The 144,179-nt window shown below is 40.3% G+C and overlaps 1 protein-coding gene across 1 annotated transcript; it reads right to left on the minus strand.

The window, feature by feature from the left end:
- Positions 1-11,332: 11,332 nt before the first annotated feature.
- PKDCC (protein kinase domain containing, cytoplasmic) lies at positions 11,333-74,943 on the minus strand. Its single transcript, XM_060754367.2, has 7 exons — positions 73,835-74,943; positions 41,445-41,567; positions 39,818-40,089; positions 35,820-35,899; positions 33,486-33,593; positions 19,915-20,088; positions 11,333-15,312 (listed from the first exon to the last, which is right to left on the minus strand). Exons 1-7 carry the CDS (start codon positions 74,477-74,479, stop codon positions 15,227-15,229), a joined length of 1,488 nt encoding a protein of 495 aa, XP_060610350.2. The 5' UTR covers positions 74,480-74,943; the 3' UTR covers positions 11,333-15,226.
- Positions 74,944-144,179: the final 69,236 nt, after the last annotated feature.

Genomic DNA, 144,179 nt, shown 5'->3' on the forward strand with positions numbered 1-144,179 from the left:
TGGGACTCTGTTTACTAAATCTAGTCCTTCAAATCTGTTCTTTAGTGGGTGTAAATTTAGTTACATGGGTGGATGTAACACTAACAAAGGGAATTCAGAGCATCTCCGGGGTCTGATTAATCTGAATTGCAGCTGGATTATTTTGGTGGTATAGAAACCACTTGATCACAAATTCAGGATTAGTCTGTGCAAGTTTGAGTCATAACCTTGTTCCATCCCATTTTCTCACTGCTCTAATTTTTTTAAATGAACATTTTCCCCCTGAGACTTATGAAACCCCTATCATAGGGTTCCACTCACATCCACATATTGTATGTATCCTTATATAGTGTTAAAACACTTCTGTACATAGTTTTTGAACCAAAACTTCAGGAAAACATTTGGAGAACTGCAGCAGCTGAAGGATAATTCTTTTCATATCCACATATTAGTTCTGGAAATTCAAAAGCTCAGCTCACTTACAAATGGAGGCAACATGAAATTCACCAGAATGCTTATTTTTCAATGTGCGGTTATATGCCTTCAAGTTAACTTGGATTTATGAAGACCCTTTCATTGGATTTTCTTAGCCACCTTGTTCTGTGGAGGTTTGACATTGTTCTCTTCTGAGATTTTTCCCGGTTGCCAATGGATATCCAATCTTGGTTTCCCAGAGTCCTAACCCAACATCCAAGCCACTACACTATACTGGCTTCTTTTAAGTAAACTCCTCTTTTGAAAACAACAGCAAACTTGAAAATCTCATCATGGTGAACAACTGCTTTAAATCAGGCTTTCAGAAAATTCTACTGTACGTGTTATATAAAAGACTATCTTTTTACATTACAGCTCTAAAACAAACCTAAAGGACTTTGGAGGGCCATATAGAATGTGGATGAAGAGGAAAACAAAACACAATCTCTTTTGCAAGTGAACCAAGTTGACTCAATTGGAGGCCAGTGGTTGACTTAATAGATAAACTGTTGGTGATCGATTGTTTAGATATACTTAAATACTGAACCAACCAGTCTAGTCTCTGTGAAAGCTCTTTCAAGATAACATGTTCTGTCACCCCCTATGCTTGTAACATCTTGCACATTTGTGTTCATTGTGTAAATATCCTGTGTAAAATGATAGATGAGCTAGCGATGGAGATAGGTGTTTGATGAAACGTTGGCTGGTTGATTATATTAGGGTTTTTTTAAGTGGCTCCACTTGATGTTCACAGCCCTGTTCAGAATGGCACAGTTTGAGAGGTAAGGTGGCGAAAACATTTATAAGGCTTGAACAGTAAAGATAGAGCATGAGAATGCCATGGTCATACAAGATTCAGTGTCTGAAGAGACAAGAACTCAAATAAGTGATCCTCAAGAACCAGAGAGAACTTTCCCTAGCCTCAACAGAACCTGCATGGCCACATCTCAAGAGACACGTAGTACATTTCCGATGCATTGTGGTTGGCCACACATATGAAACAGTCAACTTACGGTTCTGCATAGGGCAGTCTTTCTCATTTCCAAATGCATCCATGGGCTGAGAAAGCCACAGGACTCTTGCCAATATTGTTTGTGGCCATGCTTCTTCAGAACCAGAGTTTAAAGCAGAGATCTTTCTCAGCAGCCTTGGATGTGTATGTGTATGTAGAAGATGCTTAAGTGTAAATGGCAAGGGTTGAATGTAGAATCTCCTTTATATAAAGTCTACATTCTACCACAAGATTTACATCCTTTATGCTGCTTGGAAATATAACTAAAGTGCATCACTTTCAATAAGTATCTAGCATTTGCTTTTTACAACCAGCCATAACATCATATCACCATGTTTCATTTTTAGTTACCAGCCTAGAGTTTTAAGACCATTTCCCCCTCGTTGTTGATTGGGAAAGGAGACCATTGGCATTTAAATTCATTTTTCAGATAATGTAATGGATGCTTCTGCCTATAAACTGGAGCACGAAGAGATGATGTCTGTAGAATCAATCATCCCCCATTGACAAGTCTGGTTAAATTATCAGGTTGTATGTAATTTTATTTGAGTGTAGGAAAATGAGTGTTACAGCCAAGAACTTGGTGGGGTTTTCTTTCCTGAGATGATGATTTATTCCTTTTGGCTTCAATAGCTACGGTGTCAGGCATATTTTATATTTCTCCAGCTCTGACACTTCAAACATTTGATTTCCCTTTGCAACTTCCAAGCTAAAACATGTTTCCCATTATGGCTAGTCAAGTGACTGCCATACAAATACTGACTCACAGAGTTGTTTTTTATTCTCACAAAATATATAACCCCATTTGAATAAAATACAGATGGCCTCCAATGTGTTAAACACAGCAAATTTGCCATTTTTCTTTTTCCTCCCAGTCTCTTCACCACCCCCTTCTCCTGTTCCCAGGCCAAGATTGTCTGCTTGACAGCAACCTGAAATCTTATCACCTTAAACTTGAACACATCAGAGATGTAATGACAGCATAATGTTTGAAATGTCATTAATGTTTGGCCTGCCATCCAAACTATCATGTACAGGTAAAAGGGCAGAGGAAAAGCATATGAAGACTTTATCTATGATAGGATGCCTATGGATGGGTCCAGGTAACAGGGATCTTTTCCCCTTTCATCTGTGTGGGCTGACTTTTGTGGGATCAGTTTATGAGGCAGGTCAGATTAGTAGAGCATGTTATGCTTTGCATGCAGAAGGTCTCATGCTAACTCCCTGGCTGCTAGATCTTAGGGCCTGGCTCTGCGTCTGCAATATTAATCTGTCATTTCTGAGGGGAGGGGGGATGCAAATTCTTTTCATGGGCCCATCTCCAAGCATCAGGAAAAGATTGTGTACAAATCTCCATTTAGCTAGTCCAGCAGATAATATTAAAGCAAGAGATGAAGAGAGTTCAGTTTACTAAAACTATGTAAACCTGTCACCGCTGTTTTTGAGATATGTTTAAATTCTTAGTGTTACACATCAAGTGCAAAACCCTCAGAGCCCCACCCAGAATATGGTTGCAGACTATTAATGTAATCTGAAGAATGGTCTACCTATTAGGAGAATCTTGCTCCTCTTGCTTATGTTGCACTCACATACCTAGAAAGCAGCACTTTAATTTTTGGTTCCTCTAGAGCAGGGGTCCTCAAACTAAGGCCCAGGGGCCAGATGCGGCCCTCCAAGGTCATTTACCCGGCCCTCGCTCAGGGTCAACCTAAGTCTGAAACGACTTGAAAGCACACAACAACAATGACAAAAATCCTATCTCATGAGCCAAAAGCAGGCCCATACTTCCCATTGAGATACTAATAAGTTTATATTTGTTAAATTGTTCTTCATTTTAATTGTTTTGTTGTTTTTAAGTGATGTCTGCACTACAAATAAGATATGTGGTATGCATAGGAATTCATTCATGTTTTTTTCAAATTATAATCCAGCCCTCCAACAGTTTGAGGAACTGTGACCTGGCCCTCTGTTTAAAAAGTTTGAGGACCCCTGCTCTAGAGTGCCAAAGCTACATTGTGGCTGTCATTTTGCAAATTGGAAGTTACAATAAGCTCTTTTTATTGCCCATCTCATTATTTGGAGGGTTGACTATTTGGAGGTGGGAAGCAACAAGAAAGAGCATCCCTATCAAAATTTAATACTCATGGAAGAGATTGTTTCTGCAAGGGAAAGGGGGACCATCAGTTAGCTGCTTCCTGATCAGCAAGGAACTGACTTCTATCAAATCATAACTGCTGCCTCATAAGACTGGAGATTTTGATTGTCCCTATGTAACTCCTAAACTAGTTCATACAGTAAAAATGCTTACAGTCAAGAAATTCTTCCTGATGTTTAGATGGAATCTCTTTACCTGTTATGTGAATGCGCTGATTCAGGTTCTAGTCCATGCAATAGCAGAGAACAAGTTGCCTTCTTCTTCATGTCACCTTTCAGATATTTAAAGATGGTTAACATGTTAGCATGGTTAAGTAGTTTGAGTGATGGACTAAAACTTTGGAGACAAGTGTTCAATTCCCTGCTTGGCCATGGGAACCCACTGGATGACCTTGCACAAGGAGCCCCCAGTGGTGCAGTGGGTTAAAGCCCTGTGCCGGCAGGACTGAAGACTGACAGGTTGCAGGTTCAAATCCGGGGAGAGGCGGATGAGCTCCCTCTATCAGCTCCAGCTCCTCATGCGGGGACATGAGAGAAGCCTCCCACAAGGATGATAAAAACATCAAAATCATCCAGGCGTCCCCTGGGCAACGTCCTTGCAGACGGCCAATTCTCTCACACCAGGAGTCACTCCTGACACGACAAAATAAAAACCTTGCACAAATCATACAATCTTAGCCTGAGAAAACACAACGATAGGGTCACCATTATTCAGAAACAAGCTGAAGGCACTCAACAATGGCAATTATCATGTCATTTCTCAGTCATTTCTTCTCCAAGTGAAACATTTCCAGCTCTCTAGGTCATCACCTTTTTTTGTTTTTTGTTTTTTTGAGATCTTTGGCTCATCAAGGTTTCTTCTTGGGACCTATTCCAGCTTTGTCATCTAAACTCCCTTGCATTTCTACCGCCCTAACCATGGATAACAAGAGCAGTAACAGAAGATTATCCAGGGGCTTGACAGCTACCTAGCAGGAGAGAGAATATGTGACTGCAGAGACAGAAGTTCCCCTCTACTTTGTTGATGGGGGATATTGGCCACTGTGTTTCTAAATGTGAGAAGGAAAGAAGGATAGTATTGCAAAGCAGAATCAGTCATGAGCATGTCCATACTAGCCCAGATCCCGCCACCTGGGCTGTTTGCTATAATTTTAAGCCTAGTTCAATCCCAGTTTTTATATCATAACCATTTATTTATTAAGTCATTCATTAATTACTTATATCACACTTTTCTTTCAATTATCTAGTATTGAGTACACAGCTCTCAACTCTCCTTTTCTTCCTCATAACACAAGGTAGACCAACTCAAGAGATATGACTTCAATATACATTTAGAGCATGAACTCCCACTCCATCATTCTAACCAATACTGATCACTACCTGCCTGAAGTAGAAGCCCTGCAACAAAAGTGCAAAATTTGTCAGCACTACATTCATGAAAGCAGTCCTAACTGCATATGTCAGTACTGGTTCCGTTTTAGTTTTGTCAATCCATTTGAAAGCAAGTGGGGAGGGAGAGACCCAGCAAATATAGGAGCAGTTGAAAAATGAAAAAGAATGAAGGAGGTGTTTCTGGGTAGCTGAATCAGAAATTATGGCTGTGCTCAGTTTTATTTGCATGTGGAGAGCACAAAATATCCAGAGATTGGAGCTGAGGGGAGCAGCAGGATGCAGGAACCGAAAGAGTGTAAACACAGACAGACCTGGACTCCAAAAGAGGAATAGAGGAAATTCTTAAGGAGCTGGGAACTGAAACAGCATGAGCTGTGCTGCATCCTGATTTGGCTTTAGGGAATTAAAAATTAATCCTTTCTCGAGTCTCTGAGTGGAATTTCTGGTACTGTTTCTGTCATGCAGCCGCAACCAGTTTAGCACATGGAGCGAGCATCTACTGTGTCTTTGTTCAGGCCTGACTGATATATTTCTTCTTTTGACACGTTCTATTCCCTTATTCCCTTTACACATCACCTGCAGGATTAGATCTGTTTGCCAGCTTGTGGCAAAAGTATTATTTTAAGCACTCATATCCTCCTCATAGGTAGTGTGAGTGTGTGAATACAAAGATGCTAGTCTTCTGCTGTTACGGACAAGTGCTGGTTACTTCTCTTCACAGCTGGAATGATCAATGCAATGCATTGCTTCCTTTGACCTCCATGGTTGAAATCTTTCTATATGTTGTAGCCAAGGGATGGTACCAACATTGGATATGAGGTGCTATGATGAACAAATTGTGTACTTCATCCAGCACTCACAAAGATAATTGTACAACTCCTTGAAATTAAGTAGGAAAAAAGAATGAGTCAAAAGTGATATTTCATAAAAGGTCAAAGATATTTTCACATTCAGCAGTTGCCTTGCAAATGGAAATAGCCATTTCAGACATACAGGTTTTTAAAAATGAGGATATTGTCAATAAAGGGATGGTTATACCAGTCCAGGAACTAGAAAAGAATCTCAAGTATAAAGATATATAATTTAATCAATGCCAGGATTCTCCGTGCCACTGTATTTCTGATTTCAATGTATGGTTCTGAAAATTGAGAAGTGAAAAAAGCTGATGGGAAGAGAATCAGTTTATTTAAAATCTGATGCTGGAGAAGAACTCTAAAGACACCATGAGTTACCTGTCTATAATCTGGATATCATCTCCTCCAGATTTGGTAGTGGGACTAATGAAAAAGATATGCCTCCAAGATAATATCAGGAAGGGACTTCAGAATAGATGCTTTCTTACAGTGTGACCTTGTGCCTCTCTTTACAATCAAAGTTGCAGCACAGGAATGAAGTTATCCTTCCTAAAACTACGTAGAAAATATAATGTGGTTTTAGCATTGGTATTTCGGAAATGAACACAAGCAACTGGTTATTTGCAAGTAGTCAATTACAAATTGGTGTGGGTATTCTTTAGCTATGAAACTTGGGACAGGGGGAAATTACCAGAATGAAATAGCAACAGGAGACTCAGTTAAGAACAAGGCAGAAAGTAAGCAGCGGGCAAGCAAAAACAAAAGAAAAGCCTTATTCTGTCTTTGCTGACTTGATTCAGGGAAAATATAGTCTCAATTATCTTCCCTTTGCCAAAATTCCAGCTGGTGCACATATGCTTCTGTCTAGTAAGGTTTACTGCTCCCTTTTCCAGTCTAAACCTGATACGGGCCTTGCTCTAATGCTCCCTATTGCCCTTCTTGTATTACCTGTAATCCTTGAGGACCCCTGCTATAGTAGAGTTCCTTGTATTGATATGGCACCTCCTAGCCTGAGAACTACCCACTTACTACAACCAGGGAGAAATTAGCAGGTTTTGCAGTAGGTCAGAACTTCTGCCCTGTTGCCTAGAGGGAACAAGGATAATATGCAAAAACAAGAAGTTCCAGCAGCTGCTACTGAAAACAGACTTCAGTTCAGCAATGCATATGTACGAATCAAGGCATCTTCTGGTGGATAATTCCAAACACCTCATTTCTCTTCTCTCTGTTCCCCTCCATTAGCTGATCCATATTGTCAAAGTAAACCACAGCAGCCATCTGTTCTTTAATGCTTTTGCCATTACAGGGAGGAATACAACATGGAGCCATGTACCCAAACCATGTTGCTGTGCACAAGAATCTGCAAATCTAAGCCATTTGTTGCTTACACAGATTTAGTCATTTATGCAGCATTATCCAAAAGGCTCAACCCCCTTCCCGATTCCTTGTGGTTATTCCCAAAATATGAAAAGCTGTAATATAATAGCCTTGCTCAATTTTTGTGCCTTTGGGGGAGAGGCAATAAACCACAAAGGGCAAGGTTTAAGACAATCTGCTATCTCAAGCAAAAAAGGAAAAAACCCAAGATGGCAGCCTTCTAAAGTTCCACATGCAGATATTTTTGAATGCATCTACATTCAAGAATTAATGCAGTTTAATACCACCCTAACTGCCATGGCCCAGTGCTATGGAATAATAGGAATTGTAGTTTTACAAGACCTTTAGCCTTATTCACCAAAAATTGCTGGTGCCTCATGAAACTACAACTCCCAAGATCCCATAACCTTGAGCAATGGCAACTAAAGAACTATCAAACTGCATTAATTCTGTAATATAGATACACTCTCTATGATATAATCTGTTTCCCAAGAAGATCCACAAGGCTAATGCTTATTGCATTTCAGAAAGCACTTGAGACATACTTGTTTGGATTTTTCAAAATAATTGTTATGTACAGTCTGACTTCCACATAAGCTGGGGCTAAGGATGGAAAACCCTTGAGAAAGTGGGGAAAACATGATTTTTAAAAATCAGCTTTTACCAGTTTTGGTGGAAGTTGACCACAGATTCATACTAGAGGACCTAGAGATTCCTAGAGAGACCATATTAATCCCATCTGCCAATAATGAAATCACAATGGTTAAACCTGCAAATGTGGCAGGCTGGCCGTAGTGTCTTCCAAGTTCTTTACAAGAATTTTTCCAAATATTTAAATCAAATTGGAATCATGCAAATAGGTACATAACATCAACATTGCTGAAGAATGCTGTCCCCTGTTGACAACATTTTATCATCTTCTCAGCAACATTTGTCCCATTTAATAAACCGCCTGCCAGATTGTTCATTTCAGAAGTTGACAGTTCCCTTTGCAGAGTGTAAATAATATCCTTAGTTCTGATCTCAGGAATTTTCTTTCCCTTTTATCCCAAGAATCAATTGTTTAAAGCAAAGCTGGTGTCTTCTTTCATTTTCATACCTTGAAGCTGCAGGGAGTTGTTTGAAGAAGCCAAGGAAATGTATAAACCAGTTTAAGCTCTGAAGCAACAATTCAAAAATAGTTTTGCCACAGTGATATCCTATACATACACATCTCTGTGCCAAAAAGGATCCAATTCAGCCAATATTCTAGGCAGCTTTTGTGCCTCATTCCCTCCTATGGGGATCACTAATATTTTATGTCCAAATTCCTCAGTCCATCAAAGGGATGCTTACTTTACTTGGCTAATGCATTCTTTAACAAGTTATTGGCATCTTTGGAACTATTTACACGGTAATTATATCTCTGTCCCAATAGATATCTGTTCACATTTCTCTTTGTTGTTGTTACTTGCCTCCAAATCAACTCTGACCTATGAAAACCCTATCCTGGGATTTTCATGGCAGATGTTTGTCTTTGTCTTCTTCCAGGATTGAGTGTTACTTGCCCAAGATCACAGTGGGCTTCCATAGCTAAGCAGAGATTCCGATCCTGGGCTCCTGGAGTCCTGATCCTTGTCCAACACTATAACACATGTCTATAGGAAACAATTGTTTTCTATGGATTTTTGAAATTATATGGATAAAAGTTGAAGTCGGTTTTATTTCTTGCTTCTGATACCTTACATTTCTTATTTATGAGTAACCATAACAATCTCTCTTTGTACGAACTCCCCAAACCCACCTTAACAGACAGCAACTTTATCTAGCAAAGATGATTTATTCAGCTGGTGATGAGAATGCAAGGAGGATGATATTTCCACTCTCCTTTTCTAAGTGCAGATGCTGGCTATTAATTTGGGTTTGGTGGACATTTACAATGATGACAGTAATGCTACGACTGTGACTACATAGTGCTACTGGATATGTAGCAGCTATGAATCCATAACTGTAGGTTATTATTCTGTAATTTTAACAGAATGCCAGTGTATGTTTATAACTCACCAATTCTGCAAGGTGCTCAAGATATCTTCATGTTAAATCTACAAGATTATTTACAATGATGACAGTAATGCTACGACTGTGACTACATAGTGCTACTGGATATGTAGCAGCTATGAATCCATAACTGTAGGTTGTTATTCTGTAATTTTAACAGAATGCCAGTGTATGTTTATAACTCACCAATTCTGCAAGGTGCTCAAGATATCTTCATGTTAAATCTACAAGATAGCAGAGATAAAATGTGCCTGGTGAAGGCCACTTCAGAGCTGAGTGGAAATTAAATATGTGTGCCCTTAGTCTTATTGAAAACAGTCATAGCCACATCACCACATGACACAAAGGTATGTCCACCTTTTACATTCTTAGTCATCTCTAACCTTATGGCACAAAGAGAAAGAGCATGGTACAGCATAGCAAAGAGGAAAGTGTAAGTTAAGAAGGTATCTCAAATTCAAATATTGCTTCTGCCATAAACTCTAGGCAAGGAGTGTGCATATGTTAAGGGCCATGGCATCATTCACCAACTAGTGGACCATACTACCCCAGCCACAATTTTCTGTGAACATAAGTGAGGCTTCTAATGATTGTGAGAGAGTGATTGTCACTTCAAGTCCAAAGACTAAAGTGCAAAACTATCCTTCATCCTGAAACCTTTTCCACTAACCCCCCCCCCCCCAAATTATACCCCAATGGTCAGAAATAACCCTGCCATGCCTACATGAGGCCCACAGGCATCCATATGCTCAACCAGCATCACATTCAATAGGATGGCCTAATATATTTAAAATGCTTAGTGAAGGAACAAAAAAAGGTGATTTGCATTTCAGATCCTCAAGTACGGTACTTTTTTTTCATGTCAGGAGTGACTTGAGAAACTGCAAGTCACTTCTGGTGTGAGAGAATTGGCCGTCTGCAAGGATGTTGCCCAGGGGACGCCAGGATGTTTTGATGGTTTACCATCCTTGTGAGAGGCTTCTCTCATGTCCCTGCATGGGGAGCTAGAGCTGATAGAGGGAGTTCATCCATGCTCTCCCCGGATTCAAACCTCTGACCTGTCAGTCTTCAATTCTGCCAGCACAAACCCATTGCACCACATTCCCTTAAGTACTACAACAGTGCAAAATGTTATTATTTGATGGTTTAAACCTTTCGAGATGGCAGTATTTTTGCTATTGTTTGGTCTGGAAAGAGCTTTGAATAAACTACTACCAACTGTGGAACAGACTCAAGCTGATCCAGTCTTTCACTTCCTTGGATCATTTATCAAATCAATCTTGAAATACCTTGGTTTTCCAGTGGCTTCTGCAAAATTCAGCAGGTCTACAATTTTTTTGGTGACCCTCATTTGCTCTGTACTGGTAATTTGTACACAACACCCTCTTTTTATTTCCATTAAGCTCTGTACACTGACATGGCAGACTTCAAGTATGTGGATATATTGTTCCTTCTAGAACAGTGGTTCCCAACCTGTGGGTCCCCCCAGATGTTTTGGCCTTCAACTCCCAAAAATCCTAACAGCTGGTAAACTGGCTGGAATTTCAGAGAGGCTTCTGTGCAAATAAGAACTCAGCTGAAATCTGTCCCCAAAATTAAAACTGATCTTTGTCTTTTCACATGAATTCTAGTTCTTATCAAAGCTTTTTAACTCAACTTGGAAGATAATAGTTTTCTTCAGACCTTGAAAGATTTCTTTTGGCCTACAAGTCTGGCAATTTCAGACATGTTGAGGTTCAAATAAGTAAATTTCTCAAACTTTGCTTTTATTAAACCATTGGGAATTTTTGAAAATGCTTCTGATCACAAAGATTTACCAGTAGATTTCAGTTTAGCTTCTGCTCTGCTACAGTAAAGCCCACTGAATGTTTTTGATAAAGCAGTCTATCCAAGAATAAGACAAATCACATCAATATGGTGAACCACATGATCATTGTATAAAAGAGAATCATTTCATTTCCCTTACAGCCACTGACTCCAAAGAAGTTAACTGAAGAAATCTTACTTTAAACTAAAATACAGGAGAAAAAAGAATTACCACGACAACAAAAAACAGTTTCCATTTCCTTTTATTTTTTTGCAAAAATAAACAATTTAAGAACAAAAGTACAAAAGATTCTTGAATGTACAAACTAGAAAACAGCATGACATTAGTCATTTTTAACATTTCCTTGATTGCTTTCACTGAAAGCATATTATCTAGACACACTTTGCGTATGAAAAGATCTCACTATTTCTATTGCATTAAGGCTTGGGTTCATTTACTGCTTGTTATGCTCATTTGTTCTTAAAACTATCAATTAGTACCACCAAAACACCAAAGATCCACTAGCAGAAAGGTATATTTGGTCGTAAGATACCCCTGAAATATTGTGCTGTTCATTATTGTTAGCTGCTCTGCCAGTGGATCATGGAAACATTGTTAAAGAAAATGGCCAGTTTTAATTTGACATATGACAACAACATGAAGAACATATTTCTCCCCAAATGCTTTGAACATTATGATATGCAGAAATTAATTTAACATGAACTGTCCATTTTGCTTGCTTTGGGACAGCTCTAGCAGTTGGATCCAATTGTGATCCAGAATATATTTCACAGCAAAGTCCCTAGTAGAGCTATGCCATTCCAGGAACCTGAGTATTCAAACCTTTAGATTCAGTCAGACTTCAACCCTGCAGAATGCCCACCAAAAAACAGATCCCATTCCAAAAACTTGATGAATAATCCTTATTGACTTAGATGATACTGTTCAATGAAATGAACATGTCTCATATCACAATAATCCTTAAATTCATGATGTATATCCAAAAAACATTTCCTGCATTTTGTCTTTTATGCTCTTGTCATGCCCCGGGCATCTGTGATACTATGTTTGGCTTTCTGTACATCTAGATGTAATGCAATAGCTCCTCCCTTCTCTCTCAGTGCTATACTTGTTCTGAAGAGAAAACATGGCTCCTCAGCTCCTGGGAATTTATCCTTTTTCACCTACTGTTGCATGACATTTTTCAAGGTTTACCTGGTTTAAAGCATCTCAAATCTACGTCTCCTCAGTTGAGTTGAACACTGTCTGACAACATATATCTAGTGGAAGTACAGTGTTCCCTCACTTATTGTGGGTGTTCCATTCCAGGACCACCCATGGTAAGTGAAATTCCATGAAGTATGGACACTGTATTTATTTTAATTTTTTAACATTACTTTAATCAAGGAGGCAGACCTTCCCCACCTCACACCTCAGGCTGCCACTCTGCCGGGGTCCTTCCACCTCCAGAGCCACGCAGGCAACAGCAGGCCAAGGAGGCAGGCCTTTCCCACCATGCCTTGGGTTGCTGCTCTGCCAGGCAGCGGAGGACACCCAGGCGGAGAAGGCCTCGGCAGGCTGCTCAAGAAAACCTGCAAAACAATGAGTCCATGGTAAGCGAACCGCGAGATGCTGAGGGAACACTGTACTGATTAAATAGAGATAGCTACAGAACTTTCCCACAACATCACACTTGCAGCCAAGCTATTGAGTCAGAATAGCTCTTGTGTTCCATTGTATCATGAGCAAGAAAATGGATCTCAAGAACAACTGTATGGATAGATATGGGTTCAATTGTTGTTGGTTCCCATTACATTATATACTAAGCTGAACAAGCTACATGAAGTATGAACAAAGTAATGCTGCTATCTCTTTCCCTAAGAAAGGGTATGGCTAGCTCATGCATGAAAAGGGTCTTACAAAACATTTTTCAAGGGCATTGTTTCCATGCACACATATGGGAAAACTAAATTGTTGCAGATAAGATTGGGACACTGTTTTGTAGATGTATGGGGAGAAATACAATACATCTGTTGGACTGACCTCAAGTTCAGAATGACCCTTTGGGACTCTGCAATGTACAGATCTCTCTTGTAATCACAGACATCTTGCTAGTTAAACAGTCACATTCTAGGGTTGCAACATTTAGCTGAATCATTAGTCTAATTCAGGTATGGGCAAACTTTGGCCCTCCAGGTGTTTTGGACTTCAACTACCACAATTCCTAACAGCCAGTAGGCTGTCAGGATTTGTGGAAGTTAAAGTCCAAAACACCTGAAGGGCCGAAGTTTGGCCATGCCTATCTGATAAAAAAAAAATTAAACTGGTAAAAAACATATCCTTATTAACTTGACGAATTATGTGTTAAATAACTTATTAGATGATGAACATAACAAGGCACTGACATGGCCCAAGAATCCAGGGGTCTTGCCTTGGGTACCTGCTAGGGCAGTGGTTCTCAACCTGTGGGTCCCCGGATGTTTTGACCTTTAACTCCTAACCACTGCGAAACTGGCTGGGATTTCTAGGAGTTGTAGACCAAAACACCTGGGGACCCACAGGTTGAGAACCACTGCGCGAGGGGAACACAGACTCACCTAATGGGAAAAATCTATATAGAAATAGGTGGAAATCCAGCACCACTTTTGGGAAATTGCTTTTTAAAAAATCCAGTAAAAGATGCATCTTTTAAAGGTGAACCCATGCATTCCCAAAAAAGGAAGCTTACTGTAAGCTGCAGTTTTTAAGGAGGGGTGCTCTTGTTTCTAATTAGAAAGTGCTGAAGGGCCCAAAATGAGGGTAAGATTACAAAAAGAGTTTTCTGATTCCAGACAGGATCCATGGGGTGCAGGATTCACTCCACAGATCTAAAGAGATGCCTTCCAGCTCCATACAGCTATTAAGTACAATTTTAATTCCCTCTAGAGTAAAAAAAAATGAGAGGAAGGGAGAAATATCTTCTCTAACATCAGAAAGATGACAATGGTGATAATGGCAGTGATGATAATGATGGTTCAATATCTAGGTAAGTATATTTTAAACTTTGTCTTTTCCATTGAGAAATGTATGTTGATTGATCAATTAAGATGGATAAAATCAATTGAATAAACTTTTTAAATACAGGTTGAGCATCCCTTATTCAGAATTCCAAATTCTGAAAGACTCCAAAATCACCCACAAAGGCAACTGAGAAAGTCACACCTTTGCTTTCTGATAGTTCAGTGCATACAAACTTTATTTCATGCACAAAATTATTTAAAATATTATTTAAAATTATCTTCAGTCTATGTGTATAAGGTGTATATGAAGCAAAAGTGAATTTCTTGATTAGACTTGGACCTCAGCTCCAAGATATCTCATTAGGTGTGTGTTTATGCAATAAGAGATACTCAACTTGTACTCTCTTGTGATTAATGTATACATCTCGGCTAGGTTCATATCCTATGTATTTCCTCCACTTTTTCCTTCCTTCCTTCCTCCCTCTCCAGATTCAACCTAATTGAATTTTTTTTTTTCAATGCCATCTTGACCCAAGAAACATCATAAGGTTATGTCTTCTATATTTGGTACAAGGAACAGAAGTCATGATTGTCTTCCAGAAGTTTTGATGTTTAGCTTTGGAACACAAGACAGTTAACTGCAATGATTGTACTTGCTTGCATAAATATCTGAACAGAAGATCCCAAACTCCCTGGGGAATGGAAAAATTTCCTAGCATTCCTATGCAAAATTTTACATCGTTTGTGTAAGCCTAGAAGGAAAAGCACACTTGGGGTGCCTGTTGTTTCAAAACAACCTATGGCAAGCCTCAAAGTGTATCACATTTTGGATTTCATTCTGCTTCTACAAAAAAGTCACATTTTTAAAATGTTGTCCTATTGCACATTTGTCCTGGTCATGCATGTCTCTTCTTTAAAGTTTGGTTCCACATTCTGTAGATTAGAGTAAGTGTTAGTGCAATTTCCTCTCCATCCTCAGCTTCTTTGCATGCAACCACATACTACATTGACATGCAAATCTCTGTCATATTTCAAATTTGCTGGTTCCAGTCCTATGCACACTTACTAGGGACCTATCAGAACTTAGGACTTACTTCTGCGTAAGCCTACACAAAATAAACTTAATTGGACACACTTGCTTTCAATCTGTCACTTTCACATATGTTGTCTTGTCACGATCAGGCACCATGGAAGTGGATCCCGTCTTGAAGAAGGCTAGCTGACGACCTTGGTGGAAAACAAAGAAGAAGCAGTAACAATGTTTAAAAACATGGGAGAAGATGATGAGAAAAATCTCTTGAAAATAAATTGGTCCTCTCAGCATGCCTGCTTCTTTTATAAATGATGCACCAAATCAAAACCACACTTCTATCCCTTGAGAATGTTTCTACTTAAAGCAGTGGTTTCCAATCTTTTTTTTTTTAGCCAGGAACCACTTGACCAGGGACCACTTTCCAACATTAGTACCAAAAGGGTTACAAAACAGTTTTTGGTTTGTTTGTTTGTTTGTTTTTTATCATGCCAGAAATGACTAGAGATAATTGCAAGTCGCTTCTGGTATGAGAGAATTGGCCATCTGCAGAGACGTTGCTCAGGAGACACCCGGATGTGTTACCATCTTGTGGGAGGCTTCTCTCATGCCCCCACATGGGAAGCTGGGGTTGACAGATGAAAGCTCACCCCATCTCGCCAATTCAAACTGCTGACTTTTAGGTCAGCAGTTTGGCTGGCACAAGGGTTTAACCCATTGTCCCAGTGCGGCTCCAAAGTTTTTGGTCAACTTTAGATTCGGTTTGGTTATTTGGGATGCTGATTCAGAAAATTGCATTGGATAGACTGCATCAGCTCTTGTTTCTTATATAGAACATATGCCACCCAGTAGTTGCCATCTACTCATCCACAGAAAACCATATTTAATAAGCCTCTGAACTATAAGAGGGTTTTGCAAGACCAGTCATTCTTGTTGCAATGGTGTAATAACGGTGAGACTGAGGACCATATTTTACTTGATCGCAGGTTGGGAACCACTGCCTTAAAGACTATCAGTAATCAAAAACTGGGAAGAGTATAAAAAACTAAGAAAGCCCTGTAAATTTCATGAAGTCATTATAAATCGACAGCCAACTTGAAAGTGTGCACATGTGAATGTGTGGACACGGGCGCACACATACACTGATTCAGAATTGAGTCTGTTGTTTTAGGGTAGGAAGTAAGAGGCTCCACTAGAGTTGGGAGTGTTATAAATTAAACATTATTACTGCCTCCAGTCTCTTTCAGATGGGGAAGGAAATAAGCAATACATAATTAGAACAATGCAATAATTCATATCACTGCCATTTGAGTTTCAAAATGCCAAAAGTGAACTGTGACTCTCTATATTCTGTGAATCTATTTACAGTTTCCAACATTAAAACAAACAGTAATATTAATCAAATCCTTTAAACTCACTAAAGTCCACTGTAGCCCAGTCCAACACAAGAACAGCCTAATACCAGTAATTAAAATATAGGAGTTGTTGTTCAGAGCAATAGTGGGCTGAATCCATCATCAAATGTTAACAAGGGTGGCCAGAAATTCTCCTAACTACACTTTCAGACTGCTGGGCTATGTAGAAACTTTCTCCATATATTTGAAGGTGCACAGGGCATGTAGTGGGAAGGGGAAAAATGTCTTCCTATGACTCTGCAGATGGAAGAAGCTCCTTAGTACAATGGCTCAACTGAATCTTGAGCAATGAGTGGCTCTTCATACTGAGTCTGCCCCAACCCCTGGCATGCCTTGGCAGAACATTGGGTCACTTCTCCCACATGGGTAAGTTTGCTTTAAAAAGAGTGAGATAGGAGAAATAAGTGGAATTTCCCTTTTCATAGTATACTAGCCATCCTCTGCCATGCGTTGCTGCGGCCCAGTCTGTGTATATGTGTTTTGTGTGCGTATATATTTGTGTATATGTGTATATATGTGTGTTTACGTGTATATATATGGTTTTCTGCATGTGTTGTAATGTATTTTTAGCTTTTGGCTTGTTAAGTCTCTTCTGCTGTGTTGTTTGGTGTTTTATGAGTGATGGTCACTCGCTGGCCTGATAGGTGTATTGTGCCCAAATTTGGTGTCAATTTGTCCAGTGGTTTTGGAGTTATGTTAATCCCACAAACGAACATTACATTGTATTACATTTATTATTATTGTATTGTCGAAGGCTTTCATAACTGGAATCATTGGGTTGTTGTAGGTTTTTTCAGGCTATATGGCCATGTTCTAGAGGCATTCTCTCCTGAGATTTCACCTGCATCTATGGCAAGCATCCTCACAACCTCTGAGGATGCTTGCCATAGATGCAGGTGAAACGTCAGGAGAGAATGCCTCTAGAACATGGCTATATAGCCCAAAAAAACCTACAACAACCCAGAACATTACATTTTTCTTTATATAGATGTGTATGCAAATGCAGTGTGGTCCAACAAGTCAAGGCTCCTAACAAAATTTTAGCACTAAAGATACAACATTAGAAAAGGGAGATGAAAAAGGCAAAGAGACAGGAGATAGAGATGAAGGAGAAAAAAGAAAAAGGAAAAAAGAAAATGGATAGTGAAAGTTTTTGGAATGAGGGATACGGATAAATTGGCTATGAGGAGGAAATCGAGAAGAACTTTGATAAGGAATGGGAATAATCTTTGAACTTTGTGGGAAGAAGGGAAATCATTTTAGAATAGGCTCCATAATTTGGGCTTTGTTAGAAGTTTTGCTTGTAATTTTTAGGTGATGATTCTTGTGCTAGAGGGAAGAATGGGTGAATGTTTTACTAAGAAGAAAGGGTAAGGTTGTATATGAATGTCTTCAACCCAAAGGACAAGGGTCACTGCAACGGGAGAGGTGAAGGCAGAAATAGTCATTGGGAATAATTATTATAGGCACTGTTCTGAAGTATATGTGTTTTATATATACATATAAGTGTAGATTTTGGGATGGGGAGGGAGAGGAAGTAATCATACCAATGCTTTGTATTTAATTTTGATTAAACATATAATTTCTGCAATGTGGCTGTTAAAAATAAAAAAAGTTATGCAAAATTTCAGCACTGGTGTGAGAAGCTGGAAATCATCCGTGGATTCCCAAAAAAGGAGATTAACTCCCAAATAAGATTGAAAAGTGCATTCTCAAATTTTAGCTTTGAGCTTCACATGATAGTAATTAACATAGTATCCAGGTTAAACTGTAAAAGGTTTCTGGCAAGCTTTCCTCAAATGCATATTAGGAGCCAGAAATTGAAACAGATAGAATGTCAGCATCCCAAATTCTATTTGTGACCTTCCTGCAAGTTCCCTGAAACTCCTGGGCCTTTCTAACATAAAATGTTGAGCAGAGAAAACATTCAAAAATGACCTGAATAAACAATACTGACCCTTCCTCAAATGGTCAAAAATTATCCACCCAACTGGCCAAAAAATCCTAGTGATTAAAATCTTTCAGGTCAGATTTTTGGCTGAAAATGTACTATCATAACTTGTGGGGCTAACAAAAGTTCTGCAATGATTTTTAAATTTTGTTTGATTTCTTGTAAGATGCCTTCTTGTGCATGTTCAGTGCTAATAATAAATAAGGCTGCCATCAGCAACATATATGACCTCTGCAACATGCATAGCACAATTTTCCCTGAGGTCATCTAAGGCTCCCCTTAGAGTAAGATTGCAGTCCTTAGCATCTTCTGGTGGTTAAAATACTCTACTTGTCAAAGGAAGCTCCTGCTCACATTTCATCCAGCTGGATGTAGTCTCCCAGCACACATACACACTAATCTCCACGGAACTCATCATGACTGATAAAGTAAAGGCGCTGGAATGTATCTGGCAGAATTACTTTTGCAGCTGCTTGTCCTTCCTCTACCTTCTGCCTACACTTTTAACACAAAGGACAGTGGATTCCTCAATGCCAACACTCTCAAGAGCCAGCACTAGCAACCTCATGTTCAGCTGTGGATATTGCCATGACAGGTTTTGTAAGTCTACTTGGGTCATGGCCATCATTCAAGGTCATGACCCAAGTGCCACTTATTTGAAATTTGGCAGGCCCCTTGATGGTGAAACTGCTTCACTAAAGCCTTCCAGGCTGATGACTAGAAAAACTCTTTCCATTCTCTAATGACATTGTATGTGGGTTATGTGTATGTGTGTATACACAAAATAAATATACATTGATATTTATTGATTTCTGTCTGAGTATGTACATTATACACATGCACATCAATAAGAATCTATGTGTACACACGCTTATTTATATAAGATTTATACACACACATACAGACACAGATATTTATTGATAATTCGTATTTTATATTTTTCACTCTGATGTGCTTTGCACTCTTACCGCACTATAGTTGGTTTCCACTATTTGTATTAGCTGCCTTGTTCCTGTTTTAATCTCCAAATGCATTTTTAAATTCTACCTTTTGCCACTGCATTTTATTGAGATTTTAGTTTTATTCATCTCATTTTTTTATCATATACATCCTGACAGTAGTGATCTTTGTGCCAACCCCCCCCCCCCCCCCCCCCGCAAAACAGACCTCTTGCAAATTTCAAGGCAGTGTTTGTAAATATTACTTTTTTGGACCATGACATCACAAAGCTCCCACTGACCATGCCGACTGGGAGATTTGGGGAGTTGAGGTGCGAAAAAGTAATTTTCCCATGTTGTTTAAATGCACCTATCTTGCTGGTTATCTTCTCTGACCTGCCTCAAGCCACGAGGAGAAGCGGGTAAGAAATAAAATCAGTGCTATTATTATTATATTATTATTATCATCACAGATGAATTGTTATTGTCTGTTACCTGTCCATGTTGTTTGATTGGTGAGAACAAAAGCTTTGCACTGCGAATGGCTCTCGCAAACCTCAATGGCTTCATTAATGTCAAACACAGAAAGGAGACATCCCTTATGATGGTAGGATGGCCAGCATCTATAGTTCTCATTGAGGATAGCAGATTCAGGTACCTTTTTGTAATCTGTAAGAGAAGCAAAGGAAAGCTGTTGTTTCAAAATTGCACTCCCCCCCCCCCCAGCAAGTAGGGCTTCAGCACATTTCTAGAAAGAATACTCAAAATTCTTCTCTTTCTCCCCTTCTATGTTCATGTGTGTGTGTGTTTAATCCTGCAAGAAATATTTGCCAAAAAGAATATTTTGTTATGTTCACTTTGGCGAGGAAGGATTTTGTGGGGGGAAAGAGTTTGCCAAGAAACTCTATGTGCCCCCAGATTTTATCCCTCTTCTCCTTCCTGTACAGCCTTTCATTTTGTTGGGGTCTTTCTGGACTGAATGTTCTACTGAGTGAACTGCATTCACTTGAATGAACAGAGGGCTCAACTGTCGTTGCTTTAAACAGTGGACTGAATTGTCAGGGCAAGACCTAATCAGGCTTTCCCAGCCCTCCTTCTGAGTCAGAAGAACGTGGCTGGTTTTCTCTCACTTGATGGAAAAAAACACAGGCTTTTAATTAAGCAAACCTTCTTTTTTAAAAAAAATGCTTGGATTAATACAAAAGGACAAGTTGCTTGATGAGGCCCAGAGAAAAGGGCATGGGTGGAAAAAAAAAAACCCGACACAAAGTTTGGTCCTTGACCAGCATCCTTGCACTGCTTATGGATTAACTGCCCCCATTGGCTGCCGTTCAGTCTCCCTTCTTTTTATGAGCTTCTTTCTCTCTCTTGTTTGCTGCTCTATACCATTTCCCAGCTGCCTGCGGTCTCCTCTAATGAATGCAACAGACAAATTAAACTAATCATTTATAAATATTTCTACTTAGCCGTTGGACTCACAAATCACCAGGCTTTAAAAAAAAAAACCACCACGTGCTTCTAATTGTGACTATTAAGAAAATAAAGCTGGATTTCCAGTTTCACAGCCTGTATTTTGTTGGAGTCATTTCAGTTCAAGAGGTTGTTTTTGCCTGCAGCCATGAAATTTCAGCCTGTTGATATTTAGGATGCTTCCAGCTTAGCAGTCACAGCACTTATTTTTGGCTGCAATTACATACAAGTTTACTTGAGAGTAGCCACAGTACTACTACCAAGAAAACATCTTGGGGATTGCTGCACACAATCGTAACAGCCAACAGATTGGTTTATATGAGGATTGTTCTTCACACCATTTAGCATGCATTCCATACATCATTGCCTTGGAAAGCATGTGAAACATTTAGTACACAGCATTTGCTTTGCAAAGCCTTAATATTTTTCATTCTGACAAGGAAGTAAAATGCAAAAGCAACCCCAGAATGCAGACTCCTAAAGTCAACGACAGCACCATATTTCTGCAATGCTCCAATGTGGAATTCAGAATCAGAACTGTCATGACTATTGCTTTATGCTGAAACCCTATATCTGAGCTGAAGATATTCCGCCATTTCTAATTTTTATCTTGCAGTGGCTTACTCTATTCATTTCCAGTCCCAATCCTTCATCCTTGGTAGTCCACAAGAGAATACACAAAGGGGTGACACAATGCTAGAAGAGTTTGAAGAGTTGAATAGTGATCTGAATTCAACTGCTAGACTCAACTACAGGAGAGTAATCAAATCAGTGGTGCTTATATAAATGTGGAGCTATCATTCAACAATTGATTTAATGGATCTACTCTATCTGAGACTAGTAGCTGATTGTTGAACGCTCTATGATTAGGAGGGAGTGGCAGTTTGGGCAAAAAAAGAAACATTTTAGCTCTGTATCATGCAAAGAGTATCTAGCACAATATATACAGCTGTAATTATAAGGGTTTCTACTCCCAAAAGGAGTTGTTGTATGACATTACCACAAGGTGCCATTCTGTTTCCAATGCTGTTGTTTAATATTTACATGAAACCACTGGAAAGATCACCTGGAGGCATGGCAAAGAATGCAATCAGTATGCTGGTGACACCTAAATATAAATCTCTATGCCTTCAATAATACTATCAGCTAAAGGCAGTATGTCCCATTTAAATGAATGTCTAGAGGTGGTAATGGGTTGGTTGAGGACAAGCAAACTGAAACTGAATCCAGACAAGGCAGAGGTGCTTACCATCAAGGGTCCTAACCTTGTTTTGTAGGTGTGCCAACTAGTTCTAGTTGTGCTCCTAGAGCCATCACTCTAAATGACAACCAAGTCAGTAGTGCCATTAAAGCCCTACGTAGTTTAGATCCAAGTTATCTACACAATTGCCTTCTACCATAGGAAACACTAGGATGACTGTTACCCAGATACATTTTCTTTTGCCACTCCCAGATGGTGAAGTGATCTTCTAGTAGAGATTTTTAAATTATATATTTTTAAGTATTGATTGATAGATTTTAATATGCATTGGTGTTACATTGTTTGTTGTTGTTCTCTATTTGATCCAGAGGAAGAGGTGGATGGGAAATAAATAATGGTGGTGGTTAAAGAAATCAAACTGCAAAACCATTAATGAGTATAAAAGCTAGTTATGGCTTAATTCATTATACTAAAATGGCTTTTTCATGCCATTTTGCTGAATTTCGATCTCGGGTTTGCATTAATCCAGACCTCAAACCTACAGGAAACTTACTGTTCTCTCTATGCACACAAATGTCATTACCAGAGAAGACCAACTGTAACACAGCCCCTGTGAATTCAGCAGTCTAAATAAAGCTCTTGGAATATTACCTAATGTGTTCTGTTCCTGTTAAAAGGTTCAGGCAAATAAAGTAAATCTTTCCACTCTGGGCAGCTTGCATAGGTATGCAGCACAGGCCCATCTGTTCCTAGAGACCAGGAGCCATAGAGGTCTTCAAAGGTCCTTGGGCTCTGGAATAGTGTAAATATGGTGTCATAACATATTTAGTAAATTTTAATACTAGCTATGTACAAATAGAGAGTTGAGTGGGGTGGAGAGAAATAGCAGCAGAAAGAAAATGGCAACATTAAGTCAACTGGATTTGAGATTTTACTGAGATGTCATTGAATATGTTGTTAAAACCTGAAAAATCAGAGTTTGTGCAAGGAAGGGCCAAAAGAACAGCAGTGGGATTGGAAATACCTCCTGTCTGACAAAACACAGACACTCTATTTTGACTGGCTTTTGGCAAATTCTCAAGACTGGCACACAATTTGGAACAACCACCTACTTCAACAGCGATTCTCCTTCTCCTTTCCAAAGAGTAGTGAAAAGAGAACCCCACAGGAGATGATATGCATCTCTGAGAAAAGTAACCAACATAGAGGAAAATAAAGATCAGATGATCTGCCAAATGCAGTGGCACCAAGAAAAAAGATTAAGAAGCAAACCTGCATGTCCAAAATCCACACAGTCCATCTTACAGAAGGATTCAGCCTTATAGCCTGGTGTCTTTACAACATCCTCATGTAGATGACCAACATCCTCATGTAGGTAACTTGAGAGACACAGCTTTTAAAACAACCAACATACACACATCCTGGCTTGCAGGTTCTTTTAAATCCATTACTCAAAGTATATTTATAAATATCCCACACTACCACAGCTACACACAAGGTGCTGAAAATTATACCCAGGAATAGTTGTGCAGGCTATACCACAAAAATAGTTATATCACCTTCCTCTATTAAGCTCCTCCTAGGCCTGTCAAACTAAAAATTGGGGAGAGCTCTTGTATCTTTGTGTAATAGGTAACAAACAGGTAACAAAAAAAACAGACAGATAAGGGGAGGGGGATTGACACAAAGTCATTTTATAAGATTCATGGCACAGGGTGATAATACTTTGGATCTCCCCACACGGATTTCTGCTTTCTACAAATCTGCTTGTGGCAAACCTGGTACACCTTTTTGAGCAGTTATATAGGAGCTTTCTTTACCTTAAGGAATAATGAGAGCATTTTGTTGAACTACGTCCATAGAGAGAAGTTACTCATGAGATTCCATCTATTGCAAATTTCCATCCTTCTATAAACCTGCGTATTACCTACATGTGTAAATTTTCTTGACACCACTGTCATCTTCAAAGCTGGCTGCCTTCAGACCACCCCTTACAGGAAGCCAACTGAGCAGTAGTACACACACCTCCCTGCCAGTAGTTACCAGCTTGGCAGAATGAAGGCATTCATTGTATATCGCCAAGCGCTATACTAGAACAGATTTGCACAGATCTCAAGAGGGTGATTTCAGAATCACGCAATCACCAGAGCTCTTCTTTTTACTTATTTTTTTCTTTTAGGATTCTAAAAGCAATCAGTAATGTTCTTTAGTTTGTAAGTTGATGCCACTTGTTTGCATTTTATTTATGCCAGTTTCAATCAGTAGGATACTAAAGAATGAGGCATGTCGCTTTTCCTAAACTCATTCCTAACAGAGCCAGTCATCATATTTTTTTCAAAAGGGTTAACACTCTTGAATGTGCTCCTTTTTCTTGGAGGATGGAATAATTTTTTAAAATTCTCAAAATAATTTTATGCATAAGGGGACTTCAAAAGTTAACTAGAAACAATTACTTGTTCCATCAATAAAGCCACTTTGCTTTTACTAATTATGCTATTAAATATAAAAGGGCTTTGTTACACCCTCATTACCATAATAGCATTACTCTTAATTTAGTATTCTCGAGCTCTGTACACCTCATCTTTTTTTCATTGCTAATACAATGGGATGGTTAAGGCCACCCACTTAGTTCATAACTGAGCTAAAAGTCCAGTACTTTGTCAAATGGACCACACTGACTGACAACTGGCTGGACAATCAGTGGAGGCAGAGAACGCAATGTTATTTGTGTTCTCCTCTGCTTTGGCTGACTAGAGTAAAACTAAAGGAGCAGAGAGAAGAGCAGGCCAGCCAATGGAAGAAACACACTCATACCCTGAAACAGGCTACACAGACTGGAAGACAAGGCCCAGGGGACCCATAAGCCCGTCAGCACATGCTCAAAGCCTTGACACACAGTGCAGATCGATGCATACTATTAGACAAACAGGAAAAGATGCTGGCTGTCATGGCTTCTTGCGAAATAGGTCCTTTTGTAAAAAAGATTTTTATTGCAAAGCAATAAATATTGCTAAAAACCTATGGCAACAGTGCCTCTTTGGCTCAATGGAGAACTACTTTAGCCACACTGGTAACTAAGCGTATAGAAAAGGTGAATTGGGACAGTGGGTTGGGAAAATTTACAAGCAAATAAAGAATATCAATTATTTTTTTCCTTTCCACACTGAAATCTGTGCACATTGAAATGCACTTTTCAATGTGTATGTTTATGCATGCATTATAACTAATGTATGCTTCCCTGTTAACCAAAACATGTTGGTGTGCCTTTTCTGAATAGTATGCATATTTAGCCACTTGCATCTGAAAAAACTATGCAAGCTTTGTTTTCCATAATACAGTCTGCCCTCCATTCAGAGATTCAACCATCCACAGCTTTAAAATGGGTTTTTACATTTTATATAAGGGGACAGAAATCTGTATATATTGGGACTTAAGCATCCATGGATTTTGGTATCCACAGTGAGGTCTCTAACCAAACCCTAAAGTATATCAAAGCACAAAGGACATCTAAATGGAAATTAAATTCTCACCAAAAGGCATTGCTAATAGCAAAGTACACACAGACCCACATTTATATCTATAGAAAGCATGCCACGCATAGGCATTCCTTTAGCTGCAGTAGAGAATTGATGTTTTAAACATCTGTACAATACACAGGAGTTTCTCTGGTAGAGTTTTTCCTGTCAGGGATATGAAATTATAGAAAAAGTTGAGCTGGATGAATTTCTGGCCATCATATAACCATCCCAGACATAGGGCCTCTGTCAGGAAACAGTGGCAAGCTTATTCAGATGTCTACCCTGATACTCGGACACTTTGTGCCTTGAGATGCCCATGATGGATTGAAGAGCTTCTGTACTGTAATAGGAGTGAGTCAGGAAGCCCTGTCTCCAATCTCATCTTGCACTTAGGCAGCTTTTAAACAAGTTATCCATCTCAGCCTCAGTTCCTTACCCATATGTTCACTCCACCATTGGAAATATAATACTGATCTATCTTATTCACCTATGGAAGCATTACTGATTGAAAAAAGGTGTATTCAATAGGTGGCTATTATATACATGCTAATTTATTAACAAAAGAAGCAGATGAGGAGTCAGGGTCAGTTTTTAGGTAGCATTTCTTTTCTTCTCTCCCCCAAATAAGATTCTATTTGGTCACTGAGGGGTTTTTCTATTCTTCAGTCTTGAATGAAATTGGGGGGGGGGGGAGCCCTGGAATACCAGCAGGTTTGGGAATCTGGATAGGTATTGTTCTCTTTGTCTTACCATTACCTGTAAACTGCTGAAAGGGAGCCATGAAATGAGAAGACTCCCTGCAGCAATTCACATCGTAAAAAGATCAATTTCCTGACTAACGGGGTTTAAAATGTATAAATGATTTGCCTAATACGATAATAGTGCCAATAAACCTACACATTCACAAACATAAACAGACACGTGGACTCACAAAGGGCATGATTTAAGGCTGTTACTGTAGTATCACATGCCAGAGATTACTATTTCGCCTCCATATGTTGGACCATCCTAATCCAAAGCCTCCTAATTTCAAATTATGCTTAAAAATATTGCAAATGACTTCTATATTCATCCCCTGACTTTGGCTGACATGGGTCAAGGCTGTGCTAAGTGGCCTTGCAGGACAAGTAGAGTATAACGGATTGGCCTACCTTAAAGGGTTGGTGAAAAAAGGCAGAAACCAGCCCTGGCTTGCTAAAGCTAAGGCAAGCTGAGGGGAGGAGCAAACAGGCAGTCTCATAGCCAGAGGTGCAGTCTGATTGGCTGATGACATTTGAGGGAAAAGCTCAGCAACTGGAGATGGGTGGAGCCAGAAGGGGAAAGAAGAAGCTGAGGCAGCCATTTTGGAGCATTTAGGAGTTTGGTGGGGAAGAAGATAGAAGTTTGAAGTGGGAAGGAAGGAAGAGTTCTGGAACTGTGTGTGGTTTAAGATACCTCTTTGAGGGTAATAATTAGCAGGCCTCTATAGTGATTAGAGTGCTGTGGGAGGAAGGGAGATTCCAAAAGGTTTAAAATATCAAGTTTGGATTTCTGTGTGTAGAATTTTGTTTTAAGAAACTATAAGATATAAGTGTCATCCTCTGTAAGAATTAAAGCCTGACAAGTTATTTGAAACCATTACGCATATTGACTATTCAAAATAAACAACATATTAAAAATATTTGAATTATTGTATGAGTTATTGTTTATGTTTTTTAATTGATTGTATTGTTGTGTTTGGGCTCGGCCTCATGTAAGCAGCACCGAGTCCCTTGGGGAGATGGTAGCGGGGTACAAATAAATTGTTGTTGTTGTTGTTGTTGTTGTTGTTGTTGTTGTTGTTCCGTTCCTGGCTTATATAAACTGCAGTGCCATCTGTGCCGACAGGGTGTTGCTCCTGGGTTATACAGGTCTGATCCTCATTGCCCTTACTGTACAATGTTGATTAAGGGGCTGCAACTTTGTCCTGGTCAGAGAAAATGTGCCCTCCACACATTTCATGAAGTTTCTAGCACACAAAGTGTTCGCATTCTACCCATCTGTTTAGGAACCATCCAAACAGGAACAGACATCTAAAACCCAGGAACAAACTTAAATTTTAAAATTCCATGATTTCCGAGTGCAGGGACATACATTCGAAGAAGCGGATTTTCAGCTCAGAACCAGGATATTCCCGCACCTGAAAATCTCGCATTTTTTGCCGTTTAAAGCAATTGCTTCCACATTTACAGGGAACAGCATTTGGACACCTTCTTGTTTACTGCAGAAACTCCTGGGATAAAGGTAATGTCTGGACAGGCCCTGTGTGAGTACAAACTATTTTGGACTTTGAATTCAGCACCAATGGAAGTAAGTTTAGGACAAAGGACAAAGTGTGGGTACCTCCAGATTGGATTACTGCAATGCGCTCTACGTGGGGCTGCCCTTGAAGACGGCTCGGAAGCTCCAACTGGTCCAACGATCAGCAGCCAGGATGCTAACTGGGGCCCCTTACAGAGAGAGGTCAACCCTCCTGTTTAAGGAGCTCCACTGGCTGCCATTTATTTTCTGAGCCCAATTCAAGGTGCAGGTGCTTGCCTACAAAGCCCTGAACGGTTTGGGACAAGCCTACCTGCGTGACCGCATCTCCATCTACGAACCCACACGTTCTCTTCGGTCATCTGGAGAGGCCCTGCTCGTGATCCCACCGGCGTCGCAAGCGCGCTTGGTGGGGACGCGGGACAGGGCCTTTTCTGTGGTGGCCCCCCGACTCTGGAACACCCTCCCCAAAGACCTTAGACAGGCCCCTACATTGGCTGCCTTCAGAAAGAACTTGAAGACCTGGCTTTTCCGATGCGCCTTCCCAGATTAGGAAATCTCCACCACCAAGTCCCATAAGCACTTTATCAGAACCAATGATTGCTGCACATCGCACATCGCACTTGCCCTGGAAGCCCTATATACACCTCCTGTCACATCAGCACTTTTAATCTTGTACCCATTGCTCTGGCCCGGCCCAGTTTTATTGTGTTTACTGTATTGTGCCTGTTGTTTATTTTGCTTTATTCTGTTTTTAATTGTTTGATTTGCTTAGATTGTATTGTTGTGTTGTGTGTTGAGGCCTTGGCCTGTGTAAGCCGCATCGAATCCTTCGGGAGATGCTAGCGGGGTACAAATAAAGTTTAATAATAATAATAATAATAATAATAATACACTTTAAAAGTAGATGAAAAAAATGGGATGGCAGAGCATTGAATGGGAGTGTCCTTGTCAAATTAGGACAGTTGGAAAATATGCATCTGGATAATAGTGACAGTAAAGCCAATAACTGTATAATTCAAAGCCTAAGTGTTCTCAAAGTGTTTCCAAACCATTCCCTCCTTACTTCTGATGGCTGGATCAGGAAGGCAGGCATGCCAATTTCAGTCTGTCCCACTCCAAATTCAGTCACATAAATAAACGCCTGGATGACAATATAAATTAGGTAAAACAGGCTGTGGTTTCCTTCTTTAAATTGTCTGAGTCACCCTCAATCTGACTTTAATCAGTCCTAATGACCATTTATTTCAACCACAACTGCCAGGTTTATTTATTTATTTCACTTTAAAAAAAACTACTAACTGTAGCTACTAGCTGGAAAACTGCCCAGTCTCCTTCTCCCATTATCACCTCCTGATATAGCCAAGGATACAGTTTCAGGAATGTGCATTCCCGACAAAGCAATCACTGGATTCTCTCCCCCTTCCATTTGTTGTGAAAGCAAAATTTAAAATGCCAACAGCAGACGACTAAGATAAGAGATGTGGAAGCTATTCAAATTTATGTGTAGAACAACACAAGATTATATAGAAGAGCTCAAGATGTTTTCTATTTCCTTCATAGTAAAGTGTGACACAGTAAGAATTTGGTCAAAAAGCTCGTGGTCTTTAAACCAGTATACTCATTGCAATAAATAAGCACTTTATTTAAGTAACTTGAGCAATAAGGATGAGATACCTGCACCAATGCATCTTATAATTAAAAACTCAATCACATTAGAAGGTTTTTTTTTTTTGTGTCAGGAGCGACTTGAGAAACTGCAAGTTGCTTCTGGTGTGAGAGAATTGACCGTATGCAAGGACGTTGCCCAGGGAACACCTAGATGTTTTCATGTTTTACCATCCTTGTGGGCTTGTTTTCTGCTGCCCTGGAGACTAGGTCACGGAACAACGGCTTCAAGCTACAGGAAAGGAGTTTCACCTGAACATTAGGAAGAACTTCTTGGCTGTGAGAGCTGTTCAGCAGTGAAACTCTCTGCCCCGGAGTATGATGGAGACTCCTTCTTTGGAGTCTTTTAAACAGAGGGGGATGGCCATCTGTCCTGGGGAGGGGGGGTGACTTGCATGTGATTTTCCTGCTTGTTGACAGGGGATTGGACTGGATAGCCCACAAAGTCTCTTCCAACTCTATGATTCTATAATTCTAAGGCAGATTCTTATGTACCAGATTCTTATATATCATTTGGCATGCCAAATGATATATGGATTATGTAAAACTAGATGGCATCCATTAGTCGTTGGTTGAATTGCACAATGAAGCAAATAATAAATAAATCCAAGTTTTGACCTTTTTTAAAAAATGGTGATTGGTTACTGTATTAATAAACCATTGAAGCATTTTAACACAGTGTCATTTCAGAGCAGCATTCAGATAACAAACTTTGATAATGGAGTGATTTATGAGTCCAGAAAAACACACATGACTATTAAAGCTCCCCACACACCCACACCCACATGTGCTTTGTTTCTATGTCACTAAAACAAAGTCCAAAGTCAAATATAATTTATGGCACTATAAAACGTTTTACAACCAAAGCACAGTGAAAGCTTAAGACCCAAGCTGTTCTGTAACATGACCAAGGTTTATCTTGTTAACATTTATTTATGGGAAGGCTCGGATTGACAAGTGGTTTCATGGAGCTGCTTTTCTACTAACGGTTGGTGCCACTCTCCTCTGTACTTGAAAAGTGTCAGTCCGTCTGTCATCTGTCTGTCTCTTTTCTCAGAAATAGTTCAGACCTGACTCTCAAGTTATTGAATACACCTTTTTTTAAAAAAATAAATAAAGCCATTTCCTTAAGCACACCATCAAATCCTATCAAATGGATTTTTTAAAGCAGTATGCTTACTTCCAATTCTGGTTAAATATAGAAGGCTGGAGGAGGGCAAATAAAGGTTAATATACACAAGAGAGAGATGCTCCTTGTTAGACAAAAGGCAGACCTGGGAGTAGAGACTGAGGCAATGCTAACACAAGTTCACAATTTGGGATTACTCCCGGATCCAGGTTTAAACCTAGAGAGCCAATTTTAGCAGTTAACAGAAATACATTAGCACAGTTAAAGCTCACTACCCAGTTGTGCCTTTCATATCCTCCTAGTTTCCGGATTTCAGAAGGGAGAATCAGCATAGGGAAGCTGATGAGGAAATGCAACATACAAACTATCTACTGACCCACTAAGAAAATCCAACAAATGCTATGTTCAGCAAAGGACAAGAAGGATCCTCTCACCTCTGCAGGAGTCTACCATATACCATGCAGCTGTGGACAAGTCTACATAGGGACCACCAAACGCAGCATTGCCCAAAAACAAATCAAGGAACATGAAAGGCACCGCAGACTACTTCAACCAGAGAAGTCAGCCATAGCAGAGCACATGATGAACCTCCATTTCCACCCCCTTTTCCATAATAATAATACTACTACTAATAATAATAATAATAATCTATTTATATACTGCCCTATCTCCCCTAGGGGGAGAAGAGCAAACCACAGACCACCTGCTGCAATGCAACCTGAGCCCCGCCACATGCACAATGGAGGACCTTGCGGTAACACCAGAGGCACTCCAAGTGGCCAGATACTGGTCAAAGGACATTTAATCAACTACCAAGCTTGCAAACTCTGTTTTGTCTGTTTGTTTAAAAATGGTTAAAAATGTAATACAATTGTCTGGTTGATACTGACACGATAAATAAATAAATCCCCTAGGGGACTCGGGGTAGTTTCCATTTAATAAAACACAAACACATACAGAATAAACAAAACATAAGCATAAAATTATCAAAACAGAATAAAATTATCAAACAACACATACACATTAATAAACCAATCCCACCCTATTCTTTCATGCAAGATTAACTGTTTGGACCAGGATTTTGGTGTGGTCCTAGGCAAATTAAGAGGGACAGACAGAGGCTAGTGAAAAGCAAGACATGGGGGGCAGGGGAATGGGTAAGGCGCTATGCTACTCTGCTGCTGAGTACGCATGCCCAGTGTGGAACACATCTCACCATACTAAAACAGTGGATGTGGCCGCATTATCACGGGGTGTCTGCGCCCTACACCACTGGAGAAATTACACTGCTTAGTGTATTGCACCACCTGACATCCGCCGGGAAGTAGCAGCCAATAGTGAAAGGACCAAGGCAGAGACATCTCCAGCTCATCCCCTGTTTGGGTATCAGCCAGCACGCCAACGACTTAAATCTAGACATAGTTTTCTAAGATCTACAGAGACACTCGCTGGAACACCTCAGCAAGCGAGAGTCCAAAAGTGGCAGGCTCAAACCCAGCACCTCAACCAATGGCTGATGCCAAATGAGAGACTCCCTCCTGGGCACACAGAAGACTGGGCAACTTGGAAGGCATTGAACAGACTGCGCTCTGGCACCACGAGATGCAGAGCCAACCTTCGGAAATGGGGCTGCAAAGTAGAATCCTCGACATGTGAGTGTGGAGAAGAGCAAACCACTAACCACCTGCTGCAATGCAACCTGAGCCCCGCCACATGCACAATGGAGGACCTTCTTGCAGCAACACCGGAAGCACTCTAAGTGGCCAGATACTGGTCAAAGGACATTTAACCAGCTACCAAACTCACAAGTTGTGTATTTTTCTGTTTGTTTGCTTTGTTCTGTTAGAAATGTAATATAATGGACTGGCTGCTCTGACACGACAAATAAATAAATAAATACCGGTCCCGACAATAGTAATAGTGGGGCCTGTGGCTGCTTATTTCCAGGGCCTATTGGGGAACTGTCCAGGGTAGTGGGTTGGGGTGCAAGGCCAGGTTCTAACAAATGGCCAAGGGCAGGGGCTAGTACTAGTCATTCTCAAAGGCCTGGGAAAACCACCAAGTCTTCAAGCTCTTACGAAAAGAAAAGCGGGATGGGGCCTGCCTTATTTCCCTGGGGAGGGCGTTCCAGAGACGGAAATAAGGCAGGCCCCATCTATCTCCTTGTGTGTCATTATTTTTGTAAATATGACGACAGGGAACTATTTACAAGCTGCTCTTTTTTGTCAAAGAGTAGGATATAAATTCTCTAAACAAATACATCACGAATGCATCCATAATGTCCTGTAATTTCTCACAACACACAAGGAACTCAATCTATAATCTCTTCCTCTTCATTTCAACAGAAATATGCAATGCTATATACATGCAGATTTTTTCCTTCCAATTTTCCAATGAAATAAAATTTATATTCAAAAAAGAACATGCTTGTTGTGTACTTAGCTGAACTCTACTTTCAAAAGCCTAAGTAAAGCAAGCCACACCTAGATATGCACATTTTGAGTTGTGTGTTTAATGAAATCCTACATTAAGTGTTATTACTTGTGGTTTTCCGAGAACAGCCCTAGAGAAACTGGGGAAAATACCTTAACATTAAGAAGGAAAAGAAGAATAAAAAACCTTCTTAATTGAATTTAAGAACATTTCCATCTAAGAGAGGATGGCAATGAGCATCATCTTCATCACCAACACTGCTACTGTTATTGACTTTATATCCTGCCAGCAAGGGACACATTTATAATTTGGAAGATGTATGCATTGTGCCTATTTTTAGTTCATGATAGGAATGGGCTATGATATATACCTGATTTAGGAGCCTGAGTAGTGTTCTGAAGATACATGCCACTCTTGTATAAATGCAAAACTTTTTCAAGTTGAACAGCAGTTTCATCTATTCCCCAGTGGAGTTCTCCTGTAACAAAGAAAGAAACCTAATGATTTACAGACAAGAAGAAACTTCGCCCACAATGAAAGAAATGCCAGCTACAGAGGCTTTAGTGGAAAGTAGTAATTACAGGGACTAATGTGAGGCAAAAAACAGAGGAAGAAGGAAAATTGGCAAAAGTTTTATTTAATTAAGACTTCTACCTTGTTTCCCACCAAGGAGCTCAAAATTTTAAACACAGTTTTTTTTTCACTTTCACAACACTGTGAAGCAAGGAAGGCTAAAAGCAGGCAAGGAACCCAACAAGATTAATTTCCAACTAGCCCAGTTTTTTCAGACTTTGGTGCTCAGAAGGTTTTGAACACGTCAATGTGCAATAGTCCCTAGTCAGGCATCTCTCAGGGTGCATCCAGAGAGCCACTTTTCTGAGGAAACTTCCACAATAAAAAGGTGGCTGTCCAGACAACATCCGCCATAACCAGGAAAATACTGGTTTATTGTGAATTAATTTGATAGTGGGTTTATTCCATGCTTTCTTGGAACCCACTACTTCAGGTGTCTGGACTGCAGTGCAGACAGTATTCCCACAGTTTTTTGGTCAAAACTGAATACAAACCCCCTCCCCAAAAGCACCCTAAACAGAGTAAAAGAAAGAAAGAAACTCACCCAGGCTCTATGAGACGGCTGCTCAAGTTTTTTTCTTTTTTTACTCTGTTTAGGGGGCTTTTGGGGCGGGGTTGCAGTGTCCCAGTGTTCTAATGGGAAGTCCCAGTAGAACATCTGGACACCATCCCACAAAGCGCGCACTTTTTGGGGTGAGTGTAGATGGGCTCACAAGAAGATCCACATTTTTTAAACACAGATCCTCCTGGGATAAGGGCCTGTCTGGAACCGCCCTCACAAGTAAAAGTCCCAAATCCACCCTGAGTTCCTTCGGGGAGAAAGAGTAGAATATAAATAAAGTTATTTATTATTAATTAGATGGAGGACCAGGGTTTGAAAAGCACAGTACTAGACTGCACTGGTCTCTCAATGACACAATATTGAAGACCAAAACTATCCCATGGTTAGAACTCTTAATCTGAGGTCCTTTGGTTGTTTCAGAATGTTTGCCAAAAATCCCAATATTACTGTGATCTGAAAGGAGTTTCTTATGTCCAAATTGGCACAATTATTTTTGTTATATCTCTCCCATTTCAGAGATACCTTTCTTTTCAGATTATATCCCTTAGAGAAGGGATAAAAGTTTGTCATCTTACTAAGATATAAAACCAGGGCAGGTAGAAAGTTAAACTGGATTTGCTATCTGATCTCTGGGTGACTTGCAAGAGAATCACAAAGAATATTGGATTCCTATCATTTTATCAATAGCAGCAGCAAAACAATTCCCCTAGACTTTAAATTGCACTAAACACTAATGAAAAAGGTTGTACCTGTTCTGTTATGTGCCTTCAAGTCCTTTCTGACTTATGGCTACCCTAAAGAGACTCCATCACAGAGATTTCTTGGCAAGATTTGTTTAGAGGGGAATTTGTCATTACCTTTCACTGAAGCTAAAAGATTGTGACTTGTCCAAGGTCACCCAATGTGGCCAAGTAGGCATTAAGATCTTGATCTCCTGAGCTTTCTTCTATGACGGATAGTATTGGACTACAATTCCTATCCTGATCACTAACTGTGCTGGCAGAGAGTGATGAGCATTATAGTCCAATGATACAAATGGAGTTACAAATCCTCATTCCTGTTTTAAGGTACTCAAGAGAGAATTATTGTACAAAACGGGGTGAGCAAAGTATTCCACTCTGTTGTCCACCAATCCCCAGACACCACACACACACACACACACACAGAGAGAGAGAGAGAGAGAGAGAGAGAGAGAGAGAGCATATTTACACACAGAGAGAGAGAGAGAAAAGTAGTGTCTAGGAGTTTAAAGAGAGCCCGTACATGCTCAAAAAACTCTTCTCTAACTTTTTCATGAGCTTTCTTTTTTTCCTGTTCCAAGTCCTGGTGCAGATCATGATTGATCCTCAGGACCAATACTTAGCTCCCATCTGGTATATTGGTCTGGTATATAATATCTCAGTTCTGGTTCTCTAGACAAACACCTGGTCTCAGAATCCTTTCCGTCTCCTTGCACATGTTTTCTGCTACCCATTGCTTCATGGGCAGTCTGGTTTTATTGAATGCTTCAGAGCTTGGAAAAAATATTATTTGGGATTATATCTCACAAATTTTTCTTTTTTTTCCTACCTGTAGCATTGACTATCATATCCAGCATTGGTCTCAGGGATGAAGGGGCACTGTGCGGCAGAAGATACGTAAAGAAAAATCTGCAAAAAAATTGAAACTTGTTAGGTTTATGAGAGTTTGCTAACCGCTGAAAAACATAAATGAATAGTAAAATTCCAGTAATTTACAAGCCTCTGAGCTATGCAGGAAAGAGAATCATATTCTATAATTAAATATATCTGTAACTATATTCACCCAGCTGCTTGGTACAGTTTAAACAGAGCTGCTTTGAACAAGGCCACCTTATAATTATCCACATTTTTTATTAATGTAGAGATTTGGCCCATTTACAAAGATGTCTGTCTCTGCTTGGGCAAGATTTTGAGGTTGGGGTTTTTTTAAGGGCTGTAAAATTAAAACTTCACGCTTCCAATTTGAAAAACAACCAACCAGTAAAATTAAAACTTCATGCTTCCAATCCGAAAAACAACCAACCAGGTACAAAAACCAACCAAGTCACTAATATTTTTTTAGATCTACAGAGCATATAAGGAATGGTACCCTGACAGAGAAACACTAGATTTTCCACCATGTATCAACTATGTCAACTGAGCTATTTTTTTGAAATTCACTACCCACATTTGTATCAGAGAATACTTTTATAAGTAAAATTTAAAGTTCTCCAGAACTTTTTCTTTGTGTTGAAAGAGGGAAGGGAGCTGAGCATATTTAAAGTCTTCCGTTTGCAGATATATCAAGATGGACTGCAGAGATACCAGACAGACAAAAAGAAACGAGCTCTTAATCATTAAACATGGCTAAGACAAAGTGATTCCTGCATCCTCTGCTAAGCTACATTCACGCTGATTATAGACAAAGAGCATTTCCTTCCTCCAGAGCTAGTATGAAAATTCAGTGGAGTGGTTGAAAAGGGGTGCAATGGTCCATCCAGCCTCCACCAAGACACTGACTGTATGGAATACCTGGTTGCTTTTCATAAGGCCATTCCTTTGAGATTCCACTGCACAGTCAAGGTGCATACTAAAAACTTTCAAAGTTCTGGAGCATATGGATGTAAAACCTGCAAAAATGCCTTTCCTCTATCTGGCAATTTAAATAATATGCAAAAATGTACTTCTTGAAGCAGACACCTGCTCAATGAACTATACCTACCAGGTGAGATGTTAAATGAAAACATCTGCACTCACTTTTTAGTTGCACCAAGAGCTGCTGGCACAAAGAAATCACTGTGACTTTTGATTTGAGAAAGGAAGAGAAAAGCTATCCCATGGATTTCCAGAATACATGCTGATTGGGCTTTCTGTGAGTTACAATCCAAAAAAAAAATTTTAATCCTCCCCATGGTCTGTTTTCCAATGAAGACAATAAGAAGAGTGCGCACATTCAGTGAACCCTTGGTATCCACTGGGTTTTGGTCCCAGGATGCCCCATGGATACAAAAATCCATGGATATTCAAGTCATATTTTATACAATGATGTAGTAAAATAGTGTCCCTTATAAAAATGACAAAATCAAGTTTTTGGAAGAGAGAGCGGAATTTCAAGTCGTGGATGGTTGAGACTATGGAGACAGAGTCTGTGTATATGGAAGGCCAAATGTAATGTTCTTCATTCTTGTTCTTCTTCAGCTTTTGGAGATGGAAATAGGGCACGGAAATGGCATTGAACTGGCATTACAGGGAAGGAGTCTTACAGGCCTGTAGTGAGGGGGTGGTTTTAGGGGTTCAAACCCCCCCCCCCCCCGAAATGTTTCAGATTTTTTTAAAAAACCTGGTTTACTCATGAATTTTAACTGGTTAACCAAATCCCCATGCTACGTCTATGAGATGCAAAAAATTAAGAGTCTCTCCAGAACTGTATGCACTATCTCAAGCAAATATTGACAATTTATTCACACTGTCATTACTTGCAGCAATAGCCGATGTAGTGAAGCAACCAAGTTGGGGGTGTGTGTGTTGAATGCTCTCATTAAGGAGGCCAGACTTGGTGGAGGTGGTTGACAGGGGCAGAGCTGCAGGCTATTGAAGGTTGCTCTGCCCCCTGCTGTGCTCTTTGCTTCAGCATGAGCTAGGAGGCAGGTTTCAACCCCCCCCCCCCCCGTGAAATTTTCAACCCCCCCCCCCCCCCCCCCCGAAAATTTCAACCCCTCTCGAAATTTTTTTCTGGCTACGGCCCTGGAGTCTTAGTTAAGTAGATCCTTGATTTAAACGCTTCACATAAACAAAAGACCCTTAAAAGGTGGAAGCAGACAGCTGAATCCTTAAAATGTCAATATCTTTGAGAATAAAGAACAGAGATGGTTAAATTAACATGGGGCAACTTTAAATCCTCTGGCATGATTTATTAAGGGATATGTAACTCCAATGTCTCACTGAATTTCTCCAGTCGATAGTTTATCACTTTTTTTTCAAAGTTACACTTAACAAGGTGGATGGTTCAGACTCAGTATAAACTGAAGCATGAGACATAAATATTAGGTCACAAGCAGATTGGTAGCATAAATATGATATTTCAAGGGAAGCTGCCATGTTCTATGTCTGATCTGAAAAGTAATGGAAAACATTTTCCTTACATACATGAATTGCACTGTCACATAAAAAACATTCATATAAAGAAGGTAGTTAATCACACCTGGGAAAGAATATAAAAATACTTGCTGCATAGTATTAATTACATAAATGAAGTCATCAGAAGGAATTAATACAAGATTCTTTCTGGCATCAATGTAGATGTTGAAAAAGGAAGAGTGAAGCTGTACCTGAGCTCACAGAATCATAACATTATACAGAGCCTTGTAGTCTCAGTAGCCCTTTTTGTAGGCTGGATCTACACTGCCCTGTATCCCAGGATCTGATCCCAGATAATCTGCTTATCCCAGATTATCTGGCAATGTAGACTCAAGCCCTGTCCACACAGCTGTATAAAATCCACAATGAACTGAATTATATGACAGTGTGGACTCAGATAATCCAGTTCAAAGCAATAATAATAATAACAACAACAACAACAACAACTTTATTTTTATACCCCGCCTCCATCTCCCCTAAGGTACTCGGGGTGGCTGACAAATAGAGAAGCCCAGAGAGCACAAAGTTAAAAGCATAATACAATAAGATAGCATCAAAACAAACCAAATAAAAACAAATCACAATAAAACATAACATAATAAAAAGTACCATACAGAACAATAAAAGCTCAGAGGGCTCTTGGTTTGCGCAAATTCCTAGATAGAGCTAAGGGAAAGTGCAAAATTCAGAAAGGCAGGGCTGGGAGGATAATGTTCATGGGCATTAAAATATCAGGATTGTAGAGCGGAGGGCTATGCTAAAGTGCTGGAACTTAGGTAACATTGGGCCAATTCTTTGGAATTGCCTAGTCAAAGGCACAGCAGAACATCCAAGTGTTTAGGTTCTTGCAGAAAGTGGACAGGGTAGGTACCAGTCTGATCTCCCTAAGAAGAGAGTTCCAGAGCTGAGGGGCCACCAACGAGAAGGCCCTCTCCCTCATCCCCACCAACCATGCGTGAGATGGAGGTGGAAGTGAGAGAAGGGCGTCCCCATATGATCTTAGAGAGCTTGAGTTGGTTCGTAGGGGAAGATGCTATCGCGAAGATAGGCAGGTCCTGTACCACTTAGGGCTTTGTAGGTAATCACCTGCACCTTGAATTGGGACTGAAAACTCATTGGCAGCCAGTGGAGCTGTCTGAACAGGGTGCTTGCTCCAGTTAGTAATCTGGAATATCTGCCTTGATATTCTGGAGGTGGATCTGGGAGTTCTCTTCAATGCAGCATCTACAGTATTTGGTTCAACTGCAGCATGCTTGACAAATGGACATCCTTTCCCTCTTTAAATAACATCAATGAAGCAAAGCCCACCACGTTACAATGGAATCTGTTCTAGTGTCTAACAGCTTCGGTTCATCAGGAAGCTTCTTCTACCCAAGTATATCTTTGAAATGTTCAGTGACCATGGCATTTACATTCTAGCTAGTTTAGTACCTGTATGCATTGTAAAGATTCCTCTTCTCATTCATATTTTGGCATTTGCCTTCAACAGTACAAGGAAGAGTAAAATTTCTTGCTGGAAATTCCATGAAACAATCTCTGCTGCTAGTGCAGGAAGTCTCCTCAGTGCTGGCATCATCCAGATCAGTGACTTTGAGCTCTCCATCCACAATCACAAACTGCCGAGGTCGGAAATCCAGCAGAGTTACAGAGCCAAGGGGAGAGTGGGCCAGGTAATGCAGAAGCTGAACTAAGCTGAAGCAGATCTGAAATAACAAAAGCCAAAATCATTACATGTAGCTTTCTCAACAAGGCAATCCAAATGGGCCTGTTTATAGTTACACTGCAGAGAAAATGACAACAGACCTTCAGCCTTCTTTGTTATGAGAAACAGACTCAACAGTGAGAGATGCCAAGTCTGTACACAAGAAGTTCTCTGCACAACCATCCCTAGTCTCTGGCATACTCAATTGGCCATTTGACATTTCAGCAATAAAATGAAGTTGCATACAAAAATCTCTTCCAAACAGATTTGGCATGTCACTCAGCAGTGTAATCCTGCAAAATACATTTCAAAGCCCACCTCTTATATTTGGTTTTGTAGATGGTGTTCAAAGCCCCATGCAAACTGGTTTACTCAGAAGCAATTTCCATTGAGTTTAAGTAGAATTGGTACTACAACTGACCATTGAGCTGCATTTGGGGAACCTAAGATTCCTAGAGAGATCACTTCTTTAGGAATTTTTGGGTCTCCCAGCACAACCCTTTGGTCAATGTCTGGTGGAAACTGAAAATGGAGTCACACTAGAGGATCCCTAGAGAGATGTTCTCTCAAATAGAAAATAGCTGGTTTTATTGTAGGGATCCTGTTCCTTAACCCTAGCAAATGTGAAGAGCTGATTATTTGTTTCTGTATTGCTGAAAATAAAAAACATCCAACCGTTACAAGACAATTGCATAATAGTAATAATTTCTAGGACAGCTTTATGTCAAAATTATGTTAAGCTTGAGGTGCAATTAGAACAGGTATCAACAAGGACACCTTCAGGGCTGCTGCCATGGTCACAGAACATCAACCGAGCCTACTGCTGCTCTAGTACTTACCACAAACTTCTCACACCCATTGGACTGAAGCAAATATTTACATTTCTAACAGCACTCCTTCGTTTTTTTCCTACTATGTATATTTTCAACGAGCATAAAATACTGCCTCATGGAATTCTAACTTGATTACTCTTGGGTTCTACAGCCCTAACAGTTCAAGACTAGTTTATCTGAGATGCTACCTTTTCACATCACTTTTTATGCTTTGGAAGGAAGGCAGAGTTTGCCATACCACTGCACAGTGAGGTTCACTTAATGGGAGTGTGGAGAAGAACCTTCTCAGTTATAGTGTTCGCCATGTGAGTTCATTTCCCTAATGAGATCAGCTGAGCTCACAATATGGGGTGTTTCTGCCATCAACAAAAAAGCTATTTGCTTGCCCAGGTATTTTCCAATATTACCATTTACTTCTACTGATTTCCAAGAATCATTTTATAATTTTATCATCACTTTATTTTATTAATTGCTTGTGTTTTACTTTCTATTTTTTCCAACACAAAATTTAAACAATACTTACACGAAATCTATCTTCCCAAGAAGTCTGTAAAAGCTGTATCATCTCCAATGGTGAACCCAGTTCTGTGATGGCAGTCAGTGTATCTGAAATGTCGTTACTATCTTGATAACAATATCCATAGAGCTGTCAGGGCAGAAAGTGGGAAGGAGACAAGTCAAAACATTATTTGCATGCATGTTTCTCCTCCTTATCATCAGCATGTTGATCTTACCCTCCAAATACAGATTTCAAACCCAGTACCAATGACATGATGGTACAGTTTGATTAATACTCAACAAATTTAGGCTGTACAACACATGTGTCAAACTCAAGGCCTGTGGGCCAAATCTGGCCAGCCATGTAATTTTATGTGGCCCTCCAGGTGATAGACTATACCTCCTGTGTTCTGCATCATTAGACATGACTAGAGCTGATGGGAAGTGTGATGCAGTAACATCTGGAAGACTGCAGTTTGTTCTGTTTAGTCAGGAACATCTGGGGAACCAAACTGGAGAAAAAGAGAACTGACCACTATCTAAAAAAATTATAGCTGCCCCTCTGTAGCCACAACTTTTCTGTCCATAGATTCAATGGACCCTTGAAAGCAACCATAAGGCTGAGGTGGCCCTTGATGAAAATGAGTTTGACACTCATGCTGTAGAAAAAGGACTGTTTCAACATCAACCTTTCTCTGCATATAGGAAACTAACACATCTGGACAGACTAGTTTATATCACCTAATCGAGTATTTTCTACAGTTTCTGACTATTGATCAAGTTGGCTTGGGAGTTGAAGTCCAAGTGAGCTAGAAGACCAAAGCTTGGGAATCACTGACCTATTCTTTGTGAGGCCATTACAGGAGGTGGAGCATAATCACTATCAATACTGCATTTAGTTCAAGACTTACAATATTTACACCTGATGGGTCCTTTCTACATAACAGAGTTACTACTTAATGGTGGGGAAACACACTGATGCCAGTGAGGGATATTCCTTCAAAGCAAGTAATAGCTTTAAAAGGTAGCATTTCCTCAATATCTCAACAACGGAGGGAAGAATTAAATTCCCATCCCACACCTGCTTCAGTCCCAATGATGATCAGTTCTTTCCAGCTGATGCTAAGAAAACAGAATTCTGTACATTAAATGCAAAGGCCTGTTGTACTTTATTAGTAGTTCAACCTATAGTCCATGCGAGGAAACAACAACACCAACAACACCAATGTCTCAATTGAACAAAATCCAACAAGATGCTTGACACTGAGCACTTGGGGGAAGTTAACAAATTTTGATAACAAGACATGACTCCCAATGTGCCTTTTAGTAACATCCATATCCAGAACTGCAGGATGCTTAATGTTTGGCCTGAATTGTATTATTAGTCTCAACTAGAGCAGATCCATATTTGTGTGTGTCAGAGGTGAATTGAGAAACTGCAAGTTGCTTCTGGTGTGAGAGAATTGGTCATCTGCAAGAATGTTGCCCAGGGGACTCTTGGATTATTAATGTTTTACCATCCTGTGGGAGGCTTCTCTCATGCCCCCGCATGAGAAGCTAGAGCTTGACAGATGGTAGCTTACTCCGCTCCCCAGATTCAAACCACCAACCTATCGGTTTAACCCATTGCACCACTAGGGGCTCCTAACAGATACATAAAATAGTGTTATTGACATAAACGTTGACTCACCATTTGACAATTGAGTCAGTGGGTTAACTGACAATTAATTCCATAGAATCTTGTTCCCTTTGAGCACCAGGAAACTAAACTGCTGTTTATGTTGCACACCTCACCAGCAATAACACCATGCTTGCCCCATGCCGTATCTACAACCCTGATCTATAGGAACATGGAGAATGGATGGATGAAAGGACCAGGCAGAAAAGAAAAGAAAGAAGGCACAGCTTCCCTATCTGCTCCTGGCATACTGAGTTTTAAAGATATATAAATGTTTCCTGGCTTTGCATTTTGCAACTCTGCACCAAAGATCTGCTGAAGGTTGTAAAAGAAGTTTTTCTATATATATTTAAAGTCCTAGCTATATGAACTAACGGTTGATTTTCTGAAATAAATGCTTTTGAGCATCAAAAACAAACTTTAAAAAGTATCAGGCAAAAAAATATTAAATGCATTGGAAATCATCAGACTCTACTTTGGCATCAAATATGTCATTACTGCAGTTCATTACACCTTAATTCTTAGAATAAAAAAAACTAAGAAAAGTCACCTATTCAAGGTGACCCATCTTCACTGATAAATCTGGAAAGTATAGACATCTGGATATCATTTAGAATAGCCAGCACTATACTCTAGAACTATTTCTATTTTAAAGGGCTTTTCCATACTGATTTTGTATCAAAATAATTTCACTGTAGTAATTGTTTTTAACTGCTATGACGTCTACTTTGATTTATGGTAACTCCATGAATGAGATGCCTCCAAGTCACTCTATGTACAACAGTGTTGCTGAGGTCTTGCAGATTCAGAGCCATGGTTTCCTTGATTTAGTTAGTCTATCTATCTCACTGACTTCCATCTAAACTCTGAATTGCAAAAGAATAATAATAAATAATAATAAACTGTATTTATATCCCGCTGCCATCTCCCAAAAGGGACTTCTGGCAGCTTCCAAGGCACACCAAGTGCACTATATAACATAAAACGATACATGAGTATAACACAGTATCATATAATAATTATAAAAACAACCACTATCAACACATAAAATAAAATAACACACTACATCTGAAAGCAATGTATTTCTACAAAATTCTGTAGTGTCTGTATTCCTAGCCAAACTGTCTTTTAACCATTAGATTTCTTTTGGAAATGGGTTAAGGAGAAATCTACAAATTGCAGTGAGAGAAGTGACCCTTTCAATTGTCACCCCTCCAAAAGCAAAGGTCAGCAGAACACAAAAACGGATGTTTCCAAACACAAAATAAAAGCACCTTATTAAGCTGTCATCAACGGGTAAGGATATACAAACAAAAAAAACCCTTTGGGCTTAGTGAGATTTCCAAAGCTGGATTTGTAGGAAAGTGCCTGCTGAGATAAAACCTTAGCAAAATGTTACTTTTTGGTGCTTCAAAAGGAAGTGGGGAAGGTGAGAAAATGAAATGATCCTGAAAAAGTCAATGAGCCATTTTCTGCTCAAAATGATAGTGCCAGTACCTGATAATGAGGCTGGAAACAAGGATGATGGTGATGAAGAGTTTGAAGTAGGGCAACATGGAGGGTCTACCTTAACAGACTCTGTCTATTCTCCCTTGATATCACTTATGACTGTATTTTCCTCTAAAAAATGTCACCTTCATTTCTTTTTCTAAATCCCACCTCAATACTGATCACTTCCAAGAACTCTTGGGCTTAACTCTTTAGTTTTCTTCTAAAACTGAAGAAAAAGGCTGGGAGAAAATCCAGACAGAGAAAGTGATTTAAAACATCCTTTTTGATCACTTTCTCTCATCTTCTGCCAAACCTTGGAAATCTTACTTACTCCACCTAGCATAACTAATAGGTATGCTGTAGGATTCTGGGACTCGTCGTCCAAAAATATTGTTTTTATTTTAACTTCTGTCTCACACATAAACATGGATAGAGGGAAGGATATAAGTTTAGACCACTTTACACACACACGCGCACAGGGAGGGTTCATATTTAGACTGTAAGCCCTGGAGGCGGGGATTTTGTCATTTTGTTTATCTTGGTTACTAGGAAAGTGTCATGCCTACACTATAAATACCAACTCTGTCAAATTCAAGGGTGACGGCAGATTTTGCGTTAAAATTTGCCCAGATATTTATGCTCATTCATAGCACAAATCAAAATCACTCCTCTGTTCTTCCAGGCTCTTTAGAAATGCCAAACAAATGCCAGTAGTAAGTTCTGCATTATGATTCTGCTTTTATCTGCTATAGTTCTATCCTATGGAATACTGGGATTTGCAATTTTAGGGAAAGGTATTCAGAATTTTCAAGCAGACAGCTCCTCTTGTGCCTCATCAAAAGACAAGCCCCAGGATTCCATAGAATGCAGCCGAGGCAACCAAAGTGGCATCATGGTGCTATAATTGTGTCGTATGCAACAGCCTCTGGTTATCCTCTCCCTATGGGAGGCATTGCAAACTGTGCCCAGAGGGAGGGAACAAACAGATAATGGATGATAATGGAGAGAGGGAACAAATGGATGATGGTGGAAGTTATTGAGAGGAGGAGGATGTGCTGTGGGATCTGGACTCCAGCCAGTCAGCATTACCAGCACAATGGAACCAGTATTACCAGCACAATGGGACAACTTGCCCATTTGTTTCAGCACTGCAGTTCCATTTAATCCTCTGAGTTTCTTGTACGGCATTACCTGTGGCTCTGTGAAACTAAGTACAGATCCCATTTTCATGGAAGAAACCATGAAAATGAACAAAATCTGGCTACCAGTATTAAAGGACTCAAAAATCACAACAGCAAAACAACAGAGGGGAAACAAACAGGCACATAAAATCACTCTCAACAAGGGATTCCCCCTGGGCACTTCCAAGCCATTGAATGCTAATCAAGGTGATCAGCTGAAACATTCATATCTAGCCCCAGCAGACAAAAGTCCTTTTTCTCACCCTGGTCATTCCACAGATATATAAAACCATTTTTCCTACTTCCAACAGACCTCACTACCTCTGAGGATGCTTGCCATAGATGCAGGCGAAACGTCAGGAGAAAAATTGCCTCCAGAACATGGCCATATAGCCCAGAAAAACCTACAACAACCCTAAGTACAGATCCTAATAGTGCTCTTAAAATCAAACAACTAGAGAAGCTCACCAAGGAAACACTGTTTAATAGTGTGGTATTGTGTGCCTTCAAGTTGTTTTCTACCTATGGTGACCCCTAAGGTGGACTGATCACAAGGTTTTAATAGCAAAAAAAAATTGAACAGGTTTGCCATTGCATTCTATGAGGTTGAGAGATTATGGCATGCCCAAGATTACCCAGTGGAAGACCTAGAGATTCTTAAAGAGATGTTCTAGAAATCTCTAGGTTTTCCAGCATGACTGAAGGAAGCTGGCCATAGAGTCCCAATGGAAGACCCAGAGAATCCTAGAGAGAACATTTTTAACTAAATCTGTGGATAATCGAATTTGCAAAAGTCAAAAGTGCAAATGTGGAGGGGCGAATATATCTTGCTCCACAGTTAAAACAAACTGTACCCAAAGTTCCCATCCACCATTTCTCCACAGATATCACTGGTATTGCAGCGGTACCCTGGTTGCCTGCCCTCACCATAGGCATTTAGCAGAGGAGAGGAGAGGAGCTGAGAGTACCAAGTTGAATAATAATTATACAAAACTGAGATTAGGATCTTCCTATCAATATTACATCTAGCCTTCCTCTGAGTGCTGGGAAAGCAGGTCTGGGAGATTCCAATAAAAATGTCTTTATCATCCCACATGACATTTTCCAACATTGTGCCATGCTGGCTGAGTTTAAGGTAACAACTCTAAAATATACAAGTCTATACATTTAAGAAGACAGGAACAAGAAAGCAAGAGGACTAAACCTTTCATTAGAAAGAGTAATAAGCATGGCCATACAATCCAGAAAACTCACAGCAACCCGGTGATTCCAGCCATGAAAGTCTTCAACAACACAGCCTCCCTAATGCATTGTTTTTGGCACCATCATTTGGAGCAAGAGATAAATACATACAACATGAACTAGGTCCATGAATTTCACCCACAAAGACACTCTGAAATTTACCCTTCTCACTGAACTTTAAAAAGTGTTCCAACATGTTCATTTTACCACCATTCACATCCTGAGTTTATTCTGTATCCAAACAGTACAAATGTGTATTGGTTTATACCATCTTAATTTGCTTTGACTGCTATCCTTTAAAAAAATCCTGAGAATTGTAATTTAGAAAGAGTGTAAGGAATTCTGACAACAATTTTAAGTGATCTCAAACTGGGGAAAGCATGCATGTAAAACAACTACTAAATCAATTTCAGCATTCTCTTGAGATAAACACACCCTTTAAACCTCAAAACCTTCTCTTGCATAAAACTGTCTTCTATTCTAAACTTTGGCACTTGGAAATTGCAGGGAAATCAGTAGCAATCATTCCAGGACAGGCCTTGGTAAAGAAAAGCTACAGGAGGTTGCAAATCATCAGCTTCCTTGGAAGAAGCAGCCAGCAGAACAGAAACTTTGGGGATGATTCACATGACACACTAATGATGTTGACGAATTCACTGGGATATATATTTTAAAGAAACACAGCACTAAAAGTGAACAAGAATTATAGGGCTTTCTAGTCAACCCTAACAGGTATATCTGGAAACAACTACTCACATCAACTTGCCCATTCCCCACCACTGTGCTTTCCACCATTCAGAAATGATGTTTGGTTACTTCAGAGCAAAGGCATGCTGACTGTCTAATAATGACATGAATAGTTTCTGCCTGGTTTGCAATTGTATCAGCTCCTGACTTCCAGCAGCAGCAGAGCTCTTGCTAACAGATCCTTTCTTCACTCTTAAAAGCTCAGGATAACATCTGGGCCTTTGGGGAAGCGTTCTTGCAATAAAGAAGCACTTTGTGTAATTCATCTTTCCTCACCACGCCACATCTGTCTGCTCCTTCAGCCCACCTCCTGTCTCCACTACCACCACACCCCGGGTCTTCCCTGAGCTCTGGAAGGGAGAACAACAGATGGCCACCTTCAGTGAATTGCTAGAAGGTGGCACTGCTTTGACCTCTGCCCCACAACAAGAATTTGAGATTCAGCATCACCTTCCATGGTTGCCTCCCTGGAGAGACACTACCAGGCATTTAGCTTTCAGCCTTGTGATGGAGCAATCAGGAGCCAGTGCAAGATAGCAAAAGCATCTTGCTTACTGGATTGGTTTTCTTTGCATTCATTAAGTATCATAACATTCTTTCTCATCTTCCTTTACTATCTTCTTTTCCTAACTTTGCTCCAAGAAGCTCCAGATAGTGCAGTGCTTCTTAAACTATGGGTCCTGACCCCTTAGCTCAATGTTGGAGCCCCGTAAAAATTTGGCAGCAGTAAAAGTTTCCTGACTGCCACCTAGATATATACATGAATCCATTAGTGCAGTCATGCCGGCCACATGACCTTGGAGGTGTCTACTGACAATGCCGACTCTTCAGCTTAGAAATGGAGATGAGCACCACAACCCAGAGTCGGACACGACTGGACTTAATGTCAGGGGAAAATCTTTACCTTTACTAAAAGTTTCCTGATTGCCACCTAGATATTTACATGAATCCATTAGTGACAATGTGGAGTGTTTACAGTGAACTCTGCAGAAAATGCTTCAGATATATCTCATAAAAAGGAAAACGGCCTGTTAAGCAAGCCTTGCAAATCATGATTTAGGATCAGTAAACATTTGTTTTTATACCTATATTAGTAAGGGTAAAGGTTTCTCCTGACATGTCCGACTCTGGGGGGCGGTGTTCATCTCCATTTCTAAGTCAAAGAGCCGGTGTTATCCATAGACACCTCCAAGGTCATGTGGTCAGCATGACTGCATGGAGCACCGTTACCTTCCAGCTGGATTGGTACCTATTGATCTACTCACATTTGCATGTTTTCGAACTCCTAGGTTGGCAGAAGCTGGGGCTAACAGTGGAAACTCACCCCCGCTCACTGGATTCAAACCTATATATTCAGGATTGATTAAAAATGGGAGGAAAGGGATCATGAACAAATCTCTCAGGCAGAAAGGGGTCATGAGTGGGAAAACTTTAAGAACCCCAGAGATAGGGTATTTCTTAATTGTATCCCTGCCTATATAGTTATACTGACAGATAAAAGGTTCTTTCACACCACACAATTATATCATTGCGTTTCTACTTTATAGCCACAGCTCCTGTTCCTGGAGTTTGACAGACAGCATCTTAGATAACTGGCAAGGACAATGGGGTGTTTTGCATGGGTGTCCCATGATTCTGATCAGGAAGAAGTCACTCATCCCCCTTCTGCACTGTCCTATATCCCAGGATCTGATCCCAGATTGGGTTATCTGTTTGTCCCAGATTATCTGGCAGTGTAGATTCACATAATCCAATTCAAAGAAGCTAATCTAGAATCAGATCCTGGGATGTAGAGCAGCGTAGAAAGGGCCTTGGTTTAGTTATGTAGGGAATGGAGACAATATTATTGAGGATAGAAATTCATCAGGTGCTGGGGAGAATAGTCCAATTGTTATAGAGAACACTGGGCAAAAAGTTCACAAACTCAATTATGGGGGGAAATAAACTTCAAATAGCTAAGGAGGGTGGCCCTTGGTCTTAGTTTTCTCTACACTAATAAAATAAACAAGGTGATACAGCAAAACAAAATGATATAATAGGCATCACTAAAACTTGGTGTGATGAATCTCATAATTGGAATGTTGTAATAGAGGGTTATAACCTATTTCTGGGAAACAGATCAAACTGGAGAGGGAGTAGTGAACACTGTTGAAAGGAGGAACCATAGGAAAATGCCTAGAGAGAATATATTTTGTCAGATGTGGATAAAGGAAACCATGGATACTGGTTTCACTGATATGAGGGTTGTACTCCAAATATATGCACGCAAACATATAATGAAAACAGTGCTGTCAATGACAATGACATAAATGACAAACTCTACAGCAATTCAATTAAAATGTGTCTATATGAACAATAAACACAACAGACATTCACAGCAGTAGTCTAACTTGCTGGTGATAACACTATCATCTGAGTATTGCCAGGTTAATTAACACTGTAGTGGGATAGGAAACAGTAATCTCTTTATTTGCGCTCAAGCTGACAGGCTCAAGCTCCTTGCAAAGCCTTGAATTAGCACTTTCTTATAAGAGTCACTCCTTTTCAAAGCTCCTTTATGGAAGAATATTACCTTTCAAGTCAACTGAAATGTTCTACCAGTGGTTTCCATATGTAATCTTTTCTGATGTCAAATACGTGCCCATCAGATGTCAGGGTAAATTAAGGTTTCTGCAAAGTAGGGCATTTTATATGTAGCTTTGAAAACATAATGTAAAGATGGAAAATTCATTGCCTTCTGTGGATTCTTCATTATTTCCGTAGCACTGATTTTGGTTGGTTGTCTTATTGGTTTCCTGGCCATATGTATATGTTTTTAATTATTGTTTATGGCCATTAACATTGCATGTGTATTGTAGAGAAATGTTTATTATAGAGTGTTTAATGTACTGTGTTTAAACTGTATTTAGGGTTTACATTAGTTGCTATGGCCTAACTGTAAGAGGTAGGTTGCCATGGTAACAAGGCCTCAGAGGAGGTGGGCGGAGCTTAAGGAGAAAAAGGTTTAAAAGTGTCAGTTAATTTCCAGTCAGGAGGAAGAGACCCTGAGGAGAAGAGCAGAGCCAGTTAAGGGCTCTGGGAAATAGCAGAGTCAAGAAAGGACTCTGGGAAAAGTAGTTTAGTCCGGTGGATGAGACCCGGGGAAGAGGATCAGAGTCAGTTAGGGCTCTGGGTTGTGAAGCTGTGAGAATTAAGTTAGTTCTTAGGATTTGTGAATATTTCTTCAGCAAGAGAGCTGAAAGTGTTACCTTGTTAGATTGCTTAGGTTAAAAGAATCTAACAGAAGGGGTTTTAAGGATTGCCAGTAAGGAAAGTGGTTTGATCCGAGTATAGGACAAACAGTGTGGAATATTCACAATAGGGAACTCTGAAGTAATAAAAAGCACTTCACTAAAGAAGGAGTTTATAGAATTGTAACAACAGAAGCTTGAATGTATCTCAAACCAGCCATTTTGTAACATCAAGCCTTGTGCCAAGTTCAAATTCTCAAAACTGCAACAATTACGTTCTGTTAACAATAAAACTTGTTCTCTTTGTATTTCAAACCTGCCTTCTCCCCTCACATTAAGTGGAAATAGTACTTCTTTACATGTATATTTGTATAAACCCATACTTATAAAAAAAAAGTATGTCAGATAATCTGTATATTTAAAATGTTTCCTGTACCTCCTCCATAATTATTGTACCCCCTCCATAATGAATGCATGATTTTAAGTAATTGTTTAATTGATATGTTTTAACTATGTGATTTTAAAATTATATGTGGTTTATTTTTTATAAGTATTCAAGGCATAAAATTGTGCCTTTGTTGTAAGCCGCCCTGAGTCCCCCTCGGGGTGAGAAGGGTGGGAGACAAATGAGGTAAATAAATAAATAAATAAATCATTTTAAATCAATTACAAAAGCATGCATTTGTAATGTGCTACTAAAAGATTTTTTCCAAAAATAATCAATAAGCCTTTGAGGGCAGGGGGACTATTAATAACTAATGCATTTCTGTTTAAAAATCATATTCCAGCTCTCAAAACTGGTAAATGATAGAAGAAATCAACATGCAAAGGAGAGGAAAAACAAAGAACATAAGCCAATAGTATATTCCCATTTCCCAAAGCAATACACTAATAGCATTAATTTTCATTGATGAAATATTCTGCAAAAATCCTTAGCAACGTATTGTTTTCACTTTTTTGCTTATAGCCACCTTTTTCCAAAATGACATTCAAACTGGATTGCAATATGAATTAAAAACAAAATAGTTTAAAGATTATGTGGCACGTTTTTAAACAATTAAAGAATCCATCCATTTGCCTCTAAGTGCAGCTGTTAGACTCTCACCTACTGTGCGGTTGCCCACACCTACTTTAAGACATTAATTTAAAACAATTAAAATCAGTTAAAACATATATTACATTTTTAAAACAGCATATCAATGGCACCTTCTTCTATCACAGTGGTTCCCAACCTTTTTTTTACCAGGGACCACTTAATCAGGACCACTTTGACCAGGGACCACTCTCCAACATTAGTACCAAAAAGGTTGCAAATCAGTTTTTGGTCAATTTTTAATTTGGTTTGGTTATTTGGAGTACTGATTCAGAAAACTGCATTGGACAGACCACATAAGCTCTAGTTTCTGATACAGAACATTTGCCATCCAGTAGTTGCCATCTGCTTGTCCACAGAAAACCAGACTGAATAAGCCTCGGCACTATAAAAAGGTTTCGCGAGACCAGTAGCTCTCATTGCAATGGTGTAATAATGGTGATGCTGTGGACCATATTTTTGCTCTTGCAGACCACTGGTGGTCAATGGACCACAGGTTGGGAACCACTGTTCTACCCCAATAATAATAATAATAATAATAATAATAATAATAATAATACTTTATTTGTAGACTGCCCTATCTCCCAAAGGAACTCAAGGTGGGTTCCAACACATATGGCAAAGATTCACAGCAAACATTCAATGAAAAGTGTGTTGAGGTCCTTAAGACTATTTTTATAGATTTGATCAATCATTAAAAACAGTTATATTAAAATGAGCTTGCATGCTACCCAAACCTTGCCAATGTGACTTTTTTTAACAGTAAAAACATCCTAACATGTGCCTTGACCTGATATTCGTTGATCTCAGTCTAACTCTTAAATTCAACAATTTTCTATTTTAACAATTAATCAGATAACCAATTATTCCAGCACAACTAATCTTTAAAGTGGGGCTAGTGAAATAACCCTCAAGGGGTGCTGAATTCAGGAGTATTCAGGAATAAATATACTTTAGGGTCAAGGTAACAGTCAATATTCAGAAATGGAATCCTGATCTTTTTCAATAGCATTTTATATTTACATATTTTATTTTATTTACTTATCTAAGTTTATTTACTGAATTTATTCCCTGACTTTCTCCTGGGAAAGGATCCAAGGCAACTGGACACGAAATGTTTATTTTCTCAAATGTACAATAAAATGTGTATAATACGAAATGATTTTTAAAATTACTTCCTAGTAAATATGTTCAAGTTTAGACTATCAGATAGAGATCATACTCACATGTACTCAAAGGAGTTTAATAAGACTATTGCGCAAGTGTTTATTGAATGGTAGCCTAAGGTAGTTTATCTGTTTATTCACTATCTAAAGTACTTGGCTTTAGTTTATTATACTGAAGCCTTCAAGAAAAATGACAGATTTTAGAGTTGGCGCATTTTGCCCAGGAACTGATGTGGTGCAGTGATTTCACCATTAACAATAATTCTAGAAATCTGGATTCAAATCTCCACTCAGCCATTAAACCTACGGGGTGACCTTTGGCAAAACACAGACTTTTAACCTTAGAATGAAAAAAAGGCAAATTCCTCCAATTAACAAATCTTGCCAAGAAAACTCCATATGTTCACCTTAGGGTCACCATAAGTTGTAAATAGTTTTAAGACACATGACCACCACAACATGTTCCTCTTCCAATATGAACAAAGCCATAGCTTCTTGCATATCTATCAAAGTCTGATGTTGTGATTATCTGTATTTGTCTGTTCCATGAACAATCAACAGAAAAAGAGAAAGAGCAGCCCTATAAATTGCTGCCCTTTGAACTATGGGTTTCAAACTATACTAACTACCTAAATATTGGTTAGCAAAGTCTGTCACCTAGGGACTGAAGACGGTATTTCAGGACACAAACAAATGAGCACATTTATGCCAAAATTAATTAATGGGTGTTTAAACATCAGAGAAACCCAAAGTACACAGGCCCAGTGCCTCCTTAGGATGCATACCAGATTTTATATGTTTAGAATTCATGGTCTCTGAACTATCACTCTGAAAAATAAAGGTACATATCCTCTTTTATTACTGTAATTTTGGTTTTTTTCAGTTATTTGGTTACTTCAAATCAATTGTTTTGAGGACAATAAATAAGTATAATTAAATAACAAGCATCAATGTGTAAATATAAACAAAGAGCTTAAAATCAAGACAAGAATTAAACAGGAGCAGTAAAACGGCTTATAATTCAGTATATCAATAAAAACATACAAAGACTAAAAGGACAGTGAGAATTAAAAAAAATCTGTGCTAGGCCCCCAAAGCATAAGAAGTAGGGACCAGATAGGCATTTCTATAGAATATTTGCCATTACTGAAGGCCTATAACTGAGAAGACCCTGTATGTTGTCCTGTCATGTTCACTATATTGCAAGGTATTACGATCTAAGCCTCAGAAATATGGGGAAAGTGAATCATTCAGATGCTGAGAAACCAAGCCACGAAGGCCTTTGCAAGCTAAAAAAGAACTTTGAATTACATCCAGAAATGAAACAAGAGCTAGTATAGATGTCACTATGCCCATGTAATATGATCATAATGTCCTGTTCCCAACAGTTCTGACCTCCTCCAATGGCTTAATGTCAACATCAAGTATTAGAATGGATAAGAAACTAGCGGGAACCTGAGTCATAAGTGACACAACATCAAATGACATCACCTTCTTGAAGTGCAACTATGAGCAGAATCAGTCAAACTAGACAACACTTAAAGAAATTATACAAGAATTGATGGACTCAAAAGCAGCTAAAACCTCTTCACATGGGGCATTTTAGCCCCGTTTTGCCACTTTGTTTAGTGGCAAGGATGAGGCCTGCAGTGTGCCATCACCCGACGCAAGGCAGGCCTAACCCACATATCTCCCAAAGTGAAGGGGAAACACCGAAAGGCACTTCCTTCACCACTATGGGGGGGATGTATTTTGGGGAGGTCTGGTGGAGCTACCCGCACTTTCCTCCCCTTTTCAGCATATGATGGGGGAAAGGGCAACGTTGCCGCCCTTTCTCCCATCTGATGGGGACAGGATGCTGTCCCCACTGTATGATGGGGGAAGGAGGGAGGGCACATGGGGCACCACGGGCCGCCCCATATACCTTCTTTTTCACCTGCAACTGCCAGCAAAACAGCATGGCCCGAAAGGTACCAAGTCATACTCTACTGTTTTCCTGACTAGGTAATGGAATGGATAGAGATATCCATCCATTCCAATGCCACAACCAGGTCCAGTTCCTCCTTCTAAAATACAGCCTAGAGCAGCAGTTGGTATTTATTAGTGGTCTCCCCTCCAAATACTAACTAGGGCTGACCTGGCTTAGCTCCGACCTGGCTTAGCTCCCAGGAGCAGATCTGTGGTAGAATTTTAAGGCAATGAGACTACTCAACAGATAGTCCCTGTTTACACAGAAGTAAATTCCACTAGGTTCAATGTGGCTAATTCCCAAGAAGGTATGCAAATGACACAGTTCAAATCCCATTGATTTCCCAGCAAATGGCAACCAGTGTATTCCTACCACCTTTTCACTCTTCATCATACTTCTGATGAAGTAGTCTGGTAGCACAGTAAAATAGCTGACAGGCAATTAGAGAAAGAGGGTTACTATTGGCATGCTTGAATGCATACATCATAGCGAGCAGAACTCAGCTACCGTTAAGCCATTTAAGAGCTTTTGATTTCAGTCAGACAATTAAGCTGATGCTTAAATCTCTCCCACTGAAATCAGTGGGGCTAACACTGCATATTTATTCTTCTAGAAATCTCGCTGTATTTAGTGAGGTTTACTTTTAGGCAGCTTTTAAAACTGCCTGGATGTGGCTGAATTTGGCTCTCTGTGTGTGCGAACATGTGCATGTGTTGATAGACTACAACAATTGGCATGCACCTTATTTATTAAATGTTCTGTTGAATTGTACCCAAGGGGCTTACAATAGAAAACCCCATACCAAGTGGGAGTGGGGAACCACTGAAAATTAGAAATGATCATAGGCTAAAAACACTACTGTAATAAAAACAGCAGCCAAATTCCAGAGGCATTGCACATAGACAAAATTGAGCTGCCAAATCCAGCCCCTAACAACAGAAACGTGGAATCCCACATTTATCAACATACAAGTTTTATTTTAACATTTTCACTGTATAATTGGAAGACAAAGGGGAATTCCACCACGTAAATACATCCAAAGCAGGAATCAATCAAGTTTTCAAGTCCATCGTCACTTTCAATTGTCTCTTTCTTTCTTGTTGGCTCCAACAACATGAGAAGAATGCTTAAGTCAAGCTTTTTATGACTATTTGAGCCTTTGCGCCGACACACAATGCATATAATTATGTTTGATTACAGTAAATCAAACACTGCCATTGCCTCTTTACAATTGAGACCATTGTTTGAAATTAACAGCAATGCTACAGCAGCTTCCATGGAATGGATTTTTCTGCCTTCTTCTCCGCTCTGCAGTGATGGGCAGGAATCAGTCTATATGAAGCCACCATTATATGGCAACAAAAGGAGGAAAGGGGACTTGTGTTATCCCCCTTTGTTGCCATGAAAGAAATCACATTACAGCATGGGGAAAAGAGATGGACGGGGCCCATCCACCACAGTGTTTGACAGAGAGCAACTGCAAAGCAATTAGCCAGGCTGCTAAATCTTCAGACACAATAAATCAGTGACCCAGATCCCTGCCTTTCTCAAATGCCCCTCATTATTAAATCAACTTTAATGAGCCACTCTCTTCTACTCCTCCTCCACCATTTCCTTTCATTCCAGACCAAACAACATTTCCATCTTGATCTGCACCTGCCCATCACAATGGATGGCACAAAGGAGCCCACTTAGAGTAGGATGGGGAAAGCAACTTGCAATGCATTCAGTAACCATAGAAGTAGAAGTATTACTGCTAATAGTACGAAGGAAGTCGCTAACCCATCTATTTTGCTAAGTATAACTTTGGTTCACCAGCAAGGAAAACCTTTGCAGCTCTCATTCATGTCCCATTTTCTATATTCTGATATACCCAGTACTTGTTTTTGACATATTTTAAGCTCCTTGAGATAAGCTTATAAACAAATGATAAAATAAATAAATACAGTGATGAGATCTTTAAGAAGGTGATCTTTTAAATTATCTATACTTACATTATTAGGTCTCTATAGCCGGGGGCAATAACTGAGAAGGCCCTTTCTCTCGTACCCGCCAATCATGCCTGTGATGGTGGCGGGACTGAGAGCAAGGCCTCCCCAAAAGATTTTAATCTCCACAGTTGTTCATAGAAGGAGATGCATTCAAATAGGTAAACTGGGCCGAGGCCATTTAGGGCTTTATAGGCCAAAGCTATATCACTCAATCCAAGAAATCCAAGTTGACCAATCCATAAAACTGAACACAATCTATTGTCAAAGGCTTTCATGGCTGGAGGCATTCTCTCCACTAGGTCATATAGCCCCAAAAAACCTACAACAACCCAGTGAATATGATCTGTTTGCACATTTGTTTATAAAGGCTCCTCTAGAATGCATGAAGAGAAAACAACTCCAGAAATTTGAAATCTTGAATAATATTGAATCCTTTCGAAGTAAACAACTTCCATTGGAAGTTATCATAGATTTGAGCTGAATGATCAGACGATTTTTAGAAAGATATCCTCTATGGGGGGTCACGGTGGCACAGCTGGTTAAACCGCTAAGCTGCAGGACTTGCTGACCGGAATGTCAACAACTCAAATCCATGGGATGGAGTGAGCTCCCATTGTTAGCCCTAGCTTCTGCCAACCTAGCAGTTTGAAACAAATGAAACTGTGAGTAGATCATCAGGTACAGCTTTAGCAGGAAGGTAATGGTGCTCCATGCAGTCATGCTGGCCACATGATCTTGGAGGCATCTACAGACAAAGCCAACTCTTCAGCTTAGAAATGGAGATAAGCACCACCCCCAGAATGAGATTCAACTAGCCTTAATGTCAAGGGAAAACTTTATCTTTACAGTCCTCTATAGGATATTAATAGATCATAGAATCATAGAGTTTGAAGAGACCTCATGGGCCATCCAGTCCAACCCCCTGCCAAGAAGCAGGAAAATTGCATTCAAAGCACCCTAACAGATGACCATCCAGCCTCTGCTTAAAAGCTTCCAAAGAAGGAGTCTCCACCACAGAACCTCTAATATAACTCTGTGGTCCCATTTATAGACCATATAATGCCATTTCAAGTTGCATTATATGACAGTATAGATTTGGACTGAGATAATTTCCAGCAGAAACATATCATAGATTACCAGGAGAGCCTAGAAAACTCCTACACGGGATATATTTTGTCCAATATGAATAAGTGAAATATTGGGTACTGGGGCTACACTGTAATATCTTGCAGTTCACATCTTTCTCAAAATACAGGAAAAGCATACTTTCTTTTACAACATTATTAGCTACCATTAACTTAACAGCAAGATCAGTTAGTGGCCAGCTAAATGTCATTTTAAATTAAGTTCTGCTGTATTAGCTGTAGAATGTGACACTCTTATTTCATTCTCCCTTTCTGTGGTGCCATTTTCATCTGTGCTATCCAATGTTCTTTTAGGAGAAGAAACTCATCATGACATTAACAACTGGGTAACTACTTAAGAATTTTGAGGGGGAAAATACATATTTATTGCCCTGAAAGATCAGGCTTGCCTTTGTAAATTAGCAAGAACATTTTGTCAAGTAAGTATTCATTAACATGTCTCTTGAAAGGATGCGTTTAAATATAAAGACACAGTCTGGTGACAAGAGACATGGTAAGAAGCAGGAAGGGCTCAGACAGTTGAAGAACAACATTGTTATCAGGCAGGCTGTCAGCTGGATGAGATTTACAGGGGACTCACAGGGAGAGAGACCATGTCCATGGTTGTAAGGAAAGGCCCAGCATTATTTTAAAGAAAGACCAGTGGGGGTGTTTGGTTTGAAAAGGAGCAGGATGATATATTAGCTAGTGGTGGATAGTCAGGAGGGCAAAGTCAGTATTTTAGTTTCTCTGATTAAATTATTTGTATGTAAAATAGACCCTCCATATTGACTAGCCTTAGGGGCCTAGAATCCTTATTATTATTATTATTATTATTATTATTATTATTATTATTATTAGATACATAACAAGATTAATACACAGCAAACAAGACCACTATGCTGGGTTTTGTATTTGATCACACATCGGACACTTCCCAAGTCTCTAGCACTGTGTGATGTATTAGCAAATAATACATGCAGATCTGAGTAGGGTGTCCTTTTGCAGCTGACAGATGGTAATTTTGTCAGTGCCAATTGTTTTTAAGTACAGGCCAAAGTCTTTAGGCACTGCACCCAGTGTGCCGATCACCACTGAGACCACCTTTACTGGCTTGCGCCTGAGTCTTTGCAGTTCTATATTTAAATCCTCATATCGCGTAAGCTTTTCCAGTTGAATCTTATCAATCCTGTTGTCGCCTCGGATGGCAACATCGCTGGTCCATACTTGGTTTTTTCCCACGATCATAAGGTCAGGAGTATTGTGCTCCAAAACTCTGTCAGTCTGAATTCAGAAGTCCCAGAGTAGATTGAAGTATTATTACTATTATTATTAAAGAAAATGCAAAAACCTCTGACAAAAAACTCTGAGAGGGTTTTTTTCCACCTTAAAAAAAACACCTCCCTAAGAATCTCTAGTTCCTTCAGTGAGACTCTTATGAGACACATTTTATCTGACAATATATCAGTTCAAGTTTATGGAGGTTGAGACTTCCAGATGCCTATGTATTAGATATGCAATTATTTCTTGAGACAGAGAGATTTTTTCTGCATGCTGCTGGAAGGTTTTATGGCATTATAAATTAGTTAAATTAGCCTCTCCGCATAAAGTGGTACCTACATTTCCTACTTGACAGATGCAACTGTCTTTTGGGATGCAAAGGTCAACAGCAAGCTAGACTATTAATGGTCAGGAGCTTACTCCGACCCAGGCTGGCTTCAAACTCATGACCTCTCGGTCAGTAGTGATTTAATGCAGCTGACTACTAACTATCTGCGCCACAGCCCGGTCCAACACACAATAATGTTGGTCAAAGGAACTGCCAAGCCCAACTCTGCTTTTGGTCCAACATACTCACAGCTCACCTTCAGACAAAAAAAATATTTCAAGCATCAATGTTTTATAGAACTTCAGAGTTACACAGGCTATAAAATGTGCATGAGCAATATCTAATGCATATGTGATAATCCATATCTGTAGTCTATGTGACCACATAGCCAGGGACTGTTTGTTGTTTAAGAAGATGCATGAATTTAATATCTCCTGTAGTTTGGACTACCATGGGATATTTAATGGGCCAGTCCTACATTTCTGCAAAAGCAAGGGAATCAAGTTAAATTCTGAAGACCTAGACAACATCTTGTTATTTAAAACCTTTTTTTAAAATATGAACATATGTTTGTATATGTACACATACATTTTTCGAGTTGTTCAAAGGGGTTTATACCCAACAGTTGAATATAAACAACACATCCTCAGAAAATCTAATAATCAATCAAAAACAGCTGTGGAAAGGCTTCAATCAAACCTAACCCAAAGAGAAAGCTTTCATAAGCCTTTGGAAAGAAATTACAGATGTGCTGGTCTTAACTGCTGCTACTGATAAGACATCCTGCAGCTTCAAAATAGCCAGTGTGTGATCCCTATTCCTTACTATCATCATTCTTCCTTGTTATGAAAGAAGACAAAACAGACTTGTTGATGTTGGATAATGATCAGTATAGAATAAAGACGAGAGAGGAGCTACTGTCCAAAAACTTCTCGATACAATGGTTTCCCTGCAGACAATTAGCAGAACAATTGAAAATGGATACATATTTGGATTAATAAACCTGAACTTGAAATTGTTTTGGATTCTGGAGATGACCACTTAATTGCTAATTGCTGTTGAAATATGAAATGGAGGAAGAACAAGTAAAAGACTGTATGGTTAAATGGGCACAAAATTTTGGTAAACAAATACAAATGGAACAATGGGAAAGGGTCTGCACAAAGAGTTTAAAATTTACACTGAGTAATGACTTGAAATATTTTTTTTAAAAAAATGATGTATAGATGGTACCTGACACCAGAAAAGATTGCTAAGATGTATAAAAATGGTTCTAGTGGTTTTTTGGACATGCTGGGGAAAGGTGGGCACTTTTTAGCATGTATGGTGGTCATGTAAAAAAGTCCAGAAATACTGGGCACTATAGTTATCATCAAATTTGAAATGAAACCAGAACTGTCTCTGCTTGAGATGTTAAGGGGCTGGGTTTTGCACAGCACATTAAACTGCAGTGCTGCAGAAAAAATCCTGCCGATTGAAAAGTCAGCAGTTCGATCCTGGGTTGGGGTGAGCACCCTCCGTTAGCCCCAGCTCACATGCCCACCTAGCAGATCAAAAGCAGAAATGTGAGTAGATAAATAGGTACCACTTTTAGCAAGTAGGTAATAAAGGCACCCTTAAAGATATTGATCAATTGGAGGAAAGCTCCTCGGAATGGAAGTTGGGGCAACAGCACACACACACACACACCATGACCAGAGTTGAGCACAGCTTCCAAGGTGCCGTAAATAAGATGGGAACAACTGCTTTTACCTCTATTTGTGTTTCTCTGTCCTTGTTAAGTGTATAATTGTATAAAGTAAATAATCAGCATTGAATGTTTGCCATATGTGTGTATTCTGTAAGCCGCTCTGAATCCCCTTATTAATAAACAAATAAATAAACAACTCAATAGAAAATGTGGAAGGTTATTGCTATATATGATAACATGAGCAAGAATTACCCATGTTCAAAGATGGAAAGACTCAATGATTCCATCAAAGACTGGCTTATAAAAATAAGCAAACTTATAGAAATTGTTAAACTTACTTTAAGAAAGACTGGGACTCATTTATTATGTTCCTCCAACATAATCTTCATTACTGGTGTTTTGGACTAGAAGTCTTTTACTATATAAAAAAGGATGAACCAATGGTTCCTTTTCACTAAATAGGTGTAGAAAACATAGAATATAATACAGTTAAAAGCCTGGGGTCTGAATGAATGGTCTTGTCCATTCCAAGTTTCTATACACACAAAATTCTGAAAGTGCCTTGGACCGCAAGAAGATCAAACCAGTCCGTACTCCAGGAAATAATGCCCGACTGCTCACTGGAGAGAAGGGTATTAGATGCAAAGATGCAGTATTTTGGCCACATAATGAGAAGATAGGAAAGCTTGGAGAAGATAATGATGCTGGGGAAAATGGAAGGAAAAGTGCAAGATGGATGGATGGTATCCTTGAAGTGACCGCCTTGACCTTGAAAGAGCTGGGGGTAGCGACAGCTGACAGGAAGCTCTGGTGTGAGGTTATGAAGAGTCGGAAGTGACTAAATAAATAAATAACAAACTCACAAAACAATGTGTGGTTGTTTTTTTAAAAAAATGAAATGCTGCAATAAAACTGCAATTGCTGTGAAATCTTTAGGAACAACAACAAAATTCTTACCCATCCCTAGTTCCACCCCTTGCAACAATTCAGAGTTGAAATCAGCACCTATATTCATCTTGAGAACAAACTGGCAAGCTGAACAGCAGAATAGAATATAGTCATGGTTCCACTTTTCAACACTGAAGAAAGTGACACATCAGCTTTCCAGAGTAATTGAAATCCCAGAATTGTCTTCAAGGGGCAGCTCCATTTAACAGGATGAGGCAGTAACCAAGCATTATAATTATAAAAGCATAAATCCCTGATGAGGAATTTCCTCCAGCCCAAAAAGGAAGAGTTTCCTGAAGAATGGAAAATGGTGAAAAGATGTCAAACTGCCATTTAATTTACTGTTGTAATTTTTACAGCACAGAATTTTTCAGATGTGTGCCCAGGAATGTCTAGAGGCAGGTCTGCTCAAAAGAGAATTAAAGGGTGTATAATTTGTGCTGAGTGATCCTGTATATAGGCTGAAATTTCCAGCCACGAGTTCGTATTTCTGACTGAAGATTATAGACTGCTCCAGCATAAGGAACTATTTGTGGATAAATAGGCTAATTCACTAACGCTTTGGAGGCCCTTGGCAAGCCGTCAGTCAGCGCAGATGGATGTGCTGCTGAGTTGGAGAGAAGTCCGGGAGAATAGGTGGTCTCCAGTGTATTCCTGCACTCAAGGAAGCAACAACAGGAAAAATGAGCTTCTGTTCCTGAAAGCTCTCCACACTTTTTCTGGACACTAAGAGCTTTGCTTTAGGAAATTCACCTCAACGGCTTGGGTTTATTTAGAAAGTCTGTCCCTCCTGTCAAAATTAAATCAGAAGCCAGAAAAGCCTAGAGAAGGGGGTGAGGCGGAGGGGGCTGCCAAGAGATGGGATTTCAACCATTCCCAGAAATGTATATAAAGAGATCAGTGAACTGACACATTTTTGCTAGTCACCAAGAGAGAGAAGCTGGTTTTGCCATTATTAACATCAGGCTGCAAAGGAGGAAATCTGATTTAAGAGTTCTAAAGGAGAAATTAAATTCTCATAGTGCTTGCATAGCTTAAGGTGGGGAATTTGTGGCCACAAAATCTGACCATGGTCACAGATTTAAATGGTTTTAAGGCTGGGGAAGGTGGAAAAGAATTAGTCTTATTCATGGGCTATCTGTGGATATTTATTACGATTGAAAAGAATTGACATGGTAAGATTTGTATTTTTTCCTTCAAGCAAAATATTTCCAGGACAATTTCACAAAAGATAAAAAAAATCAGTAAGCAACTGTGAAAATCTCCTGACAAAGAGTAAACATATTAAAAGGTGTTGAAAAGTAATTATGTTTACCAAAAGATTAGAAAAGTTGTTACAGTACAGCTTTTAGAATCCCCTAACAAACACATGGAGCCCCCAGTGGTGCAATGGGTTAAACCGCTGAGCTGCTGAACTTGCTGACCAAAAGGTCAGCGGTTCAAATCCAGGGAGCAGAGTGAGTTCCCACTGTTAGCCCCAGCTTCTGCCAACCTAGAAGTTTAAAAACATGCAAATGTGAGTAGATCAATATGTACCACTTTGACAGGAATGTAACAGTGCTCCATGCAGTCATGCTGACTTTGGAGGTGCCTATGAACAACGCCGGCTCTTTGGCTAAAAATTGAAATGAGCACCAACACCCAAAGTCAGACACAACAAGACTTAATGTCAGAGGAAAACCTTTACTTTTTTAATAAGCACAACCCCTGATCATGCTGAGGAAATCTAGGAAGTTTCATCACAAAAGGTGATGAAACTTTGAAATTCCGCTTGACACTAAAAAACTAAGAGAATAGGCATTAAATGAATTGCCCTGATTGCAGCTGTCACCACAAACAAGACCCTTCCTTCACACTGTCACACAATTTACCTGAGATAGCAAATGATGACCTTCAGATAAGATCTGGATACACAGACATACAGAGTGACAGAGGATCCTCGAAGAAGGTCACTGACTTTATGCTCTGCTATGTTTTTTTCCAAGCACTGTCATTGTTAGCAACCAAAGCCAATGACCATGTGGCTGTAGGATTGTGGAAGTTGTAATCCAAGGCCATGATCCTACAGCAATGGACAACCCATTTAACACTGCATGCAAATAGTATTACATCTTGGCTGTTTGTATAGGCAAATAGTAGTAGCAATGGGAAGAGAAAGCTGCCTATTCTGAACCATCCCTGGAAGCCACGAATTTGAGATTATAGGCAATGAGACATCAGTTTTATGATATCAGCCTTCTCCTGCCCTATCACTAGTGCAGCAGCCAGAGCTATAGAATCTTTGCCTTGAAAAGCAATGTTTCCAGTCTCTGCAAGAAACATGATTTAGTAGGGTTTTTCTTACATCCTCATAGCCCTCATAAAAAGAGCCTTCAACAGAGCCCAGCCAAGGGCAGAATAAAATCGATTTGAACACAGCTTCACTCAGCTGTGTTCAAAGGCAAGAACAAACTTCCACAGGGAGAGAATAAGTTCAGAAATCTAGAAATTTTACTTTTTCTGAACGCCTGTCTCTATCCTTTGACTGACTCCAATCTGGTGCTGAAAGAAGGATCTCTAGAGCAAAATAAAATCTTCTGCGAGGATTGGAGTTGGCAGAAGATAGTTCTTGATCTGCTGGTAGATTTACAGATGACTTGGAGGAGACAGTCAAGGATTGTTAATTCTTAATGGTTTAATAGCAACAATGATATGATTCTCCTCCTCCCTATATTATTCTGCTGAAGCAAAGAAAACCTAGGATAGCCGGGTTTTCTTGTGGACAGACTGCTCCTTTCACTTTTGGTTCTCAGCACAAGTTTCACAGCTCAGAGTTCCTTAAGTCAAACTGGATTTCTAGTTGGGAGACTAGTTGGGGTTTAATAAAATACACCTTAAATATCTGAAGTTTGCAGCATCCCTCTTGAAATGTTTAGGATCCACTACTGTTTGCTGCCTTGCGGCAGAATGGAATAAAAGTGTCTAGATCATATTTTAAAAATGGAACTCAGAACAACCTTAAAATAGACTGAAATCCCATTTTTTACAATTCCGAAAGAGACTTGGGTTCTAAAATATAAAACTGAACGGGTCTTATCCCAAATATCCTCCTCTAGTAAGCAAAAAAAAATTGGAAAGCACTCAGAGAAAGCATCGACCTATAGTGTGTCTCTCTAGATCAGTCAAGTTCATTTTGATCCAGAGGTTTTGTATGGTGTACAATGGCACGAATTTAGTGTTCATTCACACTTTATCTACCTCACTTTCGGAAATGTACCTCACTCTCAGAAAGAGCATTGCTTTTACCAGTATATGCAGAACAAAGTTGAATTAAGACAGTTGGTTGAGAGAACTAAAAATCCCATTCACATTCCCTCTGGCACAGTTGGTGTAACTACAGGGTGTGTGTGCAAAATAAAGTCATTTAGCCCTCCATACGAATTCTGCTCTCCTACATGAACTTTTTCTTCAGTCTCCAAATTTCGAGCATCACAGCAACTTAAAAATTTCAGCTCATCATTTATAAATACAGTTAAGGCATCCAAAGGGAGGGGGCAGACAAAATGACCAAGGGAATGGAAACACAGCAAATGTAAGTGTTCTAGATGCAAATAATTTTCAGTGTTTCCTTTTCAGCAATGCTAGACCATTTTGAAATTGAAGGAAAATGTTATTTGGGGAACATAAATCCTATCTGGGATACAATACCCACATTTTACACACACATCCTTGCCACACCCAAGTCAGGTACGTTTTACTGAGCTTGCAAAGAAACCAGAGTTGGAAACGACTGAACAAATAAACAACAAACACTAAAATGATACATAATCCATTAAGTCATAACTGACCAGACATGATACTGTCAAAGAAGAGGCTGTTGTTGATTCAGAGTCCTCATCACTACGTTATCAGTCCCCAAAACAGGAATAGAGAGAGATGGGTTGCTATCAACACTTATTCCAAAGAAGTCCCAATAAGAAATATAGAGTTTAATTGTGCCTATCTTTGGGGACAGAAGAGGCACATTCCCATTTTCACCTGAGAGCATTTAGGTGTCTACAGAAAAAGGCTCAAAGCTCAGCTTTTGATAGACAATAAGCTTTCGTTTTCTAAAATGCACAGTAAAATCTCAGACACATGCACAGAAAAAGAGACACACAATCCTTTAGAGCAGCAGATTTCAAACAGATGGCTACAGCATTGGACAAAGCAGGGTCTTGATGGCAGGGAGTGATATGAAGAGAAGTCCCTAAAGTCAGAATAAGTGATAATCTCCGTTTCACTGCAGGCCACATAGTTATAACATCTGCCCTACTTTGGGACTTCTAAGACACTTTGAATCTCCCTCTGGAGAGATAAAAGTGGGGTATAAATAAACATAATGTCCCACCCTGGACATTCCAGAGATATATAAACCCTACTTGCAGAGTTTCAAACAAACCTCACAACCTATGCCTTCCATAGATGTGGGCAAAATGTCAGGAGAGAATGCTTCTGGAACATTACCATACAGCCCCAAAAACTCACAGCAACCCAAAAATAATAATTCCCCATTCTCTAATTTTGATACAATTAAGCATGATGAAGAATACTGAATGACCTGAAAACTTACACACTGAGTCCATTTTGGTTTGCAATTATGAATTGGTCTCCTTTAAGTTCTCTTAGAACGGGAATCCAAGGAACATTTCATTAAGAGAAAGTACAGCTAAAGATGGTGGAATTTAATACTGAACCAAATGGGTTGGTCTTCTCTGCTTCTGTGTGTTTGTGTGTGTCTTCAAGTAGTTTCTCACTTATGGTAACTCTAAATGTCATTAGTATGGGGCTTTCATATGTTCATAAGAAATGTTCATAGGGAATTTGCCATTGCGCCTTTCTCTGAAGCTTAGAAAGTGTGTGTGAATTCCCCAAGGTCACCTTGTAGGTTTCCATGGCCAAGAAGGAATTTGAATCCCAGCCTCTCCGAGTCCTAGTTGATTACTCTAACCCAGTGGTTCCCAACCTTTTATTGACCAGGGACCACTCTCCAACATTAATACCAAAAGGGTTACAAATCGGTTTTTGATCAACTTAAGATTCAGTTTGGTTATTTGGGGTGCTGATTCAGAAAACTGCATTGGATAGACCACATCAGCTCTAGTTCCTGATACTGAACATATGCGATCCAGATGTTGCCATCTGCTTGCCCACAGAAAACCATATTTAATAATCTAGAGCTGATGTGATCTATCCAATACAATTTTCTGAATCAGCACCCCAAGTAACCCCAAGAAGAGGCCTAAAAACAAAGACACCAAGTTGCCCACATGGAATGGCTCCGATCAGGGCAAAGGAGGAGGAGGAGAAGCAAAAGTCAGGAGGCTGTGGGTAGTCAGACTCTCCTGACATCCCCATTGCCTTTGCATGATAAGAGAGTTTCATGAGACCAGTCATTCTCATTGCAACGGTGTAGTAAAGGTAAGGCCACGGACCATATTTTAGTTCTTGCAGACCACTGGTGGTCCACAGACCACAGGTTGGGAATCACTGCTCTAACCACTGCACCATGCTGAATCTTCTCTTATATGGAACTCTTTTTTCTGGATACCGGAGCCATTTATAGGAAGAGGAGCACTCCAATGACATTACATAATAGTATTCATGGATGGACAGCTGGTGAAATGTTGGCTCAAAATGGGATTTTCAGCCTAATATTCCATTCATGTTTAGTTGGATATAAAGTTCAACTAAACACTGAATTGTAGCCACAAACAGAGGCAAAGTATGGAAAGGCGGGAGCATAAAAAGAAAGCCAATATTTGGGAAGGGGAGCAGAGTTTACAAATCTTCTTCCTTTGCTGGGGAATTTTGGAGGCTGTAGGCCTGAATCTGGTTGTTAGTTAATCTGAAGTTAATGCCAACTAAAAGAGATCCAGTGAGACAATACCCATGCAAAACTTGTCAACTGGGCCTTATAATACTTCTAGGTTGTTGTCCAAACACTGAAAGTGTCTAATCTCTAAAGATAATGAAATATGTTAGACTGGGATTTAGGAGACTCAGGCTTACACTTCAGGAAGAGCCTGCAAACTTGGCTGTTCCAATGTGCCTTCAATGAATGAACAACAATCCCTGACCTTGACCAAACCCTGTATAAAATGCCCTTGGATGCACTTTATTTCACCCTCTAGTGCAATTAAACCCCGTTGTTTTGTCCCACCTGAACTTCCTTCCAGATACACTACATTGCTCATCTCACACAGTGTTTTTAAACATTTTAATCTTTGCAACTGGCCCTGCCCATTGTGTCCAATTATTGTGGTTTTATATTGCATTGTGTGTTACTCTGTATTGTTTTTATATTATTATTTTCATTATATTTTATTGCTGATTTTTTGTTGTATATTTGCTTTGTTGTAATTGTTGGCCTTGGCCTCATGTAAGCTGTCCTGAGTCCCCTTGGGGAGATGGTGGTGGGGTATAATAAATTATTATTATTATTATTATTATTATTATTATTATCATTATTATTATTATCAGACTCCCGACTGTAAAACTCACTGGGTGAACTCCTATGGGCCATTCTAGCTCTCAAACCGACCTGTTTCACAGGATTCTTTGGATAATCATAATAGCCACATATATGAAGATGTCAGCCATAGGCGAAATGTCAGGAGAAAATGCTGCTAGAACATAGCCATAGAGCCCAGAAACCACACAATACTCCATTCATATGCATTGCCTTAAGTTGTTTGTGTGGGGTGTGCATAAGGAATGTAAAGCATATTATTTTTAAAGTTGTGAGCAGCTTTAGATCCCCATCCAGAGAGAAAGGTTTAAATAAATATAGTACCAGCAGGCACAGTAGCAGCAGTAGCAACAGCAGCAACAACAACAAGACAACAATGTGAGGACAAGTGCCAGGGGTGGAACTCTTGAATGTTTTTTTTTAGGGAAACAGAAAATGTGAAAGACCATCATTTTAAAACATGCAAGAAGGGAGTTGGGGGAACTTGGCAATTCCAGGATTGCTTCCTGTGCATTCTTGAAGAGGCTGATAGCAGAGATCAATCTAAACTACTAACAGAGACTGCCTCTTTCTGTTCCTCTGTATGCTTTTATAGTACCTGATATAGAAGCCAGTTGGGTTTCAAAGGCTTGCATGAAGTGCCTTGTCCATTTTGGTTGGCCTAAAATATATATAACCCACTTTTGTGAGTTCATGGATATATTTGAACCACTTTGGGTTGTTTTTTTTTTTCATGAACTTGAGAAAATGCAGAATTGGTTGTCCGCCCAGGGGATGCCCAGATGTTTTACCATCCTGTGGGAGGCTTCTCTCATGTCCCCATGGGAGAAGCTGGAGCTGACAGACAGGAGCTCACCCCGCTCCTCAGATCTTTCAGTCAGCAGTCCTGCCTGCACAAGGGTTTAACCCATTGCACCACTCGGAGCTCCACCACCTTGGGTGCATGTACACTGTAGATTTAATGCTGATTTGACATAACTTTAACTGCATTGGTTCAATGTTATGGAATTCTAGGAGTTGGTGAGGCACCAGCGTTATGTGGCAGATGAAGTTAAATGACTTTCAAACTACAAATACCATGATTCCATAGCATTGAGTCAGGACAGTTAAAGTAGTGCCAAACTGCTTTAATCCTACAGTGCAGATGCACATAAGCATAGCCCTACAATTCCACTTTAGGGGTTGAGGTTGAGCAGAATAAAAAACTTTGAAAAGTGCTTTTCCTAGGACTGAATATTCGTAAGAGAAAGAAGAAGAAGAAAAGCTGGGGAAAAGATTATTTTATAATAAAACTCCTAGAATCCCCCGGCCAGTACAGGAACCAAACAGACTCAATGAGGACTAGCACTCTCAATTCTATTCATAGTATAAAAAGCCAGGATGTGTAGTCAGTTTCATACAGCATCCTGTTCTGTGAAGTACAGAATCCTTCTGGGTAGGGAAGAGGTCTGAGGTGCATCTACAAGGTGGAATTAATGCAGACTGACCTCACTTGAACTGCCCTGGGTCAACACTTTGGAATCCTGGGAGTTGTAGTTTGGTGGGGCATCAGCAGCACTCTTGGGCTAAAGACCTTGTAAAACTACAACACCCTGCTTAGATAAAATGCCATTTTCTCTAAACCTATTTTAATAACCTGCCAACATTGCTACTGATGTGACATTAATAGCCTTTCTGATCAAGATTTCCATGCAATGCCAATGCTTAGATCCGGATAGGCTTCCTTTTTTATTCTTCTCTCAATCACTTTCCTTTTCCAAACGAGCTGACACGCGTTTATTGGGAGGCGAACTCTTCTGAAGTGCACACAGTAGCACTATGGCATAATATGAACACGGAATCTAATGCTTTATCTAGCCTTCTGTTTCGCCAGCTAAAAGGAAATCTATCAGAATAGGAGTCAATGTATTGTCGGAGGCTTTCATGGCCGGAATCATTGGGTTGTTGTAGGTTTTTTGGGCTGTTCTAGGAGCATTCTCTCCTGACGTTTCGCCTGCATCTGTGCCAAGCAACCCCAGAGGTTGAGAGGTTTGTTGGACAGTATAAACCCAGTTTTCCTAGTTTCCAACAAACCTCACAACCTCTGAAGGTGCTTGCCACATATGCAGCCGAAACGTCAGGAGAGAATGCTTCTAGAACATGGCCATACAGCCCGAAAAAACTACAACAACTCAGAATAGGAGTCTCCTAGCATCAAGCAGCCCCTGGAATAGGAGTCCAAGGACAATTTCCAGCCCGTCTCCTCAGTAGTCAATCCCAAGAGGGGTTTTTTTTTAATTCCCATGGAGATGCTGAGAAGACTTTCTTAAGCGGTTGAGGGAGGAAAGGAAGGGGCCTGAGGTTGTTAGGAATGGTGGGAACTGAAGTCCAAAACCCCTGGAGGGGCCAAGTTGGCCCAAGCCTGGTATAAGGCACTCGATGATTCTGGATTCATTCGGGGAGCAGGCTCCGCGAGTTCGCCTCCTTGACTTCCAAATGAAAAGCGCTGCGTCTACACTGTGGAATTAATGCCGTTTGAGCGAAACCAAGCCAGTTCAGAAGAAGGAAAGCACAGTTGGCCAGCGGTAAAATTTAGGCAGGTCCCAACCAAGGCCCCTATATTAAGATGTCGGAGAAAAGTCGGGGGAATGAACTCTCTTTCTCTCTTAGTGAGCTTCAGCATCCATGGATGGAGCTCCCGGTGGCGCCCTAGGTTCAACCCTTGTGCCAGCAAGACCGAAGACCGACAGCTCGCAGGTTTGAATCCGGGGAGAGCGCGGATGAGCTCCCTCTGCCAGCTTCAGCTCCCCATGCGGGGACATGAGAGAAGCCTCCCACAAGGATGGTAACACATCAAAACATCCGGGCGTCCCCTGGGCAACATCCTTGAAGACGGCCAATTCTCTCACACCAGAAGCGACTTGCAGTTTCTCAAGTCACTCCTGACACGACCCAAAAAAAAGCATCCATGGATTTCGGTATCTCCGGGGATCTTGGAGCCAAACCCCAGCGGATACCAAGGACCCACAGTTAATACCACTGGCTCCTGGGGAAGCAAATCCTCTCAGTTGCCACCTTCGAATACTTCTCCTAATCCGGTTCCCGCTTTACTTGGGCGCGCCCTCAAAGCGACATGGGATCAATCATTCCCGAATTAAGGCATGTTGACACCGCTTTAGCTGCCATGCTATTCATAACGCTATGGAATCATAGCTGTTGCAGTTTGGTGGGGGAAAAGATCTTGTCAAACCACCTCTTCTCCAAGCTAAACATGCTCCCCAAACCGTTCCTCATAAGGCTTGGCTTCCAAACATTTGCCCATTTTAGTCTCCCTTCTTGGGACCCACTCCAGCAGGTCAATAGTCTCCCTCTTGGATGGTGTGGCCCAGAATGAGACACAGCCTTCCAGGTGAGGTCTGACCAAAGCAAACTAGAGTGGGGCCATAGCTTCCATTCATCTATTGATTCATTCCACTAGAGAATGAATCCGCTTTAAATCCGGTTGCTGTCTCCTGCAGAATTCTGGGGTTTGTAGTTTAGGGAGGATTAGGGAGGAGGCTTTAACAGCCTCACTAAACTACAAACCCCAGAATTTTACAGAAACCGGATTTAAAGTGGATTCATTCTCTAGTGTGATGAAGAGACAGTCTACTCTTCTTCCAGCACCTTGGAATCGCATTGGCTTATTATTAAACTGTCGCATCTCACTGTTGACTCCTTTTCTAATCCAGTCCAGTTCTGGGCACCGCAATTCAAGGATAAGGTCTAGGCAAACTTGTGAGGAGCAACTTAGGGAGCCGGCGTGTTTAGCCTGGAGAAGACAGCCACGCCGATATATTTGAAGGGATGTCACATTGAGGAGGGAGCAAACTCTGGATGGAGACCCAGTGGCTCCCTTTATCCTGACACCATCTCTTTGTCTGTCCTCCTTATCCTCCTCCTCCTCCTCCTCATCATCATTACCGTTACTGAATCCTGGCGTTGGAAGAGAGCTCAAGGAAGGAAGGAGGGAGAAGGGAAAGATAAAAGAGAAGGAAGAAGAATGAAAGAGAAGGAAGGTGGGATCCTATTCCGACCTGGAGGACATTAGGGTGCCCCAGCCCATATCATAATGAATATTGGTATAATATACTCAATTCTACCCCGCTTTTCTCTCTGGATGGAGACCCCCCCCCCCCTTGCTTATCCTCCCCTATTATAATTATCCAAGTATGATAGTACCCTGGCGTTGGAAAAGATCCCAAGGGCCATGCCCATTACGCCGTGGAGGAACACACTGCTAAAGTATTGTCGAAGGCTTTCAATGGCCGGAATCACTGGGTTGTTGTAGGTTTTTCGGGCTGTATGGCCATGTTCTAGAAGCATTCTCTCCTGACATTTCGCCTGCATCTGTGGCAGGCATCCTCAGACTTTTCAAAAGACCTCACAACTGGGTTGATGTAGGTTTTTCGGGCTGGATGGCCATGTTCTAGAAACATTCTCTCCTGAAGTATCGCCTGCATCTGTGGCAGGCATCCTCAGACTTTCCAAAAGACCTCACAACTGGGTTAATGTAGGTTTTTCGGGCTCTATGGCCATGTTCTGGAAACATTATATCCTGACGTTTCGCCTGCATCTGTGGCAGGCATCCTCAGACCTCACAACCTCTGAGGATGCCTGCCATAGAGGCAGGTGAAACGTCAGGAGAGAATGCTTCTAGAGCATGGCCATAAAGCCCGAAAAACCTACACGAACCCACCCGGCCAAAGCCCTCCCGCCAGACGGCCCTCCCGCCAGAAGGCTCCTACCTGGAGGACGTTGGGGTGCCGCAGGCGGTGGAGGAGGACCATCTCCTTGAGGACCTTGTAGGAGGCCAGGCGGTAGCAGTCCTGCGGGGCGCGGTGGAGCTCGGCGCAGCGGGCCACGTCGTGCCCGGCAAAGTCCACGGCCTTGAGGGCCACGGCGAGAGGAGGGCGGGCGCGTCCGGACCCGCCGTGGAGGGCGGCTTTGTAGACGGCCTTGGTGTAGCCCGAGCCCAGGAAGCGCACCTCGCCGGCCTCCCGCAGGTCCGCGCAGCCCAGCCGCAGCGGGCCCAGGGACAGCTCCAGGCGGGAGGTCGGAGACCAAGAAGGAGGAGAAGAAGGAGGTGAAGATGAGGCTGAAGAAGAAGCAGCAGCAGGGCGGCCCCGCTCCAGGTCCATGAGCCGGCGCTCTAAGCGCGCTGCCCGCGGCTCCCGGTAGCGCAGGACTTCCTCGTAGCGCTCCCGGATCTGCCGGGCTAAGTCTCCCCGAGGAGGCAGCGGGAGGAGCGCCTCGTTGCCTTCCACCTCCCCCTTCTGCCGCTGCTGCTGCTGAGGGTCGAAAGCCGGGATGAAGAAGAAGACGTTGAGCAAAGTGCCCAGCAAGAAGGAGAGGCAGAAGCCCGCCGCCGCCGCCAGCTTTCGCCGCTTCATCGCCAGGACTCGCTGCTTCTGCTTCTGCTGGAGGCGATCAGCTTGGCTGCGATCTGCCTTGTGGCATTCCAGATCAGCAGTAATGGCCAAAAAGGGGGGAGAGAATGAAATGAAGCCCCACACCTCCTTCCCCCCCCCTCTCTCTCTTTCTCCCCCTTCAAAGAAGACCTCCCTCTTTCCCTTCTCCCCCTCTCCTTCCCTCTCTCTTTCTCTCTCTCTTTCCCCTCCAAAATATCCTCTTATTAGGAGTCCCCGCTCTTCACGCTGCACTGCGCTCTCACCCCCGCATGACACTTGCCTCCTTGGGTGGAAATCCTAACCTAAACAGACACACACACACACACACCCCTCCCTTGCCTGGCTCCTATTATGAAGCCCTCAGAGGCACACAATCCAAGGCGAGGAGATTGGAAGGGAAAAAAACCCGATCCATCCAAAGACATACACACGCCGTGACGCCGGCTGATTGACGGCTCGGCTTCGCCACTGGCAACGAGAGGACGGCCCGCAGGGGTGCCTGGGAAAGGTAGTTTTTGACTCCACGGAGGAGAAAGGCAGGCCCGAGAGGGAGGACTACGCTTCCCAGGGGCGCTGGGCTTCCTCGCTCTCTGGGCTCGAGGGGGAGAAGGGGGGGAGGCAGGAGGGAGGGCTCCGCACTTGGTAACGGTGTCGCCTCGGCAAAAAGGGAGGAAAAGTGGCCGCGATTTTGTTTGCTAGTTTTGCCTGGTGTTGAGTCTCGACAGCGGGAGAAAGGCGGGATAAAAAGAAAGGGAACGCAAAGTGAATCAATACATGCTGTGGGTGGGAGCCTCGCTCGCCCTACACCAGGTATGGGCAAACCCGGGCCCGGGGAGGATGCGGCCCCTTGGACTCTTCTCTCAGTCCCAACTCTCTCTCACCATCATATCCTTCCCTCCTTTTCTCTTTCCTTCCTCCTTCCCTCCCCTCCTTTCTCCCTCCTTCCTTCCTTCCCTTCCTTTCGTCTTTCCTTCCTTTCCCTCTTTTCTCCCTCCTTCCTTCTCTCCCATTCTCCTTCCTTCCATTTTATCTTTCCTCCCGCCCTCCTTTATTCCCTTCCTCTCTTTCCTCCTTCCTTCCTTTCCCTCTTTCCTCCTTTCTTCCTTCTCTCTCATTCTCCTTCCTTCCTTTTTATCTTTCCTCCCCTTCCTCCCTTTCCTCCTTTCCCTCTTTCCTCCGTCCTTTCTTATCTCTCATTCTCCTTCCTTCCTTTCCCTATTTTCTTCCTCCTTTCTTCCCTTCCTCCCTTTCCTCCTTACTTCCCTTCTCTCTTACCTCCCTCCTTCCTTCTCATTCTCCTTCCTTCCTTTTTATCTTTTCCCTGTCCCTTCCCCCTTCTTCCCTTTCCTCCTTCCTTCCTTTCCCACTTTCCTTCCACCTTCCTTCTCTCTCATTCTCCTGCCTTCTCTTTTATCTTTCCCTTCTCCCTCCTTCCTTCCCTTTCTCCCTTTCCCCCTTCCTTCCATTCCCTCTTATTCTCCTTCCTTCTTTCCCTTTTATATTTCCTCCCTTCCTCCTTCCTTCCCATCCTCCCTTTCCTCCTTTCCCGCTTTCCTCCTGCCGTCTTTCTCTCTCATTCTCCTTCCTTCCCTTTATCATTCCTTCCTTCCTCCTTCTCTTTTTCCTTCCTTTCTTCCTGGGGGATGTTTAGCTGGGAGAAGAGAAGGTAGAGAGGGAACATGAGAACCACATTTCAAGATTCCAAAGGGTGTCCCATTGAGGAGGGGGGGGGGGGCTGACTTCCTGCTGCTCTAGAGACCAGGGCACAAGGGGGCAATGGTTTCAAATGGCAGAAAGAGATTCCACTGAAAAGATTAGGAAGAACTTCCTAAGAGTGTGGGTGGAGTCGCCTTCTCTGGAGGCTTTTCCAACAGAGGCTGTCTACCGGCAGTGCTTTGACTGTGCCTCCCTCCATGGCAAGGGGTTGGACAGGATAGCCCTTGAGGGTCTCTTCCACTTCTAGGATTCTATATCAAGAGTAGGCAATAAGGGGGTCTCATGGATACACTTTTTCTCTCCCATACACCATCTCATCCTGACCAAGACCAACCTTTTTGGGATCCAAACATTTCCCGTCTTTCCTTCACTTTCTGTCTCTGAAAGAGGAGGGGGAGGAAAGGGCAGGGAGGGGGCTTGGGGAGAACCCCCTCCCTTCTGGCCCACCCGCCCCACTGCAACCCGCCATGCGGCCCCCAAGTTAGAAAGCTTGCCCGTGCCTGCCCTACACACTGGAATATAACAGAGATGGGGGTTTTCAATCAGATAAAACGCGTTGGGGGGGCACATAAAAGGCCCCGTCAATTCCGATGATTCTTTGCCCCGTCAATTCCGATGATTTCATTCTGAAGAAAGAGATCTGCTAGATTCGTAGTCGATCCTATTTTGAGGATGACTGACTGGATGTCCAATTTCCTTCCAATCTTTTCCTTGGAGAATACTGCAAGTAAGAAGCAAGGCTCGGGGTGTTTTCTCGGAGCTCATGATTGTTTCCAAATGGTTGTTGTAGATTTTTCGGGCTGTATGGCGATGTTCTAGAAGTATTCTCTCCTGACGTTTCACCTGCATCTGTGGCAGGCATCCTCAGAGGTTGTGAGGTCTCACAACCTCTGAGGATGCCTGCCACAGATGTAGGCGAAAGGTCAGGAGAGAATGATTTAGAGCATGGCCATACAGCTCGAAAAACCTACAACAGCCCAGTGATTCCGGCCATGAAAGCTTGGGACAATATGTTTCCAAAGGCATTTGCAAGCACGTGAGCGCCCCCCATATACACCCGCGGACACAAACACGTGTCATCTTGACAGCCCCCCACCCCCTCTTCTCCTGCACTGTCAGATGCCCCGTTAGTCATGCTTTGTGAGAGCAACGCCAATCGCCCACGTGTCAACACCTCCGAGGGGAGGAAACTCAGGCATGCCGTGGGCGAAGGGGTGGAGGCTGGAGAGAAAGAGCCCCCCCCCCGCTTTCCCCCCTGCTCTTTGGCCTTCCAAAACTCGACGGGGGCGAGAATCAGAGCCAAGGATCACTCGGTCTAATTGCTCCATTATTATGGCGTCATGAATGGGAATGCCATACAGCTGTCAATCAATTCGAATGCCCTGTTAATAAAACTTGTATACATATATAGTCTCACCTTTATTACTTGACTCTCTTCTAGTTCTAGGCCTCTGTGGCAGTGTTTCTCAACCTTCCTAATACCCTGACCCCTTAATACCTCATGTTGTGGTGACCCCCAACCATAACATTATTTTCGTTGCTACTTCATAACACCAATTTTGCTACTGTTCTGAATCGTAATGTAACTATCTGACATGCAGGATGTATTTTCATTCACTGGACCAAATTCAGCACAAATACCCCATACGCCCACATTAGAATACTGGTGAGGTTGGGAGGTGGGATTGGTTTTGTCATTTGGGAATTGCAGTTGCTGGGATTTATAGTTCACCTACAATCAAAGAGCATTCTGAACCCTACCAAGGATAGAATTGGGCCAAAATTCCCACACAGAACCCACATGATCAAATGAAAATATTGTGTTTGATGACACCCACTCGCAACCCCCCCCCCCCCAGGGGTCCCAACCCCCATGCTAAGATACGCTGCTCTATGGGCTCTAAAGACAAGGCATGGGCAAACTTTGGTCCTCCGGGTGTTTTGAACTTCATAGAATCATAGAGTCATAGAGTTTGAAGAGACCTCATGGGCCATGCAATCCAACCCTCTCCCAAGAAGCAGGAAAATTGCATTCAAAGCATCCCCGACAGATGGCCATCCAGCCTCTGTTTAAAAGCCTCCAAATAAGGAGTCTCCACCATGCTCCAGGCAGAGAATTCCACAGCTTTCATAGTCAGGAAATTCTTCCTAATGTTCAGATGGAATCTCCTTTCTTGTAGTTTGAAGCCATTGTTCCACTTCCGCGTCCTAGTCTCCAGGGCAGCAAAAACAAGCTTGCTACTTCCTCTCTATGACTTCCTCTCACATATTTATACATGGTTTCAACTCCCACCATTCCTAATAGCCTCGAGCCCTTTCCTTTTCCCCCTCAGCTGCTTGAGCGTTGGGTGACAACTCTAGAGACCAGAGTTTGAGTCCCACTCTCACATGGAAACCCACTTGGGCAAGTCACACTCTCTCAGCTTAAGTGGCTGAGGGGAAAAGGAAAGGGCCCAAGGCTATTAGGAATGGTGTGAGTTGAAGTCCAAAACACCTGGAGGACCAAAGTTTGCCCATGCCTGCTCCAGAGTACATTTATGATGTTTGCTGTGTGCTCATAAATATAGTACATATAGCTGAACCTCTCATTCATAGGACTGTTGTGTGCCTTCAAGTCATTTCTGACTTATGACAACCCTCAGGCAGATCTATCATAGGGTTTTCTCAGCAAGATTTCTTTAGAGGGGGTTGTTTTTGCTTCACTCTGAGGCTTAGAGAGTGTGACTTGCCCAAGTAGATTTCCATGTCTGAGCAGGGACTCAAACTCTCTAGAGTCATCGCCTGATGCTCAAAAAACACTACACCCTGCTCATTCATAGTGTAGACTTTTGAACACGTGTCTCTTAAAATATACAGCTGTCAATCACTTGTTTCTGAAGGCAATGATCCTGCAGGAAATGTCATAAAAGGGAAGGTCAAACTATGTTTTACCTCTCCTTTTTGGGTGCAATTTCATAACCATTGGGCTGGGAGCAAGATAGAAAATCACACCAAGAATTTAAATTGGGGAATTTAGACTCTAGAGCTGTGGTTCCCAACCTTTTTTTGACCAGGGACCACTTGAACATGGACCACTTTGACCAGGGATCTCTCTCCAACATTAGTACCAAAAAGGTTACAAATCAGTTTTTGGTCAACTTTAGATTGGGTTTGGTCATTTAGGTACTGATTCAGAAAGTTGCATTGGATAGAACACATCAGCTCTAGTTTCTGATACAGAACATAGGTCATCCAGCAGTTGCCAACTGCTCTCCCACAGAAAACCATATTTAATTATCCAGAGCTGATGTAGTAGTTGTAATCTTTCATGGGTAGTCAGCTTCTCCCCTCCTGACATCCCCATTGTCTCTGAACTATAAGTGGGTTTTGTGAGACCAGTCTCTCTCATTGACACATGGTTTCGAGGCAATAGTGTAGTAATGGTGAGGCCATGGACCATATTTTCATTCTTGCAGACCACTGGTGGTTCATAGATCACAGGTTGGGAACCACTGCTCTAGAGTTATTAATCTTATGAAGGAACTCGCCCCTTCCCCATTACGGGTATTTGGTCAGCTCACCTAAAAGCAAATCCAGTTCATTCTTCATTGCATTCAATGGGGCCTTGACCATCTCCTTCCAGTTCAACTCTCAAAGTACTTGGATAAAGTTCACTACCAAGTGTTATTTAAGACCAGCTAATGAAGGTCAGTAACATGCGCAAATCGTGGGTCCTTTGAAAAGTAAACACCCTTCAAAACAAGAGAGGCTAACTGACTACTTTACGATTTCTGAACTGGCTCCTCCTTGAAGAAAATCAGGTGTGAGAGAAGAGAACGGGGTATTCCCTGTTATCTACCAGTAGGGCATTTGGATTGAGGCAAAACTGATTTCCAAAAAACAAACAGGGTGTAATGTGTTCAAATATCCTTCCCATAAAAATCCTGATTTTTATGGTGATCCTATGTCAGGGTTTCTTGGCTTGGTTCCTCCAGAGGTGCTTTGCCCTCACCTTTCTCTCCACAGCAAGGCCACCCAGTAGGTTTCCTGGATTGGAATTCCCTGCCAGAGGAAGCTGGTTTCCTCTCTTTGCTCTCTGTCTGCCAGCAGGCAAAAAGCAAGCCTTTCTACTCATTCTGGCCTTTGAGTGTTATCTGATGAGGAAAGTAATTTAACTGAGTTGTGTTTTAATTTTATTTTGTTTCAACTGATATTGTGAACTCCCTTGGCCACCATATTGGGGGAAAGGCAAGATATACATAATAGTCATAGAATTATAGAGTTGGAAGAGACACCAAGGGTCATCTATTCCAACTTCCTGCCATGCAGGAACACACAAAACACTCCCAACAGATGACCATCTAGCATCTCTTTAAAAAACCTCCAGAGAAGGAGACTTAATCCCACTCCGAGGCAGGATATTTCATTGTTGAACATTGTTGAACACTGCTGAACACATCAGGAAATTCCCCTAATGTTTAGGTGAAATCTCTTTTCCTCTCCTTATTTATTTATTTATTTTTTGCATTTATTGACCGCCACTCTCAGCCCTAGGGCAACTCGTGGCGGTGAACAACAACATAGAAAGACAGTGTACAGTAAATCACGACAATACAAACCAGACTACTACAACATAACATATACTTATGCTAAAAATCCGCTTCGTCAAAATCCTGGGGTCATAGCCGATCTCATAGTCCTAGTACATTCCAGTGTCGTTCCAACAATACCCTCAGTTGAAGGCCTGCTCGAAGAGCCATGTTTTCAGGCCCCTACGAAAGGCCATCAAGGAGGGCGCCTGTCTAACTTCAGCAGGGAGGGTGTTCCACAGCCGGGGGGCCACCACCGAGAAGGCTCGCTCCCTCGTCCCCGCCAGACGTGCCTGTGAGGCAGGCGGGACCGAGAGAAGGGCCTCCCCGGATGATCTCAAGGTCCTCGTGGGCTCATAGGCCGAGATGCGGTCTGCAAGGTATTTTGGGCCAGAACCGTTTAGGGCTTTGTAGGATAACACCAGCACCTTGAATTGGGCCCGGTAGCAAATCGGCAGCCAGTGGAGCTGGGACAGCAGGGGCGTTGTATGCTCTCTGCGTCCTGCTCCCGTTAACAACATGGCTGCCGCGCGTTGGACTAGCTGAAGCTTCCGGGCCGTTTTCAAGGGCAGCCCCACGTAGAGAGCGTTGCAGTAGTCGAGACGGGATGTGACCAAAGCGTGTACCACCGTGGCCAAGTCAGACTTCCCAAGATACGGGCGCAACTGGCGCACGAGCCTAAGCTGTGCAAATGCTCCCCTGGTCACCGCTGAAACCTGAGGCTCCAGGCTCAACGATGAGTCCAGGGTCACACCCAAGTTGCGAACCTGCGCCTTCAAGGGGAGTGTGACCCCGTCCAGCACAGGCTGTAACCCTATACCCTGTTCGGCCTTGCGACTGACCAGGAGTACCTCTGTCTTGTCTGGATTTAGTTTCAGTTTGTTCGCCCTCATCCAGACCATTACAGCGGCCAGGCACCGGTTCAGGACTTCGACGGCCTCCTTAGAATCCATTGTTCCATGTCTTAGTCCCCAGCACAGCAGAAAACAAACTTGCTCCCTTCTCAATATGACATCCTTTCAAATATTTAAACATGACTATCATGTCCCCTCTTAACTATCTCTTCACGAGACTAAACATATCCAGCTCTATAAACTGTTATTCAAAGGGCTTGGTTTCCAGACTTCATTTCCAACAGCCTGGAAAACTCACAGCAACCCAGTTTCACCAGTTTAATCCTCCTTCTTTGGACACGCTCCAGCTTGTCAATATTCTTCTTGAATTGTGGTGCCCCAAACTGGGCACAGTATTCCAGGTGCTGTCTGACCAAATAATATTATCCTAGCCTCATTAGTTCCAGATTAAGATGGCATATTAGGTTGCTTGCCTCTTCATAGTCTCCTGATAACAATCCTGTGAGGCAGGTTAGGCTGAAATCTAGTGATTGCCCAAGTCAGCCAAGGCATTGCCCAAGTCAGCCAAGTAACATTTTGAACCTAACTGTCCACAATCCTAGATTGCTACACAAACTACTACACTACCCTGGCTAAGTAGATGTTATTTTTTTTATCAACAACTGGTTCAAGTATTAGTTGAACCAGGAATTAGAAGTTGAGGACTATCCTTAGCCCTGCCCACATCTGTGGCAATTGGTGATGTCGGACATTCACACTTTCCCCTATAGTGACCAGATCTCAGAAGAGTTGGGTTTTTATTTTTTATTTACCCTTTTGACTACAATTTGAATAAGTCTTCCCTGTTAGAATCATAGAGCTAGAAAAGATCTCGTGGGCCATCCAGTCTAATCCCCTGTCAAGTAGCAGGAAAATTGCATCCAAAGCACCCTCTAACTAACCTATCATGTATTCCTGGCAGGTTTTTTTTCATAGGGCAGTTGCCTTTGTGTTCCTGGGAGGCTCAAAGTGCACGCCCCATCCAAGGTCACCCAGTGGGTTTTCATAACTGGGCAGGGATTCACATCCTTCTACTCCAGAATCCTAGTCTAACACTGAAACCATAACATTACACTGACTGTTTCAGAGAGACCAGAGTCAAAGCCTCACCTAACCATGGGAACCCACTGGGTGACCAGGAGGTGTAATGCCACTTGTACTGACTTCTTAAATAATTTCAAAGCCCAATTCTGAGTATTGGTTTTGACTCATAAAGCTTTGTAAGCACTAGTGAATTCGGTCTTCCATGTCTGTTGTAAATGTAATAATAACAATTATAATAGAGTAAAATAATAAATGTAATAGTAATAATAATATAGTAAAATAAATGTAATAATAATAGAGTAAAATAATAAATGTAATAATAATAATAATAATAATAATAATAATAATAATAATAAATGTAATAATAATAATCACAATCTGTCAACTGTGCGCATCATTCAAAAATACATCACACAGTCCTAAACACTTGGGAAGTGTTCGACTTGTGATTTTGTGATACGAAATCCAGCATATAGATAGATAGATAGATATAGATATATATCGTTTGCTGTGTCATACTGTGTTTTTGTATCAGTAAAACAGTAATAATAATAATAATAATAATAACAACAACAACAACAACAACAGAGTAAAATGATAAATAACTTTGACCTGAATATAAGCCATGGGGGGATTTCTCAGCCTACAAAAAGAGCTGAAAAACTTGGCTTATACTCGAGCATATACGGTATATATATCATATATATTGTTTCGGTGCTATTCAAAACACAGACATTTTAACAGGTTTTGTTTATTGTAGTTTCATTTGCTGCCAGGAGTTCGGGGGCTTACCAAAATGATGTGGATTTTATTATATGGCATACTATTTTAATCTTCTTCTCTCTTTTTTTGTAATCCAGCCTGCTTAATAAATTACAGTTTTTGTAGCATTTTAGTAAATACATACATTTGAAACTTGGCTTACTTCTGAGGATATCTAAAATGGTGTGCCTGTTCCATCTCTCTCTATTTTATTTCTATACTATTCCTGTGAGGTAGATTATTCTGACAGATAACTGCCTGTGAATCAAATATCCAATGTCTCCATGACTGAGAGCAAGGATATGAACTTGAATTGTCCCAATCCTAGACCATCTTTCTAACCTCCACATCACATATTTTATTAATCTAATATAGAAATATATCTAGATAGCCCACAAAACTCATCACATCTTGTTTCTGATAGGATCCTCATTTAATCCAAGACTCCAAAGTCACAATGAAATTCTAGTGACACACTAAAATTGCCAAATGTGGCTCTGAACCTGAACTCCCATCAACAATATGTTCCTGATTTAAATGTAATATTCTTTTAATTAGATGGCATGTAAACCATGAAGCAGTAATTAAAAGAGGGTGGGAATCCGGTAGATAACTTGCAGGGAAAATCTGAAAAAGGAACAGGCATTTCCATCCAAGACCCTCAGGGTTTTCTCCTCCACAGTCTTTTATAAGTTTAATAAATTCAAGCCACCAAATTGTTCTTTTTTATTATCAAGCATTCATAGACAAAAGACTCAATATGCTACATATTAATTGGACAAACATGAAGGTTTTTGATTGAACATAAGCATTACCCTCCAAAGAGTTTGCAGGTCTCCCACTGGCCCAGATTTATAGTATCTTCTTTTCAACCGTGTAATTCAATAACATTCACCTTGAGACCCTAGGTTGTTTTTTAATCTGTATGAATTTAAATTCCCAGAATAAATACTGAGTATTTGGCTTGCAATGGGTGGGGGGGGGGGGGTCTGATAATTTAGCTTTCCCTTGCATTCCATTCTTTAACCTCATGTTCTATCTGTCTGTGAAACATTAATTACTCACAGGGTTGACTATACTGGGATTCATCATCATCATCACTTTATTTCTTAATTAGTCGCTCTCCACCAAGGTGCTCCAAGCGACTTACAGTTTAAAACAGTTTATACACAATATAAAACATTCAATATAAAAACATTCAACATAAAACATTCAACATAAAAACGTTCAGCAGTGACTATGGCAAAATTTGATCCGGTTACTTAAATGCACAGCCAAACAGCCAAGTCTTGAGCGCCTTTGCAAAAGATTGCAACTCCAACATTGCTCTAATATATGGGGGCAATGAGTTCCACAGAATTGGAGCATTGATTGAAAAAGCTCTACGCCTTGTAGCTTCCAAATGTGCCTCCCTAGGACCCGATATGTAGAGGAGATTTTCCTGGGTGGATCGAGGTGACCACTGATTCAGACTCAGGGCCCTTCCACACAGCCCTATATTCGAGAATATCAAGGCAGGTAATTCCACATTATCTGAATGTGGACTCATATAACCCAATTCAAAGCAGATATTGTGGGATTTTCTGCTTTGATATTCTGGGAAGGGCCCCAGACTTCTAATGCTCAAAACCAAGATGGATGAATCTGTCCATTTTGGATCCTCAAAGATATGAATGAGTTTTAATTTCAAATCTTTTTCACCTCAAATAAGAAATTTACCAACTAAGCTAAGTTCTTATCAGTAATGCATCAAAACAAAATCTTAAACCATTTATTAGTTTGGGTAAATTACAGGTTGGGGTAAACAGGATTTCTCCCCATCCTAGTGTTTATGATGTGCCTTCAGTGCAAAATATTTGGAAAATCATCTGTGTGGTTAGGTGGCGCATGAAACGAAATGTAAAGAATGGGACAACCTGACTACTGTCTTGGATAGTCCACAGATAAGCAGCTTAGAATGAGGACAGTAATAACCTAGACATCAGATCCTTATCATCTTTGAAGCTTTTGTTTTCCATGTCAGGAGCAACTTAAGAAACTGCAAGTCACTTCTGGTGTGAGAATTGGCTGTCTGCAGTGATGATGCCCAGAGAATGTGCAGGTGTTTTACCATCCTATGGGAGGCTTCTCTCATGTCCCTGCATGAGAAGCTGGAGCTGGCAGATGGGAGAGCACCCTGTCTCGCGGATTCGAAATGTCAACCTTTTGGTCAGCAGTCCGGCTGGCACAAGGGCTTAACCCATTGTGCCACTGGGGGCTCCATCTTTGAAGCTAAGCAGTGTGAATCCTGGTTAGCATTTAGAACTGAGACCATCAACAGCCAACAGCACCTATTGATGCTATTGTGTGTTTTGTTTGCTGGGCGGAGTCGTTTTTGTGCATGCGCTGTAGCATCTTTTGGCTTTTTTGGCTTTTTAAATTCCTTCTGCTGTGTTTTTCACTGTTTTTATGAGAGATGGTCATTCATTGGCATGATAGGTGTATTGTGTCCAAATTTGGTGTCAATTTCTACAGTGGTTTTTGGGTTATGTTAATCCCACAAACTAACATTTTTATTTATATAGATGGCATAGCAAAATGGTGTGCCTTATATATATCATAGCTAACTTCAAGGAGCTACTGATGCACAAAATTAGGAAACAGTAAACCATTCCTGCAGCCTCAAAAACCCTATGAATAAGCAATCCAAAATGACACAAAAACTTGCCAAAGCTCCTAAACGCCTTCATAAATTTAAAAAATCTAAAAAGAAAAAGTTGAATATGGGGAAAAAACAAAATAGGTTACTCATCCATTTTTATTCTATATGTGTATAAATTATGTCTCAGTTGCCAAAAGTAGACATGACATGGCTCATATCGAAATGCCTGGCCAAACGCCTATCAATGAAGCGCCACCTACTGGTATTTGCTGTTGGCAAAATTCCTACAAAGCAGACAAGCCATCCCAAATGCCTGTCTCCTGCGTCCTTGAAGAGGATTATCACAGCGCTTGAAAAGATTGAGTTACAAGGAAAGTAGTACTTGATTCCTTCCCTCATTAATTGCTTTTCCTTGATAGCTTAGGACCTATTTACAATACAGTTACAGCAGTTTGGTACTCTTTCAACTGTCCTCACTCTAGCCCAGGCAAGGGCAAACTTCGGCCCTCCAGGGTTTTTGGACTTCAACTCCCACAATTCCTAACAGCATAGGAGAAAACCAAAGTGCTCTTCTAGCAGTCACCAGCCAATCCCCCTCCAATACCAGAAATACAGCTTAATGGTGTAACATTAGAAAATGTTGATCATTTCCGCTACCTTGGCAGCCACCTCTTCTTCTTATTATTATTATTATCATCATCATCATCATCATCATCATCATCATCATCATCATCATCATCCTCTACTTAAGCCTCCTATGGTGTGGGGGGACTGAGAGTTGCTGCTGCTTGGAGAAATTGTGCTTTTCATTGTAATCTTTTGGTTGAACCCTTTAAACTTTAGTAATTAAAACAATTCGAATATATAATGTGTTTAACTTGATTGACTGAAGTAAACTGTTTGATCTTTTATCCATCTTATGACATACTCAGGTGATATATAATTTTCTGAAAAAAACATAGAAAGTCTGAAAACTTTTAATTTTATTTCCTAATTTTATTTTGGGTGGGGAGAAGACAGAGACAAGGAGGTAGAGATGAATATGATGTGGAAAAATAAATACAAAAAGAAATCAAAAGTGACCCTTGGAAAGAAAGCTCATTTTTCTAAGATAGTATATTTTACACCAGGCTTCCTTTTACTTCTGTGTTGAAAGAACCTTGCTTTCTGAAGGTCCGAGTACTGTTATCACTGAAAGAGAGATGCAAAGTAAAAGAAAACATTGGCCCAATTTCGATCACACATCTTCTCCTTTCCTGGAGTCTTCAAAAGGGCAGCAAAAATAGCCTTAAGTTGGATGTTTCCTGTCCAAGTCGATTTCAACATAGCTTCAGTCATAAACCTGTTCTTTCCAATTTTCATATCACTCTCAATATAAAACAAACCTGTACACAACAAGTTGCAATTATTTTTCTGTACCATTTCCCCTAGCATATTATATACACTCGTGTGTGTGTGTGTGTGTGTCTTCCTTAAAGTTGCCTTTCAACTTATGGCAAAGCCCACAGGACCTGATATTCATTGGTGGTCTCTCATCCTAGTACTAACCAGGACTTTGCTTCCAAGATTAGATGGGATCTGCTGCCTTTAGGGCATTTAGATCCTAATTCCAAGGTAGGTAAAGGCAAAGGTTTTCCCCTGACATTAAGTCCAGTCGTGTCCGACTCGGGGGGGGGGGGGGGTTGATGCTCATCTCTATTTCTAAACTGTAGCCACTTAATAATTAAGCATCCAAAATCCTAGGCCTTGATGGATAGATCTGACAGTTTCAGTTTTTCCCATATTGGATTTGTTACTTTCTAAAGTTCTTTTCATCTTCAAATTTGAACTATTTTGAAATGGTGACACATTCTTATGACAAATCAAGTGAACCAAAATCCATTATCCATTTCTATGGTCTTACCCATTTCTATGGTCTAAGCTCACCTGAGGCATCTTGTTGTGTTTCAAAACTAAGAATAAAAGAGAGAATACACTTTGTTTTAAAAGGTTTACATCTTATCATCAATAATTTAGGGGTTTTTTTTTTACAAACCTAAGATATAAATGCAATTTTGCTGTGTAACACACATGACCAACACCACCTTTATAATCTCATTAGATCTATTCTAATAAGTTTTGGCAACAAGTAGTTCTGCTCCAGATGTTTCAAGCAGCACTTGGTTTCAATATCGATCAGTCTATTGGTCTCTTCTAGGTAGAGCAGTCTTCTTCACGGTTATAATTTCCCCTGATTGCTGGCATTGTTTCCAGACACCTAACAGCTATTTACCATCCTTCAAATCTTAATCACAGAGCCCATTTAGAAGGGGATTAGCTGTCTTCACACATAAGCAAAGGAAAACCTCCCATCAAGGATACAATAGAGGACTCTCCCCCTTGGAGATGGCTTATCAGGTAATGGAGCAAAGCCTGCTTACTAAAAGGGCCTTGTTTAGCCAGGGACTTTGCATCACAATTTTACCTGAGGTCATTCAAGAGCAAGAATGTCAATAGGCCAAAGGAAAAGTCAGAAAAGGCTAGAAGGGAAGGCTACAGTCTGATTGAAAGACCACATGCTGGTAGCAAAAATTAGCTGTTAATTTAGTTTTCTACAATTAAGGATATAAGGGGAGGGGGGGTTTAGACAGTTTTCCCCAATTTGGTATCCCATAGATGTGTTGATTGCAACTCTTTTCATTCCCATTGAGTATGCCTGCTGGGGAAGATGGCTGTTACAGTCCAACACACCCAGATCATAATAAGTTGAGGATAGTTGGATCAGCAAAAACATCTACCTAATGCAGTAACTAGTATACAACTATAGTTGACAGGATGCTGTTAAGAAAGATTTGTGGAGTATAATAAGAACAGTCATTTCACAATTGCTTTCTAGTAGCATCTACCATGCACTTTAATCATATGACTCACTACATAAACAATAATGCTTGGTAAGATAGACAGCCATACAAAAAGGTGGGCAGAGTAAGTCAAAAAAAGTCTCAGTCCTGAGTCTGCAAGACCTGGGCAGGGTGACTTGGAGGTCTCTCATCCATAAGGTTGTCGTAAGTCAAAGTAGTCAACAGCAAAGCATTTATTGATGCTATCGGAAGCCAAAAAAGATGTCATAGTTTCAGTGTTGAACTGGGAGTTCAGCAGACAAGGGTTAAGCCATGTTCAGTCATGCAAGTCCACTGGACGACCTTACGTAAGTCATACTCTGTCAGCCTTAGAGTGTCAAATTGTCAAATAAATCTTTCCAAGAAAATATTACGATATGGCCACCATGCATCTGTATCAACTTGAATATCAAGCAGATATCAAGCATCTGCTGACAAGGTTCTGGTCACTTACATAACTTTGGAAAAAACATAGCAAATACAAAGAAGCTGTGTTTGTGTGTGTTCAAGTTGCCTATTAATTAATGTCAAAGGGTTTTCTTAGTCAAGAAACACTCAAAGGTGGTTTCCCCAGTTCATTCCACTGAAATATAGCTGATAGCAATTGGTGTTTATTGACAGTTTCCCATCCAACAGTAAAGGTAAAGGTTTACTGACTAGAGCTGACCTTGCCTAGCTTCCAAGATCAGATGGGATCTAATGCTTTTACAATGTTTAGATCCTTAAAGAGCTATAGGATTAGTAAAAGAAAAGACATATTTGCATTAAAATTCATATACTAAATGATCAGCTGTGGGAATCATCTGGACTTCTAAATATTGTTGGACTGCAGTTCCCAGCTTTTCTCACTATTGGCTGTCCTGGCTAGGGCTCATCCAAATTACATTACAGCATTTGGAGAGTCCCATGAGTCCCATTCCATAACAGATAACATATAGAAGCAAGTCTGGAAAGAAGGACAATACAAAGAAATGCCGTACATCTCACCAGCTGGGGAAGATTATAATCAGGTAAACTGTGTTTCCTCAGTCTGTTGTCCAGGCGCTTATTGTTGATGGGCAACTCCAAGATTTCTCCTTCTTTTTATGGACCTTGATCCTCAAACCAGACTTAAACAGATATTCAAACAGTATGATTATTTGATTGCTATTGATTATGGAGGTTCTTTGTCCGTTATTGTGATTGACCAACAGAGGCATCTATAGCATTTGTGAATTCCTCCAATACTTTCAGAAATCCATCTAAGTTGGAAAATATCCTCATATTTCTCTTTTTAGTTTTTACAAAGATAATTGTGTTTAGGTTATATGGAATGTGGGAAAATAGAGAGGACTTTAATTAAATCCACACAATTCATTGTCTGAGTATCACTGTGTTGCTGTGTGTCTTCAGGCTGTTCCTTACTTATGGCAATCATGAGGTGAACTAATCCTGAGGGTTTTTTTGAGATTTGTTCAGAGAAAAGTTGGCTTTGCTTTCCTCTGAGACTGGGAGAGCATGCATTGCTCTCCCAGTCTCAGTATGAAAGCCAACTGGAGTAGCATTTCCAAGTGGGGATTTGAACCCTAGTCTCCAGAGTTGTTGTCCAACACTCAAATCACAACACAGCTCTGCTTCACGAGTAAAGGTAAAGGTTTCCCCTGACATTAAGTTTAGTCATGTCTGACTCTGGGGGGTTGAGCTCATATCCATTTCTAAGCCAAAGAGCTGGCATTGTCCGTAGACACTATTTGAACAAAAATCAGATCTTGTTGCAAATCCCAGTCCAATAGCATTATAAAAGTATAATTGTGGGCCATCACAATGCCCACTTTTCATGTAATACAGACACTCATTCTCCAGGTAGATCAAGGTTGCATTTTCACCAAACAGTGCAACAGAGTTAGGCGAGAGTTACTGCTGCTGAACTACCTTCCTTTCTTTCCTTCATTGTCATCTGCGTGAAACAGTCAGTGAAAACATATCAGATTGGCTCTCACACTGCATGCTTTGAGGCAAACAATTCTATACATTAATTATATGCTTCCCTTTTCATTTTGAGCAAAGAGAAAAAGAACATGGAAGAATAATTGTGGTTTACCAGCTGGACTTTACTGATGTAAAAATGCTTAGCTCAGTAGCCAATATAAGCACAGGACAATATTATTTCCCTGTGTTGCATGAAGCACATACATGGCCTCTTTTACATAGAAATACTAATTACAGTTGAATAAGGCTCCCGTCCTCTTTCTCAATGCTTCTATTTTTATGTTGGAAATCACCAGCTAAATCTACTTATATTTTGTAAGCCTTTGCTGTAGGAGCAATGGAAATGAATCCACATTCCTTCTGGTGATGTTGTATGGCTAGTGTAATGTTAAGTCATAAAAGATATTTATTTTGAAAGAGAACAGAATATATTTATTATAAATAATAATAGCCAAGTTTTCATTTAGACTAAGGTTAAACACTAGTCTCTTATGTTCTGCCTTTGATTATGGAAAGAGAGTTCTTCTGGTAAACTTGGAACATTATTACCAGAAGGCTTGATAATATATATAAAGTCCCAATATTGGCTAGATTTAAAAACAACAATGGTTTAATGTCATTGTGACCACTCCTTTATTTAGTATGATTAATATATATTCAGTCTTGACATAATGGCCATGGAACTGGCTTTACGGAGGACACTCCTTTGTTTAAAGTACTACTACCATCAGATAGTCCTTTGTTTGAAAGTGTCCTTTCTTTGAAGGACTACCCAGACCAAGTCCTGTCTAAAGAGAAAGAGAAGACAGATCAGCAACACTGTGGCTGCCCATCAACAGTAAGCACCAAGAATTATCACAATATCCCTCCACTATGGTAGGAGGCATTGTATATCTTTTCCAATTTTTATACAGTATGGCCCCTGTATCTGTTATTTATTTACTATACTTGTATACTGCCCCCCTCAGCCCAGAGGTGACTCGAGGTGATTTACATTTGGCAATCAATACCCCACAAGACAAAATACAGTCAAAAACAATTACATATAGTATAAACTTTATAATAACAATAAACAGGGATATGTTTCCAGACTTTGTGGGGATACACCAAAAATGAATTATAAAATATCAATTCTATAAAAATAAAGGATTCTGACCCAAAATACCAAAGTCATGATGGATTCTACAGAGGATAGATATGGATAAATGAAACAGCAGATACTAGTTCTACGAAGATCATTCCGTAATCATTTACTGGGTGGACCCAATATATTTTCCTGAAGCAAAACACACACACACACACAGTAGATGGCACACCTCCCAGTTCAAGTATGAAAACCAACTGGAGAGATTACACCTCAAATTAGTAGTGAAGCCTCGGGAGTGAAGGACAGGCCACAAGGCACACATTTTGTCCTCCAACACTTTGTTGCCACCTCCCTGTTTTATCCACCTGAATATACTGCCCCATCTTCACTAATGGTAGTAACTAGCCAGCTCAATTACAGCTAACTTGTAACTTGTTATCTCAAGTCCTGTATCAGAATGGACTCCCATGTAAACATGAGGAATTAATCTTGTAAAATTTTTCCCCACACAACTGGTACTTGACCAGAAGAGAGATTACAAGCTCTGTGAGACAGACCAGTGTCCATGCTTTCTCCATTCCAGTTCTGGCATTCAGTTCTATACAATTCTACATACACTACATAAACAGATTATCTATGTCTGATTGTATTTACAAATATTGCAGCCAAATGTTGCAAGCACAACTTCATATGTACATTTTCCAATGCATTGAAATGGGCCACCTGTTTTGTTGTGTTTCAATTTTTTCACAATAGATTCCATCTGAAAAAAAATCATGTTCCTCATTATGTCAGCTCCCAACAAATCCTACCAAACATATCACTCATTTCAATCTGGAAGATGACCCATCTGGAAAACTTTGAAGTTTAAGAGGTGAATTTTCAGAAGACAGAAAACACAGGTCATGTTTCCTATTATGAGTCCACCCTGGATCTGTCACTGATTAATGCCTTGGTTTACCTCCTGTCCAATGGACTGAGAAAAGCTGCTACAGACACCTCATTCACAATCAGGAGTGCATTTATAGCAGCTGTCTTGTGTGTACTTAATTCTGCTGGTCTGGAAGAGAAAGCAGCAAGGCTTTATAAACAAAGCTACTGGCTGCAGTGGCTGGAGAGAACAGAGAGCAGTACATATGCTTTCTAATATCTCAGGGATTTATGTTTGCCTCTATAGCAGTGGTATTTGTAAGTTGAGTTCATACTGCAGATAACCAAAGTATGGATCCCCACTCAACCATGGAAAAGTGCTCTCAGAGGAACCCTAGAGACTTATCACATGAGGAAGGCAAAATGGCATTGCAAGTGGACCATTACGTTTGGTGATAGTCTCTCTTGCACAATGTCATTTGTATTCCCCTACTCATCTGCCTGTTCCCTGTGATTATCCCCTGTTTAGCTATTGATAGGCAAATCCATAAATAGCTCCCAATTCCACAAAATTGCTTCCACCTATCTTGGGGCAAAGGGTCCCTTCCACTTCTATGCCAGCAGTAAAGAGAGGTCATTCTCCTTTTCTTTCTCTGCCCTCTTGTTAGTCCAAAAGTGGGATTACACAGGTATATTAATAATAATATTAACATACCTGTGTAACCCCACTTTTAATAATAATATAATAAAACTTTATTTCTAGACCGCCCTCTCTCCCTGAAGGGACTCAGGCAGGGCAGTTTACAGAACCATATTTAAAAGCATGTGTTGTGTGAACTATATTTATCTACAAAGAAAGAATGGCTATAATTCAAGAGATTCCCTGCCTTGCAAGGAGTTTCTTAAAAAAAACCATTTGGATTTTTGCATATGATATGGGGGGGGGGGGGTGGAGAGAAGTAGCTGGTGGTACTATTGCTAATATCAAGATGGAAACATTTTTTCCTAAAATATAGTAACCAATAATTCTAGTTAGGAATAGTTTGCATGGATTTTGTTTTGAAAATGTATTAAATTTGAGTGAATGGTAAAGTATGTTATACTTATTTTGCTCAAGTTGCAATTTGAATATAGATCTAGATCCCATTTCATTATTTTGAACGTATATTTTCTGATTGTATATTAGATTGTTTGTGTTGAATAATTAATAAAATAATTTTTAAAAAGAGAGATATACACATATCACATTTTACCATTGGATGGAAGCTTGTGAGACCAGATCACTTGGGGTCCATTCATACCACATAATCATAGCATCATTGTCTCACCTGAACTGCCATAATTCTGTCCTATGGAATTCTGGGATTGGCAATTTAGGTAGATTAGGGTTTTCAGATGCAGGGATTTGGTACCTCACCAAACTGCAAACCCCAGGATGTCATAGGATGAGAGTCACAGCTAAGGTGGAATAAAAACACTATCATTTTGTAGTGCAAATGAATCCCTGTATGCCTGTTGAAATGATAACTATAATGGGTAACTTACTACAGTGCCTTGATTCCCCTTGATTAATTTGGTTAGCAATCAAGGTAGTTGGTAGATACAAAAATTTGATTTTTCCAAGTTTACTTTGCAACTCATTTCAAATCCTGGTAGCTTCTCTCAGCTACCCAAGAATAATTATTCCCACTTTGGGAAGACAGACTCTTTTTCCAATTGCTGTTAAATACTGGTCTTGGCACTTTTGCAGATTGAATAGAACAGATTTCATTTTTTTCTTCAACTCGCATCCAAAATGCTTATAGGAGAATATTTGTTAGTCAGTGAAAATCTCACAGCATTTTAGAGGGCATACACATGACAAATCAAGGGATACTTGGTTATCACATGGGATGATCTGTGTATAATTTGCTTCTTTTTACAGCCAAGTTAGTAGGAAACTTACTGTGTCTGAAAGAGTTCTTTGATCCAGCTCACCCATTTTGGGATGCCAAATGTGGAAAGCTCTTCACGAGGAGGTCATGCAATCTGGAGAGAATTATAAAGCATCTAAACATGAGTAACTTGTAAAGACAAAGAGCTATAGTTTATGAAAGAATAAATCTTGTCTATCTAACCTTTTGCAGCCCTTAGAGTTAATAAAATAGTGGCCAGATGAGAACCAAGGGATGTCATTTATTTAAACCTTGAGAAGGCTTTTGACAGATGTACTTCATAAGACATTATTAAGGAAATTTGGTCACCCCCAGAGAATGAGAGGTAAAGAGCTTTCATAGAATCACATTTACTTATAATTAGTGCGGAAAAATGGTCAGTTCCCGGGACTGAAAAAGATTAATAACAGGGTCGTCACCCCCCCCCCCCCAATATATTTCTTAATAAACTAGAAGAAAAGCTGGATTGTGAAGTGGCAAAATCTCCTGTCAGTGTGGAATTCCTTAGGTGTGGCAAACTGGCAAAAGAAACAAAACTTAGAAAGTTCCTTTTCTGAAACTAATTTGCTATGTACTTTTTTCTTTTTCTTTCTTTTTCTTTTCTGTCTTTTTTGTTGTTTTTTGTTTTATTTTGTTTTTGTAAACTGGGGATACATATAATACATCTTGGCAGTACTGTTTGTACATTAATTGTTACTTATTTTCTTTAATAAAAAAAAGAAAAAACACTATATATACAAAATGTCTCCTGTGGAAGAAACCCCAGTAGGAAGCAGAAAACATTACACAAAAACTAACAAGCATTACAACTTGTTACATCTTGTTCCTAATGTAACATCATTATTGTCTTGCCTCCTCACAAAGTAACAGTTTCTGGGAAAGTGGGTTGAGATGGAAAGACATCACTAATCACAATACAAAGCTCATAACTTTGATTGAGGCATTCACAAAATAATGACATAGAACCATTGAATTATGCCACTGGAAGAGACCACAGGACCATCCAGTCCAACCCCCTGCCATACAGCAGCACCCATTCAGAGCACTCCTGATGGACAACCATCCAACCTCTGTTTAAAAACCTTCAAAGATGTAGACTCCACCACACTGAGGCTGCATATTCCACTGCTGAACATCTATCACCATTGAGAATGTTTTCCTAATGCTCAAGTGGAATCCGTTTTCCTCTAGTTTGAATCCATATGCTCTGTGTCTTGGTTTTTGGAATGGCAGAAAATAACTTTGCTCCTCCTCAATAGGACATTCTTTCATATATCTAAACACAGCTATCATGTTCCCCTTTCAAGCTAATCATATCCAATTCCTTAAGCTGTTCTTCATAGGGATTGACTTCCAAACCTGGGACCATTTTGACTGACCTTTACTGGACACATTTCAGCTTGTTACTATTCTTCTTATATTATGGAGCCCAGAATTGGGTAAGGTATTCCAGGTGAGCTCTGACCAAAGCAGAATGGAATGGGACTATTGCTTTCCTTGATCAAGACACTAGACCTCTATTGATACAACTTATAATAGCATTTGCTTACTCATGTTCAATTGGTGAACGATGAAGACTTCTAGATCCCTTTCATATGTACTGTTTTCAAGCCAGGTTTCAGCCATTCTATAGCTGTGTAATCATACTCGGCCATGAGTGATCATCCATGAGATATCTGTGCAGTTCATTTTTTCCTGCCTAAGTTTAGCGCTTTAGTTTTCTTTGTGGTTTTTGTGTTAGTTTTGTGTTAGTTTTGTGTTAAGCTCTATAATCTGTTAAGATCATTTTGGATTCTGATCTTGTCCCCTGGGGCTATGCCTCCCAATTTGGTGTCATTTACGAATGTGATAAGGATATCCTCTCTATTGATAAAAATGTTTACTTATTGTTTATTTATTTACAGTATTTCTAGCCCACCTTTCTCAGCCTGAAGACAACTCAAGGTGGCATACAAACTGGCAACAATTTGATGCCACAACATACATACATACATACCAATTAAAAACATTTAACATAGCATAATAAAAATCCATATAAAACCGTTTAAAATAAAACTATTTAAAATATAAAACCATGTTGAATAGCAATGGGTCCAGGACAGAATACTGTGGCAACCCACTAGGCACTTCTCCCCAGAATGAAGTAACCAATATGAGGGAAGATCACCATGAGAAGAGAACTTCTAGCAGTAATCTCTGAAGGAAACATGACTTACCCAAACTATTGAAGTACATCTTTTATTTTAACATGTACTAACAGAATTTTATGAGACCCAGTATAGTGCACTGGTTTGAGTGTTTGATTATGAGTCAGGAGGCCATGGTTCTATTCTCTACTAGGCCATGAGTTGGAAATAACTTGAAGACACCAAAAGAAACCCCAGATTTTTTTTAAAATTAACCAGAAAATGTTTAATCTTAGAGAGATACATCTTTTGAGATTTCCCCCCTTTTCTCTTCCCAGACCTCTAGTGACTCTCCTTGAACTCTCCCAGGTCTTGTAACACCACTTCCTTCAGCTGGCAGCAGTGTGTGAAGGTAATTAACCCCCGAGGCCAGCAGCTGGTGGTTGATTTATTGAGAGCCTCACCCTGCAAATACTACAGAGAACCTCATTCAAAGAACAGCTTTGTATTCCATTATCCTCATTTCTCCACACTTCATGAACTGCTATATGTCCCCAGACTCCCTTCTATTAATCATATGAGCTTAGGAGAATCATTAAAGCTCCAAAAATCCCTTTGTCTTGCTTTCGCCTCTGTAAATAATATCCCACTTTTTCCCCTCTTGAATTGCTTAGATGGTACAGATTGGACCCGTACTATCAGGAAGTTGAAAGATGGTGTGGGAGAATGGAAATAGGCTGTGTTTAGAGAACTTGTGACCCCGTGAGTTGGAGGAAGATTCCTCCCAGCTTCCAAATACCCATTTACCATAAGATATAAGAAGTGGGAGCCACTGCCAAGCAATATAAGAATATACACATACTCTGAAATATTTTAATACCATCAACATTCAATGAATTAGGGTGGTCAGCCTCTGGGAATTCAAGCAAAGAATAATCTAATGTGCCTTTGGACATATTTGGCAGTAAAAACATTACATGTTGAGTAGGACATAGATATTTTAATGGATACTATAGAAATGAATTAATCTTACAGCAAATCAAGCCTAAACCCTTACTACATGATGACTGATCTGAGTATGTCATACTTTTGATATATCATGAGATGACATGAATAATGGGAAAAGATGTTAATGCTTGGCAAATTGGAAAGCATTAGTAAAAGAGGGATTGATTTCATCAAGGAAGTCACTGGGCTGAGTTTGCAAGGCATCAACTGCAGGGACAGTTGATGTTTCTTGGAGATCTCTGATTCATAAGATCACCATAACTTGAAGACAACTTGGCAAAAAAAACCTTCAAGTTGTAACTGAAACAGAAATACAGTACAACTCACATGTTGGTGGAACCAGTATCCTGTATCCGGTTTTCTCTAGCCATTTTCTAGATTCCCCAACGTGACTTTATGGACTTCATCACACCATGGAAATTGACCCTATGTTGCATGATGGAGTCCATCATACAACATGGCAGCACTTCCAGCGGGGCTCCATAGGTAAACCAAGGTGGCAACATCGTAGGACACTGCACAGCCAACATGGGAGCCTCCCTGTGTTCCATGTGATGAGGTCCTATGGTATTCTTGGGCCAGAAGTCTTTTATTTAATAGAGTTTGCTATTATTCACAATTTCACATATTCATGTGAAGTCCCCATGGATAAAGAGATTGTACTGCGCACTCTCTCTCTTACTGAAATGTGGATCTCTATCAAGCCACTGTTTATGGACAATTTGAAGACATCCCACAATCATCTTAACGGTTCTTTATCTTTTAACTTGACTTCAATTTGACAATCTTTCCCACAGAAGATATATTCAAAATAGAATGAACTCAAAATAGATGAGTTTCCTTTCTAAAGTAGAAACATGTCTGCCTTAGAGAAAATGCTAGAAGAAAAGAACCAGCATTATAAAGCATATGTCTATGAAGCATTGCAGACTGAAATGGGAGATAGCGAGGTTGAAAGGATAGGGCAGAAGTGGGGGAAAGTATTTAAAAGTTAATATATACTCACTTGTAAAACATGATGGCCATGGAATTCTAAATTATCTTCTTTTGCTGTCATGTTATATAAAATCATTGTTTTCCTAACATCTTTCTCATCTTTAATGGCTTTCCAACATTCATCCTTGAAAGTGACCTGTTGGTTAAGAACATAATCGTAAATCTTAGTGGGAAAACAAGGATTTGAATGTTCATGGTCATTTTGGTCTTCTTTTCTTTGTTATCTGTGATTGTTAGAGAAGTGGGAGAAACACTGATAAGGTTAGAGAACAAATTAATCTTTTAGCTGCATGATATGGTTCCAGAAAAGAGAGTGGTGATATTATGTCCTAGCAGGATGCACCCTAACTTTCAGAAATGCATGTAGGAGTAAGGCAATGAAGATAGAAAACATTATAGAGGGACTGAGCTGAATTGGTAATTTTCTACTCCATAGGGAATGTGAGGCAGCCATCACAGACAGCTGATTTCAGGGAGTGATAACAGGACAGTAAGTGCTCCATTATTTCAGTTGTATTTGTAGTTAGCTGTTTACTGACTGAGAGAGTTACTTGTGGGACTCTTGGTCTACATGGAGAAGAAGATTCCATGAAAATAAGATACATTTACCAAGCTGCAGCATCACCTGTGGTGCATTCAAACAATTTCTGAACTATGGTGACCCTAAGTGACCCAATCATAGGGTTTTTGATGACTGAGTATGTGTGATTTGCCAAGGGTCATCCAGTAGATTTTCATGACCAATTGGGGAACTGAACCCTGTCTCCAGATTTGTAGCCCAACATTCAAACTACTATACCATGTAGGCTCTCTATGATTTGTTGAGAGACAGCTCCTTTTAACTTCTTCAGAGGCTGAGAGACTGTGACCTGTCTAACATTATTGGTGGATTTTCATGGCTGAGCAGGCATTCAATCCCTTATTTATTTATTTATTTATTTATTACTTGCACTTGTTAACCGCCACTCTCAGCCCTAGGGCGACTCGTGGCGGTGTACAACAACATAGAAAAGACAGTTTACAATAAATCAAGACAGTAAACAACATTCTACTACTACATAACATCTACTTATACTAAAAATCCGCTTCGTCATATCATGGGTCATAGTCAGTCTCATAGTCGTAGTCCATTCCGGTCATCATTTCCAATGATATAGCACTCAGTTGAAGGCCAACTCGAAAAGCCATGTTTTCAGGCTCTTACGAAAGGCCATAAGGGAGGGCGCCTGTCTAACTTCAGCAGGGAGGGCGTTCCACAGCCGGGGGGCCACCACCGAGAAGGCCCGCTCTCTCGTCCCCGCCAGACGTGCCTGTGAGGCAGGCAGGACCGAGAGAAGGGCCTCCCCAGATGATCCCAGATGATCTTGTTTTTAGAGTTGTAGTTCAATGCACAAACCACTACAGCACACTGAAAAGCAAGGACAATCAGCACTGAAATGATGATTCTCAGCCATCAACTTCGCTGCACAGGCCAAGTTGCCCAAATGTTTGATTAGCATCTCGCAAGGCAGTTACTTTAGTCTCAATTTAAGAACAAAAACAATGTTAGTGGACAACAAAACAGATTTAAAGATGGGCTTAAAGTGAACCTGAAAAAAATGTGATATAAACGCTGATAACTTGGAAGCCCTGGCACTTGAGTATTGTAACTGGAGGTCAACTGTTACCAACAATGCTATGGATTTTGAAGAGGCAGGAATAGGGAGTGAAAGGGAGAAATGTGCCAAAAGGAAGGAGCGTCAAGCAATTCCTTGCCATGACCACTTTCTATCTGGAAATCTGTGTTCTTGATGTAAAGGACCATGTGGATCTAAAATAGGTTGTCACAATCATTTATGGATCCACTGCCAAGACTCTACTGGAAGACAATCATACTCAGCTACAAGAGATCATCCATTATGACAGCACACTGAAACTAACTAAAAACTGCTAGATCAATCATTCTCAACCTGTGAGTCCCCAGGTGTTTTGGCCTACAACTGCCAGAAATCCCAGCCAATTTACCAGCTGTTAGGATTTGAAGGCCAAAATATCTGGGGACCCGCAGGTTGAGAAACAGTATGCTAGACTGATTTCTAGAATTTGGTGGAACTTAGCAGTCCCAGATGTCAACAAGAGGCAATTCAAGAAGAAAACACCTAACAGACTAATCATGATTCAGTTGCCTAATCAAACAAGAAGTATTTAATTAGATCCACAGGTGGTCGGAAGAAATTCAGTAGCACCCTGCCAGCCTACACTAGGCAGACTGGCACTGTGAAATTTGAAGCACTGCCACATCAGCACTTTAAAAATGATAATGCCATACAGAAAATAACAGAATGCAATGATTTGTCATTGATAGGATGAGAATTCTATAGAAAAAGTGGGTGAATAAAAAATAGCAGTTCTAGAAAAATGAATTAGGGTGACAAGTTGAGATGATCTGTAATCTAACTTAGAAAAATCAGCTAAACAGTTTGAACCTCTTTTTCTATAAAATACTGAGGACAGTCCTCACTTTGAATGCCCTGTTAGGCAGACAATATTCCCACATGGTTTGTGTAGACTGCTGAGCTACTGCTCCAATTCACAGAAATTAAACTTTCCATCATCTGGTTTTTATATTTGGAAAATGTCAACTATACTTCCTATCATTGTTGCTCCAATGGCTGAGGCCTTCTGTGAATTTCAAAACACATAACTCAGCTCTCGAGCATTTCTTTTGTAAATATTGATAATGGTTTCAAGTTCTTTATTAAATAACTTTTTAAGGAGGTTGAGGACAAGGCGCTATTTTTTCATGTGCCTGTGAAGATAAGAATCATAACAGATCTTTCTATACCATGAAACACATGGGTTTCAGTACCTCATTGTGAAAGGGAGTTTTCCCCACATTATAAAAGTTTAGTTTGAAAAACCCAAAAAGGCAATTTGAAGAAGTAAAGCTAGCCAAGATACTCCAAGACGTTGTACAGTCTTTGAAAGCATATTAAAATTCCCATAACACACTGCATGACACACTGGATTCATTGTGCTTTGCTGGATTCGACATTAATATCAGAAAAGGACTGTTAACCACACAAACTGGGGTTCAGTCAAATGTCAATTGAAATGTTCAGTAGAGGAATGTGGTACAGTCCTTACAAGACTGTAGCACCACAAACTTCATGCCAGGGACCATGCGTACAAATGCACCATTGGTTTTCCAGTTTCTCTGCACATGAAAAGTGGATTTTATCAAGGAGAAATCTTGATAGCGCTCTCTTTTTTTAGTATGTTAGCTTTAAGTATATGCACTAAGAGTTTGGTGTGATAGCTGTACTTTGTAATGGAACAGGCTGTACCATTTGCTTTGTTTCAGTGTTTAACCTGGCACTGAGTGGATACCAATTAATGCATTGACAAAAAAAAACCCTTTTATGTAGATGACCTATACAGGTCAATACTGCAGCTATCCTTCCATAAATGCCTGCCTTTCTTTTTCACAAAGGTCCAGAAGCAGGTCCCCCATGATAAAAAGCAGTCTCCATGCTGTTTTGAGTTTGGATGTTTCGGTTGCTGTGAGTTTTCCAGGCTGTATGGCAGTGCGTGTGAAAAAGATCTTGGAGTCCTTGTGGACAACAAGTTAAGCATGAGCCAACAATGTGATGTGGCAGAAAAAAAGTCAATGGCATTTTGGCTTGAATAAATAGGAGTATAGTGTCTAGATCCAGGGAAGACATGCTACCCCTCTGGTTTGCCTTGGCCAGACCACACCTGGAATACTGTGTCCAATTCTGGGCACCACAGTTGAAGAGAGAGATTGACAAGCTGGAAGGTGTCCAGAGAAGGGTGACTGAAATAATCAATAGTCTGGAGAACAAGCCCTATGAGGAGCGGCTTAGGGAACTGGGCAAGTTTAGCCTGAAGAAGAGAAGGCTGAGAGGAGATATGATAGCCGTGTATAAATATGTGAGAGGAAGTCATAGAGAGGAGGGAGCAAGCTTGTTTTGTTCTGCCCTGGAGACTAGGACACTGAACAATGGCTTCAAACTACAAGAAAGGGGATTCCATCTGAACATTTGGAAGAACTTCCTGGCTATGAGAGGCATTCAGCAGTGGAACTCTCTGCCCCAGAGTGTGGTGGAAGCTCCCTCTTTGGGGGGTTTTAAAGAGAGGCTGGGTGGCCATCTGTTGGGAGTGCTTTGAATGCAATTTTCCTGCTTCTTGGCAGGGGGTTGGACTGGATCGTCCACAAGGTCTCTTCCAACTCTATGATTCTATGTTCCAGAAGCATTCTCTCCTGATGTTTTGCCCACATCTATGGCAGGCATCCTCAGAGGTGGTGAGGTCTGTTGGAAACTCGGCAAGTGAGGTTTATATATCTGGAATGTCCAGGGTTTTGTTTTTCATGACAGCTCTCAGAATCAAACAATCAAGTTAACTGATTAGGGGATTCTGGCTAGTGTCATACAAGTCAGTGGAATTAGGGAATTCTGGAATGTGTCATACCAGTTCTAAATGGGAGCTCCTGTATCAAGCTGTTCACATCTGCTGGTGCTGAGTTGAATCCAGCCTTAACCATGGCCCACTGAAACCAATGAAGTTTCTGTCATGACTAATTTGTCCACTGACTTCAATGGATCAACTCGAAGCATGACTAAAACTGGATCCAAGCTGTTCTGTTTCAAGCTAAATTAATTTACAAGGCCGTGTAATATGTAATATTTGCGCAGCCAGTCAAATCTGAGTAATATATTCCACTCTGAGGGATACAAAATGTGATTTTTCCATCTTGTGGAGTTTTGGAGAATTGTTCCCAAGTCAACTGAGTCAACAATGGTGTTTAGCAATCTGTTAAAAAGTTATCCACATGTGCTACAAAATTATTGCTTCATTGACTGTGTCTTCACCAGAAACCATTCTTTTCAAATACCCACAATTTAATACACAGTTCTGAGATAAATATGCATGAGAGAGAACTTTTTGAGAGTCTAGTTTCTTTTCCCTTCCAGTTAAATTCAGTATTTAAAATGAAGTTCCCCTTTAAATCAAGAAAAAAGACAGATAGAATAGCAATAGGAAGTATTTTCTTCAGGCTTGGAATATATTAATTGACATGAGTTTTGACCTTTGCTGCCTGCATTAAATCCAGAGAAGGAATGTTTATGGGTAGTATTCATCTGTTTCAGAAACTGCATAGTGTCATTGGCAGTTATTTTCCTATGATAAATGGTATTTAGAAGCCCAAGTATGTGGCTGAAGCAGGCAGCAACCCTATGTGTATCTATTAAATAAATGATCTACATTTCAACTTGAAACGGCTGACATTATGGATTAAAACAAGCAAAGCAGGTTTGTAAAACTTACTGGTGAGTTCATCAGCTGTATTGTTTTACACTCGGAGCTTGCAAAGAATCACAGAGTTAGAAGAGATCACATGGGCTATCTAATCCAACCCCCTGCCATGAAGGAAAGGCACAATCAAAGCACCCCTGACAGATGGCCATCCAGCCTCTGTTTAAAAGCTTCCAAGGAAGGTGCTTCCACTACACTCCAAGACAAAGAGTTCCACTGCAGAACAGCTCTTATAGTCAGCAAGTTCTTCTGATTATTCAGGTGGAATCTCCTTTCCTGTAATTTGAACTCATTGCTCTGAGTCCTAGTCTCCAGGGCAGCAGAAACAAATCCGCTGCCTCTTCCTCGTGGCATTATTTCACCTATTTATACATGGTTATCATGTCTCCTCTCAACCTTCTCTTCTGCAGGCTAAATAGCCAGTTCTTTGTGACGCTTCTCAAAGGGCCTGGTCTCCAGACCTTTGTCGTTTTAGTTGCCCTCCTCTGGACACCTTCCAGCTTGTCAATATCTCTTTTAAACTGTGGTGCCCAAATTTGGACACAGTATTCCAGGTGAAGTCTAACCAAAGCAGAATAAAGAGGCATCATGATTTCCCTCAATCTAGACACTATACTCCTTTTGATACAGCCCCAAATCCCATTGGGTTTTTAGCTGCTCAATCACACTATTGGCTCATGCTTAACTTGTTTATGAAGACTCCAAGATCTTTTTCACATGTACTGTTGTTGGGCCAAGCATCCCCCATTCTGTATCTTACATTTCCTTTTTTTTCTTCCTAGGTGTAGTATCTTACATTTCTCCTTGTTGAAATTCATTTTTTTAGTTTGGCCCAGCTCTTTAATCTGCATTATGTTGATAATTTGCCTACCCCACTCATTAGATTGGGAAATAGGGTCAATGGTTTTCAAAACATTTTAATCCTAGTGCCTTGTAAAACAGACTGCTCCTTGCCTTCTATCCCATAAGACAAACATGTAGCTCAGATTCCTATAGTTGTTATTTCCATAATTTGTAAGGTCCCCAACAGTGTTCTTGTCTTCTAGCTTAGGTGCCTGAGGTCCTTTATTCAGTCCCTTTTCTGATCATATCCTCTGGAGTATAGCTATCCATCCTGATTTGGTGCCATCTGCAAATTTGATAACTATGTCCTCTAAACCTTCATCTAAGTCATTTATAAAGACATTGAACAGTACTAGGTCCAGGACCGAACCCTGCAGCACCCCATTCAGCACTTCATTCCTGGATGAAGAGGAACCATTAGTGAGCACCTTTTGGGCCTGGTCACTTAGCCAACTACAAATTCACCTAACAGTAGCATTGCCTAGCCCACATTTAACTAGTTTGTTTGCCAGAAGGTAATGAAGGACCTTGTCAAAGGCCTTGCCGAAATCAAGATACGCTACATCCACAGCATTCCCTGCATCTACCAAGTTTGCTTATTCAGAATAAATTAAGTGTCTACATAATTTCTTATCTCTCTTCTTGCTGCCCTCCCCCATTTCTCTTGATACTACTGGCTGATTGTTACTTGATCACCATGGCACTCCAATATAGGATAAAGATACACCACCTGTCTTGCTCTGGTGACTTAGCTGATCCTATACCTTCAAAGGGTTGATGCCGAGAATGTTATTATTTATGTATTTTATTTATTTATATCCATTTACCCCTATCCTTGTGTAAAGAAGCGTTAATCCCACCGCTTGTCAACAAAAATGTAAAGAAGCAGCGCTAATCTCACTAGATGCCACCAAAATTATGTGAGGAAGTAGTAATCTTCTTTAATGCCACCAATATTCTGTGAGGAACCTTTTTTTAAATATCAATTAAGCTGCCACCAATATGTTTAGAGACGCTGGATTATGTCTCTGTTTATCTTTAGTTGTGTTGTGAGGTGACTTTGGTAGTGTAGAATGCACCAAGCATAAAAGCAATGGAGGAGGCAGGTTTGAAATACAAAGAGAACAAGTTTTATTGTTAACAGAACGTAATTGTTGCAGTTTTGAGAATTTGAACTTGGCACAAGGCTTGATGTTACAAAATGGCTGGTTTGAGATACATGCTTCTGATGATACAATTCTACAAACTTCTTCTTTAGTGAAGTGCTTATACTACTTCAGAGTTCCCTATTGTGAATGTCCACACTGTTTGCCCTATACTCGGAACAAACCACTGATCACCAGTCTTTCCTTACTGGCAATCCTGAAGACCCCCTCTGTTAGATTCTTTTAACCTAAGCAATCTAACAAGGTAACACCTTCAGCTCTCTTGCTGAAGAAATATTCACAAATTCTAGGAACTACTGAATTCTCACAGCTTCACAACAGAGCCCTAACTGGCTCTCCTCTTCCCCGGGTCTCATCCACCGGACAAAAGCTTAACTGCCACTTTCAAACCTTTTCTCCTTAAGCTCCGCCCACCTCCTCTGAGGCTTTGTCTTGTCACCATGGCAACCTATCCCTCACAGCTAGGCCATGGCAATAAATGTAATACATAAATACAGTTTAAATACAGTATAATAAACACTCTATAATAAACATTTCTCTACACCTTGGAACTAGGATTGGCAGAGTGAATAGAGGAGAGAGTGGAGATGGCAATTTAAAAAATCAGAAGAAAACAGCTATGGAAAGACAGGTTGCATCACTTAAAACTGTGTACAGTATATAACAAAATTCTTAAGACTTAGATATCTTTCTTTGCAATTTAGTGGCCTAGACAAATTTGGAATGTGGATAGTTAGTGTGATGTAGTGGTTTATGCATTGGATAATAACTTTGGAGACCAGGTTTGAAAACCCACTGAGTCCCCTTGGGCAAATTACACCATGCATCCTGAGAAAAAGGCAAACACTTTCTGAACAAATAATGCCAAGAAATGCTATGATAGGTTTGCCTTAGAGTTGCAATACATCAGGAATGACTTGAAGGCACATAACAACAAGGCAAACACATCTAAACCAAATGGAACACAAGTTCCTGACTAGTTCTCCTACCAAAATTTTATATTCATATGGTTGAGCAAAATGAAAACTTAGATTATGCATCTTTCATATCATATTATGGTCTGTACCTCCAATAACCCTCCCACTAAACATTGCCTATTGACAGGGTCAAAACACTTCCAGAGGGGCATGACACATCTGTATCATTTTCACCAGTATCTTGATCTTGTGGGGCAAGTCATTATTATTCCAGTGATAATGAAGCAGGGAGATAATGAGTTGCTCATAGCCATCCAGTGAGATAACAGAAGAGACAGAATTTCAGTGGTGCTGCCCTCCCAGGCTGGCCTCCCAAGTTGACAAAATATCATGGAATGCCAAACCAGCCTTAGAGTAAGAGCAATCTACCTCTTATGATAATATGTGATAATCCTATGTTAATAGGTTTGCCCCTGGTCCCGTCATATATTGTATACCAGAAGCACAAAACGTTTACCAGAAAATGAAATAACACAACTAGTTTGTCTCCAGAAAGAAAGAAACCCAACAAAAGGAAGAGAGGCGGGGGGGGGGGGCAGGAAGTCAAGCACCAACAATGCAAAGGTTCTGGTCAAGACCCCAGGGCCTTAGTTGAGCTAATAAACACATCCCAGTGCTAGATATCCCCATGTGGGGGCAGGGGTCTCTTTCATATCATAGAAATGCATGCCCTCCAGTTCTCTCAATTTGACAGTGACAATCCTAATGTTCTGTCATCCCGTCTTTTGAGCTGCTTTCAAAATATCCCAGTTTCTCTCTCATCCTTCACTTTCTCCCTTTGTTCTCTGATTGCTTCAGATGCTAGAAACTCAATTCAAAGTTCTCACCCAGCAAGAAGGAAAGAACAGAAGGAGGCAGAATCTTGGCCTTCCCTGTAGACTCAGACAATAAAAAATTCCCACAACCTTTCCTTGATTGTGTGTTGCTTCTCATTAGCAACTTGACCAAACTCAGGTGTTGCTTGATCACACGTTTTTCAGTTTAAATCTGTGAAATGTTGGAAGCACTCTGATTCCACTATAACTGCATATGATGGAATTCTAGGATTTGTCATTTCGTTAGGTCTTTCCAATTATTTGCCTGAAAACCCTAGTGCTACAACAAACCACAAATCCCTCAACTTATAAGACACAGTCATAACAATTATAGTAGTACAATGATACTATAATTGTGTAGTGTAAGGAAAACCTTTATCAGTGAATTATCACTCAGAATTCCTTGTTACCTGCTGTTAAGTTGACATTGATTATGACAATGCTATGAAGAAAAGACTCCAAGTCACCCTAGCATTAACCATCCTGCTTTGGTATTTCAAATTCAAGGACATGTCTTCCTTGATTGAGTCTATCCATCTGTAATGCTGTCTTCCTCTTTTCCTATTGTCTTCTACCTTCCTGAGCATTATTATCTTTTGTAGTGAGTCTTGTCTTGTCATGATATGGTCAAAATACAGCAGTCTCAGTTTAGTCATCTTGGCTTCTAGGGAGAGTTTAGGTTTGTTTTTCCTCTAATATTCATTAATTTGTCTTTTTAGCAGTCCACAATATCCAGAACTATTCTCCAGTGCCATATTTCAAATACATTGATTTTCTTCCTATCCGTTTTTTTCAGTGTACAGCTTTCACAGCCTTACATAGAAGTGTTAAATATGATAGCTTGTCTTACAACCCCCAAAATATGAAAACGTATGAGACATTGGGGTGAATTTTTAAGTGAGGGCTAATAGCTGGTTGCTATTACAACCAGAAAACCAAGGGGCACGTTCACATAGAAACTTTATTGTGAAGAGGTGGGAGGGTGCATCAGCGCCATGGTGGCCACACGATACATGGAGATGATTCAGGTTAATGCAAGCCACGGCCGTTTAACACAGTTTTGAGCCATGTTTTTAAAAAGTTTTGGGTTGTTCCAGAGTTTTCCCAAGAATCCAAAGTCAACTGCAAATTCAGGCCCCCGTAAACAGTTGGGCTAGTTCCAAGACAGAACCGTTCACAACTGTTTACATGGTCTTCTCATATTCCTTGAACTCATGAGACACAGGATGGCACTGATCATCGTCCTCCTGTTCTCATTGTAGTGGTGACCACTGGCACAAAATGGCTGGTGACCATTGCTCATTGCAGTGATGTCAGCTGGAGTGCAAAGGCAACTGGAGAAAGAAGGGAAAAGTGAAGATAATTCCTCTTCTCCCCGATCTCCTCTCCCACCCCACTCTGGTGCCCTGACCAATGTCACTCCAGGTGATGAGTTGCCTCTACAACAAGAACAAGAGGGAGATGGTAAGGGTGGCTGACCAGCAGCACCAAACTGGATTTGATGCAGTAGACAGTCAGGATTCCTTCTCACCTCTGCAGCAGCCTAGGGCTAGAGGTAAGGACTCCCTCCCAACTCCACATCCAGATCAGTCACAGGATGAAGGGTCCATGTAGAATCCCCAACAAGGAATGAGAGTCCATAAGAGGACAGAAGAGCCACCAGGCAGCCTTCAAATTTGGTATTTGCACCATGTTGACAAGAACAAGAATCTGGTCAAAAAAAGCTGACTTCTCTATAGAAGAGAATTGAAAAAAAAGAAGCTTTGAGGTTTATACACAATCACTATACTGTACAGCAGGCTGAAAAGGTACAAGCATGTTGAAGAGCACCCCGTGGTTTATGAGCAACGTCAAGGAAACTGTAAAAAGGAAAAAGTTTCCTTTAAAATGCAGAAGTCCTACCTAAGTGAGAATTAAAGGGGCTGTAAACTCTGACCAAGTTCATGTAAACTGACAAGGAGACAAGTGAATAAAGAGCAAACAATAAAGTTGTAATAGAAGTTAGATTGTACTTGTATGGATAAACAATGACAAGGTGAAAAAGCCTCCAAAGAAGGTCAGAGGGAATGCAGACAAGCTGAAAACTGGTTTTCACTGCAGATAAATACATCAGTCAAATTCTCTTATCCAGTAAGGACCTCTTCACATGGGCTACCAGAATCACCACACTTTGTAGAAAATCCAGCGGTGTCTGGCGGGGGAACCAGTCGCCCCACGCTCTGCATCGCCCAACTTGACGGTTGCCACATCCCACTAGGGAGGTGGGGGAGGAGCATCTCAAACTGCGGCATGCACTGGATCTTCTATAGTTTTACAATGGAACCCCACAGGAAGTAATTCAGCATTGTCTGATGGGAGCTGGCAGGCCCCAACATAAAACTATAGAAGATCTATAGCATGCTGTCAAAACTAAGTCCATCTGATGAGTTCATAAATAGGAGTCTAAACAATTGCAATCACGTACACTCCATGGGAATTAATGCAGTTTAATATCACTTTAACCACCATAGCTTAAAGGTATGGAATCCTGGGCTTTATAGTTTCTTGTGGCACCAGAGCTTTGTGACAGTGATGGCTAAATATCTCACAAAACTGCAAATCTCAGAACCCCATATCATTGAACCATGGCAGTTAATGAACTGTCAAACTGCTATAACTCTGCAGTGTGGATACAGCCTAAATCAAATGAAATTCAATTGAGCTTAGGAACAGTCAGAGTCCTAGGCCAATGAAAGCCACCCTGGAAGATTAAATTCAAATGTTTTAATAAATGAAATATATATTCTAACACTGATTAATCAAACATAAGATAACAAGTTTCTATGTTTAGACAGCTACAATTAAGAGCTCTCTCTCTCTCTCTCTCTCTCTAGTTTACAGATATATCACACGCGCACACATATATATAATGCAAAAAACTTTGACTTTGCCAGTTCTATATATGCTTTACATGTAATGGGGCTTGAGCATCCATAGTTTTGAGGGCTTCTGCAACCAAACTTCAACAGACACCAAGAGTCCACTGTATTTTATTTTCCATCCTAAGTGAGGATGTCTTTGAACAAAGGCCTCAAAAGCAGTCTTGGCCTCCCTATGTGGTTCCACACTTTTGCCCACCTTTGAACAAAAGGGTACATTAAAAAAAGAACCACTCTCTAGGATGGCCACAAAGCCTTCCTATGTGTTGCCCATGTGGGTGACATTTGCCATAGCTGTCATAGACAAACCATTTTGCCATTTGTATCTAGGATTGGGCTTTGAGACTATTTCAGGGAGAGTCTTCTTCATTTCTTCTGGCCAGAAGACAGAAGCTGCCATTTGTGGCACATCTGTAAGACCTCAGCATCACTTGCCAATGAATAAAAGGGATGTGGGAGTTGAGGCAGGGCTCTTTCCATTCCCCCACATATTTGCTCCATGGGGAAATAAGCAAGCAAGGAACATCTGCTTACTCTTATATATTCACTGATTAAAGCCAAGGTAGACCAGGCAGTTCTGTGTGTTTTCAACAAGGCTCTTACTTCCTTTACTCTCTCACATGCTTGAATGATTCATGTCACAATTTAGTCCCTGTAGATTTTGTTTTAATGAACCGCAGACTAGAGTTGCTGCAGATTCCAGAAGTATCTAAAAATGTTGTCAGATTCTAATTGTATCTGGTCCATTTCAGACAGTAAATTGAAAAAGGTCCAACAAAAATTTGAATCAGGCTTTCTAGGAGCACTTGGGAATGTTGGTACCTGCAGTTATAATATTTGAGGAATCATAGGGCATGCAAAGAACAATAGTGCATGGTTTAATATTTCAGGGTAACATAATCCAGTTATTTTGATTTTTCTCACAAAAAATGCTGAATCTGAACTGTGTTTATTTGATACCACTTTAAACATAATGGCTCAATTCTGAGATGTTTGGTCTGTTATCATATTCAGAATTTTCTCATATAAACTTCTAATGTGCATTTCACTGAAATATAATTCTCAAGGCACAATGAGAAATAAATTGAAGATTAAAGTTCCATGCCAGTTAAACTTATTAGGATCTCTCAAGCAGAGTGGACAACCCAGGTATCCACAGATTCGGCATCCAAGGATTCAAGCAGCCACAGCTCGAAAATCCCCCCCCCCAAAATAGAGCAGTGTTTCTCAACCTGGGGGGTCAGGACTCCTGGGGGAGGGGTTGTGAGGGAGTGTCAGAGGGGTCGACAAAAAGACCACCAGAAAACAGTATTTTTTGTTGATCTTGGGGGTTCTGTGTGGAAAATTTCGCTCAATTCTATTATTAGTAGGGTTCAGAATGCTCTTTGATTGTAAGTGAGCTATAAATCCCAACAACTACAACACCCAAATGTCAAGGTTTATTTTCCCCAAACTCCACCAGAGTTCATATTTGGGCATATCAGGTATTTGTGCCAAATTTGGTCCAGTGAATGAAAATACATCCTACATATTAGATTTTTTTTTTTTGTCATGTCAGGAGCGACTTGAGAAACTGCATTAGATATTTACATTATGATTCATAAGAGTAGCAAAATTACAGTTATGAAGTAGCAATGGAAATAATTTTATGGTCCCAGGTCACCACAACATGAGTAACTGTATTAAGGGATCGCGGCATTAGGAAGGTTGAGAACCACTGAGATAGCCAGAACGTATGGCAGTTGTTTTCTCATTATAGGTGGCTCTAAGAAACATACACCAGTGCTTCCTCCAACTTGTTATTTTCCTTTGTTGTGTGCTTTTAAATGGTTTTTAACTTATGGCACCCCTATCATAGTGATATTTGCAATCATCTGACACTCAGTGCAGGCCACCCAGTGGGTTTCCATGACTAAACAGGACTCAAAACATTGTTTCCAATGTTCAGACCACTACATCACACTGGCTGTCACACCGACTCTCTATTCCCTATTAAATTGTGGCTGCTGAGCTTTAAAAAGGCTCCCACCTACCGCTATCCCACATTGCATTTTTCTTAAGCATTCTCTCAGAGTGCCTTTTAGTCTGTAGAATAACCTAGGGCAATGGAACGATACTGCTACTCACTCTATAAATGTTTTAAGCCACTGAAGCTGGTAGTATATAACCTTATTTGAATTAAATTACCTCTTTGAGAGAGTCTTTTAAAACTGGATGACTTCATATAACTCGTTAGGTTTAAGAGGCGGTTTTTCACATTGCACTTTTTAAAAAAATCTATGACATTATTGGGCAATTTGTTCAGTCATTTAAAATGAAAGGCAATTCGGGAAAGGAAATATTTGCTAACCATCTTGATGCATGAAGAAGAACCACAGGACTGTACTTTCTGTTGACTGATATATTGATATACAGACATTCACTACCTTATCGGTCATTATTTTCTATTTTACAGGTAGTAGGAGCACAGTCCCCTATAAAAGTGCAAAAACTAATAACATGTTGCTATTTTCTTTTACTTGAGAGAACATTTCTCTAGAACAGTGGTTCTCAACCTGTGACTTGGCCTACAACTGCAAATCTCAACCTGTGACTTGGCCTACAACTCCCAGAAATCCTAGCCAGTTTACCAGCAAATGTTGAAGGCCAAAACATTAGGGGAACCACAGGTTAAGAACCACTGCTCTAGAATTTCTAGGTCTCCCAGCACAATTCTTTGGTCAGCATCTGCTGGAAGCTGACTGTGGAATTGCATTGGATGATCTAAAGGGCTCTAGAGAGGTATTCTCTCTGGAAATCTCTACATCAGTGATTCTAATCCCCAGATGTTTTGGCCTTCAACTCCCAGAAATCCTAACAGCTGGCAAACTGGCTGAGATTTCTGGGAGTTATAGGCCAAAACACCTGGGGATCCACAGGTTGAGAACTACTGCTCTAGATCATCTACCATGTCTGGAGAAAGCTGATTATAATGTCATGCTAGAGGATGGATAAAGTTGACCATAGTGTCATGCTGGAGAATCTAGACCTAGAGAGAACATTTTAAATCAAATCCATAAAAATTAAAACACAAATATGTAGGGATGACTATAACCATAGTTTTAACAACAAAAAAAGGATCAACAGAGGAGCAAATACAGCTATAAGAACTCAGCAGTCATTTCAGAGCAGAAATCTAGAGCGGTGTGGGCATCATGACCTAACGATGGCATTTGCAGCTCAGACTTTCCAGTGTTTCACAAATGAAAACAGGGGCATGTGTCACTAGGCCTGGGTAACAACGGAAAAATTTGTTTCTAAAATCGATTTGTATTTGGGGGTTTTTTTTGTTTCGATATTTAAAATAATTACAAAATTTTCTTTTTAAAAAGTTCGATATTTACGAAATTTCGTAAATGGTAAAAAATTAACGAATCGATTTCCGAAACAATAACGAATCGATTCGTTAATGGTGGACGCGACCGCGAAATACGCTAAAAAACCTCCAAAACCTTCTGAAGCTTCCCTCTCCCTCTGTTGTTGACTGTTGGTGTGATATTATAATTTTTTTTCACTAATTAAACCATAAAACTGGCCCAGACATGCGGAAATAATAACGAAACGACCTCAAAACAATAACGAAACGAATACAATATCGAAATACGAAGCATTTACAAAACATTTTTGAAAATTAATTTTTTTAATAATTGCTCCAGAATGGTTCGTTATCGTTTTGTAATTGAAAAAATTAACGAATTATTAACGAATTACGAATTAACGAAACGAAACCGCCCAGCCCTACGTGTCACCAATCAACGGCAGAGTTGTGTCAAATTGGCAAAAGTTATAAATGTGGAAGAACACACAAGTTAGGAGAGACTGCAGCAGTTTGCTTTGGCCTGAGTCTATGAGAAGGGCAAAATTATCTCCACTCTCCTACTGAGTTAATTGAATGTGAGCTACCTTTATACTTTGAACTTATTTTACAGGAGTTGAGATATGCTATGGTTAAAAAGGAAAAGAAGATTCTCCAGAATGCCAAATCTGGAACACTGAAGGATTTGCAATCTAAAATATCTCTGCTCTCTTTCTGAACATACTCCTAGCACTGACATATGCCTGCCTGTCTGTCCTGCAAAAGCCACAGTACTGAAGTCAATCTTTAGTTGTGCCTTCAAGGTTGCTAGCCAAGCCTTTGGTTTGCTCTTCTACATCTGCCAAAAAAAAAAGAAGATGTCAGTTGATGCCAGTTACATGGTTAGGCCACAGTGTGTGGATTTCAGTAATAGTTAATTTCAAAAATCATCTCCAGAATTTTTTTAAAGGGTTACATAAAATGTGGAATAATTGCCTTAAAATGCATGAAGGCTAAGCTTTGTTCAGATAGGAGACTTTCCCCCCAGCAATTTGGGGTTCAATCTTTTGGAGAAGCATACAACGAAAACAACAAAAACCTGAATTTACACATGTTTGAGAAAAAGTATCTGCATTGTGCTAAACTTTTCAACAACACCTTGATAAGCCAGTTTCTTTCCAGCTGTTCCCAACACCCTCTTTCATTTCAGATTTTCCTTTTTTTAATGGGCAAATTTGAATCCAATAGCAGTCTGTTGAACTGTAATGGAATATTTGGGCTGGAGGGCATTTTACTCCTGAACTTTTCAGTAGACCTGTTCCCTGTAAATAAGAATATGGCTTTTACCTATAAGTGATAGGAAGAAGCATGTTTTGTAAGTATTGGCCCTTGATTTGGAGAATGTTACTAACATTTAAAGATGACTGCCACTTAGGGCTTTATCACATGAACCAGCTATTCTACTGCAGTTGCACTGTCATTAAGAGTGGATACATACCTGACTGAGCACTTTCGATATTGCACCTATCTTCAATTGTACAATGGCACTGATTCAGCAATTTATGGGACTGTGATTATACTTCTGCATATCCTCTCAACCCCACTTTTCCATACTTAGCTGTTCTATAATTGTACATTTTTATGCCCAAGTATTAAAAATAGGAAAATATATAACATTAACATATAAAATAAATGGAAAATGGACAGCTTGGAAATATCAAGAGGAATAGGGAGAGGGGGGAGAATGCCACTCTCTGATGTCAATTAATTGCCAGAACAAAAGGAGAATGGTTTCATTGCACCAAGGTAGTTGGCAGGAACGCTGCTGGATTGTGAGTTATCAATGGGTTTTACGTGTCCTCTCTGCTTCCCCCCCCCCCCCCCACACACACACACTTCCCTTGGTTTAACCCATTGTTAGCAAGAGGTGGAATAATTATGAGGAGAAGGCAGACTGGCAGCGGGATGCACACAGCATTATGTGATAGCATCCACCTGCAATCCCTGTTTATCTGCTTTGTGTAATAAAATCCTTATGGTTCCTCAGACCACAACAGTGTTGGTTACAAACCCGACATGCAAATCAGTGGCAGATTTTGTTCCAGTATCCCCTAGCTGGCATAGTTGCTATGTTATGAAATTTGGAGTCCAGAGCTACTTTTCCACACTATCCTGTGCTCATATAAGGGCTTCTTAAATGCAGAGCGGAGTATTATAAATGAAAGCCACCCATCCTGTGCTTCGATAACTGTTAGCAAGAGGCGGCGGCGGGGGGGGGGGGGGGGGGGCTTTACTTAATCTCCAAACCATGCAATGATCTTATTAGCACAAATGTTAATTACTGCTGTCACGTTTCAGCTAGTGTGTTGCATTTTTAACATATGAATAGAAATCCCCAACAATATAAAGGGGGAAAATTGAGTCAGTTCCATAGGACTATGATGCTGATTCTGTCATAGAGTTTTGTAGTAAAAGAAAAACAATGGATAAAAAAACTCCTCTCCCTTCCAATAAATAACCTGGCATTTGCTATATTGTTTTGAGCTGCTAATCTTTGCTTCACCCTGTTGTTTCCCCTGCAACCCACATTGCTGGGATGTTTACTTCCTGGATTGAATTCTAGTTTAGCTACTACACTAATCCTTAAATAAATCTTTTCCAGTTTAACTCCCTTCCCTTAACCCAATCGCCCAATGTTTATACTAATTTAAATGGGCAGGATATTAGATTAAAGTTAATTGATGGAGTCAACATACTAATCCAGTTTCTACAGGTTTGCACCTTTGAAGAACATATTAAGTACAGCCACATAAATTACCCTTTCTCATGGACACAGTGGGAGAGAATATGTTTAGAAAGAAGCCTGCTATTACGTTTTGGAAACCAAAGATTCTTGTATTGTGTGCTTCTCAAATCTGGTGTAATATAAGCCTGCTCATATTGTTAAGCTAAGTTCAGCTTCCCTCACACACTTTGCAGCCTGGAATTCCAAATTAGCCCGAGCAGCCTTTTGTACTAATAAATGACATATTTCTGAAACATGACATCACAAAATTTCCACTGTTTTCTTTTTTGTTTGTTTGTGCATTATACATGATGATCAGAATATTAAAAGATGTACACCACCACAGTTTCCATCTACATGAAAGAAAAGATACAAAAAGATAATCACCAAATCAAAACTGAATGGTTGAGACTGTGGTTGGGACAACAATGTAGAGCTGTAAATGTACATTCCTCTTTTTAAAATAGCAAAGTTAAAATCTTAGAGGCAGTGGCTAGTGAAATTGAGAAGGCAGGGAAGAAAATTATTGTGTACCACAGAAGAAGGCTGGTCAGGGGATAAGCAAAGCGATCAGAACCAAAAGTACTTTGACTTCAGCTTGTTTTTATATTCTTCATCTATTCTTTCCATATAGGTCTCACAGCAAAAACAATATATTGAACCAAAATACAGTTAACTAGAGTTAACTAATGGATAAAACTGAAGTTTTCAAAGCAATTCAACAATTTTATTTAAAACAATGATTGACAATAAAAGGCAGAATACAACACAACCAATTAAAATGCTTTCTGTGATAGAAAGTTAACAGCTTGAAAAAAAACCTAAGATACTTGCCACCATATGTACTTAGATATGCATATTTATATATCTCTGTTGATAGATCTATAAACATATACACCACCATGTCCCTTTTGCAATACATATATATTGTTACATCCTTTCTATGCTATGCTTCTGGCAGAAGTTTGCACAGAGTCACCCTGGGGGACCTAACAAATAGAGAGGATACCCCCCAGAAGAAAGCAAAAATAGCAACATCAGTGAAGATGGAAATGATGATAATTTCTATTGAACCTCCCAATGCCCTTCCACATAGACCCCAAACTTGTGATGGATCAGGTAAACCTGGATCAATCGGAGTAAACTGGGATTAATTTGACACCTGGAAAAAGCTGTACCTTAATGTAAGGTCCTGATTCTTCCAGGTGGGAATTGTGGGGATTGACTCCTGGGACTGCAATTCACGATCCTGGGGGTCAATCTCCATTGCCATCCCAGTTCCTTGGGTTCTATCCCAGTTCTTTGGGCACCCCACCCTTCCCTCCCAGCTCCCCGTTTTCTCTATAAAACTTACTGAAGAGATCTTGAGGGAGATGTGGGGACTAAATCACATAGGGAACTGGGATTGAATATCCCAGGTCTCCTGGGATTTAGCCCTCTCTGGAAGAGCCCCCAGAGACATCTGGACTATCACTGGTTTGATCCTCAGTGACTCTTTTTATTCTCTAATGATGCTGATCATTCTACCAAGCATGGTGTAAAGATTTAAAACACACACACACACACACAAATGTCCTTTGAGCTCAGCCACCCTGGTAGGGAAAGGGTATATCTGTGGCCTCAGATCAATGAGGAGATAGATTAGCAAAATACTGTAGAAGAGAATAAATGGCCTTAAATGCAGCACAGCACCTTGACCAGGAGCATTAAACATTGGAGTATTGGGTTAAGCATACTTCCATCTAAACCCGTGGCTGAAGAAATTCCAAAGAAAAACAGAGTTACAGAATAAGACCCACCTTCAAAGATCATGTGAGACATTATTCAGTTAACTTTTATTTCTTTACAAGGTGGAGTCTTGCAGATCATCAGCAAAACTATTTGTGTACTATTTCAATATTGTTAGCAGCTTACCATGAATTTGGCCACAAATCTAAATGGTTCTTCATTGTGAAATATAAAACCATCTAGGACACAACCTATAGCTTTCCCCCTACAGGGTAGGTGTTTATGGGCACAGTAGCACCAAATGTTTTTCTGGAGCCCACAAACCTAATTTAACTGTGGTGATGTGAAATTACTGACTCAACACTCCTGCAGCAACACATGTTGCAAGAACTCGTAAGAAGACAGATGGAATGCTTAACAGTTTAACCACAAAGGAATGTTTGGATCTGATTTACCCTGAACTGTTAATCTGATGATCATCAGTTGTGGCATATAACAGAAGCCAAGCAACCTGGTGACTCTATTGGTGAATAATGCTATAGTGTTACTACAAAGATTCTCATGTATTTTCCCCTTTAACTCAAAGATTCCCAAATGTTAACAAAGAAGTTGTGCATTGCAGACCAGGTTGCTTTATTATAAAATTACAATTACAATAGTATCTCCTTCATTCTTCCTCTTTATTGGGGCCAAAAATACGCTGCCTGGAGCAAAGAACAAAATGATTTGTTTACAGGTGATGTTGAAAAAAATGAGAAGATTGGCAACTGAATCTCATTTCAACCCTGGTAATATAATCTTCTCCCCCATCTGATGTAGTTGGCTAGTTTATAGCCCAAGAAAGTTAGATGAGATACACAATTAGGTCCTCCAACTGTGGGGGTTAATGAAAAATTGCATGGTAGGCACTGCTACCACTGCCTTTTCTCCCAACCCCAATTTCAGAATTAGCTTGTCTATGTTTCATCATTCCCTTGTATTGGAGATCTCTGCCCTTGTTATGCCTCAGTGTTCTTGTCTGATGAGCTACTGAACTTGGATGATGAACTACTGAACTGCAGGTTCAGTAGCATCTTCAAGTCCTACACCTATTCCACTTACCAAGAATATCTATGAACCCTTTCTAGACAGGAACCCTCCTCTGATCTCTGCTTGCCAGAGAGCCTGCTTTGACAGAGTGGCCCAGCTCAACTGCGCTTTGCCTCTTTTTATGATTTTATTTAGCCCTTGAAGAAGGCCTTGGACAACATACATAAGTGGAAATGGCTTTGGTTTTTCATCCATAAATCATCATAAATCATAATAAATAAAACACCTTGAAACTTAAGGAAAAGCATTCCAGGCTCACTTCCATATGGTCCATGGGGAGCCCTTAGCAGAAGATACTCTTGTAGGAGCTCACTACCCCAGCCACTCCTTGTGGATTATCAGCAGATGGAATGATCTTTGACTGGCAGGTAAGTCAATCAAAATTATTCAGTTCTGCCCCATGTGACAGTAAACATTTGCCTTGGAATTGACACCAGTAAAGGCATGGCCTTTTCCTTGACCAAATGTCTGTGCTCCTTTGCCCCATCGGCTTTTTAGTTTATGGGCCCATCACCACTGAAGAAGTTTTCTGTTTTGGTAGATTCTTGCTCATAGAACAAGGAAGTAAAAACATTTCCATCTAAAGGGGGAAATGATATAATGATCTAAAACTATATAAGTACACACATCCATGGGGGATACCTTCCTGAAGTTACTGTGGGAACAAGAAACTGAATAACCATGAACCTTGATGAATTTTTTTGGTAGTGTCAGGAGTGTCCTGTTGTGAGAGAATTGGCCATCTGCAAGGACGTTGCCCAGGGGACACCTGGATGATTTGGATGTTTTATCATCCTTGTGGGAGGCTTCTCTCATGTCCCCGCATGAGGAGCTGGAGCTGATAGAGGGAGCTCATCCGCCTCTCCCCGGATTCGAACCTGCAACCTGTCGGTCTTCAGTCCTGCCAGCACAGGGCTTTAACCCACTGCGCCACCGGGGCACCTCCTTGTTGAAATGAATGCCTTCCACCAATTTCACCATAGATTCATTCAAATTCACAAAGCCACATAGCAAATCCCGAAGGAGATATCCTCTATAGCCATTTGTTAGGTCCTCCAGGGTTACTCTTGTCAGAAGCATAGCATAAAATCAGCCAGAGAATCTAGAGAGGCCATGTTTTGTCTACTATGTAGGTAAAACTGTAGGGGAATTTAAGCTGTTAGACTCGAAAATAATCCTCAATTGGGGTGATTCCACCATAAATATAGCAGAGTACCAGAAGTGCACTTCATAAGCAGCAGAAACGTACGTGCTTTGAAGCTGGGATAATCTATTCTTAGGATGGCACAGAATTGCTGAGTCAGAACTTTAGGTTGAAAAATATTTATTGAAGAAAAGAAATACATTCTAGATAGAAAAGGTCTTGGAGCTAACTAGTTTATTAAATCTCATCTTCTAAGAAAGGTAAAAGGATAAAAAGTCAAAATATTCATGCCTAGAGAGAGAGACAAAATGCGTCTTCGCTGGAAGAAAGTAAAAGGTAGAGGAGGCAATGGAGGATGGCCGCATGGCCAAGCCGAGGGCAATAAAAATACCTTTAAAAAGGAAGTTACCTCACAGACATTCCATTGCTACATCTTCAAAAGTTGAGGAGATAGTGGCAAGTAGGAAAAGTAAAGACAAAGCCCTTGATGACACAAGATAATTGTGCAGTCCAAGGATGAAACAACCCAACAAAAACTGTAGATCCCAGTCCAACAGGTATGGTGGTTGTACTGTGCCTTTTTTGCTTGAGACACTAGTTCAGTGCACACTGCTGGATATCCAGAGGTAGGAACAGTCTCACAATTATTATCTGGCTATCCTCATCCCTTCAAAGTAATATGTGAAGTTTAAGAACTGCTTCTGAAAACCAGGCTATAACCATGGGGAGCTCTCAGACATATCTGCCATGGCAGCTGCTGGAAAAACTGAGCAAATGAAACCATTAAGTCAGTATTTTACTTCTTTCATGCACTCAGAGAAAAAGCATATCTCCGGTAGTTTCAAAGTCATTGATGGTCAAATGCTTTGTAAAACAAAAATAAGTTCAGAAAATGCTGCCGGCATGGCTGGAACTGTCTTTTGTTCTTGATATTTCTCTCTGGTATAATCGTCAGGAAAGCACTCCATGGTGGTTGCCTCATGAATAACTTTCTTTCATCTTTTAACAGGAAGATTTCAAAAAGCTAAAACACAAACAATTCACTGGAGCCACAAGCTCTGCCTCCTGTGCAAAAAAAAAAGAAAAAGAAAACATGGCAAAAGAAAGATAAAAGAAGAACATCTCCATTCACAGCTTAACCAACCCAAATGCCATGACCCCAGTTTTAATTATAAGGTACGATAATGAGTTTCATCCAGAATTAGCCAGTCTAATTAAATTTCTTAACAGGAGATTCAGTTTACCCTTTGGTATTACAACCTAAGAGGAAAAGAAAATATATGAAAGAACTAGTGTAATATTCCCATCTGCTTCTTAGCCTCCCTAAACTATAGAAGTAGTAGAACTCCTTAAAGTTACATGAGAGAAAGCATCCCATGGCTCCATTGTTTTATTCATTCCTTTACTTTCTGTTCTGTAGTTTCTAGGGTTGCCAAGGCAATTCAAGTTAAGATGAAGAAGGATTTGGAAAACATGCTACAAACTGAACATCCCTTATCTGGAATTCCAAATACTCCAAAATATGAAATTTCTTACTCAGGTTGCTGAAATAGCAGCCTCTTCACTTTTGGATGACTCGAAATACACATACTTTGTTTCATTCACAAAATGAAGCATATTTTGTGTATGTAAAAATAAACAAATGTCATATTTAGCTTGAGTTCCATCTCCAAGATATGGCATTATGTGTACATATGCAAATACAGGTACTCCAAAATCTGGAAAAAAATCCAAAATTCAAAACATTTTGGGTCCCAAACATTTCAGAAAAGGGATACTAATGTTTTAGTGGCCCTAGAATAGTCTTCCTATACAATTTTTGTGTTAAATATTCCTGTTTCTACTTTGCTTCTGTGGGCTCATCTACTGTGAACCAGTTAGATTAGTGTAAATCTCATTCCGTGCCATTGTCAAGGCAATCTGGGACTACATCGGCTCCACTGGACTGTCACCTCCTCTGTGTCAATACTGCATTGCTCGTTGTCTGCAGAGCTGTGTCTGAACACCTGGTAGATACTTGGACAGGGGATCTGATCCAGCTGTTTAAACACCTTTGAAATCCCGGGACACAATGGAGTTTCAAACTAACTTTGGAATATCCTCAAATTTTGGCTAAAGTGGAGCAAAATCAGTTTAAAGTAATAAAAAAATCCTGGGATACCCATTGGAATCATTGTATGCTGTGATACTACACTTGATCTTAGCCAAAAGGCTGTGTTCTGGTCATCGACGATAATAAAGTTTACTTACTTATACCACATGCTGTGAAGACTGCCAGTGGTGTATTTTTGCATTTTTAATACTTAGAGATTCAAGCCACCAAGCCAGTCAAGCCACCACGCTACACTATCTCCTGACATCTCTGTATGCACTACTAATTAATGACATGGTTTCTTCTCAAAATATTGTCAATCTTCGGTGAGAAAACATTTATATCAAGGAGCAGTAGTGTTGATAAATGAAATGTGAAATATTGTCTTTATTTATTTATTTATTTATTTACTTACTTACTTACTTCATTTCTACCCCGCCTTTCTCAACCCGAGAGGGGACTCAAGGCGGCCTACAAATTTGGCAAAAATTCAATGTCACACAGGTAAATAATAAAACACATCTCATAAAATATAAACAATCTAAGCATATAAACAATTAAAACTTATAACAATCTATCAAGCAGATTAAAAACCTCATATAAAATGCCGAGTCATGATCTCATGTCCAAATTGTTTTCCAAAACCCATAGTACATTATTCAAGCTGTTACAGTCTCATCTGTAGTTTCCTAGTCACTAAATATCTACGTAAAAAGCCAGGTCTTAAGTCTCTTTCGAAAAACCAGGAGGGTTGGCACCTGCCTGATGTTACTGGGGAAGGAGTTCCACAGCCAAGGGGCCACTACTAAGAAGGCCCTGTCTCTCGTCCTAACCAGTCATGCTTGTGAAGAGGTTGGGATAAAGAGTAGGGCCTTCCCAGCCAATCTTAAAGCTCTTGTCGGGTAATAAGAGGAAATATGTTCGGCCAGGTAAGTTGGACCAGAACCATATGGCTAGTCCAACTTACCAGAGGAAACAGGACAATATAGGCAATGGTCTCCATTTATCAGTATTCTTGTTCTGGTGTCTTTGGGAGTGGCTATTTTGGAATATTTTTGTCCAGCTGTAGATTTTCATTGTATGGGCTCACTTTGAGAACATACCAAAATGGATGTTGTTTAATGTAGCCAATGGTCACAATTTTTTCTGCACTGATATCATGCTAGCAATAGTGATATCCTTTTTTTCTCCTTGTCCTCTTTCCCAAAAGAGCTCTCACTCAGCCAGCCAAAACTTGGCTCATATCTGAAAAATATCTGCTCATTTGTCATGCTGAGTTGTTTGACATTATTTAGCATTCACCCATTCAGTCAAGATGCTAATATGATTAACCACTGTGTCTGTAATGTGATCTTGTGGGGGAAAGATGCTTTACTGTGCTTATTTACTTCATTCCTTGATTCTGGTTTCTCTCCAAAAACAAAATGAATGAGAAGAATCTTCAATTCCTAGAGCTGTAAGTCACACAGAGTAACAAGAAATCTGTTACTAGTCTGGTATAAACACCCAGCCTTGTGTACTGACCTAAAATAAACAGCCAGTAGCCTGTATAAACAGTTGGCAGTTAAGCCTGCGCTAAATAAAGTCCAAAAAATGATGTTTAAGCAGCAAGAATGCAAATATTAATACAAATATTTTCATGTTATAACCTTTTTTTCCCTTCTTTCCCAGAAGGATTTCTTAAATCATTTCTCAAAGTTCCTAATGCTGGGCCGCAGCCAATTTTCCAAATAAATGAGGTGATGGGGAATGTCACAAATGGAAAAGCAAGCTGGAAATTTGAGGTTGTCAAGGTTGTTTTCTTAATTTAATTACACCACATTTCCAAATGATGGGGGATCCACTCACGCTTTCCAAGAGATCCCCAGTCGGCACACTTTCCATTCTTGAAAAAAAGAAAAGAAGAAAAGAAAGAAAAATACATTCATCTGTTGGGAGAAAGGATTCTAGAAGGTATAGTACCTTTTTTGCAGATTTAAGTTTCTGTACAGAGTTCGTTGGATGTGTGAAGTAGATACAGAAAGTGTGCATACTTCCAGTACACATGAAGATACACACACACATTGCAAAAAGCTTGCAATCATGTTAGTTAATCCCAGTTACATAAGACCTGTTGAATCTATTGTTGAATTGTGTGGCAATACAAAGATGAATCCAATTAATTCAATGGGTATGCTGTAGTCAGGAATAACAACTTAGGATTTAGGGTTTTGCCCATAAATAACAAAGGCAAAGATCAAGATAAGGCCAAGATACAGGTATACACCCGAAATCATACTAGTAATTTATTCCTCTCCATCTGGTAAGCCTTCATAGCACCTCTCAGCCCTTTAAGGTTCATTTGTGAGATGTAGGAAACAGAACAAACTATTTTTTCAACTAACTGCTTTTTATTAAAAACCCCAGGAATACCAATCAACATGGAAAATGTAAAAACAATAACAGGCTTTCCTTGGTTGCTAATATAGCCATCTAATTCAGGTGAGAACTATCCTGCACCCTAAGATTACAATTTTCCAAACATAAGACCTAGAGAGAGATGATCCATTCTGATGACACTGAAGGTGGTCCCAGGTGGTGTTAAAAGAGTGGTACAACTTGAGCATCCCTTATCCAAAATGCTTGGGACCAGAAGTGTTCCATTATTTATTTATTTATCCATATATACTCGAGTATAAGCCAACCCAAATATAATCCAAGGCACATAATTTTACCAAGCCCCTGGTGGTGCAATGAGTTAAACCCTTGTGCCAGCAGGATTGCTGACCAACAGGTAGGTGGTTCGAATCCTGGGGAAAGCGGGTTGAGCTCCTTCTGTCAGCTCCAGCTCCCCATGCGAGGACATGAGAGAAGCCTCCCAAATGGATGGTAAAACATTAAACATCCAAGCGTCCCCTGGGCAACATCCTTGCAGACAGCCAGTTCTCTCACACCAGAAGTGACTTGCAGTTTCTCAAGTCGCTCCTGACACAAAACCCCCTAATTTTACCACAAAAAAAACTGGGAAAATGTATTGATTTGAGTATAAGCCAAATTCATCATGGCATGACCTTTCTATGGCAATGAATGTCATGATGCGAAGAGCCAAAAGGTTTGCGGATGACTCGAGCCAGCTGGACCTAAGCAGGGATATTGATCACCAGGGCCCTTGGAGAGATTTTGTTCATAAGGTTGCCATAGATGAAACTGATTTTACAGTAAATAATAAGAAAGAATGTGATGACAAGAAATGATTATCATGAGAACTCTAGAATTGTGAGTGCGTTAAGGCAAGGGTGGAGACTTTTGGGAATCTAGATGGCCATCCTATTAACCCCCGGCAGCATGGTCTAATGGAACTAAAATCTAAAATATTTTTAAAGCCAACGGTTCCTCAGTCTTGTGATAGGTTTTCCTCATGAAAGCCATTTTCAATCATTACATATTATAGTTTTCATGACATAGCCAAGCTCTAAAATGCATAAGTATGTTGCATAAGTTCTCTAAATAAGCTTCTTTCCAAATATCATGGATTTATTTTTCATTGTTCTCAGGTAATCCTGTAAGCTTGCCAAGGATGTATACATGGTCAAAAACACTTCACTGTAGCTAAAACACACGCACATTGTAAATATCCTGATATTATTGTAGTTCAGCAAAAAAAAAAGAGAAACTGGGCTCCATGTGTTTATTGATAAATAGAAGCAATTTAGTGGAAATTATCATGAGTGGAAAATCTGAGATGGAAGCCTTATCTGGACTTCAAGATCTTCCTGCTCTTTAGCCTGGAGCACCCAGTACTGCTGTACCATGTCAACATATAATAAATAGATTTCCCAAGATATACCACATAGATGAATGTCATATGATTCCTATTAAGTTGGTTAAACCCTGTGGCTACACATTTCACCTAGTATGTGCAAGATCATCTCTATCTTCTAACAAGGGTCAAATCACTGAGTTGTAAGATCAATCAGTTATTAAGAAAACATGAGTGTAAATTCCACCTTGGTCCCTTGTGTCTCTCTGAAGTGACCCATTTAGGGATGCTTTACATGTTTTCATTACAGACAATTTTCACTTCGACTGAGACAGATTATTTCTGTAACTGTGTTTTTATTTCCAGTATGGATTTTTGGATTATTTCATCACTCAAAGTGTCTCAGTAGTTCTACTCTCTTGAGTGTGGCTACAAATATATCTGTGATTCCAGTCTCTTAATATAACTAGAAATATAGCACTGTAACTCACTGCAGAAATGAGAAACATTCATTTCACACACACACACACACACCTCTCAGTCAGCAAATGAAATCAGATTCTCACTGTGTTTCACTCATAGGGAAACTAAAGATCTTTTCCCAGCATCTATTTCATGGAAGTTCAGCTCTGGAGACCAGGGTTCAAATGTCCAACCAGCACGAAACTCACAGGGTTACCCATATATATAACCCATTCATGCATATTAGGGTATATTCACACTTTCTATTGTTGGAACATGCAGATGATAGCTGAAGGCATGGTTTCAGTTCTCTCTTATCACATCTTAAATGTTAAATAATACCTAACTAAATACCTTAAAGGTAGCTAGCTGATATTGGAAAGTAACCAGGGTCTAACCTGAACAGGAGACAACCAATGAATACCAGGTGTCTTTGGCTATATTTTAGAGGAAATAACTAGTGAACACATCTCTGATTATTCTTTGCTTAGAAACCCCTATGAAATATAATAATAGCACAATTTTGTATCACCTACTTATTTATTTATTTGGGGTTCTTTTACCCCGCCCTTCTCACCCCGAAGGGGACTCAGGGCGGCTCATAACCATCTTAGTTACATTACTAAATACTGGCTGGATCAGTATAACACAGTTTGAACTGTACTGAATTACATGATAAATGGATCTGCACTATGACAGTGTAGATCCAGCCTGTGTCTCCTCACCCACTTCTACCCCCATATATCCACTTAGGACCTCATCACATGCAATCTGGGCTTTGTTTCCATGTGCTTCAGAAATTGAGTCCCATGGAAGTCATCACATGACCTAAGGGCACTTCCGGTGGGATTTGTGGGACTCTTGTTTCCAAAGCGCAAGGAAATGGAGTAGCACCTGACTTCAAATTGCAAAAACCAGGGAAAGATAAAGGATGTGGGATGACTGGCCATTCCAGAAGAAGGACCTCAACAGGAGTAAAGTAAGTAAGATTGTTTCTCCTGCTTTCCCACCACTCATGGAATGAGGTTCTTGTTGTTGTTCATTCGTTCAGTCGTTTCTGACTCTTCATGACCTCATGGACCAGCCCACGCCAGAGCTCTCTGTCAGCCGTCACCACCCCCAGCTCCTTCAAAGTCAATCCAGTCAATTCAAGGATCCCATCTATCCATTTTGCCCTTGGTCGGACTCTCTTCCTTTTTCCTTCCATTTTCCCCAGCATAATTGTCCTCTCTCAGCTTTCCTTTCTTCTCATGATGTGGCCAAAGTACTTCATCCTGGCCTCTACTATCCTTCCCTCCAGTGAGCAGTCAGGCTTTATTTCCTGAAGTATGGACTGGTTGGATTTTCTCACAGTCCAAGGCACTCTCAGAACTTTCCTCCAGCACCACAGTTCAAAAGCATCTATCTTCCTTCGCTCAGCCTTCCCTAAGGTCCAGCTCTCACATCCTTAGGTGACTATGAGGAATACCATTGCTTTAACTATTCGGATCTTCGTTGCCAGTATGATGTCTCTACTCTTCACTATTTTATTGAGATTGAACATTGCTCTCCTCCCAATCAATGTCTCCTGATTTCCTGGCTGCAGTCTGCATTTGCACTAATCTTTGCACCTAAAAATACAAAGTCTGTCACTGCCTCCACGTTTTCTATTTCCCAGTTGTCAGTCATTCTTGTTGCCATAATCTTGGTTTTTTTATGTTTAACTGCAACCCAGCTTTTGCGCTTTCTTCTTTCACCTTGATTAGAAGGCTCCTCAGCTCCTCCTCGATTTCGGCCATCAAAGTGGTGTCATCTGCATATCTAAGGTTGTTAATGTTTCTTCCAGCATTTTTTATCCTAGCTGAGGTTCTTGCTTGGCTGTAAATGATGTGAGATAGAGGGGTATTTTACCTGTTGATCAGGGAGGACCAGACTGGCATTCCCACACTCTTGGCTGTGACAGTCTGAAGTAGAGTTCCTATCACAATTCCCCCTTGGTGCAGGAAAGGGTAGAAATATCAGTTGGTTGTCTGCCCATTGACACAGGAACAGACCCATGTCACTTGAAGTAGCTGTTGTCTGTTAAGTAAAGCTTAGTAGACTTTCATGGCCCACATGTGCCATATTCATGATTCCTAGTTTAATTACATATTCCCCATTTAAGGAATATAGCTGAACTTGGGTTTCTGGATATGAACAAGTCATGAATATACATACTTTGAGGCTATATAACTGCCTTAGTGAACTCCAATTAATATTTTTAGATGACTCCAAAACTCATAAAGCTCAAAACAAGAGAAGAAAATAAAAGAGATGTTTATATGCATGCCTGCACACACTTTTGCAGAAGAAATTTTCAGGTATGGATCCTGTCATTTTGAAACAATGCAGTACCTTGTAAAATCAAACAGGCAATGCTTTTTTCAAAATTAACTAGTGTTAACAACAGATTTTTTTTATTTTTGCTGTATGGAAAAAATCTGTTGGACACACAAAATGGATTAATTTAAGTGAAACTTCTAATCTGACTAGTAAAATGCAAATATTTACATATCAATTCTCTTTTAGTGTGAGCATGTTTCTAATTTGCATAGGTAATCCTCTCTGCCTGTATATGGATTATACCAAGCATATGTGTGGAATGCATGTCAGATGCTTTAAATTATGGATTTTATATTTACTGCTTCTCCCTTGATTTCTAGTGACACTGTTGATTTCAAACTGACTCATTTACAACTAACAATAAGAATGTTCCATTTTCATATCTGGGTTGACAATACATACACCTGTATTGCCTGTATTATTTCTAATTCAAAATGGATGGTCTACTAATCTGGGAGCCAGTCACTCATAGTCAAGAGTTCCAGCAACAACAAAAAAAGAGAAAGAGAATTTTACACACACTATGCTAAACATATTTTAGTTACAAGACTGGGAGATGTCCTGCAAATGAGAGTAGTCAAAATACTCTAGTACAGAAATGGAAAAGGTTGTCATGTGTTTCCTGAGTGAAAACTGGAGATGGCTCGTCTACCATTAAGAGAAGGGGAGTTTCAGCAGGTATTTCTTGACATATAGTTATGTAACCCTAGACCTATGAGTCACATTCAACTCCCAGAGTTATGAGCTTCAAGGCCCCCAAGATTGAAGGCATTTGGGTTGTCCCTGGGCCATGTTATGCTTTTATGGTGCAACGCTGGTAAACTAGCACAAGCAGAACTGTCACCTTGAGTGAGGGTCTTGAGTGTACCATACTGGGCATTGATGATCTGCCAACTCCCTATGATAAACCTGCCCTCTGTTGTTGATGAACAAAACCCTTAAATAGCCCCTGATTACACTACACTGCAACAACTTACATGGCACAATGATATCCAGCCACTTTTGTGCTAGCACAAAAGAGAAATAAATAGCAAATGAGAAAGAGAATAAGAGAATAGGGCTGTCAAAGGAGAAACTGGAGAAGTCTCCGGTAGCTGTTCTCTGTGTAGAATAGCGGTTCTCAACCTGTGGGTTGTGACCCCTTTGGGGGTCAAACAACCCTTTCACAGGGGTCACCTAAGACCATTAGAAAACACATATATCCAATGATCTTAGGAACCTTAGACACTGCTAACTTTTTCCTGCAAGTTTCACTTCCCAGTGGCATTTTCTTCTTTTCTTTAGGGAGGTGGTGAAATCCCTCAGCCCCACCCCCTCTGCCAATTTAGGAGGAAGAGACAGGAGTGACAGATGTGAAGTTTGCTCTGGAGCCAAGAGGAAGGAGGAAAAAGAGGAAGGGATGGAGGTGAGAAGGGAGAAGGTGAGGGGTGGCTGGGGGAGGGCAGAGTTTAGAGAGGGTGGAGTGCCCCTCTATAGCGAAATCCCAGTTAGAAAGAGAAGTAAAAATGAAAATACATACTGCATATCAGATACTTACATGACAATTCATAACAGTAGCAAAATTACAGTTATGAAGTAGAAACAAAAATAATTTTATGGTTGGAGGTTAACACAACATAAGGAACTGTATTAAAGGGTTGCTGCATTAGGTAGGTTGAGAACCACTGGTGTAGAAGAAAGAACTGTAACATATATTAATTGTTATCTAGTTATATGACAAGCAACACTTGATGCAATCTCCTCTTCTACAAAGTAATTGAAAGTACAATAGCTGTCTCCAGGTTTTAATTCAACAACTCTAGAAATAGAAAGGTGCTCAGAAATAGAGTGGAGAAAGGATGTAGAAAGGAAAGAAAAGAGAAATGGCAGTAAGGAAGTAAGGTGTCAAAGCCACAGAGTAGTGTACCACTTTAAAGACTAGCAAGTTTTTATTTCTCTAACTTTTTAATTTTTAAAAAAGTCAAGTTTTTTCCATTTGAATTATGAAGAAATTTGTGAATTTTGTTTCATTCTGATTGAAAATAAGCAAAGGAAAATTTCCTTAGAATAATCCCATCATATCTAGCTTGACTCTCAATGCACCTAACAACATTTTTTTTAACTTGTAGCAGGTAGTTAAGCATTTATATCACAGACACCCTACTATTCTCTGGGCACCTTCGAACAGGATAATTAATGTTAGGATTATTGACAACAGCTTTTGGATCAATTATCAGTATCCGTCTTCCTTTCTTTGCACTCACCTCCCTCCAACTCCTATGAAAAGAAATCTGGGATTAAATTGTTGTATGGAAGCAATATAGAAAATACTTTTTCTTTTTTTCCACATGAAATGATCTCAAATTTTTGTGAGAACAGCTCATTATTCCTATCAAGGTACCTTTTTCAAAAATAAATTCAAACCATCTGTCGCTTCTCGAAGCCTGATCAAACTTGACAATCCCAGCCATAAGCAACTATATTACTCATAGTGCCATCCATATGTGTGTATGAACGTGCTTAAACTTGTACACATGTATGTGTACAAGCAGAGGAGGTTAGAGAAAAGCTTTGAAAAGTTACTATAAAATTTGAAGCTCCCAAAGTAACTTTCCCAAACTCTAGATAAGGACAATGGTTTAATTTCTTTCCCAGATTTTTAGCCCTTTGTTTATCTGCATCTCCTTAACTCAGATGTTATGAAGAATGCAAAAGGTTCTTCAAACTAGGATCAGATTAGCAATAGGCAAATGGTAAAGTTGCTCTGGCCCTCTCACCAGCAAGGAACTCCAGTGCTGAAGTGCAACAGGGTGTCATGTTCTTCTTCTTTCTCCATAATCAGTTTCTGAATTTCCCAGTGTTCATTTTATCATCAACATTGATTGAGCGCAGTCTACTTGACCCAATGCCAAGATGCCACTATGAGGTAACAAATGAATTTTCCTGACATCTTGAGATAAGTGTAACCCTTTATTTCTCACCCTACAAAGCCTGTTTTGTCCCAGCTACAAGATCTTGCCTCATGCCACACTACCTCTAATGGCATGAATATGCACAAGCAGTGGATGGGTGCCTGGGAAGTTTTTCTTCTGGCTTCTAATTGAATGCCTCTTTTTCACCAACAAAAATACCATGGAGGGTCCTGTGATGCTGGAGAGAGAGAAAATGTTGGCTTCTTGCCACACTACAAGCCCATGAACACACACCTGGTAATCTGAGAGTTATTTGCTTATTTGAGCATGAGCTTTCATAAATTACAATCCTCTTCTTCAGAAGCACTCATGAAACTGAGTTGCAATTTTTATCATTGGAGGAGTGAGGAAAATAGACATTCTGGTATTTCCTATTCTCATTGTGATTCTTTGCTCTTTGGATGGAAAATCCAAGTCCTGGTGGTTATAATTCAGCAGAATGAATGGGCAGAAACATACCCTAGTATTTCTTGGCTAAGAAAGCCTATTGGATTAATGGAGTTGCTATAAGTTGACAGGCAATGTCAGAATCCTAGACCCCAAATACTAGCAGAGCATTAATCAACAGTCCAAGGTCAAGTTGATAGTCTAACAGAGATGCAAACATGAGCAGAATAACGGCAACAGAGCAGCCAAATGTTCGTTCCAGGGTCATCAGCCGACTACCAGTGTGTCCAAAGTAAGTTTGAATCAAAATCCATAAGCGGATGTCCAAGGTAAGTCCATCATTCAGGAACCCACTATATCAAGTCCAAGACCATCGCTTCTAGAACTGACATTGCAGCTAGCAACAAGGTGCCACCCCATGAGTTCCATAAATCCTTGGTTCATAGATGTTACCTGTTGCTGGCTCTCTTCCCAGCTAATCTCAAGGACCTGTGCAGCTAAGAACACTCTCTTCATAGGTCCACAACAGCTGGACCAGTTATCTCTTCCTCAATCTGCCCAGAGGAACTTGCTTACGCTTGTTCTGCAGGCTGAGAAGTAGTAGCTCCTTTCATGGGTCCTACTTCAAAGGTTGACAGAGGGAGGTGTTGGGCACTACTGGACTCCAGATCAACTGCGGAGCCTTCCAACAGCATGTCCTCATCCTCGCTTTCCAAGCTGTCCACGACTGGCAACTTGAATACACTCACACTCATGTATTGTTAGGATTCAGTTGCCAGTCCATTCATCTTCTGAATTAGGTGTCATCTTCTCCTTTCCTTCAGACTAGCAAAAGCCTTGGTGGTCCCACCTTAAGGTGTATGGTCATTTAAATTTTCCCTCTGTTCAGTGTTACATACCAGAGAAGGAGCTGGTTTCTTTTTAAATACAACTTAAGTTACAGTATTAACTCTTATCAAAAGGAACATGGCCATACAGCCTGGATAACTCACAGTAACCCAGTGATTCCAGCCATGAAAGCCTTCAACAACACATACATTGACTTTAGGGACTTCAGTAAACATAGGAGAAAATGAAACTACATATTTGTGTGTGTCCCCATCATTTGTCATCATTTCCTTCATGGACAGAATTTACATTGCCTAAGGAGAAGTCTACACATATTGCCAAATCAGCTCCATAGGTGGTTTTTAATGGAAAAGATTGTGATAAGGCATCAGGTTAAAATGCTGTAGGTATTTGGTCCCCTGTCTCTTGATAGCGGGTTGGAGTCTATGAACTCTCATTTTGAAAGGTGTATTTTAGGATTAAAAGAGAAAGCCCCAGAAAATATAAATGAAAATGCTTCCTCCACGAGGAACATGGATACAAAATCCCATAAAAGGAAAACGTTTCCATATACCAACCGTAACTGTAACCATATGTGCTTTTGCATAAAGGTTTGCCAAATGAGAGAAAGGCTTTCTGAACATGAAGGGAGGAGAGAGCATGTAGAAATTCTACATTTTGTCAGCTTTTAAACTACTATAGGAGCAGAAATTGTCAAGCAGATACCTGTTTGGCATCATTTAAATTGAAATATGGATGGTCTCTGGTCTTCAAAGTAGTAGGATTCAGATGATAATGATGGATTAACATTGAAGGGAAATGCCGTAGCAGTCTGTTATTTAGATTCTACATACTCTAGATTCAACATGAAAAAAACATTGGGAGCACACCACATTTTTCATAGATCTGTCAATTGAAGACAGCTGAAAAATGACAGTGCCCAGAATGTTAAAACAACATGACATTTTACCCCAATCTTGTCATTGTTGGATAGGTGGAGGGAGCAAGGACTCTTTTACTTTTAAGGTTGCCTAAATATTCTTGCTTCCTTTGCAAAAACTTATAAAAATTATGTATTTCTAAACCACTGAGGATTACAAGTTCAAAGAGCTGCACCCTTCACAGTCAATTTCTTATAGAATCACAAGAGTGCCATTTACAAGGCAGCTCTACTGCTCAGAAGATTAATGGAGTGCCCCTTCAGCTATGGACACTATATTCAAATGTGGTTCCCATTAGTGTGATTTAACTGTATTGTAGCTTCCAGAAGGATGGATCTGTATTTTCAGTGGGTAGATCTCAAACTGGGTTGTCTATACTATGTTATTGGAAAAAACCATTTAGGTATAAAACTTGTACAGCACTCCAATGGAAGAAATTACTTTGATTGCAGTGCTTCCCCAAATGTTCCTGTATTTCAGAGCCAGTGGCAACTTTTAATGAAGAAGGTCAATAGACAGCAGTTTTTGAGCGTCAACAATAACAGATTAGTAAGAAAACAACACTTAAAAGAATGGAATAATACAACTGGAGAGTTTAAGTGTCTCATTCCAAGCTCCTGCGTAATGAAGGAAATCCAGAGTTCCTCTAACTGATGCCCTTCAAGCCTCCAGAAGGGACAATCTACCTGTCCATTAACCAAAAAAAAAAAGAAGACATTGCACACTTTTCTGGGGCAGAGTATGAATGTCTTCCTTTAGTCTTCTCCTCTGTGGAGCCCCCAGTGGTGCAATGGGTTAAACCCTTGTGCTGGCAGGACTGAAGACCAATAGGTCGGAGGTTCGAATCCAGGGAGAGCACAGATGAGCTCCCTCTCCTCTTTCAGCTCCAGCTCTCCATGCAAGGACATGAGAGAAGCCTCCCACAAGGATGGTAAAACATCAAAACATCCAGGTGTCCCCTGGGCAACATCCTTGTAGACAGCCAATTTTCTCACACCAAAAGCGACTTGCAGTTTCTCAAGTCTCTCCTGACATAAAAAGTGTTCTCCTCTGTAAACTGACCATTTTCAGTTTTTGCTACTGAACTTTCCAAAACAACAGAAAAGTAATAATATTCTTATGCTTTAGAGCCATAACTATAACTGATTAATTTTAAAAATAATTTCCTAAAATTCACTTAGGTTTAGAAAAATTGGAAATTGTAATCCACAGGTTTTGTGTCCTTACATAAGATATGTGTAGATATAAAACTTTATATATGGTGTGGATAAGTCGTTGAATTTAAGCAACTCTTGAGTTGTTGCTACTAATTCAGAAAGGAAAAGAGCAGTAATATAAGCCAGTGACAAAGTCATTCATAATGTAGTTAGCCATAAGTAATAAAGTAGGAACAATAAGGGTTTTCTTTATAATTGAAGGGAACAGTTACTCAGCTTTTCCACTTCAAAGAACAGAAAGAGTAGACTTTTGTTACTGTGAGCAATGAAATGGGCAGGAAGTGGAACTCTGTGGCTCAACCAAGCATTAAGCCTATGAACCTGAGATTATTATTTCTTTTTTCCCCCTCTCCCTCCCTAAAATGTGGAGTGGCAGGGGACAACCTCTCAAGCAAATAAATGTAATCTTCTGTTCAGGTGGAAAGGTAATTTCTTTTCCTCTTCTGAGGTCAATGAGATATAGAATGGCAGGTGCATGAAAACCAATCTTGTGGTATTTCCAGCCTTAAGCCCTGAGTTTGTCTAAGGACGATATTGATCATTGAGAAACAAGACATTCAGTCATACTGTGGTTTGGTTGTTTCACCAAAGTATCTTGAGAAGAAATATCTTCTGAGATAAGCCAGGAAGGGAATCCAGTCACAACGTCTTGTGCAGTCTGTTGGCCATTGTTCCTGTTTAATCCTTCAAGGATCCTAGTTCTTGTGACTTAATCAGTTTAGAATTTTCTAATGCTGTAACGGGCTGACATGGAATTCTACAGTCTGAAATACTCCTAAACCTGAAATTGTCCACCTGGGTAGCAGAAGTAGTGGCATCTTTGCTTTCTGTTAGTTCAAGGTATTCAAACTTTATCTCATGCACAGAATTATTTTAAAAATACAATGTATACAATGACCTTCAGGCTATATGTATAAGATATAGAAGAAACATATATTAATTATATTTAGACTTGGGTCTCATCTCCAAGATATCTCTCTCTCTCTATGTGTGTGTGTGTGTGTGCAAATACAGGTACAGGCAGTCCCTGGGTTACAAAAAGGACAGGTTATATGGGTTTGTTCTTAAGTTGAATTTGTATTTACGTCAAAACTAGGGCTGTGGAACGCCCTACCCACAGACATCAGATCAGCTCCCTCATTAATGGCATTTCGGAAGAAAGTGAAAACCTAGTTATTTGAACAGGTGTTTGAATAGGCAGTGCAATGAATTGCAATGAATCATAGGAAACCTGAACAACGGATGACGAACTTGGATCATGATTTTAGTTATGAGACGCTAGCGAGTTGTTATTGATGTTTATTGATGGTTATTGATGTTAATTGCTTAGTGTATTATTGTGTTAATTGTCTTTTTAAATGGCCGTATGATGTTTGCATTGAATTTTTGCCGCTGTTGTTGTTAACCGCTCTGAGTCGCCTGTTGGCTGAGAAGAGCGGTATACAAATAAAGTAAATAAATAAATAAATAAATAAAACAGGTAGATTTTAAGTATAACTCCAGCCAAAATTGTTTGCTTATTTTGGATAGCATAGGGAAGGGTTAACACCCCTGCAAAGTTTGCTTTGCAGTCTGTATCCCTGTTCGGAAGATTTTGCCTCACTTTCTGTCCCTGTGACAATTGGATTTTTAAAACATTGAGTTGTTGTGGACACCTTTTTACCTGGATAATTCTTAAAGGAGTGACTTTCCCTTTGTGGGAGAGATTTCCTGTCACTTCCTGTTGGCTCACCCACATTTGTAACTAGGAGTTATATCTAGGTTGGATGTTTGTAAGTCAGAGACTGCCTGTATTCCAAAATCCAAAACACTTCTGGTTCCAACAATTTTGAATCAGGGATATCCAATATGTATTGGGAAGTCACTTCTTTCTCTGCAGTCTTTATTTTTTCTTTTTGGTCGTATCAGGAGTGACTTGAGAAACTTCAAGTCACTTCTGGTGTGAGAAAATTGGCCGTCTGCAAGGATGTTGCACAGAGGATGCCCAGATGTTTTGATGTTTTATCATCCTTGTGGGAGGCTTCTCTCATGTCCCCGCATGAGGAGCTGGAGCTCATCCGTGCTCCCCCTGGATTCAAACCTATGACCTGTCGGTCTTCTGCAGTCAATGAGTTGTCAGCATAAAAATCTAGATGAAAACAGAGGAAGCCAACATATGACCTTATCCCACCCTAAATTTCCACCATTTTAGATCATCTTCTTACACTGGAGTAACAGAATCCCACAGAGGTCTTCCCACTTCTGGTGGCTGTGCATTGAAATTTGTATCATCAGCATGAGAAGATGGTCAGAGGACAGAAGACAGTGGCAGGAAGCGTAGGAAAGTGGGGCAACATCATGGGATGGCTGGCTATCCCTGAAGACGGATCTTGCCAGATCAATTGCATCCCCACACTTTTCTCCACTTTTCTTCACTTCCCCCACCCTTCCCTCACGCCCGTGGGATAAGCTCCCAAGCCTTCTTTGACTGTGAGCACCACAACCTTGGAGCAATTAGTAAGAATCAGAAGACATCTTCTCTAAATCATCTGGAGAAGATTGTGCAAAATGTAAAGCTTCATTCCAGGGCATCTCAAAGGAATATATTTATTCACAGCAAGACTTTTCAGACCAAGTCACATAACTTCTGTAGGTAAAACACTATTCATATGCTTCTTCAACTTGGCCAACACTTACCAAAACCTATAGTTAATACATTGTTGTCTTTTTTATGTAAAAAGTCCACCAAGCATTCTGAGTCCTTCAAAAATGTTACCATTGATTTCTTGTTTTGGGCTATTGCACTATTCTTCCACTTTCAGCTGAATATTAGCCTTCAAAATATTTGGTATCAAACAATTTATTTGATTCCAAAATTTTCCAGCCTTCCCACAAGTCTGCCAAATGATAAAATATCCCAACCTGTTGTTTACACTTCCAATATACATTTGAAACCCTTTTGTGCATTGTGGCCAATTTTTCTGGAGTCAACTAACAACAGTTGTGGTGGAAATTGTTAGTTCATTGCCAAGATTCATTTTTCAGTCCAGTCATATTCTGTGTGTAGAAGAAGATACCATTTGAGCTTTTCCCTCAGAAAGCAAAATATCTTGAGCAAGCCCTGCCAAGGTGTACTTGAACTTGGAAAGAGACAATGGGAGGAAATATTTTCAAGACCACTGACTGAAAGGAAGAAACCACAAAGACATAAATGATAAATATTCACAATTGGCAAACAGAGATCTTATGTTCATAGCAGTAAAAGAGATGGTCAAAATGAACAAGAACTGTATGACCAAAGTGAACAAAGAATTGCTGTTTACGCAATGCCTTGGAACAGTATGACCTTATTCAAACACCTAATCAAGAATATTAGAAACTGAAAATAACTAAAGGGATTGTTTATTTCACAGTTAATAATTGATTTAGGGAACAAATGACGTTACATAAGTCATTAGCATACATAGGCTGAAGAAATGCATAAAGGATGGGCTTACCAAGAACTATTACCCAAAGTGCTTAAAAGCTGAACTGAATCAACTATTCTGCTCCAAATGAAAGAGTAATGACAAAAGCCACCCTTTTCAGCATTAGTAGACACATTAAATTGGAAACCTTCAGATCTGTGTTTCTGCCTGATCCAGAGACCCACAGAGGTAATGGGAGTACCAGCCTAGGAGAATGGTAGGAATCCTATAGTTAACCCAATGTTGTTGGATTTACTTTTAGCAATGCTGGCTAGGGGTGATGGGACTTTCAGCCCAAGAATATTGAGAGGGCTATAGGATTCACAGCTCTTGGCTAGAAAATCAGATGTTTTATGCTTGGACTGTAATAAGGCTGCCAAATTAATGTATTATCAAAGGCTTTCATGGCCAAATCACTGGGTTGTTGTAGGTTTATCAGGCTGTATGGCCATGTTCTAGAAGCATTCTCTCCTGATATTTCACCTGCAACTATGGCAGGCATCTTCAGAGGTTGTGAGGTCACATTTATTCTCTAGCATGGTGAGACAGCTAGACTAGAAGTATAGGGCAATGTTTTTGGCCCTAAGTGTGAAAAGCGTGGCTTTTGAAGGCCATTTTGTACCCCCTGTAGATCCCTACCTGCTTAGAAAAGCAGCTAAGTCACAAAGCAAGAAAAGAAAAGAATATTAGAACTACCAGAAAACATGTAGTTCGGTTTCCCTTGGTATTCACTCTACACTCTGCCCCCATTCGGCCCTACACTGCATAAACCCAGGTTGCATATGGAATCACCTCCTTCCATATAATCTGCTTCATATACTCTGATCCTCTGAACGACATTTATTCTAGCCAGACAAGTCTAGATTGACAACCGTCATCCAGAGGACTTTTTTTTCCTGTTGCCCCTAGATAACATTAATATTGCTTGTGATATTTTAAGTTGTTTCTGTTGAATCCAGGGGAGAGGCAAGCAAATGATGATGATGATGAAGATAATTAAGAAGATGATGACATGACAGTTAAACTTGTACCAGAGCAGCCATGTGGCCCACAGGTTGAGGAATGATCTCCACCACACCCTTCTGAGTTTTAATATCGGAGCCAGTATTCAAAGGATAGCAAGGAAAGGAGGTTGATAGAAGCAAGCATTGTTGTCCTTTCCGACATGTTCCATGTTATGTAAGGAGTACAGTTACATCTCAACATCCTCTACCCCTGCTTTACGTCTGAATGGAGCAAACACACATTGAGCGTACAAGTTGTTGCCTTGCATATCCAGTTCAGCCATAAGACTTCAAGGACAGGATACCCAAAGGGATGAAAAAATTGAGCTGTTCTTCGTGCTTAGATTTGAAATCCTTCCTCCTTTCCCACACAGATCATTCTTCCCCAATTAACAGAACAAGGTACAGCAGTGACATAATAGAACGGGAGGAATGTTACGATTTGACTGTAGCAGAAGATGAAAGGAAGCAAATTGGACAGGAAAGGCCTATTGTTGAAACATCTGGGAGTCTTGCTGTAGATGTTTCTGCTTTTGATCTAGCACCTCAAATTTGCTGCCGCAAAAAAAAAAAGATATTGTCAGAGTGGTCAAATGTTCAATATTCATCCTTGATTTGCAAATTAGCACAGATGGTGCTGTGATCCTGAGACACTGTTGAAAAGATCACAGCTTTAAATAATCTCCACTCTGCTGTGCCAAATTTTCTTTGCCATTCATCAAGCAAAGCAAACTATTCTTTTAAGCCTCCTTAAACTTATAGAAACATGTGTCCCTGACTGTATAGTTAAGTCAATTTGAGGGCAGTGCCACAGTTTTAAAGGAAATTCAAGGTCTTCATGTAATTACCACATTTCAGCAACTTGAAAGATCCTCAGAGCACATCTGGAATACCTAGAGCAGCCTTTTTCAACTGATGCACTTCAGAGTTGTTGGACTATGATCCCATTCACTCACAGGGCATAAGGAGAGTTGTAGTCAAACATATTTGGGACATATTTGGGACAATTAGAAGGATTGTACCATGTGTACCACATCCACTGAATGGTTTGCAGGCATGGTTTTGCCTTCTGTTAGGTATGGAGGCTGCTGCCGCTTTTCCCTATGTTCAAAGGCAATCCAAAGAAGCTCCCACAGTCAATTAGTTGTTACATAGAGGGATAAGGAGTGTCAAGCATCTTCCACTTCTCATAAGTACTCTGATGAAGACATATAGTCCATCGGTATTACATAGCATCTCAGCATATGACTGTTTCTATAGTCATGATTCCATGGAAAGTCCATACAACTCTCCTAATCCATTAGCAAGGAGCCAGTTGTAGCTGCTTTCATTTCTACCAGGAGCAGATCTTTCCAAAAGCCCAAACCATTTTGGTGGAAAGGTAAAGTATAAATAAAGATAAAGAGGATGGTGATAATGATTGTGATGCTAGTGGTAGAGGAGGAGAAGGAAAAAGAAGAAAAGGGGAAAGTGAGGAACTGAGGAAGAGGAAGTGGAGGAGGAGATGATAGCCTACAAGTTCCCTCCCAAATGGGATATATTATTACTGGAAAACTCTATATGCAGACAACTGAGAGAGAACAAAAATGGAAGGATTACAGTTTTCTTAGAAGAAAAGAGAAATTTAAAGGGAGTTACACTTGAGATTATCATCCCTATTAATGTTTTTAAAAAATCTGGTGTTTTGACATGTATCCTGCATGTCTCCACAGCAACATGTTTTACACCAAGGGTTCTCAAACTTTTTCAGCCACAGAGCCCTTTTTGAAGCAATTTTTTCTCATGAAACCCCAATAAATGTTTATATATTATATATAATGTATATATATAAGACATGTGCAAACTTTTTGATGAACATAAACTTAATATTTCTGTAGAAGACCCCAGGGACCATCTAGTTAAACTCCCTTCTGCTATGCAGGAAAAACACAATCAAAGCACCCCCTGAGTGGGGGAATGGAAAAGGGGTTTTGGAAGCAAGGAAGGCAAGGGGGAAATGTATCTAGGTGGTGAAGAAAGTGAGGGGGGAAAGGCTTTTGTTGGTGAGGGAGGAAAGGGAAAAACAACTTTTGAGGGTGAAGGAAATGAGGAAAAAGGCTTTTGGGGCAAGGGAGTTGAGGGGAAAAGGCTTTTGCCAGCGAGGGAGGGAGGGGGAGGAGCAGGAAAGATGAGGGAAAGCTTGGAGGGGGAGGAGGGGTAAAAAGGGAACTGCAGGCCCCTCAGGATGCTTCGCAGAGCCCCGGGGGCTCCATGGAGCACACTCTGAAAACCACTGTTCTACACCATTTCATCAGTAGCCTGAAGCAGATGGTAGGATGTCGTGTATGTGTGTGCACACGTGTGCTAGGCTATCAATCATGGTTTAGTACGATTGTCTTCCAAGAGTAGAGTCTTGACGATGGGTCCATAAATGAGGCTGAAGAAATCTAACATCTTGCAGATGTCCATGATGCATGAGAATTCTTTAACACCACAAAGATCATCTATGGTCCAAAAAAATCATGGCATAGATCCTCTACACTCATCAAATGGAACTAAACTACTAGAGGAGAAAAAATAACTCTAACCCTTTCCAGGGTTCAATAGCATAAGACAATATGCTCAAGGTTTCAGCTCAAAAATCAATATTGCTTCCCAGACATTATCCTATCCCCCCCCCCGCCGCCGCCGCCGCCGCCGCCGCCGCCGCCGCCGCCGCCCCGGTTTTATGTATAAGTAAAAGAGAAAATGTATTTAATAAAAAATAATTAAAATCAACATTTCTACTAACAGCTAGGTATTGCAGACTTCAGCTATTTATGCAGATCTCTCAAGTGCTCCCACCTGCTGGCCCTCTTCTCAGCCAAACAGCTAGATCTCCACACTTGAATTCCATCTGTCCTTAATTGTAGCCAGTCTGGAATACTTAAGCCCAGGTCTCCCAACTCAACATCTCAGTTCTGCCCTTGCTGTGAGCCCAGAGGAGTGGTAAGTCTTTCATTGTTCACTTGGGGTTGCTGTTGTTCCTGTTTTGAAGTAGTGGCCTCTTCAGTCTCTGGCTGCACCTGTTTTTGCTCTCTATTTGAGCCCAACTCAAGGGCTGGGAAAAGTAATTCCTCCTGCAGCTCCTCATCAGTACTAGCCATGACACCAACTCTGTTATATGCCTGCAAAACAAAGACAATCTACAGACGTCATTCTCAACTTCCAGAACAATTCTATCAGTGTTGCCTCTGAAAAATCCTGCAAATCTCTTGGTAAGACAAGTGGTCAAATGTCAGTGTTCTCGAAGAATTCAAAACCACCAGCATTGAAGCAATGATCTTCTACCATCAACTTTGCTGAACTGGCTACATTGTCCAAATGCCTGATCACCATATCCCAAAACAATTACTCTACCCTCAACTCAAGATCAGAAAACAAAATGTTGGTGGATAGCAAAAGAGATTTAAAGATGGACTTAAAGCTAACCTTAATAACTGTGGCATAAACACTGAGAACTGGGAAGCCCTGGCCCTAGAGCATTCTAATTGGAGGTCAGTTGTTACTACCAGTGCCATGAAACTCGAAGAGGCACCAATGGAGGGCAAAAAGGGAGAAACATGTCAAGAGGAAGGTGTGTCAAGCCAACCTCTGTCAGGGTCTCCTTCAATCTGAAAATCGAT

Source organism: Anolis sagrei, chromosome 1 (genome assembly GCF_037176765.1).
Source record: "Anolis sagrei isolate rAnoSag1 chromosome 1, rAnoSag1.mat, whole genome shotgun sequence".
NCBI classification, from domain to species: Eukaryota; Metazoa; Chordata; class Lepidosauria; order Squamata; family Dactyloidae; genus Anolis; species Anolis sagrei.

Excerpts from the sequence above, each read along its gene's own strand:
- PKDCC (XM_060754367.2), bottom strand. The coding sequence starts at position 74,479 with ATGAAGCGGCGAAAGCTGGCGGCGGCGGCGGGCTTCTGCCTCTCCTTC. Across the intron at positions 41,568-73,834 it reads GGCACCCCAACGTCCTCCAG|CTCTATGGATATTGTTATCA; the intron begins GTAGGAGCCTTC and ends CTGCCCTGACAG. Across the intron at positions 20,089-33,485 it reads TACTCAGGCTCCTAAATCAG|ATTACAAAAAGGTACCTGAA; the intron begins GTATATATCATA and ends CTTCTCTTACAG.